This window comes from Ovis canadensis, chromosome 3, assembly GCF_042477335.2.
Source record: "Ovis canadensis isolate MfBH-ARS-UI-01 breed Bighorn chromosome 3, ARS-UI_OviCan_v2, whole genome shotgun sequence".
NCBI classification, from domain to species: Eukaryota; Metazoa; Chordata; class Mammalia; order Artiodactyla; family Bovidae; genus Ovis; species Ovis canadensis.
Window position 1 is genome coordinate 146,144,696 of NC_091247.1, and position 122,805 is coordinate 146,267,500.

Here is a 122,805-nt window from a genome sequence, read left to right on the forward strand (position 1 = left end):
ACACCCAGAGCCTATTCTCTGCAACAAGAAAAGCCACCACAACGAGAAGACCACACACAAGAGTGATCACACCATTGTGATTATCTGGGTCGTGAAGCTCTTTTTTGTACAGTTCTCCTGTGTATTCTTGCCACCTCTTCTTAATATCTTCTGCTTCTGTTAGGTCTATACCATTTCTGTCCTTTATCAAGCCCATCTTTGCATGAAGACCCAGGCAGCCAAAAATAAATAAAATTATATATCTATATAGGTAAAAGCAAGACATCCAATTTAAAAATGAGCAGCAGGTCTGAATTAATATTTTTCTAAAAATGACACAGAGATGGCTAACAGGCACATAAAAAGATGTTCAATATCACTAATTATCAGGGAAATGCATATTAAAACCACAATAAGATAATCACCTCACACATGTCAGAATGACGATTATCCAAAAGACAACAAATACTAAGTGTTGAGAAGATATGGAGAGAATGGGACCCTCATGCACTGTTGGTGGGAGTATATTATAAATTGGTGCAGCCTAATGGAAAACAGTACGGGGATTCCTCAAAAAATGAAAAATAGAACTATCATATGATCTAACAATTTCACACCAATTGCCAGATTTGGGAGAAGGGGAATCAGATAAGGGATTCAGATATACACCTACTAGAATTGCCAAAGTCCAGAACAGTAACAATACCAAATGCTGCCTAGGATGTAGAGTAACAGGAATTCTCGTTATTGCTGTTGAAATGCAAAATAGAATAGTGATTTTTAAAAACTAAACATATACTTACCATATAATTCAGCAACCACCTCTTTGTTATTTACCCAAAGGAGTTATAAATTTATGTCCACACAAAAACTACATATGGATGCATACAGTCAAAAGTTATTGTAGTTATAAGGTACAAACTTGCAGTTATAAGATAAATAAATACTATATGTACAGCATAAGTATAATTAACATTGCTCTGGTTATATATGAGAGTTGCTAAGAGACTAAATCATAAGATTTCTCATCACACACAAAAAACAACTTTTATTTCTTTAATGTTGTATCTATATGGGGTAATGGATGTTCACTAAACTTACTGTGATAATTGTTTCAGGATGTATGCAAGTCACATCATTAGGCTGTACACCTTAAATTTATACAGTACTGTATGTAAATTGTATATCAATAAAATTGGAAGGGAAAAAAAGACAAGCCATAGACTGAAGGAAAATATCTTCAAAAGACACATCTGATGAAGTACTGTTATAAAAAAAAAAATAGAAAGCTCTTAAAAGTCAACAGTAAGAAAACAAACAAACCAAATTAAAAAATAGGCAAAAGATCTTAACAGATACTTCAACAAAGAAGATATGCAAATGGCAAAGAAGTCTATGCATATTATGTCTAATGACATCATATGTCATTAGAGAAATGTTAAACTGTATGAGTCCAACTATAAGACATTGTGGGAAAGACACAACTAGGCACATGGATTTGTGGGGAAAGGAAGGATGACTAGCCAGAACACAGAGGACTTCTGGTGCAATTAAACTATTCTGTATGACTCTATACTGGTAGATATAAGTCATTTTATATTTGTCAAAACCCATAGAATGAATAACATCAAAAATGAACCTTAGACTATAGACTTTAAGCGAAAATGATGTGTCATTATAGATACATTAACTGTAACATATATACAAATCTACCAAGGGATGTTGATAATAGAGGAGGCTATGCATATGAAGTTTTCCAGTAGCCATGTGGCGACCCACTCCAGCACTCTTGCCTGGAAAATCCCATGGGTGGAGGAGCCTGATAGGCTGCAGTCCATGGGGTCGCTAAGAGTCGGACACGACTGAGCGACTTCACTTTTACTCTTCACTTTCACCCATTGGAGAAGGACATGGCAACCCACTCCAGTGTTCTTGCCTGGAGAATCCCAGGGATGGAGGGGCCTGGTGGACTGCCGTCTATGGGGTCGCACAGAGTCGGACACGACTGAAGCGACTTAGCAGCGGCAGCAGCATGTATGGATGTGAGAATTGGACCGTAAAGAAAGCTGAGAACCAAAGAGTTGATGCTTTTGAACTGTGGTGCTGGAGAAGACTCTTGAGAGTCCCTTGGACTGCAAGGAGATCCAACCAGTCCATCCTAAAGGAGATCAGTCCTGGGTGTTCATTGGAAGGACTGATGTTGAAGCTGAAACTCCAATACTTTGGCCACTTGATGCGAAGAGCTGACTCATTTGAAAAGACCCCGATGCTGGGAAAGATTGAGGGCAAGAGGAGAAGGGGGTGACAGAGGATGAGATGTTTTGATGGCATCATTGACTCAATGGACATGAATTTGGGTAAACTCCGGAAGTTGGTGATGGACAGGGAAGTCTGGCATGTTGCAGTCCATGAGGTTGCAAAGAGTCGGACACAACTGAGCAACCGACCTGAACTGATGCATAGGAGGGGTTGGGGTGAGGAGGTCACAAAGAGGCTTAGAGAGGAGCTGGGTGGAGAGAGTGGAGAGAGGTCCTAGATCATGAATTAATGTCATCATGTGTGGAGTGGATCCTTCCCTGACAAGGAAGAAAGGCCACAGACATGGGAAGATGCAATTCATGCCCAAGCACCTGCTAGGAGAAAGATATATCTTCCTATCATGAATCTGTGGAGATCAGAAATCACGGATGAAATACCCTTTTGTCTACCATGCCTTGGCTCCTAAGTTCTCCCAGAATTCAGATAATCTCCCTAGAAGAGGAAAGTATAAACGGAATTATCCAGGTTTAAATTAAATTCAAACAAGAAATGGCAGCAAAGCACTACTTTGACTGAGTCGATCTGGAAGTGACCAGATTAAGTTTTTGAGTTAGTTATAAAGGGGCCTTGAGACAGAAAGCATATTCAATTATTTAAAAATAAAGTTATATTTTGTGGTCTAAGTTTCTCATTACAGATATTCATACCCACTTTTTGGATGCCTCGGCTCTGTAATCACATCTCACTGATGCAAAGGACACCTTACCTACTGTTGGAGCCCACTCTCAGCTACAGTGAGTGTGGGAAGGAGGCTTCTTTGCACAAGAATGCCTCTTTGTGCATAATATTTTGTAGCCAGAATGCATTTTGGGAGAAGAAGCACTAACTCCCCAGCTTGAGTCAACTCAAGCCAGCACCTGTCTTGTTTTGCTTCCTTTCTGTGACATTTAACTCATATAAAACTAAAGCATTTAAGCCTCCTATGTACTGGAAAATATTTCTTTTTCATAAAAAGAGTGTATCTCAACACTTTCACAACAAACCATCTCTAGCAAACACATCTACAGCGGAGTAGTAATAAGCACTCATCACAACCCCCTTGGCTGTGCCTAGTTGACCTGCAGTGGCTGGGAAACCAAAAATTCATTTCCTGATGTCCCTTACACGTTGGGCTCCAGAAGTGGCCTGGGTCCTTCTAGGCAGACAGGGCTGTACAAGACTTAACCGAAAGAAGTGAGCAACGTGAGATAAGATACACATGAGGAAACTGATTCTTCTTGCAAACATCATGGCAAAGTTGCTGGGTTTTCTGGAGAAGTTCTGAGGAAGTGCTAGGTCTGTTGCCAGTACAATAGGGGACAATCAATGTGAGGCAGTGGCAGTATTTTGCTAGGACAGTCCTGTGGTGGCTGTGGAGCTACCCACATCTACTTTTCTGGCCCTCTCAGAATTTTTATAAACTACCTGTTAACATCTAATAAATCCCTCTTGCTTAATCTTGCTAGAATAGATTCTGATATCTGTAATCAAAACTCTTGATCCTTTACATTAGCCCATACCAGAGTATGGGGCTTCTCAAGTGGCTAGGTGATGAAGAATCCATCTGCCTTTGCAGGGGATGTGGATTCGATCCCTGGGTCAGGAAGATCCTCTGGAGGAGGAAATGGCACCCTGCTCTAGTACTCTTAACCTGGGAAATCCCATGGACAGAGAAGTCTGGTGGACTATGGTCCATGGAGTTGCAAAGAGTTGGACATGACTGAGCACATACCAGAATATAAAGCGATCTTGATGAAACACTACTAAACTTTAAATTATATTAACATCACAGTAAATTCAGTCAATTCTATCAAAATGTCACTCAATCTGGATATCTCTGTAGCTATACATACATAATGAATGTTCTGGTATTGTGTTTAAACAGCCTGACAGAGATCTCTCATGCAAAAGTTTTATATCTCTGGGAAAAAGTTAAAGTTTTATATGATGGCAAAGGAAAAAGATAGATTAGTTATAAAGATCTCAACTGATGTTAGATTTAAGAAAATTTATCCTTCCAGCTGTTCATGTGACATGATTAAATAGGCAACAGATAAGATAAACTTTTAATTTCCAGCTAAATAGTCCATAAATGGTTATAAAATCATCAGCATTTAAAAAAAATCCAGTTCTGTTATTCTGTTCCTATTTTATCATGGAACTGCTCCCAGTTGACTCTAATGAGCCACCATACAAGGAAAAGAAATTAGTTACACAAAGCTTTAGAGTGCTGTCATAAAAAATGCTTCATCAGTTGGTTTAATAATAGAAAATTCTCTTCTGTGTTCTCTGATTATTTACAATGCTCTTAGGAAACTTGTCTTTGTACTAGGAAGACACTAAACAGTTTCCAGTGGTAGTGGCTTTAAACTTCTGCAGGAAAAGATTCTAGTATTCTTTTAATCTCGAAGGATCCTGAATCTAGTACTGATGCTGCCGTTTCTTTTTCTTCACTAATCCAGACTAGGGCTGGGGTCTGAGGTGGCAAGAACTGACAGGAAATGTCACTCCTATCTTCAAGACATTACTTTCATATTCTGTAGAGCTAGTGAAAAATGTAGACTTGTGGGACTTCCCTGGTGAGCCAGTAGTTAAGACACCAGGATTCAACTGCAAGAGGTACAGATTCGATATCTGGTAGAGGAGCTAAGATCCCACATGCTGTGTGGCACACACAAAAAATCCAGACTTGCAAAATTACTAAAAATTTGTCACCTGTGCCTATGTTAACCTAGAAATTTTTTCAAGACACATTCAAAGAAGAAAGAAAGCTACATAGCAATGGGTATTGTTGTTGCTTTAGTCACTAATTCATGTCCGACTCTTTGCAACCCCATGGACTGTAGCATGCCAGGCTCCTCTGTCCATTGGATTTCCCAGCAAGAATACTGGAGTGGGTTGCCATTTCCTTTTCCAGGAGACCTTCCAGACCCAGGAAGAACCTGTATCCTGCATTGACAGGCAGATTCCTTGCCACTGAGACACCTGGGAAGCCCAGGAAAGGGTATAGCTTAATTCTGGTTTTTTTTAAAAGAAAAATCTTTTTTTATTTTAACATAGTGTGTGAATCTGGCCATCTGGTGAGGAGGGAGATAGACTTCATTGTTAATAACAAGTTGATTGTTTTCTTTGACTATGTTCATGTTATTTTGCAGTTTACAGAGGGCACTTGTGAGATCCTTTTAATTTTAATTTTTTATTTATTCATTTTTGGCTGAACTGCAAGGCAAGTGGGATCTTAGTTCCCCAACCAGCGATTGAACCCATGGCCCCTGTATGGGAAACATGGGAGTCTTAACCTTCTCCAGGGGACCACCAGGAAAGTCTCAAGAATTTCTAAAACAGCTTTACAAAAGAAAATATTTGAATAGGAAATTATTTAGATGATTGTGTGCTGTGCTATGTGTGCTATGTTGCTCAGTTATGTCTGACTCTTTGTGATCCCATGGACTGTAGCCCACCAGACTCCTCTGTGGGATTCTCCAGGCAAGAATACTGGAGTGGGTTGCCATGCCCTCCTCCAGGGGATCTTTCCAGCCCAGGGATCAAACCCAGGTTTCCTGCATTGCAGGAAAATCTTTTACCATCTGAGCCACCAGGGAAGCCCAAGAATACTGAAGTGAATCCTGAAGCCTATCCCTTCTCCATGGGATCTTCCCAACCCAGGAATCGAACCAGGGTCTTCTGCATTGTAGATGGCTTCTTTACCATCTGAGCTACCAAGGAAGTCCATGAGCCAAGCTACTTGGATTGAAATCCTGGCTGTACTCTTCACTAGTGTTGTAACCTTAACCTCTCTCTCTCTTTCCTAATCTGTAAAATGGGATAATAATAGTACATGCTGCATAGTCTTGCTGAAAGGATTAAATTAGTTATCTTGATAAAATGCCCAGAACAGTTTTCCAGCATATGGAAAATGTTAAATTGTCATTGTGTTGTCGTTGTTTAGTCACTAAGTTGTGTCTGGCTGCTTTGCGACCACATGGACTGTAGCCCATCAGGTTCCTCTGTCTCTGGGATTTCCCAGGCAATAATACTACAGTGGGTGCCATTTCCTTCTTCAGGGGATCTTCCCGACCCAGGGATTGAACCCACATCTCCTGCATTGACAGGTGGATTCTTTACTGTCTGAGCCACCAGGGAAGCTGATGATGACTGAATTAGTTCCTAAAACACTAATCTGTCTACAGATAACAAGTATCAACTTTGGACAAAATAACAATTACTTGAAGAATCTGGAGAGCAAGTAAAAAATAACACTCAGGTTTTGGAGGAAAAATGAAAAATTGAGAGAGAGGGTAGCACATGACATTTCACATTTAAAAATTTTTTTGTTTATTTATTTATTTTAATTGGAGGCTAATTACTTTACAATATTGTAGTGGTTTTTGCCATATATTGACATGAATCAGCCATGGGTGTATATGTGTTCCCCATCCTGAAACCCCTCCACCCCCCAACCTCCCTCCCCATCCCATCCCTCAGGGTCATCCCAGTGCACCAGCCCTGAGCACCCTGTCTCATGCATCGAATCTGGACTGGTGATCTATTTCACATATGATAATATACATATTTCAATGCTATTCACTCAAATCATCCCACCCTCGCTTTCTCCCACAGAGTCCAAAAGTCTGTTCTTTACATCTGTGTCTCTTTTGCTATCTCGCATATAAGATCATCGTTACCATCTTTCTAAATTCCATATATATGTATTAATATACTGTATTGATGTTTTTCTTTCTGACTTACTTCACTCTGTATAATAGGCTCCAGTTTCATCCACCTCATTAGAACTGACTCAAATGCATTCTTTTAATAGCTGAGTAATATTCCATTGTGTATATGTACCACAGCTTTCTTATCCATTTGCCTGCCAATGGACATCTGGTTTGCTTCCATGCCCTGGCTATTGTAAACACTGTTGTGATGAACATTGAGGTACATGTCTCTTTCTATTCTGGTTTCCTTGGTGTGTATGCCCAGCAGTGGGATTCCTGGGTCGTATGGCAGTTCTATTTCCAGTTTTTTAAGGAATCTCCACACTGTTCTCCATAGTGGCTGTTCTAGTTTGCATTCCCACCAACAGGGTAAGAAGATTCCCTTTTCTTCACACCCTCTCCAGCATTTATTGTTTGTAGACTTTTTAATAGCAGCCATTCTGACCAGCATGAGATGGTACCTCATGTTGGTTTTGATTTACATTTCTCTGATAATGAGTGATGTTGAGCATCTTTTCATGTGTTTGTTAGCCATCTGTATGTCTTCTTTGGAGAAATGTCTGTTTAGTTCTTTGGTCCATTTTTGATTGGGTCATTTATTTTTCTGGAATTGAGCTGCTTGTATATTTTTTAGATTAATTCTTTGTCAGTTGCTTTGCTTGCTATTATTTTCTCCCATTCTGAAGGCTGTCTTTTCACCTTGCTTATAGTTTCCTTTGTTGTGCAAAAGCTTTTAAGTTTAATTAGGTTCCATTTGTTTATTTTTGCTTTTATTTCCATTACGCTGGGAGGTGGGTCATAGAGGATCCTGCTGTGTTTTATGTCAGAGAGTGTTTTGCCTATGTTTTCCTCTAGGAGTTTTATAGTTTCTTGTCTTACATTTAGGTCCTTAATCCATTTTGAGTTTATTTTTGTGTATGGTGTTAGAAAGTGTTTGTATCATTCTTTTACAAGTGGTTGACCAGTTTTCTCAACACCTCTTGTTAAAGAGATTGTCTTTTCTCCACTGCATATTCTTGCCTTCTTTGTCAAAGATAAGGTGTCCATAGGTGCATGGATTTATCTCTGGGCATTCTATTTTGTTCCATTTATCTATTTTTCTGTCTTTGTGCCAGTACCATACTGTCTTGATGACTGTAGCTTTGTAGTATAGTCTGAAGTTAGGCAGGTTGATTCCTCCAGTTCCATTCTTCTTTCTCAAGATTGCTTTGGCTATTTGAGGTTTTTTTTTGTATTTCCATACAAATTGTGAAATTATTTGCTCTAGTTCTCTGAAAAATACCGTTGGTAGCTTCATAGGCATTGCACTGAATCTATAGATTGCTTTGGGCAGTATACTCATTTTCACTATATTGATTCTTCTGATCCATGAACATGGTATATTTCTCCATCTATTTGTGTCATCTTTGATTTCTTTCATCAATGTTTTATAGTTTTCTATATACAGGTCTTTTGTTTCTTTAGGGAGATTTATTCCTAGGGTAAAAGACAGTTTAGCCTGAGGTCAGGACACAGTTGTGACAATGTCCAGGACTCAATCTATAGTCTATCTAGCCTACAGAATGAAAATACAGAGTTCAGGATAACCATTGTCCCTAGAAGGTGTGAGTGGAATTCCAGAAAAAATTCCAAAGAAGGATGCCTAAATTCTGTATTTAAAATATAAACAAATTTCTAGCTAACCCCTGAACTATGAGCACACTGAAAATAGCTTAGGTGTAAAAGAACTAAACTGAGATGTGACCCATCACTAAAAGAGTTTGCTCTTTAATAACTGATTTAACTGCATGCTCATCCAATGAGATCAGCAGTCTTTGTAACATAATCCAAAATCTTCACAACATAAAATTCACAATATTCAAGATACAATCCAAAGTTATATGGTACATGAAGAATCATGAAAATGTGATTTCTTATCCAAAGAAAAGACAATGAATGGAGGCCAATCTAAAGAGGACTCAGACATTAATATTAGCAGACTTAAGTCAGCAGACATGAACTTAATCTAACTATTCATCCATAGTTAGTGAAGTAGAGAAAAATGTACTGTAATGAATTGAAAAGAGACTCATAAGAGAAAAATTATGAAAAAGGATCAAATGGAAACACTGGAACTGAAAAACACAATATCTGAAACACAGATTCACTAATTTTAACAGCAGAATAGTGATAACAAAGAAAAGAATCAGTAAACTTGAAAATAAATCAACAGGAATTATCCAGTCTGAAGAACAGAGAAAGAATGATTAAAAGAAAATGAACAGATATTAACAGACCTGTGTGATAATACCAAAGTCCCAGGATATATGAAATTGAAATGATAGAAGGAAAATAATAAGGAAATGAGGCAGAAAATTTTTTTGAAAAAATAATAGTTGAATATGTACTCAATTTTCAAAGACAATGAACAAAAGAAAGAAAATGTCAGGTTCATGTGGATTCAGTAGTGAATTCTGCAAAATATTTAAGGAAGAAGTACTGCTAATGTTACACAAACCTTTTAGAAATTAGCAAATATGGAAACACTTCTGAACTCATTTTAAGAGACTAGCATTCCCAAACACAAAATCTGACAGACAATATTAAGTAGAATAGGTGAAACTTTTGTTTTAAAGGAGTGGAAGTAAATATTTCTGTAAGCAAATACTTTTCCCTGTCCCCCTCCCTCCAATGTGTGTAAAGTCACATCTATATACCTGCAGGCTCACACTTTTCAACCTAGGTTGTCTTATTACAGCTATATGAAGAAATACTGTGGAAAGTTAGAGCTATTTAGGGCTTCCCAGGTTGCTTTAGTGGTAAAGAACCAGATTGCTAATGTAAGAGATGTAAGAGACAAGGGTTTGATCCCTGGGTTGGGAAGATGCCCTGGAGAAGGGCATGACAACCCACTCCAGTATTCTTGCCTGGAAAATCCCATGGACAGAGGAGCCTGGCAGGCTACAGTCCATAGGGTCACAAAGAGTTGTACACAACTGAAGCAACTTAGCATGTGGAGATATCTAGTTATTTAATGCTGTTTCTTGTCATTGCTCTTCAGTCTCTAGGTCATGTCAGACTCTTTCTGACCCCATAGACTGCAGCATGCCAGGCTTCCCTGCCCTTCACTATCTCCTGGAGTTTGCACAAACTCATGTTAATACTGTTCCTTAGCTTCTTCATTTATTAAACTCTTTACAAAGCTTTATTTCTAGTTCAATTTTTGTTTTTATACAGCCTTAAATCCTTTTTCAAGTATGTGAAATATAAACAACAAAGACATAACTAAAACATTCTAGTACTTGGAAAGAAAAACAATAATTAATTAAACTCTAAAACAATCTTATAGAAATATTATAGTAACTCAATTCATTTCAATCAAATGACAATAGCAAAGGTTTTATGACAGAAAATAATAATGGAAAAATACAAGAAAATAAATAATAACAGAAAAATAAAAACATAAAATAACTTGAATTATAACTATGTGCTCTGTGTACTGTATGAAGAAATATTGAAAGAAAAAGCACGCATAAATGAAAAAAATTATTGTATGAGTGGGATGATGATTGCTAATTTTTCCTGTTCTATATTTTAAAGTTGCTTGACTGTTATAAAATGTTCATCATAATTATTGGAACAGAAAAATTAAGAACAAATTCACATATTTATTGTAAACAGCAGGTATAAACAGGTGGGTTCTGAGGATATTTCCTAGATGTTGGAACTTAATCAAAGTAATGTGTGTGTGTGTGTGTGTGTGTGTGTGTGTGTGTGTGTAGTTGCTCAGTTGTGTCTGACTCTTTGCAACCCTATAGACTATAGCCTGCCATGCTTCTCTGTCCATAGGATTCTCCAGGCATGAATACTGAAATGGGTAGCCTTTCCCTTCTCCAGGAATCGAACCCACATTTCCTTTGTCTTCTGTATTGTAAGCAGGCTCTTTACCCACTGAGCCACTGGGGAAGCCTAATCAAAGTAAAGACTGTACTTAAAAGTCTTTTGTTGTTATATAAAGCATCAAGACTAAATTAGTTTAAAACTAAATTCACCTAAGAAAAGAGTCAATTTGGAAAATAATCAATTATTGCTTGTCTGTATACTAAAATAGATCTTTCTGAGAATAATTTCATCTCACAGACATATGTTCTTTTATTTAAAAATTAACCTATAATAGAAAGCAGAAATTAGTGAAAGTAATTTGTGAATTCAGAAGAAATGAATATATATACAGTGAATGTTAATCTTCTGCTTGTTTGAGAGGTGTGCAAGTACACTTGTTAAAAATAATAAGATATAAGAATTTCTTTCATATTCTGATAGTTGAAAATTAATAATAATTTATGTAGCTGGCAAAGTGTGCTCTTAGCTGAATATGAGTGTATAAATTTTTAAGTGCCAAATGTCATTTCAAAAAAGAATATGGTAGTGAATACTCTGTCTTCTGTATGCTCTATTATAGGGTAGCTCTTGAGTAATGGGACTTACACGACTAGTTTATTAAACTGATGCAAAATTTCACATGTATTTTAATAAAGGAATTCTCAAGGGTGAGTATATATTTGTCTAATAAATCCCATTGTGTCCTTTGGATTGTGTTTTGAGAAAGTATTTTCTTCCTATTTCCTAGGAGGGCAACTAGAAAATAACCCGAATTTTTAAAGGATAAAAAAATCTCACTTAATATTAAATAAAATTTTTAAGTTAAACAAAGTATCACTATTTATAATTGCTATGAATAGGACTGCCATCTCGTCCATGGTCTATTTCTACCTTTAATTATTGTATAAACATGGAAAGTCATTTTTATCAGTCTGGATATCAGTTTATTAAATTTTAATGAATTATAGATGGAGAAGAATAAAAGACAGGTAAACATTTATATGACCTTGGGGCCATAGTCAGTGGGAGAAGCTTTCCTAAGCATGGCACAAATCTGGACGTTATAAAGGAAAGTTTGAAAGGTTTTATTTTTTAAAGACTGAAACCAAAATTTCTGCTTGGTAAAACAAAACAAACAAAATTTCATTATAAACAATGCCAAGTGGGGAATTCTCTGGTGGTGTTAGAGAAGACTCTTGAGAGCCCCTTGGACTGCAAGAAGATCCAACCAGTCCATCCCAAAGGAAATCAGTCCTAAATATTCATTGGAAGGACTGATATTGAAGCTGAAACTCCAATACTTTGGCCACCTGATATGAAGAGCTGACTCATTTGAAAAGACCCTGATGCTGGGAAAGATTGAGGGTGGGAGGAGCAGGGGGTGACAGAGGATGCAATGGTTGGATGGCATCACCGACTCTATGGACATGGGTTTGGGTAGACTTCAGGAGTTGGTGATGGACAGGGAGGACTGGTGTGCTGCAGTTCATGGTGTCACAAAGAGTCAGACAGAACTGAGCAACTGAATTGAACTGAACTGAATTGGTGGTCCAACGGTTAGGACTCTGAGCTTCCACTGCATGGGGAATGGGTTAGATCCCTGGTTATGGAACTAAGATTTCACATGCAGTGTTCAGTTCAGTTCAGTCACTCAGTCATGTCCGACTCTTTGCGACCCCATGAATCGCAGCACGCCAGGCCTCCCTGTCCATCACCAACTCCTGGAGTTCACTCAGATTCACATCCATCGAGTCAGTGATGCCATCCAACCATCTCATCCTCTGTCGTCCCCTTCTCCTCCTGCCCCCAATCCCTCCCAGCATCAGAGTCTTTTCCAATGAGTCAACTCTTCACAGGAGGTGGCCAAAGTACTGGAGTTTCAGCCTTAGCATCATTCCTTCCAAAGAAATCCCAGGGCTGATCTCCTTCAGAATCCAATCCCAGGGTTGGATCTCCTTGCAGTCCAAGGGATTCTCAAGAGTCTTCTCCAACATCACAGTTCAAAAGCATCAATTCTTTGGCGCTCTGCCTTCTTCACAGTCCAACTGTCACATCCATACATGACTACTGGAAAAACCATAGCCTTGACTAGACGGACCTTAGTCGGCAAAGTAATGACTCTGCTTTTGAATATGCCATCTAGATTGCTCATAACTTTTCTTCCAAGGAGTAAGCGTCTTTTAATTTCATGGCTGCAGTCACCATCTGCACTGATTTTGGAGCCCCCCCAAAATAAAGTCTGACACTGTTTTCAATGTTTCCCCATCTATTTCCCATGGAGTGATGGGACCGGATGCCATGATCTTCATTTTCTGAATGTTGAGCTTTAAGCCAACTTTTTCACTCTTCTCTTTCACTTTCATCAAGAGGCTTTTTAGTTCCTTTTCACTTTCTGCCAAAAGGGTGGTGTCGTCTGCATATCTGAGGTTATTGATATTTCTCCCAGCAGTCTTCATTCCAGCTTGTGTTTCTTCCAGTCCAGCGTTTCTCATGATGTACTCTGCATATAAGTTAAATAAGCAGGGTGACAGTATACAGCCTTGACGTACTCCTTTTCCTATTTGGAACCAGTCTGTTGTTCCATGTAGAATGCTAACTGTTGCTTCCTGACCTGCATACAGATTTCTCAAGAGGCAGGTCAGGTGGTCTGGTATTGTCATCTCTCTCAGAATTTTCCACAGTTTTTATGGCATAGTCAATAAAGCAGAAATAGATGTTTTTCTGGAACTCTCTTGCTTTTTCCATGATCCAGCGGATGTTGGCAATTTGATCTCTGGTTCCTCTGCCTTTTCTAAAACCAGCTTGAACATCAGGGAGTTTGCGGTTCACATATTGCTGAAGCCTGGCTTGGAGAATTTTGAGCATTACTTTACTAGCATGTGAGATGAGTGCAATTGTGCGATAGTTTGAGCATTCTTTGGCATTGCCTTCCTTTGGGATTGGAATGAAAACTGACCTTTTCCAGTCCTGTGGCCACTGCTGAGTGTAGCCACAGAAAAAAAAGAAACCATACAAATGGTAGACAACCACTTGGGGAAACTATTTTCAATATATATGATCATATACTAATATTCCCTACACATAAAGAACTTGAAAGAATTTATAAAATAACAAGAGGAAAAAAAAAAAAAACCTGTGAGCAAAATCACAGATAATTGCCTAAAGGAAGAAATGTTAGTCTTCAATTAAAAAAGAAATGAAGAGACTCAACAAATGTAAACTTTTATAAGTGTGATATCCTTGTTTCTTGTCAGTTGGTTATCACAAAGCAACATGGAATATCTAGTATGGTGAAATTTTTAAAATATTTGACTAGTTTGCTTTAGGGAAAGAGCTGCCTTATTTGTGAAAAGATCTTGGTAACTTATTCAGGATTGGCAAAGGAGAGAGAATTAGGCATGTCATTCTACTTAAGTAATGAACAGGGATTTGGGATCGGGTAGAGATAAGAAAAAATAGAGAATGGGGTAAAGCTCCTTTCAGAAGACTGAAGCTTGTGTGGGGAGAAATGGCCAAAGTTCTTTTCTTAAAGTGAAAGTGTTAATCACTCAGTTATGTCCAACTCTTTGTGACCCCATGGACTGTAGCCCACCAAGCTCCACTGTCCATGAAATTTTCCAGGCAAGAATACTGGAGTGGGTTGCCATTCCTTTCTCCAGGGGAGCTTCCCGACCCAGGGATTGAACCCAGGTCTCCTACACTACAGGCAGGTTCTTTACCCTTTGAACCACCAGGGAAGTTAAATATTCAATTTTAAATTATTTGCTGTATGGTTATTTGATGAATCTCTGACATCATTTCCTGAATTAGCAGCTTAAGTTGAGTAACATTAATGTCTTGCTTTTATCTGACAAAGCTGCTAGTTGCCATTAACAAAAGCGGACTCTGATTGAGTTAAGCAAAAAGGGATTTACTAAAAGGATAGTAGGCAGCTCAAGGGAGCACTAGGAGAGCTAGAGATTTAGACTTGGAAAAAATACTGAAATGATGCCTCAAACCTGGTTCTGATAGGGAAACACAACTATGGAGAGAGACTGAGTCTTACCTTATTTTTAATGGTGCTAGATCCCAAATTATGTACAAACTACTGTGTGTCCGATTGATTGTACACCCTGCCTGAGAATCAAGGTAAGTTACAGAAGTGAACTGCTTTAATTCTTACAGTAAGAAATGGATTTTTCTCCTTATCAAGACTCACAAGAAGTTCAGATTTCAAGTAACAGGTAAATGAGAAAAGATCACCACAGGGTGTTTGGAGGAAAATCAAGGAGAAGTAGCCCTGCTCCATTTGGGCTAACAGCTGGACGTTGGTGAAGAATCAATTGCAAAAGATAGAAGTGAGCTAACAAATCGAATGCAGCTACTCATGAAAAGGATTGCAGAGCATATATATATACATATATATGTGCTCTTGTATATAAAAAATCCTAAGGAATCCACCAAAAAACCATGAGCACTAATAAATGTGTTAAGTAAGATTGCAAGATATAAGATCAATACACAAAATTCAATTGTATTTATAAACACTTGCAGTGAACAAATTGGAACAAAAGTAAGAAAACAATTCTACTTGCAATAGCATCAAAAAGAATAAAATAAAAATAAATTTAACCCAAACCTCATACAACTATACACTGGAAACTACAAAATATTATTTTAAAAAAATGAAAGAAGACTTGAATAAACAGAAAGGCATCCCAGGTGTCAGACTGGAAGACTTAATATTGTTAGGATGGCAATACTCCCTAAATTGATCTACAGATTCAACCTGATCTCTATCAAGATTCTGGCTGCCTTTTTTCTTTTTTTTGCAGGAATTGATAAGCTAATCCCAAAATTCATAAGAAAATTCAAGAGACTCAGATTAGCTGAAACAATCTTGAAAAAAAAACACAAAGTTGAAGAACCCATGCTTCCCAATTTCAAAACTTACTATCATAATCAAGACATAAGATCAACTGACATAAGAGTAGACATATAGGTCAATGGAATAGAATTGAGAGTCTAAAAATAAACCTTCACATTTATGTCCCATGCTGTAATTAGCTGTGTCCTACTCTTTGCGACATCATGCTAGGCTCCTCTGTCTATGGGATTCTCCAGGCAAGAACACTGGAGTGGGTTGCCATTTTCTTCTCCAGGGGATCTTTCCTACCCAGGGAACAAACCTGTGTCTCCTGCATTGGCAGGTGGATTCTTTACCTACTGAGCCACCTGGGAAGCCTCACATTTATAGCCAATTGATTTTTGACAAAGCTGCATGATGATTTCATGGGGGACAGAAGTCTTTTCACTAAATGATGTTAGAACAACCGGATAGCCACATGCAAAAGCACAAAATTTGTGCATATAGACATACAAAAATTAATGGCTTAAAGACCTAAATGTATGAGCTAAAGTTATTAAACTCTTGGAAGAAAACATACGCATAAATCTTTGTGATCTTCTATTAAGTAATGGTTTCTCAGATATGACATCAAAGCACAAATGACAAAAGAAAAAATAGCATTTTAATTGGAGGCTAATTACAATATTGTGGTGGTTTTTGCCATAAATTGACATGAATCAGCCATGGGTGTACATGTGTCCCCCTGTCCCAAACCCCACTCCTACCTCCCTCCCCATCCCATCCCTCTGGGTTGTCCCAGTGCACCAGCTTTGTGTGCCCTGCTGCATGCATCGAACTTGGACTGGTCATTCATTTCACATACGGTAATATACGTTTCAATGCTATTCTCTCAAATCATCCCACCCTTGCCCTCTCCCACAGAGTCCAAAAGTCTGTTCTTTACATCTGTGTCCCTTTTGCTGTCTTGTATATAGGGTCATCATTACCATCTGTCTAAATTCCATATATATGTGTTAATATACCATATTGGTATTTGACTTGACATTTTCACTTGGTTAAATCCCTGGTGGAGGAACCAAGATCTCACAAGCCTTGTGGAGCAGCCAAAAAAAAAAAAAAAAAGAGAGAGAGAGAGAGAGATAGAAACAGATAAATTTAGATACCATCAAAATTAAACACATTTGTTTCAAAGGATACCATCAAGAAAATGAAGATAATTCATAGAATGGGAGAATATATTTGCAAAGTATGTATGGACTTGTATCTAGAATATATAAAGAATTATTACAACTCAATAATTAAAAGACAAATGGCCCAATTAAAAATGGGTAAATGATCTGAGCAGACACTTCACCAAAGTAAATACATAGATGATCAATAAACATATGAAAAGATGTTCAACATCATTAGCTATCATGGAAAGGCAAATAAAATCACAATGAGATACAAATTCACAATAGAATGGCTCTAATTAAAAACACAGAAAGTCTGTTCTCTACGTCTGTTTCTCTATTGCTGCCCTGAAAATAAATTAATCAGCACCACCTTCCTAGATTCCATACATATGCGTTAGTATACTATACTTATGTTTCTCTTTCTGACTTACTTCACTCTGTATAATAGGCCCTAGGTCCCTCCACCTCTTTAGAACTGACTCAAATGCATTCCTTTTTATGGCTGAGTAATATTCTATTGCATATATGTACCACAGCTTCTTTATCCATTCATCTGTTGATAGACATCTAGGTTGCTTCCATGTTCTAGATATTGTAAATAGTGCTGCAATGAACACTGGGGTACATGTGTCTTTTTCAATTTTGATTTCCTCAGGATACATGCCTAGTAGTAGGATTGCTGAGTAGAGAACAGACTTAAGGACCCTGGGGAAAGGAGGAGGGAGAGGGTGAGATGTATGGAGAGAGTAACATGGAAACTTACAATACCATATGTAAAATAGACAGCCAATGGGAATTTGCTGTATGACTCTGGGAACTCAAACAGGGGCTCTGTAACAATCTTCTAGATTGATGGGGAGGGAGATAGGAAAAAGGTTCAGAAAAGAGGGGACATGGGTGTACTTATGGCTGATTCTTGTTGATGTTTGACGGAAAACAACAAGATTCTGTAAAGCAGTTACCCTTCAACTAAAAAATAAATTTTAAAAATCCACAACCCCCCCCCCCCAAAAAAACCCCTCAGATCCCCTTCAGCCCTACTAAATCCAATGTATGTTATTTCCAAATATGGATTTAAACTTTGCCTCACATTTATATCTCTAAACTGTACAAATAAAAATGAAATAAGGAGTTTTTTCCTTTAAAAAACAAAACCAAAAAATTACAAGTGTTGTTGAGTGTGCAGAAGTTGGAACCCTTGTACACCAATGAGAATACATTTTTGGAACTTTCAGAATATGGAGCGGGGTGGGGAGACCTCTAGATTTACCCCAGGACATGAAACACAAGTTTTAAGACAATTTTATCTACCTCTGAAGAGCTCCTTCCAAGCATTAAGATTACACTGCTGTTGGTGAGTATGTGAGGGAACTGGCACTCCCATGTCTTGTTGATATGTGAGTAAATTGGTGCAGTGTGTGAAGATTTTTAAATGCATACCCTTTAACACAGCGAACTCACTCCAAAAAGATGATTGCATAAAGATGTTCATCAGCACTTTCATAATATTGAAAATTGGAAATACTCTATGTCCATCTATAAGCAATGCTTTTCAACCCCAGCCAACTCAGTCCCCTTCTTATAATAAATATTTTTTAACACTCCCTTTATAGTCCTGAAATGAAAGTCATAGATGCCTACAACAAAATATACCTAATATAAAAGAGAAAGAAGAGAAAGTAATTTACAATAAAATACTATGTATTTCAATGTGTAAATATTCAAGATACAAAACGTACTCTAGAGGGCAGTACCACCCAGTCAACACTACAGCAAACTGGTTAAATAATTTATGTAGATCAGATTCATTGACAAATTGTTGACTCAAAAAGCAGATTGTAAAATTACTTAGGTCATTTTATTTATGTGAATACATATAAGGTCTAAAAAGAGGCTCACTGGGATGTTAATGATTTGACAGGAATTGTTCCCTAATAACGAGATTTGTAAGGCTTTTTCCCTCATGAATTTGTATATTTGGAACTTCTTGTCTGTGCAAAAATTTAAGTTTATGGTAAGCCCCAATGGGAGATAACAACACAGTTACCGAGGGTTCTGGAATCAGAGCATATTATTTGCAGGAGAGCTTATATACCTTTTGTATTTAGAATAGTTTCTTGACTTTTCCCAGAGAGCTGCCAAAGAAGTCGAGGGGCAGGTCCTGGAACTTGAATAGCTGAGGCAACCTTCTGGTCTCCAGGCAATCATCGTGGTTAACTAGTTACATCCAGGCAGGAAGGTGGTGTGGTCTTGTGCTGTGAGGACATCCACATTCCTGGTAATTTCTATAGACGTGAGTCGCATTATCTGTTCTTCTTCCATAAATGTATGAACACCAACTTGTCCTGAAGTCCCTACCACGTCTGGGCCCCTACCACTTCCAGGCTTCTCTTTGCTTCTGTTGGTAGAACCATGCAAAGCACTTTGCTACTTAAGATCAAGTGAGGCCCAGACTTGGACTACTTAAAGGTATTTGATGGGATACAGCCCTAGCTCCCGCTAACTCATGAGATGACAAACCATATAAGGCAGAAAGATGGGGAGAGGGGAAATAAAGAGGTCTGGAAAAAGAGACATTTCATACTCATGAAAGCAGTATGAAATATGGAGCTCTTTGTTTCACATTTCTGCCCAGTGGAGAGCATCTATCACAGAACAGGCACTGGACAACCACAGGAAACAATGACTTGTCCAGATGACATTGGCTAGCCTCTGCCACTGGCTACACTACTGCTTGTCCAACAGAAACAGGCATGTTTTGTGGTAAGAATGTGGGCAGGAATGGAGATTATACATGGACCCAGTGGCAAGGGCTCCCACTTACCAAGACTTATCTGTTTATGGCCACTGTCAAATGCCCAATTTGTCAGTAACAGAGACCAAATGCTTGGCTTTCAATATGGTACCATCCCTGTAGGAAACCTACCAGATACTTGGTGGCATGTTGGACCCATCCCCTACATTGGACCTATTCCCTCCTGGAAGTAGTATCAATCTATCTTGACTGGAATTTAGACATATTCCAACTTAGACCTCCTGCTTGAAGGGAATTATCCAGTATCACTGAGATCACTGAGGGTTTAAAGTGTGTGGTCTGCTGACCAGGGTGTTGGTGTAGCCGTGGGCACATGATCATGGACTCCACTGATTTTTTCAGCTACTACACCACCTAGACAAACTGCCTGACAGAGCATTGGAGGGACCTGTTAAAGATTCAGCTGAGGTGCTAGCTTGCAAAGAATACCCTGTAAGGAGGGAACCCACTCTCCAGGACTCAAGGTCCACTCTAAATCGATGTTCATTATGTGGCACAGGATCTCCAATAGGAAGAATTTTGCTAGGTAAAGGTTGAAAGTGGGAGTACCCCTGTATACTGGTTCCCAGTGATCCATCTGGGGAATTTTTAACCTTCTTTCCCTAGAGGTTAGAGGCTTTGGCCTCCAGAGGGGAAATGCTTCCAGGAAGAGTCCTACTAAACCCTAACTGCTGTCTGGTCACTTCAGGCTCCTCATTCCAAGAAACCAGCAGGCAAGGAAATTGACCTTGATTTTCATTAGATAGCTGTTAGGCAACAGGGATAAGAAAGAAAATGTTTGATATTTAAGTAATCCATCTGTGTCTTGGTTTTCACTTGCTGAATTCAGATGGTACATGACAGGTGCAGCATACAACTAGAAATGGACCTAGTGATGAAGGTGTCAGGCCCCTTAGTGAAAGTGAACAGGGTCTGGATCACTGCATTAAGTAAGCTACCTAGGCCAACAGAGTGAGGGCCATCTACGAAGAGTAGAAATGGATGATCTGCCTCAATTACGGCCCCAAGAGCAGCCTCCAGGGCTGTAGCTAATCCTACCAATTATTTTCTAGTAAGCTTCTCCCTGAGTACAGCTACCCAACAGAATTTTTGAAGAGCTATTCCTAGAACTTATTACATATAAATGGGTGGTCAGTTGTGAACATCCTGGTGCGGAGATCTCCCCATTCAGGATTGAAGCAGCCATTCCACCAGCTGCGGGAACTGTTGGAGGCTGATAGTTTTCAACTGAATCCTTCTCCAGAACTTGCCCTTGACTCAAGAAAGTCACCTTACTTTTCTGGTTTTAGTTAATATGATCGGTCATTCAGTTCAGTTTAGTTCAGTTCAGTCGCTCAGTCGTGTCCAACTCTGTGATCCCATGAATCGCAGCATGCCAGGCCTCCCCGTCCATCACCAACTCCTGGAGTTCACTCAGACTCACGTCCATCGAGTCAGTGATGCCATCCAGCCATCTCATCCTCTGTCATCCCCTTCTCCTTCTGCCCCCAATCCCTCCCAGCATCAGAGTCTTTTCCAATGAGTCAACTCTTCACACGAGGTGGCCAAAGTACTAGAGTTTCAGCTTTAGCATCATTCCTTCCAAAGAAATCCCAGGGCTGATCTTTTTCAGAATGGACTGAAGTCCTAGCAGTCCAAGAGACTCTGAAGAGTCTTCTCTAACACCACAGTTCAAAAGCATCAATTCTTTGGCGCTCAGCTTTCCTCACAGTCCAACTCTCACATCCATACATGACCAATGGAAAAACCATAGCCTTGACTAGATGGACCTTTGTTGGCAAAGTAATGTCTCTGCTTTTCAATATGCTATCTAGGTTGGTCATAACTTTCCTTCCGAGGAGTAAGCGTCTTTTAATTTCATGGCTGCAGTCACCATCTGCAGTGATTTTGGAGCCCAAAAACATAAAGTCTGACACTAGGTGGCATAAAGTCTTCAGATCTCCATGTAGGAATGGCTGAGGCCTTTGTTAGACTATCTGTGTGTGTCTGAGTGCATGCAGGCTCAGTCGTGTCTGACTGTTTGTGCCCCCATGGAATGTAGCCCACCAGGCTCCTCTGTCCATGGGATTCTCCAGTCAAGAATACTGGAGTGGGTTGCCATGGCCTCCTTCAGGGGATCTTCCTAACTCAGGGGTCGAACCAGCATCTCTTGCATCTCCTGCATTGGCAGGCAGATTCTTTACCACTGTGCCATCTCAGTTCAACTTCTTCTTCTGCCCAAACCTGCTTCCTTCACTTTTACCACAGATGTAACCCCCAAAACACCTCCTAATGAAATTTCTGCACCCCAATCTCCCATGTCAAAGTGTAGTTCCTCGGGAATTCAATCTATGGTTTGTTCCTTTCCCTGTGAATCCTATAACTGTTAGGATCTTTTGAACTGTAAGTTTTAAAATCAAAATTGCTTAAATAACAAAGGGGATTTACTGGCTCACATAACTGGGTAGGTATCAGGATTAATTTGACTTGGTGGCTAAATGATGTCAAGGATCCAGTCTTCCTCCATTTCGTTGCTCTGCCTTCCAAAGAAGCAGCATGATTCTAAAGCTAGCTTTGCTCATGAGAACAGTAGATGCAGTAATCCCAGGGTTTACGGTCTCAGCTCTCTCCATCCAAATGGAAAGAGAGCAGGCTTTTACTAGCTTTCTTTGAAGAACAAGGAAAAAATTTTCTGGGAGTCACCAGCTCTTCAAGTTTCACTGACACAAATTGGCCAAAGTCTGGGTTTTGTAAACTACTTACTGTACAGGATTGCCTTGAATGGCTTAAATAACCAGAGTTCATTGCTGGAATGAATTTAATCCTTGCTTCCACAACCACATGGATGGTACACAAGGGAGAGTGATGGAAGAGATGTTATGGAGACAAACTATTGGTTTGCTAGGGCTGCCATAACAAAGTACTACAGACTGAATGGAACAAGTTTTCTTAAACAAGAGGAACCTCTTGCTATTTTCTCACAGTTCTGAAGACTAGGAGCCTGCGATGAAAGTGTTGGCAGGATGCTTGTTCTGGGGCCTCCCTCCTTGGCTTGCAGATGGTTACCTTCTGCCTTCACATGTTCTTCCCTCTGGGTGCACATATCTTGTTATACAGACACCAGTCACACTGGATTAGGGCCTACCCTAAAGATGTTACTTGAATGCAATCATCTCTTTACAGACTTTACCTCCAAACACTACATTCTAAGGTACTAGGGGTTAGGACTTAAACACAAGAGTTTTTTTTGTGGGGGGAGGGGGGCACAATTCAGTCCATAACACATACTCAACATCTAGCATCAATTACATATTGATATTATGTTCATCTGCTTGACTGTTGCACTAAATTGTAAGTTCTTTAAGGACAAGGACAATATCTTATTTTTATATCAATAGCACAGTTAATATATGATAATAACTGTTTGTTGAGCTTTGTAAAGAGTTCATTGTGTTTGACATTTATGAGGTCACTGGTGACTTTTTCCAGGAGCAGTTTCAATGGAGTTGTGGTGGCATGAACTTAACTGCAACGGATTTAAGAGTGAAAGGTCAAATTTGACAACATAAAAATTAAAACTTATGATAAAGCCATTGTGAGCAAAGGCAAAAGATTATTATGAAAAAAAAAAAAGTAGCACATACCTATATGGAATACCAAGAGTTAAAAGACCTAACATAAAAGAGACCTTATAAAAAGATCAGAAAAAGATGAAGGCAATATAAAAACATGCAAAGTCTACGAACACCCCAAAATATACAAAAGAGAGTCCAACCCCACTGGTAGTTAGGGAAACACTAATTAAAGTAACAGTGAGATAGTATTTAATATATATTACAGCGACAAAAACTTAAGATTCATGCTTTAGTCTTGGCAAGAGATGGAGAAAGAGAAATTCTACCATTGAGTAGAGTGGGAAGTGCCATAATTCTAGAGGTAACCTGACAGTGTGTCACTCAAAACATCTTTGGTTGTAAGTAACAAAAAACCCAGGTCAAATCTGAAAGCTATTTATAGTCACGTACCTTAAAATCTAGTCACAACTGAATCAAATCTACTTAAGTATTATCATTAGAATCTACTTTCTTTCTTCCTTCCTCTGAGTGGAAGTCATTTTCAGTAAAGGGCTCTCTTCAAAAAGAAAGCTTATATTCCTACAACAAATCCAGCAGAGAAGAAATATCCTCGATCTAATTCTTATTGACCTGAATTGAGTCATGTGCCCATCTCTGAACGATAGAACAGTTACAACTAGTGAGATATTATATCATCAAATACAGAAGCCAGTCAAGTCAATACCATTTGTAACCCCAAAGATTAAGAGAGAAGGGGAACTCATTTGATACCAGAAAAAGAGGAAGTGGACGCTGGGTGACAAAAACAAAATGGCACATTCTCTCTACCAGTATTTTCTATTAAAATAAGAAATGCATATGTCTTTTGTCTCAATAATCTCACTTAAAGGACTCAATTCTACAGAAAAGCTGCATAATTTAAAAGGATACATGCAAAGGATACTTATTTTAGCATTGTTCATAATGACACAAAACTGGACAAATCTACATAATCTATCAATAAAAGAATGGCTTCAAAAACAGTACCTTAATACTATATAATATTGTTCAGTTCAGTTCAGTCCGACTCTTTGTGACCCCATGGACTGCAGCACGCCAGGCCTCCCTGTCTATCACCAACTCCCGGAGTTCGCTCAAACTCATGTCCTTTGAGTTGGTAATGCCATCCAGCCATCTCATCCCCTGTCGTCCCCTTCTCCTCCTGCCCCCAAATCCCTCCCAGCATCAGAGGCTTTTCAAATGAGTCAGCTCTTCGCCTGAGGTGGCCAAAGTATTGGAGTTTCAGCTTCGGCATCAGTCCTTCTAATGAACACCCAGGACTGATCTTTAGGATGGACCAGTTGGATCTCCTTGCAGTCCAAGGGACTCTCAAGAGTCTTCTCCGACACCACAGGTCAAAAGCATCAATTCTTTGCCATTCAGCTTTCTTTATCGTCCCAACTCTCACATCCACACATGCCTACTGGAAAAGCCATAGCCTTGACTAAACGGAACTTAGTCAGCAAAGTAATGTCTCTGCTTTTGAATATGCTGTCTAGGTTGGTCATAACTTTCCTTCCGAGGAGTCAGTGTCTTTTTATTTCATGGCGGCAGTCACCATCTGCAGTAATACAATATTGTGCAGCTACCTAAAAATATGAGCTAGATAATAGTATCCATTGTAAACTGGAAGTTGCTGAAAAATATATATGGTTGTGATTATAAAAATAAAAATCAAGACCTCTGTACATATGTGTTTCCATAACCATTGGAAAAAGTATGGAGGGAAACATCAACCTTTTTAACACTGGTTTTATCTAAGACTGGGATGGGATAACTATCTTTTTCTTTTTCTATTTCTGAATGTCTTTATATACTTCTGTATTGTTGGAATTGTTAAAAAGTACATTAGGCTGTATATTTTCACCCTGCCTATTTAACTTATATGCAGAGTACATCATGAGAAACGCTGGACTAGAAGAAGTACAAGCTGGAATCAAGATTGCTGGGAGAAATATCAATAACCTCAGATATGCAGATGACACCACCCTTATGGCAGAAAGTGAAGAGGAACTAAAAAGCCTCTTGATGTAAGTGAAGGAGTAGAGTGAAAAAGTTGGCTTAAAGCTCAACTTTCAGAAAACGAAGATCATGGCCTCTGGTCCCATCACTTTATGGGAAATAAATGGGAAAACAGTGGAAACAGTGTCAGACTTTATTTTGGGGGCTCCAAAAGCACTGCAGATGGTGACTGCAGCCATGAAATTAAAAGATGCTTACTCCGTGGAAGGAAAGTTATGACCAACCTAGATAGCATATTGAAAAGCAGAGACATTACTTTGCCAACAAAGGTCCGTTTAGTCAAGGCTATGGTTTTTCCAGTAGTCATGTATGGATGTGAGAGTTAGACTGTAAAGAAAGCTGAGTGCCCAAGGATTGATGCTTTTGAACTGTGATGTTGGAGAAGACTCTTGAGAGTCCCTTGGACTGCAAGGAGATCCCACCAGTCCATTCTGAAGGAGATCAGCCCTGGGATTTCTTTGGAAGGAATGATGCTAAAGCTGAAACTCCAATACTTTGGCCACCTCATGTGAAGAGTTGACTCATTGGAAAAGACTCTGATGCTGGGAGGGATTGGGGGCAGGAGGAGAAGGGGACGACAGGGGATGAGATGGCTGGATGGCATCATTGACTTGATGGACGTGAGTCTGAGTGAACTCCGGGAGTTGGTGATGGACAGGGAGGCCTGGCGTGCTGCAATTCATGGGGTCGCAAAGAGTTGGACACGACTGAGTGACTGAACTGAACTGAGCTGAACCTTTAAAAAAGTGAATAGAAAGTGAAATGAGGAAGTGTCTTAAAAGGGAAACTATTTTTAGATTTCAAGAGAAGGCATAAATTAATCTACAGTAAAGAAGAGGTTGAAAATGCTGAAGCCAGAGTAAGCCATGGAGCAGGCCCTGAGGGGATCTGTAACAGTGCAGAGTCCCAGATGTACCAAGGCTGGTAGCTTCACTGTTCCACAAGGAAACGCAAAAGCAAAACAAAACAAAAAACCACAAAAAAACTGAACAGAGTAGTTCATAAAAATTTAGTTTTTTGGTGGTGCAAATACATTTATTTTAGGAAATTGTGGTGGTAAGAGATGGGAGGGCTTTAAAAATGTATACTGTGACTTGTCAGGATTAAAAAAAAAAAAAAAGCTATGTCAGTTCCCAAGCTGTTAGAAATGGTAATGGTCTATAAATTCCAAAGTCTGGAAAAAATGATCTACAGCACCAGTAGAAACCTGAGCCCTAACTGAAAGAAGAGATGATTCTTTGTGACGGAGGAAACATGTGTATGTGGTGGATACTGACAGTTATAGATTGACTTTGCAGGTATAGGGAAAGAGGTTGAGGAAGTTATTTACTATAAAGACTGTGATAAGGTCTGCTGGGTTCAGGATTGAGGGGCTCAGCAGGAGTGATTGTAGGGTGAGACATGAAGCGAGTGGTAAAAATGTAGAGGAGGTAACAAAGTGGGAATGGGAGACTAACCTAAGAGGAACTAGAGTCTCAAATTTGGAATTACATCTGACTGCATTATGTTCAGATTCCTCTTTCATGAAATTGTCCTTGGTCCTTGTTGCATTCTCTTCCTTATTTGACAACCCCTGCTCCCACCCAGCACTTTGTTTTTATTCCCTTTATTTTTGCTTAGTTTTTATATTGATCTGTACCCACCAAACTGTCTCTGGCACACTGTTCATTTATCTATAACCACCTCACAGCACCTTCCAGATAATAGAGACCCAAATGATTGTTGCTGAAATAAATTTAGTTCCACACAGAAGACAACTGGACAATAATCAGTATCATCTTCATTAAAATTCTTCAGTTGTGAAAACAAGAATAAACCACCAGCCTAAAAAAATTTCTGTAAACTAACATGCATTTTTTCATTTCTTATAAAGACAATTGTGTGTTTTGCCTATAAGAGTCTTAAACTGTACATCTTTTGAATTCATACGCTTCTGCTATAAAAATGCCAGAGATCATTAAACTAAAAACTTCCACTGTAGTATCAACAGATATGGAAACTGAGGACCAGAAAAATTACACCAACTGTTCAAAACTGCAAAAGTCTTAAGTGACAGAGTCTATTTTAGAACCATGTTTCCCATGTAAACAAGTGTCTTTATGCCATGCTTAACCCTCTTGATTTGATTTTTATTTTGTACTCAGTTCAGAAGAATTAAACTGATAACAGCAGTTTTCTCTGATAAAGTTCTGTCAAAATCAATACACTGATTATCTTTCATTTCTAAAGATGCTAATATAGGTTTCTGTTGCTGTATGACAGATTTGACATGTTAAGTACTGGTCTAAGTGCAACACACCAATTGGATTTTCAGTTGAAGATTGTTTTGCCATGCACATCATTTGTGCTTTTTTATGGCTATAATAAAACCTAAAATTCTGACAGTGATGATTGGTATATCAATCTTTACTCCTACATCTTATTGTTCATCTTTTATTTATTTAAAATCCAGTATCTCTTTATCATAAATAAAAAATACTGAAAAATAGAGAAAATAATAAATCATCATGCAAACATTATTAGAATAGTGCATGCACAGAAATACACTTGTCCTTTTCCCAAGGGAGACAGCCTGTTACAAACCACCATCCTCTTTTCTACTTGCACATGAAAGTAAAAACCACTAGCACATTAGCGCTGTGTTTTTCTCTTAAACATGGTCCTATGATACCTAGGAGGCCAACTGTAAAAAAGTGACAATTTTATTATTTGCTAGTAAATAAATGCATCAAAAGATCTGTGTTTAGTTTTGCTGAACTGATATACTGTTATTCTTAATTTAAAAATTATAGCTTTTTCTTTGGAGAATGTTATTTTAGCTTTGACTAATTTTTATGAAAGAACATTTTTCACAGAACAAATATGTAAAGAGATTTTTACATAAATTTTTATATAAGAATGTTGTACTAGGAGTCTCTATCTGGAGCTACAGATAACTGGATGAGGTCGTGTGTATGCGTGTATATGTGTGTGTGTATGCACACAACAAAATTATACTCTCAGTCGGATGGCTCATAACAGTGCTTGTTGATCTGGTTGCATCACATTCTTTAAACAAAGTTTTCAGTGTTTGTCTTAGTCATCCTTTATCACATTCTTTATAATGTATTGTTATAAACTCCTCTATATCATTGTTCCTTCAAATATCCCAAACACGGGAGAGCCCATCTGAATTCCCAAAGTTCATATCCAAAACTATACATTGTAAGACTCAAAGACAAGGCTGACAGTCATACATTCCTCCCGCAACTATTTACCAAGTCCTTACTGAGCACAGGCACTGTGCCAGGAGCTGTTGTTAGGAAAGTGTTAAGACACTGTCCCAGTGCTCGCTGCGTGAGACGGACAAACACATTGAGCTGACCAAACACATTGCACAAGAATGGGGTGCAGAGAAGTGAGGAGGAGGGGGTGCCGGCAACAGCCTAGTCTGGCAAGTGCAGCAGAAGGGTACCCAATGAGGGAGGGGTCTGGAAAAGCTGGAAGGAAAGTCATCCCAGGCATGGCTTTGCAAGGCTGCTATCCAGGAGTGCAGGCGTCAGACTCTTCAGGACCCCTTGGACTATAGTTCACCAGGCTTCTCTGTCCATGGGATTGTCCAGGCAAGAATACCGGAGTGGTTGCTATACCCTCCTCCGGGGGATCTTCCCCACTCAGAGATCCAACCAGTTGTCGTTCCTTGGTCTCCCGCATTGGCAGGTGGATTCTTTACCACTGCGCCACTTGGGAAGCCACCTGGGAAGCCCTCAGCGTGACCAGGGGAGTGCAAAGCCCATAGAAAGTAAGGAAGGAGGCAGACGACCCCAAAACGTGTGACAGCTAAGACGGGATGTGATTGAGACCTGAGTGAGCCAAGTTAGAGGCCCAGGGACAGAGCTTTGCGGGGGTGCGGGGGGGGGGGGGGGGTGTGTGTGTGCAAAGACCTTCGGATAGAAGAGAGGGGAAGGACACCCAGAGCAGGAAGAGTAGTCAGAAGTGTGAAGATTTATCCTGAAGATAAACTATGTGGTTAAACGGTCGGTGACCTTAAAAAGCAGTGTGAAAGGTATATCCGAGATAAAATAAGAGATTTGATGACCCTACGGAGAAAGAATCAATGAAGTGAAGTCGCTCAGTCATGTCCGATTCTGGGACCCCATGGACTGTAGTCTACCAGGCTCCTCCGTCCATGGGATTATCCAGGTAAGAGTACTGGAGTCTCCCGCATTGTAGGCAGACGCTTTACCGTCTGAGCCAGCAGGGAAGACCAAAAAAATCGATAATGGTACACAAGTTCCATATAGCAGTCTCCGACGTATTCTTGAATGAATCATCACCTGTCTCTATCTAACCACCACCAAATTACCTTGGTGGTTAGGAGAGACATTACTTGCGGACAAAGGTCTGGCTAGTCAAAGCTATGGTTTTTCCGGTAGTCACGTATGGATGTGAGAGTTCGGCTATAAAGAAAGCTGAGCTCCAAAGAATTGATGTTTTTGAACTGCGGTGTTGGAGAAGACTCTTGAGAGTCCCATGGACTGCAAGGAGATCCAACCAGTCCATCCTAAAAGAAATCAGTCCCAAATATTCATTGGAAGGACTGATGCTGAAGCTGAAACTCCAATACTTTGGCAACCTGATGCGAAGAACTGACTCACTGGAAAAGACCCTCATGCTGGGAAAGACTGAAGGCAGGAAAAGAAGGGGAAGACAGAGGATGAGATGGTTGGATGGCATCACCAACAGGATGGACGTGAATTTGAACAAGCTCCGGGAGCTGTGATGGACAGGGAAGCCTGGTATGCTGCAGTCTATGGGGTCACAAAGAGTCGGACAAATCTAAGCTACTGAACTGAACCACCAAGTGGATCAGGATCACATTTAATTTTTTGTTGTGGGAATTTAGATACGGGGACATGCCTAGGCTTGATGAGTCATGTAGGATACCTCTTCAAAGCGTTTTAAAAATGCCCACTGGGCAGGAAGAAAGAGGTGAGCATATAAGTTGGGGCCACTTTAGCCTCCCTGCAGGATGTAGTTCAGGCGGGTAACGCTGCAGGAAGAAAACTTAATCCACCGCCAAACAACAAAACACTGTTTTCAATAGCAGATAGGATAGTAAAGGCCGCACAAAGCCCCTCATGTCCTGTTCCCCGAGAGCCTTCTTAACTGTCTTCTGCAGCTTGGGGTGTACAGCCGGCAACGCAAGGCTGACTCCAGCGCGCCGCGCAGGCGCAGAACCCGCGGCGTGGGAGGAGAGCCGGGCGTTAAGGACGTTTCCCAGAAGCCCGCGCCACGAGCTGGGGCCCTCCCTCCTGCTCGCAGGCCGCGTGACTTGACTCCGCCCGTCACGTTCTTCCGTCGCAAACGGTGGATTGCCAGCGCCCCCCTGAGGTCTGGTTGAGCGCTGCAGTCGTGCACGCAGGGCCAGTGCGAGCGGGTAGGGAAACAGCGAAGGGTCCGCCGCCGCCGCCGCCGCCGCCGGCGTCACCGTAGCGCGCCGACCTGTGGCGGCGCGGCTTAGCCGAGGGGAGAAGAGGGGGAGGGGGAAGGGGACGCGCGGAGCGGAGCGGGAGGAGGCCAGACGGGGCGGGGGGAGGGGGAGCAGCGGTGGCGCAAGCCGCGCGGAGCAGCGCAGCCCGGGTCCGCTCCCTGCTCCACCGCCGCCACCTCCCGCGCCAGCCAGCAGAGCCGGCCTCAGCGGCCCCCGGAATACCTCAAAGCGGACGGAGTCCATGTTGGGGAACTTGGCGGCGGCGTGACGGGAACCTGGGGACCTGCAGTGGGGCTGCCGCCGCCGCCGGAGCCTGCGCCTCGACCTCGGCCTGAGGTAAACACGGGCCGACCCCGGGGGTGGACGGGCGCAGACAGCTGTCGCTGCGGGGTGGGGTGGACGGGCCGGCGGAGTGGGGGAGAGGGGGCCCGGGGCGATGGGAGGGCGGACAAAGTTTCGGAATCCCGCGCGGCCCAGGCGGCGTTCTGCGCTCGGAGGAAAGTTGGAGCCGCCTCTCGAGGCGGGGGAGGCTGAGGCGGGGAGGCCCCGCGTTCCTCTCGCCACCCCCGCGAGGGCGGCCCCGTGTCGGCCGCCGCCGCCTCGCTGTCGGTACCCCGTCCCATTTCCTCCTTGTGGCCTACCCGCCGCCTCCGCCGGCGGCTCCCGTCCCCGCCCGGGGTCCTGGGGGAGTGGGTTGAGCCTAGGGTTCTCGGCGGCAGGGTCGCCACACGTCCAACCCCGTCCCTGCGGGGCACTGTGTCCTGCTGGGCTTCCGGGAGCTCCCCGACTCCGGCTCTCTCTCGACTTGGGAGACTTTGCTTTTGTCAATAGCGTCCAAGCCCGTTTGTGAAACCAAACTTTACTGCGCGGTGACCTCTCGGAGTGCGCGACTAGGGAAGAGCCGGCGTTTCAGAGCATCCGCGTTACCCCATGCTCTGAATTCCAAACTCTTCTCCCACCTTCGATTTTTAAACCAGTTTCCCCGTCTGATGAGAGGGCCGGGAGGTCTCAACTTGGCTCCATCAGTCGCTCCTCCTTAGCTACTAGGAATTTTGAACCATTAAAAACATTTTTTAGAGAGGTCTGGCCGTCTTGCTCTGTCCCCCCATTTTGAAAAATTGTTCTGAAAGTAAGCGCCTGATTTAAGAGTAGTTGAATAAAACATTCAGATACGAATATGGAATTTAAAAATATTCTCAAAGTATTTCTGTACCCTGTTATATACACAGTGTCTACGAGTTGAGCGTTTTTCAGTCATTTTGGTTTACATTTTAATGTTTTTGTCACTGCTAGTGAACTAAGATATTCAGGCAGAACTGACCAAAAAGTTTTTAATATAGTGCTTTGGCTAGTAGATGCCGTTCTTCAGTTTTCCCAATTTGGGAAATTCACTGAATATTGGAAAAAGCATGTTTAGTAGATGCGTTTTTTCATTATAAAACAGAAGTTGATTCGTGCATATGACTACTTACCTCAGCAGGATGTTGAAGTACATTCTTAAATGTGGGTTTTGTGTTTTATTGGTATTAAAATTTTGATATGTAATCAAGTCTTTTTCCACGTTATTGCTTTCTCTTCCCTGTTTCTTTGGCAGTTGGCCTAATCATTTGACTTTTTTGCTGTTTGCTAAGAGCTGCAATAAAGTTTGTGGGACTTTTGTTTTTGTTGTTTTAACGAACTGGCAGAAGAAATGAAATTGTCTTTTTTATTTCTTTTGTTTTACTATTATGAAAGGTAATCTGAGTTTACTTTGTATTTTGTTTATGCAATATGAAGAATTTTTTAAAGATTAGCAATTCTTATTGTAACTGCATTTTTTTTCCGCTATAGTTTTTTCTTGTTCGGTGCTTGCAAGTATTTTAATAATCAGTACATTTTTCGTTGAGCTGGTGACCTTTATGCTTGAGAATTTGAGTACCTCTTAAGATTTTGGCAGGGTAGGATTTGGATCTCTGCTTACTCAAGTGTACTTATGCTATAAAGACATTTTCACTATGTTGAGGGGGAAGAAAACTGGAAGAAAATGGAAAATTGTTCCTAAATATGTTACTTGAAACTTAAGTCATGGAAAGTTTTTAAGGGGTGTATTTTTGTATGCTTTTAGGTGGTAGTAACGGGTTTCATTGCTTATATAGTTCTATTTGCTAACTAAACAAATGTTTGAAATTCCCTCTGTTTCAGGCTTTTTTATACTTAAGCTCTTTTTTGTTTTTGAGAGCTCTGTCTCCTATTTGGTCATCCTTCAACACCGAAAGGGCTTCCCTCATAGCTCCGTTGGTAAATCATCTGCCTGCAGTGCAGGAGACCTGGGTTCGATTCCTGGGTCAGGAAGATTCCCTGGAGAAGGAAATGGCAACCCACTCCAGTATTCTTGCCTGGAGAATCCCATGGACAGAGGAGCCTGACAGGCTACAGTCCATGGGATCGCAAGAGTCGGGCACGACTTGGCAACTAAACCAACCACAGCGGGTTTCATGGGTTAACATCGAAACTGTTCAGGGGTCATTCAGCTTCCCTACAATCCTTTGGGCCCTAACCAGTACTTCAGGCAATTTTCTTGAAAGGTTATGCTGTTAATCAGAGATAGGATGAATCAGTGCTGTTACCAGTAGCATCTTTTAGTAATTAGAAAGTGTAGAATTATATTACTCATCTACCTAATACTTTTTTTTTTTAAGTTTCATCAGTGAGACATAGCTGTAAAACCTAACTAAGGAGAATGGCAGGTACAAAAATAATGAAGAGTCAGCCCTAGAATAATTTTCATTGTAAGTTCCTTTTAGTAAGCTCTGCCATCATTTACCATTGTCTTTTAGTGATGTGAATTGAATCTTGACTTACCTTCCCCAGTGAAATAATCTTAATTATATCCCCTGTCTCAAAGAATAAGTTAATAGCTTTACATTGAATCTTGCATCTGATGGTGATAAACTTTTAGTAGCACTGAGTAGAGCCTGGAGTTAAAATATCCTGTATCATTTTATTGCTGTTCCCAATGCTTGTCTTTTCATTGTTATGGTCCTCACTTTCCTTTTTATTTTTAAGTTGTGGCTTTGTAATTCCTAGTGCACATAAAAGTTCAATATAAAATGTAAAAACAACACTGTCATCTCTCACAGAATAACATTCTGAGATGTTTCACTATGACCTTTGTTCCCTAGAGTCTTTAACACTCAGCAGCCAGAGTGATCCTGATAAAATACATCAGATCCTGTCACTTCTCTTCTCAAATGGCTTCCCTTCTCAGTCATAGTTAAATACATAGCTCTTACTGTGGTCTGCCAGGATCTGAGACTTTTTGAGTGTCTTCCTCTCTGACTTCAGTTTCTCTAGCTACACTTCTCTACTCTACTACTGAGATTTTCTTTGACTACTCTTAAAGCGTCAGGCCATCCTCCTACATTTCTTAGCCCTTTTTAAGCCAGGTTTTTCTCCATAGCACTTAACATTTTCCAAGATGCTGTATAATTTACTAACTTAAGTTTATTGTTTTTTTCTCTTTAAAGCAAGTTCTATAAGAATGAGATTTGTCAGTTTGGGTCACTGTTTTGTCCCTGAACACTGAACAGTGTCTGATGTATAGTAGGTACTTAACAAATATTAACATGGTTTCTTGCCTGGAGAATCCCAGGAACATGGGAGCCTGGTGGGCTGCCGTCTGTGGGGTCGCACAGAGTCGGACACGACTGAAGCGACTTAGCAGCAGCAGCAGCTAAACACATGAAAACATTAAAAATAATAATTGTGGTTTGAAATTTGAGGCTATGCAAGTTTCATTTTTTTGTATAAACTGCTAGGTTACTTATATCTATGCATTAAGATCTATTCAGTTTAAAGGACAGTATGACAGAACGTGATCTTGAAGGTAGTTTGTCAGAATATAGAGAAAACTAAGAATGCTTGGCTAAGAGTGGAGTGGTATAACCTTCTTATTCTTTGAAATGTTGTCATTTAGAAGTCAGGTTAGTCTTGTTTTTTGGGAGTCCCAGAAGGCAGAACTAGGATTGTGGTGATGTGTATTGAAAGAAAGGGGAGACGGCAAGAATGGATATGGAGACATCAGTAAAGACTTTTGCAGTAGCAGTCCAGAGTAGATGAGGATAGCTTGAATTAGGATGAGAAATGTGGAGGTGGACAAACGTGTGATCATCAGGCCATGCTCACTGGATTGAAGGTGAAGGAGAGAGAAATTTGAAAGATGACTCTTGAGTTAAATGGATGAGTTGATGGTGGTACCAAAAAAAAAGACCAGGGTTCTTCTGATTCTGACTAGTGACTTTGAGCTTTGGAGCTTTCACAGGGATATTTCTGTAGGCAATTAGATACTTGATTCTAAAGTTCCAAGGAGAGGTATGGGCTGGTGGGCTGCCGTTTATGGGGTTGCGCAGAGTCGGACACGACTGATGCGACTTAGCAGCAGCAGCATATAGGTAGTTGAAACTATAGATGAAATTGTTTAGGGAAAGGTCTATAACTTGGAAAAAAGAGCTGCTAAAATGGAATCACAGTAGCCTCTAACGTTTAAAAAAAAAAGTTGTTACAGGAATGTGAGCTCCCAAAGAATCTGTGAAGGACAGAGAAATAGGAGTTGAGGGTATTACAGAAACCAAAGGAAGAGAGTATTTGAAGGGGAGAGTAGTCAGTAGGGTTAAGTGATGATCAGAGTTGAGTAAAGTGAGAACTAACAGACTTTTCTTTGGGAAATTCTTTGGCAGTCCAGTGGTTAGGACTCCTGACTGTCACTGCCCAGGGCCCAGGTTCAATCCCTGATTAGGAGACTAAAATCCCACAAGCTGCATGGCAAGGCCAAAAAAAAGAGAAAAAAGATTTTTCTTTGCATTTAACAACATGGAGCTCATTAGCCTTTTGAACAAGCAGGATAGTAAGCTTATTTTCCAACTGATGCTCCTGAAATTGCTTAACTAGATCTAGAAATACTGAGATCAAAGATTAAGAAATCATCCAGTCACATTATAGAAGAGACTTCTGTTCAGTTGCTCAGTTGAGTCTGATTCTGTGATCCCATGGACTGCAGCATGCCAGGCTTCCCTGTCCATCACCAACTCCCGGAGCTTGCTCAAACTCATGTCCGCTGAGTCGGTGATGCCATCCAACCATCTCATCCTCTGCTATCCCCTTCTCTTACCTTCAGTCTTTCCCAGCATCAGGGTATTTTCAGATGAGTCAGCTCTTCACATCAGGTGGCCAAAGTATTTGAGTTTCAGCTTCAACATCAGTCCTTCCAATGAACACCCAGGACTGATCTCCTTTAGGATGGACTGGTTGGATCTTCTTGCAGTCTAAGGGACTCTTAAGAGTTTTCTCCAACACCACCAGTTCTTTGGTACTCAGCTTTCTTTATGGTCTCACATCCATACATGACTTCTGGAAAAACCATAGCTTTGACTAGACTGACCTTTGTTGACAAAGTAACGTTTCTGTTTTTTCATATATTGTCTAGGTTGGTGATAACTTTTCTTCCGAGGAGCAAGCGTCTTTTAATTTCATGGCTGCAGTCCCCATTTGCAGTGATTTTGGAGCACCCCCCAATATACAGTCTGTCACTTTTCCATTGTTTCCCCATCTGTTTGCCATGAAGTTATGGGACCAGATGCCATGATCTTAGTTTTCTGAATGTTGAGCTTTAAGCCAACTTTTTCGCTCTTCTCTTTCACTTTCATCAAGAGGCTATCTAGTTCTTTTTCACTTTGTGCCATAAGGGTGGTGTCACCTGCATATCTGAGGTTATTGATATTTCTCCCTGCAATCCTGATTCCAGCCTGTGCTTCATCCAGCCCAGCATTTCTCATGATGTACTCTGCATAGAAGTTAAATAAGCAGGGTGACAGTATACAGCCTAGATGTACTCCTTTCCCGATTTGGAACCAGTCTGTTGTTCTATGTCCAGTTCTAACTGTTGCTTCCTGACCTGCATACAGATTTCTCAGGAGGCAGGTCAGGTGGTCTGGTATTCCCATCTCTTCAAGAATTTTCCGCAGTTTGTTGCGATCCATACAGTCAAAGGCTTTGGCATAGTCAGTAAAGCAGAAGAGATGTTTTTCTGGAACTCTCTTGCTTTTTTGATGATCCATCAGATGTTGGCAATTTGATCTCTGGTTCCTCTGCCTTTTCTAAATACAACTTGAACATCTGGAAGTTCACGGGTTCATGTACTGTTGAAGCCTGGCTTGGAGAATTTTGAGCATTACCTTGCTAGAGTGTGAGATGAGTGAAATTGTGCGGTAGTTTGAGCATTCTTTGGCATTGCCTTTCTTTGGGATTGGAGTGAAAACTGTCCTTTTTCAGTCCTGTGGCCACTGCTGAGTTTTCCAAATCTGCTGGCATATTGAGTGCAGCACTTTCACCACATCATCTTTTAGGATTTGAAATAGCTCAACTGAAATTCCATCGCCTCCACTAGCTTTGTTCCTAGGCTCACTTGACTTTGCACTCCAGGATGTCTGGTTCTAGGTGAGTGATCACACCATTGTGGTTATCTGGGTCATGAAGATCTTTTTTGTATAGTTCTGTGTATTCTTGCCACCTCTTCTAATATCTTCTGGTTCTGTTAGCTCCATATCATTTCTGTCCTCCATTGTGCCCATCTTTGCATGAAATATTCCCTTGGTATCTCTAATTTTCTTGAAGAGATCTCTAGTCATTCCCATTGGATTGTTTTCCTCTCTTTCTTTGCATTGATCACTGAGGAAGGCTTTCTTATCTCTCCTTGCTATTCTTTGAACTCTGCATTCAAATAGGTATATGTTTTCTTTTCTCCTTTGCCTTTAGCTTCTGTTCTTTTCACAGCTATTCGTAAGGCTTCCTCAGACAACCATTTTGCCTTTTTGCGTTTTTCTTGTTGGGATAGTCTTGGTCACTGCTTCCTGTACAATGTCATGAACCTCCACCCGTCATAGTTCTTCTGTTTATCAGATCTAATCCCTTGAATCTATTTGTCACTTCCTTTGTATACTTGTAATGGAATTGATTTAGGTCATACCTGAATGGTCTAGCGGTTTTCCCTACTTTCTTCAATATAAGTCTGAATTTTTTTTTTTAAGTCTCAAACTTTAACAAAAGTTCCAAGTTAGTGCAAAAAACTGAGTAAGTTGTAGATTGCAGTCTCATTGCCCCAATCAAGGACAGGGACATTCTATTACAGGAACAATATTAAGCTTAGGAAATTAATATTGGTATATTACTACCATCTACTCAAACATCATCCAGGTTTTGCCAGTTTTCATAGTGATTTCCTCTGTAACAAAGTGATCCGGTTCAGAATTCTCTGTTGCATTTATTTAATTATAGTGTCTTTTTACATTGCTTCAGCCTGGAACAATTTCTCAGTCTTTCATTGATTTTCATGGCCCTGACACTTAAAAAGATTACAGGTTAGTTTTGTTGTAAAATGTCCAGTGATTTGGATTTGCCTGGTGTCTCCTTCAGATTGTGCATTTTTGATAGGAGTACCACAGTGATGATACTGTGTTCATGTTACATCCTGTCCAATGGCATAGTTATATTTGTCCCCTTACTGACGATGTGCATTTTGATCACTTAAGTAAGGTGAGTTAGCTCAGTCGTGTCCGACTCTTTGCGACCCCATGGACTGTAGCCTACCAAGCTTCTCCATCCATGCGATTTTCCAGGCAAGAATACTGGAGTGGGTTGCCATTTCCTTCTCCAGAAGATCTTCCCGACCCAGGGATTGAACCCAGGTCTCCCGCCTTGTAGACAGACGCTTAACCGTCTGAGCCACCAAGGAAGTCCTAAGTAAGGTGAAGTCTCCAAGCCTCTTTACTGAAGAGTTTCCCTCCCTTTTAGTAATTAATAAGTACTTTGTGGGAAAGTATTTTGAGACTATGTTAAGCTCTATCCTTATCAAACTTGCTGTTTGTTGATTCTCAAATTGCCCCAGGTTTGGCTAGTGATGAAAGCCACTTCAAGCTAGTTTCTGTGTTCTTCTGACTTGCTTTGAGCACTCCTTACTTTTTGAAAAGAAAATGTTCCAGGCTCAGCTTAAACTTTCCTTGCCACAGCCCTGGAATCAACCATTTCTCCAAGGTGTGGCTTCTTTTAGTGGAGAAAGGTATTCAGAAACCAAGATTTTGTTACTATATTTATATTTCCATCTCTATATTGAGTTGGTGCCAGTTTTTCCAATAAACAGTGGTTTTTTTTCCCCCAGTTTTCTCCTCTGAGTTTATAACTCCCTTTTCTTAAAAGGAATTACTTACCTCCCATCACCCTTAGTTATTTACTTATAGGATCAATCCCAGCTATGTAGCCAGTTTCCCGCTGCCATTGCTGCTCCCTTCCCTGTCTTGCATAACATTTTCACTCTGCTAGGGCTCTGACACCTTGTACCAGGATGCATTCCTCATTCCAGGCTTCTCTCATACCTCATGCAGAGCATCTTGCCATTCTGCTTGAGTTCTAATACCTCATTCTGGGCTATCTTACCATCGCTGGTATGGACACTTTGCCCACAGACTTAGCTTCTAACACATCCAGGTGAAATTGTAACATACCGACATGTACTTTTAAAGATTATACTTACTTGTTTCTACAAAAGATAATTGTACCAACAATTTTAGTGAAAATTAGAGAAATTTGTTCTCAAGTTTTAATATAAACCCTCTTGAGATTCTCACATCTCTTAGTGATAAGACTAATCTTTCTCCTTATTTCTTTCTGTACCCTAGAGTTCTCAGATGTATTTAAAAAAATGATTAATTTTTGGCTGTGCTGGGGCTTTGTTGCTGTGTAGGGGTTTTAGTTGCAGCGAGTTGGGGTTACTCTTTAGTTGCGTTGTGTGGGCTTTCCGTTGTGGTGGCTTCTCTTGTGGAGCACAGGCTCTAGGCGCTTAGGCTTGAGTACTTGAGGTTCATGGGCTTTGTAGTTGTAGTGCACAGGCTTATTTTCTCCGTGGCACCTGGAATCTTCCCAGATCAGCAATCCAACCTGTGTCTGCTGCATTGACAGATTCTTCTTTTTTTTTTTAAACCACTGAGCCACCAGGGAAACCTCTCAGATGTAGTTTTAAGGGAGTTTTTTTTTTTTTTTTAACTGTTATCTTAACAGTAAGGTTAAAAATCAGTTTTCTGTTTCTGTAGGTTTTAGAGTCAGTCATACCTGGCTCTGAATACCGATCGTCCCATATGCTGATTGTCACCTCTCGTAGGTGACTGTCAGTAGTGGCACTAGTTGTAAAGAATCTGCCTGCCAGCATAGGAGACACAAGAGACACCAGTTGGATCCCTGGGTCAGAAAGAGTCCCTGGAGTAGGAAATGGCACCGCACTCCAGTATCTTGCCTGGAAGATTCCATGGGCAGAGGAATCTGGCAGACTACAGTTCATGGGGCCACAGAGAGTTGGACACACACAGTGAGCACACACAGTGTCCTCACCTATTTTCGGTAATGTTTACCTGAGTCTGGTGGTAATAGCACCTAACTCCATCTCTGTCTTTCATAACTTTGTTAGCTCTGTTTAGTGAATGATTTTAAAGCCTTTTAAGCAGTGTGGTAATATTGAATCTTGGTGGTGTTTTAATTTTTTTAATGTACTGTGGCTTGGTGTTTAAATGTGCAGAAGTGTGCCAGAGTATTTAGTTCATTTCCTGATATAAAGTAATCATTCTCTCTACCTCTAATTCTGTGCTCCAGGTTTGTTGATATCTATGTGTCTGTTAGGTCTGGGGTGAAACATAGCCTTTGCTTTAAATAATTATATATTTTTTAAAGGACTTAAGAGGAGAAAAAATAATCTCATATATTCCTAAATATTTGCTATTTTCTTGTTGTTGTTCTTTCTTAATGAAATTTCAATTTTGTTTCTTGTGTCATATCTCTTCAGCCTGAAGCATTTCTTTTAAGTAGCCCTTTTGGTGATAAATTCTCTTTGTTTTGCTTAACTGAAATGTCTTTTCCATTTTTGCTTCTTTGATCTTTCTTTTGAGTTAATCCTATTTGATGCACCCTGAACTTTGTGAATTTTTAAATTTGCCTTTCACCAAGTTAGAGAGGTTTTTTGAGCATTATTTCTTCAAATATATTTTTCTATACCAATCTTTTTCCTTTTTCTGGGCATGAGTCGAACTTTGGATATTGTCCATAGGAGCCTGAGACTCTTCATTTTCTTTCAGTCTCTTACTTCTCTGATCTTCATATCAGATCATTTCTGTTACTGTATCTTCACATTTACTGACTCATTCCTTTACATTTCCATCCTGTTTTTAAGATCTTATTTCAGACATTGTGTTTTTCAGTTCTAGAATTTCCATTTGTTTCTTTCTTTGTTTAAAAAACATAGTTATTGTTTATCTGCTGAGAACCTCTGTCTTCCTATTCATTTCACCAGTGTTACTTTTTTCTCTGTGGAACATAACGTGTATGTATTTAATTTAAGATCATGCCTGACAAATGAGCTGACTAAATATTACCTAAGGATGTTTTTCAGTTCAGTTGCTCAGTCTTGTCCAACTCTTTGCGACCCCATGGACTGCAGCACGCCAGGTTTCCATGTCCATCACCAACTCCCTGAGTTGCTCAAACTCATGTCCAGTGAGCCAATGATACGGTCCAACCATCTCATCCTCTACTGTCCCCTTTTCCTCCTGCCTTCAATCTTTCCAAGGATCAGGGTATTTCCAGTGAGTTGGTTCTTTGCATCTGGTAGCCTAACTATTGGAGCGTTAGTTTCACCATTTGTCCTTCCAATTAATATTCAGGACTGATTTCCTTTAGGATTGGCTGGTTTGATCTCCTTGCAATCCAAGGGACTCTCAAGAGTCTTCTCCAACACCACAGTTCAAAAGCATCAGTTCTTCGGTGCTCAGCTTTCTTTATGGTCCAAATCTCACATCCATACATGACTACTGGAAAAATCATAGTTTGGACTAGACGGATCCTTGTCAGTAAAGTTAATGACTCTGCTTTTTAATACACTGTCTAGGTTGGTCATAGCTTTTCTTTGAAGGAGCAAGCGTCCTTTAATTCTATGGCTGCAGTCACCATCTGAAGTGATTTTGGAGCCAAAGAAAATAAAGTCTTTCACTGTTTCCATTGTTTCCCCATCTATTTACCGTGAAGTGATAGGACCTGATGTTGTGATCTTAGTCTTTTGAATATTGAGTTTTAAGTCAGCTTTTTCACTCTCCTCTTTCACTTTCATCAAGAGGCTCTTTAGTTCTCCATTTTCTGCCATAAGGGTGGTATTATCTGCATATCTGAGATTATTGATATTTCTCCCTGCAATCTTGATTCCAGCTTGTAATTAATCTCACCTGGCATTTCTCATGATGTACTCTGCATATAAGTTAAATAAGGTGACAAGATTCAGCCTTGACGTACTCCTTTTCTAATTTGGAACCAGTCTGTTGTTCCATATCTGGTTCTAACTGTTGCTTCTTGATCTGCATTGAGATTTCTCAGGAGTCAGGTAACATGTTCTGGTATTCCTGTCCTTTTCAGAATTTCCCACAGTTTATTGAGATCCGCAAAGTCAGTGGCTTTGGCATAGTCAATAAAGCAGAAGTACATGTTTTTCTGGAATTCTCTTTCTTTTTGTATGATCCAGTGGATGTTGGCAATTTGATCTCTGGTTCCTCTGCCTTTTCTAAAATCACCTTGAACATCTGGAAGTTCTTGGTTCATGTACTGTTGAAACCTAGCTTGAAGAATTTTGAGCATTACCTTGCTAGCATGTGAGTTGAGTGCAGTTGTGTAGTAGTTTGAGCATTCTTTGGCATTGCCTTTCTTAGGGATTGGAATGAAAACTGACCTTTCCAGTCCTGTGGACACTGCTGAATTTTCCAAATTTGTTGGCATATTGAATGTGGCACTTTCACAGCATCATCTGTCAGGATTTGAAATAGCTCAACTGGAATTCCATCACCTCCACTAGCTTTGTTTGTAGGGATGCTTCCTAAGGCCCACTTGTCTTCACATTCCAGGATGTCTGGCTCTAGGTGAGTGGTCACACCATCGTGGTTATCTGGGTCATGAAGATCTGTTTTGTGTAGTTCTTCTGTGTATTCTTGCCACCTCTTAATAGCTTATGCTTCTATTAGGTCCATACTATTTCTGTCCTTTATCGAGCCCATCTTTGCAGAAATGTTCCCTTGGTATCTCTGATTTTCTTGAAGAGTTCTCTAGTCTTTCCTATTCTGTTGCTTTCCTCAATTTCTTTGCATTGATCACTTAAGGCTTTCTTATCTCTTTTGGCTATTCTTTGGAATTCTGCATTCAGATGGGTATATCTTTCCTTTTCTCATTTGCCTTTCACTTCTCTTCTTTTCTCAGCTATTTTTAAGGCCTTAGACAACCATTTTGCCTTTTTGTGTTTCTTCTTGGGGATGGTTTTGATCACCACCTTCTGTACACTGTTATGAACCTCCATCCATAGTTCTTCAGGCACTCTTATCTATCAGATCTAATCCCTTGAATCTATGATTTAGGTCATACCTGAATGGTCTAGGGGTTTTCCCTACTTTCTTCAATTTAAGTCTGAATTTTGCAATAAGGAGTTCATGGTCTGAACCACTGTCAGCTCCTGGTCTTGTTTTTGCTGACTGTATTGAGCCTCTCCATCTTCAGCTACAAAGAATATAATCAGTTTAATTTCTGTATTAACCATCTGGTGTTGTCTATGTGTAGAGTCGTCTCTTGTGTTGTTGGAAGAGGCTGTTTGCTTTGACCAGTGCATTGTCTGGCAAAACTCTGTTAGCCTTTTCCCTGCTTCATTTTGTACTCCCAGGCCAAACTTGCCTATTACTCCAGGTATCTCTTGACTTCCTACTTTTGTATTCCAGTCCCCTATGATGAAAAGGACATCTTTTTTTGGCTGTTAGTTCTAGAAGGATTTAGGTCTTTATAGAACTGTTGAACTTCAGCTTTTTTGGCATTAGTGGTTGGGGTGTAGACTTGGATTACTGTGATATTGAATGATTTGTCTTGGAAACGAACAGAGATCATTCTGTCATTTTTGAGATTGTATCCAAGTACTGCATTTCGGACTCTTTTGTTGACCACGATGGCTACTCCATTCCTTCTAAAGGATTCCTGCCCACAGTAGTAGATATAATGGTCTTCTGAGTTAAATTCACCCATTGCAGTCCATTTTAGTTCCCTGATTCCTAGAATGTCGATATTCACTCTTGCCATCTCCTGTTTGACCACTTCCAATTTACTTTGATTCATGGACCTAACTTTCCAGGTTCCTATGCAATATTGCTCTTTACAGCATCAGACCTCGCTTCTATCACCAGTCCCATCAACAACTGGGTGGTGTTTTTGCTTTGGCTCCATCCCTTCATTCTTCCAGGAGTTATTCCTCCACTGATCTCCAGTAGCATATTGGGCACTTACTGTCCTGGGGAATTCCCCTTTCAATATCCTATCATTTTGCCTTTTCATACTGTTCATGGGGTTCTCAAGGCAAGAATACTGAAGTGGTTTGCCATTGCCTTCTCCAGTGGACCACATTCTGTCGAACAAAGCTAGTGGAGGTGATGGAATTCCAGTTGAGCTGTTTCAAATCCTGAAACATGATGCTGTGAAAGTGCTGCACTCAATATGCCAGCAAATTTGGAAAACTCAGCAGTTGCCACAGGATGGGAAAAGGTCTGTTTTCATTCCAATCCCAAAGAAAGGCAATGCCAAAGAATGCTCAAACTACCGCACAGTTGCACTCATCTCAACGTTAGTAAAGTAATGCTCAAAATTCTCCAAGCCAGGCTTCAGCAATACGTGAGCCATGAACTTCCAGATGTTCAAGCTGGTTTTAGAAAAGGCAGAGGAACCAGAGATCAAATTGCCAACATCCACTGGATCATCAAAAAAGCAAGAGAGTTCCAGAACAACATCTATTTCTGCTTTATTGACTATGCCAAAGCCTTTGACTGTGTGGATCACAATAAACTGTGAAAAATTCTGAGAGAGATGGGAATACCAGACTACCTGACCTGCCTCTTGAGAAACCTATATGCAGGTCAGGAGCAAGAGTTAGAACTGGACATGGAACAACAGACTGTTTCCAAATAGGAAAAGGAGTACGTCAAGGCTGTATATTGTCACCCTGCTTATTTAACTTATATGCAGAGTTTATCATGAGAAATGCTGGGCTGGAAGAAGTGCAAGCTGGAATCAAGATTGCTGGGAGAAATACCAGTCACCTCAGATATGCAGATGACACCACCCTTAAGGCAGAAAGTGAGGAGGAACTGAAAAGCCTTTTGATGAAAGTGAAAGAGGAGAGTGAAAAAGTTGCCTTAAAGCTCAACATTCAGAAAATGAAGATCATGGCATCTGGTCCCATCACTTCATGGGAAATAGATGGGGAAACAGTGGAAACAGTGTCAGACTTTATTTTTTTGGGCTCCAAAATCACTGCAGATGTGACTGCAGCCATGAAATTCAAAGACGCTTACTCCTTGGAAGGAAAGTTATGACCAACCTAGGCAGCATGTTAAAAAGCAGAGACGTTACTTTGTCAACAAAGGTCCGTCTAGTCAAGGCTATGGTTTTTCCAGTAGTCATGTATGGATGTGAGAGTTGGACTGTGAAGAAAGCTGAGCGCCACAGAATTGGTGCTTTTAAACTGTGGTGCTGGAGAAGACTCTTGAGAGTCCCTTGGACTGCAAGGAGATCCAACCAGTCCATCCTAAAGGAGATCAGTCCTGCGTGTTCATTGGAAGGACTGATGCTGAAACTAAAACTCAAATACTTTGGCCACCTCATGCGAAGAGTTGACTCACTGGAAAAGACTCTGATGCTGGGAGGGATTGGGGGCAGGAGGAGAAGGGGACGACAGAGGATGAGATGGCTGGATGGCATCACCGACTCAATGGACATGGGTTTGGGTGAACTCCTGGAGTTGGTGATGGCAGGGAGTCCTGGTGTGCTGCGGTTCATGGGGTCTCAGAGTTGGACACAACTGAGTGGCTGAACTGAACTGAACTGGTCCATTTTAGCTCATTCCTAAAATGTCGATGTTCACTCCTGCCATCTCTTGTTTGACTACTTCCAGTTTACCTTGGTTCATGGACTTCACATGTCAGGTTCCTGTCCAGTATTGTTCTTTACAGCATCCGACTTTACTTCCATCAGCAGTCACATTCACAACGGTGCATTGTTTTCGCATGGCTCAGCCTCTTTGTTCTTCTGGAGCTATTTCTCCTCTCTTTTCCAGAGGCATACTGGGCAGCTACTGACTTGGGAGTTCATCTTTCAGTGTCCTATCTTTTTGCCTTTTCATACTGTTCATGGGGTTCTCAAAGCAAGGATACTAAAGTGATTTGCCATTCCCTTTTCCTGTGGACCACATTTTGTCAGAACTCTCCACCATGACCCGTCCGTCTTGGGTGACCCTACACACAGCATGGCTCATAGTTTCATCGAGTTAGACAGGGCTGTGATTTCACTGAGTTAGACAGGCTTGTTATACATATTTATAATTCATTCATTCAGAGGTGTTTATTGGGTACTTACTTTAAGGTGTGGTGCATGGTGCTGGATCCTGAGTATCTTGCAAATAACACAGATAACAGCTTAATAGTTTTGTAGTCATTTGAGTCATTAAATGTGTTACTCCTTCTCATTGCTTGAATGTTTTTAATGCCTAGTGACTTGGATTGATACTTGTTTTATTTTCTGGCAAAGGGCTAGTGAGTTCCAGTCCTCCTACTAAACCACTGGCTTTGTGACCTCGGACAAGTTACTTATTTTCCCCGTATGTAAAATGGAGATATCGTCTTCACAAACTACTGTAAGAGTTAAATAACTTATGACATATCAGAAAGTAATGGCTAGAAGCAGTGTGAAAAGCATAGTCAAGTTAAGTTCTTGGGGCATTTGAAGCATTTGTGGTAAGATTACATTGCAAAGAGAATCCCAGGATCTGCCATGCCCGATGCCAGCATGGAGGAGTGTGTGGTGTTTTTTTTTTTTTTAATAAGTTTTCATAGTATGTTGTAATGTATTTCTAAGTTAGAATAGTACTGTATTGTGAAATGCTGCTTTAAGTTATGTGTGAAAAATTGATCTGAGAACACATCGATCATACACTTAATGTAACAGAATAAAATTTTGTTTATCTCTGAGATAGCTACTTAGGTTGAATTTAAGAAAGTCAGACAATAGGCATACCTAGAATAGAGAGAGTGGATGTCCTCTGTACTACACAAAGCAGGCCCCCCCCACCCCTCCCATCCATATTAGTTTTACTGTAGCAACTTATACCAACTTGGAAGGGATTAGTACAAAGAAAGTGACATTACTTAAGGAACTAGTCAAGGAATGACATTTAGTATCTGTGCTTGAGACTAATTTATGGAGTTGAAATTCTGTAACGTAAGTTTTTAAAGTCTTGTTTAAACAGAAGTGAGCAGTATTTCAGAAGCAATGTTTTGAACTTTGTCCTCCTCTCTCCCCCACTGCTGTAGATGAAACCCATTTCCATTCCTCTCTAACAAGCATTTGTGTATGGTATTTTATTGTCAGTATTTCCTTTCCTTTAATTCTTGGGATTTGTTTGCAAATGTTTCCTGTGCTTTACATAATTTTCCCATCTTTTTTGAGAAATAGGTAGACTGGGGTTACCATTTTAATTCAGGAGTCTCTCTAAGGTAGATTAAAGATTAAATTAAAGAGATAGTTTAGTTTTCTTATTTGGGGTTAGAAGAAAAGTATAAAAAGATAGTAATTCTTTCTCTACTTCCATGCTCCCTCTCAGGATTTGCTTTCCTCTTGGTCATTCTGCTTACCAGATATAAGGGTACATTGCTACTGATCCCAAGAGCTCCTGTAGTCCTCCTGAGAGGTTTGTTGTGAGTTGTCTGTAAAACTGCATTATTCTTTTTGGGTTTTTTTTTCTCTCTAATAGTTCAGTTCAGCTCAGTTGTGTCTGACTCTTTGCGACCCCATGAACCGCAGCATGTCAGGACTCCCTATCCATCACCAACTCCCGGAGTTCACCCAAACCCATGTCCATTGCGTCGGTGATGCCATCCAGCCATCTCATCCTCTGTCGTCCCCTTCTCTTCCTGCCCTCAATCTTTCCCAACATCAGGGTCTTTTCCAGTAAGTCAGCTCTTAGCATCACGTGGCCAAACTATTGGGAGTTTCAGCTTCAACATTAGTCCTGCCAGTGAACACCCAGGACTGGTCTCCTTTAGGATGGACTGGTTGGATCTCCTTGCAGTCCAAGGGACTCTCAAGAGTCTTCTCCAACACCACAGTTCAAAAGCATCGATTCTTCGGTGCTCAGCTTTCTTTATAGTCCAACTCTCACATCCATACATGACTACTGGAAAAACCATAGCCTTGACTAGACGGACCTTTGTTGGCAAAGTAATGTCTCTGCTTTTTAATATGCTGTCTAGGTTGGTCATAACCTTTCTTCCAAAGAGCAAGCATCTTTTAATTTCATATCTGCAGTCACCATCTGCAGTGATTTTGGAGCCCGGAAAAATAGTCAGCCCCTGTTTCTACTGTTTCCCCATCTATTTCCCATGAAGTGATGGGACCAGATGCCATGATCTTAGTTTTCTGAATGTTGAGCTATAAGGCAACTTTTTCACTCTCCTCTTTCACTTTCATCAAGAGCCTCTTTAGTTCTTCTTCACTTTCTGCCATAAGGGTGGTGTCATCTGCATATCTGAGGTTATTGATATTTCTCCCAGCAATCTTGATTCCAGCTTGTACTTTTTCCAGCCCAGCGTTTCTCGTGATGTACTCTGCATATAAGTTAAATAAGCATGGTGACAGTATACAGCCTTGATGTACTTCTTTTCCTATTTGGAACTGGTCTGTTGTTCCATGTCCAGTTCTAACTGTTGCTTCATTACCTGCATACAGATTTCTCAGGTTTAGTCTTCTAAATGTAAACTCTACTTTTCCAGACTCATGCCTTCAGTGGACTGGTAATAAATGTTGAGGAATGGCTAATGGAAAGAAACAAAACATCTAAGAGCTTTTGGTTTGCGTTTATCATTTAAATTAGCGCTTTAATAAATAGATTTGAGAAAATAGAGGTGAGAATCTCAAGGACAAATGAAGATAACATAATTACTTCCTCCTTCTATTCCTTCCTTCATATCTTAGGCAAGGCTTGGATTTATTAGAGAAGAATTGCATAAGTATATATTGAAGTTATTGGAGGACATATAACATGCTACTATTCTAGAACTGAGATATAGTGGAAACCTGTCATACATTATAGTATCTTTCTCAAGCTCTTTGTGGTTAAACTATCCAGGTATGTAGAAGGCACTCATTATTTTTTTTTTAGATAAGATACTGCATTGTAGGAATATTCTTCTCATAGAGTGAACAACTATTACATTAGAGTAACCCAGCTAAGAGCCGGCAATGGCACCCCACTCCAGTACTCTTGCCTGGAAAATCCCATGGACGAAGGAGCCTGGTAGGCTGTAGTCCATGGGGTCACGATGAGTCAGACATGACTGAGAGACTGCACTTTCACTTTTCACTTTCATGCATTGGAGAAGGAAATGGCACCCACTCCAGTGTTCTTGCCTGGAGAATCCCAGGGACGGGGAGCCTGGTGGGCTGCCATCTATAGGGTCGCACAGAGTCGGATACGACTGAAGTGACTTAGCAGCAGCAGCAGCTAAGAGCCAGCTATAGTGCTTGTCTTCCTGCATACAATGAATAGTCTGCTCGCTCTATACAATCACTAAGGCCTTAGAACGAATATCTTCTTACAGTTCTGTCTTAGGATTTAGAGGGGTTGCAAAGTGGCGTCTGTTGCTTTTAATCTCTGTCTTCCAAAGCAATAGATACGTGCTGTCTGTGAGACCTTTCAGTGCTATAGAAATGCAGGAATCCTACCTCCTCTCAAGCCCAAATGTGGCTATGTAATTTGGGTGATCTCCGTGTTGGTGATAAAAAATGAGAGTATGAGTGAAATTTTCAGTGAAAACAGTACCTTTGTGGAAAAAAATTGAGTCATATTCTAGCCCATAATTGCTCTCTCATGTTAGTCTTTACCTTTGAAAACATTTTGACATTTATTAACATATAGTAAAGTGGACCTTTTTGTGGCATGTAGTTCTGTGAATTTTAATACATGTATATGTTTTTTATTACTGCCACCAGTCTCAGGATTCAGAATGGTTCCATCACCCCCAGAAAACTCCCTTGTGCTGTGTTTGTAGTTTAACCTTCTCCTAACCTAGGCAGCCATTGAAAACGGTTCTTCAGTACTACATTTTGCTGTTTTGATAATGTCATATAAATGCAATTATGTAGTATGTAACCTTTTGAGGCTGGCTTCTTTAACACAGTTTATTACCTTTAAGATTCTTCTGAGTTGAGTGAAACACCAGTTCATTAGTTTTTGTGGCTGAGTAGTATTCCACTGTGTAAATGTATATATTGTAGATTGTTTTGGTGGAATTCAGTATGTCAATTTGTTCTTTTCTTGTACTGTCTTTGTCTGATTTTTAATGCTGGACTTATGAAATGAATTGGGAAGTAGATTGTGTTGTTTCTTCAGTTGCATAGTAGAACTCACAAGGGAAATTGGCTGGGCCTGGAGGTTTCTTTTTCAGAAGACTTTTAGCTACAAATTCAGTTTCTTTAAATAGTAGCAGGTCCATTCAGCGCTCTTCTTCAAAATTAGTCTTCCCAGAGGTTTCAATTTTATTGACCATTTGAAAGAATGAGCTTTTGGTTTTATTGAATTTTTTTTTTTTTCTGGTTCTCTGTTTTCAATTTCATTGATTCCATATTTGTTCTCTAAGGGTAATTTCACAGTTGGAAGATTCTAGATTTTTAAAATTCTTTTCCATTTTAAACTAAGATTGTTTCACTTCTGGCGTATGTTGTTTCTGACAGAAATCAGTTACTCAAATTATTAACCTCCTTTCCCCTTATAAGTAATGCATTATTGTTTCAGTCAACTTGTAGAATTTTTCCTTTGTAGTTTTCAACAGTTTGACTGTGATTTGTCCAGTAATGAATTTCATTAGAATTATATTATGTGATGTTTGTGAGCTCCTTGAATACAGAGGTTTATGTCGTTCAACAAATTAGGGAGTTTCCAGCAATTATTTCTTTTTCTTATTCTCCTTTCCTTTCCTGTCTTTATCCCCTTGCCATCCCAAACTTATTTTCTTCACTTTCTTAAGTTCTCACTATGAATGTTGGGGTTTTGTACTGTTCCACAGATTCTGTTACCGAGTCCAAGCTCACTCTGCTCACTGGTTGACAAGCCAGTGAATCAGAGGGGCAAAGTGTTGAGGCAAAGAATACAACTTTACTTGGAAAGAGCTGGCTAACAGAGAATGTGACAGACTAATGCCTCAAAATAACCATCTTGTCGAGGTCTGGATGCCAGGTTCTTTTATGGGTCTGAGATGGGGGGAGGTGTGGGAACAAAGTAAAAAGACCATTTAATTCTTTTGAATATCTCCTAGAATGGCAAGCCTTACACAAGGGAATGTGTTAGTTTTTTATAGTTATTCACAGGTGGGCAAGGTCAGATTATTTCCCTGTGAGCTAAACAAAAGCATTTTAATCTAAGGGTCAGGAAGAAGGGGCAGAGTTTCCTGAGGCATGCCATTGAAAGTGAAAGTGGCTCGTCATGTCCGACTCTTTGTGAACCCATGGACTATACAGTCCATGGAATTCTTTGGGCCAGAATACTGGAGTGGGTAGCCTTTCCCAACATTTAACTTATATGTAGAGTACATCATGCGAAATGCTGGGCTGGATGAAACACAAGCTGGAATCAAGATTGCTGGGAGAAATATCAATAACCTCAGATATGCAGATGACACCACCCTTATGGCAGAAATTGAAGAAGAACTAAAGAGCCTCTTGATGAAAGTCAAAGAGGAGAATGAAAAATTTGGCATAAAACTCAACTTTCAGAAAGCTAAGATCATGGTGTTCGGTCCCATCACTTCATGGCAAATAGATGGGGAAACAGTGGGAGACTAGTTTTTTGGGCTCCAAAATCACTGCTGATGATAACTGCAGCCATGAAATTAAAAGATGCTTTCTCCTTTGAAGAAAAGCTGTGGCCAACCTGTACAGCATGTTAAAAAGCAGAGACATTACTTTGCCGACAAAGGTCTGTCTAGTCAAGGCTGTGGTTTTTCCAGTGGTCATGTATGGATGTGAGAGTTGGACCATAAAGAAAACTGAGCACCAAAGAATCGATGCTTTTGAACTGTGGTGTTGGAGAAGACTCTTGAGAGTCCCTTGGACTACAAGGAGATCAAACCAGTCAATCCTAAAGGAAATCAGTCCTGAGTATTCATTGGAAGAACTGATAATGAAGCTAAAGTTCCACTACTTTGGCCACCTGATGCGAAGAACTGACTCACTGGAAAAGACCCTGATGCTGGGAAAGATTGAAGGCAGGAGGAGAACGGAATGACAGAGAATGAGGTGGTTGGATGGCATCACCAACTGAATAGACATGAGTTTGAGCAAGCTCTGGGAGTTGTTGATGGACAGAAAAGCTTGGTGTGCTGCAGTCCATGGGGTCACAAAGAGTCAGGCATGACTGAGTGACTGAACTTAGCCTTTCCCTTCTTCTCTAGGGGATCATCCCATCCCAGGGATCGAACCAGGTCTTCTGCATTGCAGGCAGATTCTTTACCAGCTGAGCCACAAGGGAAGCCATGTGTGAGGCATGCCATTATGTGTGATTATAACCAAAAAAGCGACAAAAGATAGATCTAGCATGCAAGAGTCAAAATTGACTCTTGCTGGATACATTTCCCTGCTGTCAAAAGTCCATTCCACAATCTTGTGGGAAAAGGGACAATGACCCTTCTAATTGCTGTGTCAGAAGGATCTTTTTGGGAGTGTCTGCCATTAATGACAACTTTCCAGATGTTGAGATTTGTCTTCCTTTGTTCCTCTTGGATAAGTGTTAACTTTATACATGTAGACTTAGAAATATTGAGCTTCAAACCCAAGAGGCAACATCTCAAGAAATTTAGCACTCTTCTATCCATGGGAAGATGCAAGAGTCAGGGCTCATTAAAACACTTACATATATATATATATATATATATATATATATATTTATAATCAACTATCTGGGGCCTGTAATTCTGCATTCTCAGAGTTTCCTCATGGTTCACTATAGGGAGTGACTGCTCTCTGATTCCCCTTCCTTGAGCTCATTGGCTTACTTTAAAGGGCTTGTAGGAAATATTCCATTTCTCAGATCCTCCCCTCTTGGTCAGGAACTTGACCAATATTTGGGAGACATTTCATGATCAAATTCTGTCCTGTAGCCCTGTGAGGCTCATCCCAAATCAGGTGAAAATTTTTGCTGTGTCACTCTAGGTGTTAAATTTTGGACTAGGCCCCATCAATAATTAAAATTCTTTACTCTATTAATATTATCCAGGAAACATTTTCCCTTGTTGTTCTTCCAATACCTAGACTCACACAATTACATTTATTTCCCCAAAATATTTAGCCATAGATGTTTTGTTGGAGGCCTGATTTGTGCATTGGTTATTGCAAGAGATAAGTTTTATAAATTAGAATATAAGTAATGCAGCTAGTAACATTGACAGTGGCATAGTGCAGCAAGGAGACAAGCACATTTTGAAAAAAAGGAGCACATTTAAACAATGATTAGTGTAACTAGTTGTAATGCAGTTGCAATAATTGAGAGATCAAAGGAGCCATAACTGATTTAATGAGCTATTTGCAGTTTCACTGCACAATTCATGCGTACTTAGATATGGATGGCTTAATATGTGAGACAAGCATATGCTACTGGCAGGATCAACCAGGTAGAGACAAAAAAGATAAATATTTCAATTTTACTCACAAAAGTATGATTTACCAAGTTACTGTAAGTCATAATTAATTTAAGGAGAAAGTTTTCCTGACACTTGGAAAGAACAGATTTAAGCCAGTAATCTTTTTAGATAGAAACCATAAAAATTATAACCACATTAACTTGTTTACTCAGTCCTATGTAGCTAATCTTTTTTGTTAACAGCTTTATGAAGTCATTAGGTTTTGCATTAGAATTCTTCAGTTTCTTACTCAGTTCAGCTTTATGGTCTGAAAGTCAGCAACATGTATATATCCAAAGTCTTTTTTATAAATCTCGAAAAGGAGACATTTTTAATTGTAACTGTCTACAAAAGACTCAAAAAAGACCCAGTTTTCATCAGATTACAATCCCATTGACAAAGCAGCCTGCTTACTGTTATGACATATGACACTTTCAGGAAATAACTAGAAATATGATTAATAATATTCTACCAGGACATATCAGATTCTTAGAAACTCTGTAATCTCTAGAATATCTAGAGATTTATCATATAACTTAAAATTTATTATTTGATAACACCTTCCCTACATTTTAACATACCAAGTGAACCTAATTAGTTTAACATCTCTCCTTGTGCTTCAGGGACCTTTGAAGCACGCCTCAGCTAGCAAGAGGTAAAAGGAACTTTTTATAATTTGATTTAGGAAGTCCTGTCAAGGGAACACGCCACCCCAGGAATACATTTTAAAATACAATGGGACCATGGGTCATGGTGAAACTTAGCCAAAGGGCCAATAAAAGACTTCAAAGGCAAATATAGAAAGTACCTCAAGAATTTTTCTCAGTTTGTTGTGATCCACACAGTCAAAGGCTTCAGTGTAGTCAGTGAAACAGAAGTAGATGTTTTTCTGGAATCACAACAAACTGGAAAATTCTTAAAGAGATGAGAATACCTGCCTCTTAAGAAACCTGTATACAGAGCAAGAAGAAACAGTTAGAACCAGACATGGAACAACAGACTGGTTTCAGATTGGGAAAGGAGTGCATCAAGGCTGTATATATGTTGTCATCTTGCTTATTTATATGAAATGCTGGACTGAATGAAGCACAAACAGGAATCAAGACTACAGGGAGAAATATCAACAACCTCAGATATGCAGATGACACACCCTTATGGCAGAAAGTGAAGAAGAACTAAAAAGCCTCTTGATGAAAGTGAAAGAGGAGGGTGAAAAAGTGGATTTAAAACTCACTATTCAAAAAGCTAATCATGGCATCCGGTTCCATCACTTCATGGCAAATAGATGGGGAAACCATGGAAACAGTGAGAGACTATTTTCATGGACTCCAAAATCACTGCAGGTGGGGACTACAGCCATGAAATTAAAAGACTCTTGCTCCTTGTAAGAAAAGCTATGACAAACCTAGACAGTGTATTAAAAAGCAGAGACATTGCTTTACCAGTAGTCAAAGCTATGGTTTTTCTGGTAGTCACGTATGGATGTGAGTGTTGGACCATAAAGAAAGCTGAGTGCTGAAGAATTGATACTTTTGAACTGTGGTGTGGAGAAGATTGAGAGTCCCTTGGACTGCAAGGAGATCCAGCCAGTCAGTCCTAAAGGAAATCAGTCCTGAATGTTCATTGGAAGGACTGATGCTAAAGCTGAAGCTCCAGTACTTCGGCCTCCTAATGTGAAGACCTGGCTCATTGGAAAAGACCTGGATGCTGGGCAAGATTAAAGGCAGGAGGAGAAGGGGACAAAAGAGGAGGAGATGGTTGGATGGCATCACTGACTTGATGGACAGGAGTCTGAGCAAGCTCTGGGAGTTGGGGAAGTACAGGGAAGCCTGGCATGCTGCAGGCCATGAGGTTGCGAAGAGTCAGACACAACTGAGTGACTGAACTGAACTGAATAGATTATTTAAAATGTAAATAAACATAATCTGTTATTAAAGTCAGCTTAACATCTTCAGAAAATTTGACTGTTTTAGCAGAGAGAAAAGCCAAATTTAGTTTTGCACCAGCTTACTTTAAGGTTCATTTACTCAATTAAACTTGTTTTAAACTTAGTTAATCCTCACTGATCACATATAAAACCCTTTTGGGGGTCCATTTTCCATAAACCTTTCATCACTTATTTTAGCCCAGTTTTAGCTTTTAAGTTACAGAATTTCTGGAGAGATCCTGTAACATATATTTCTAAAAGTACACTTTGAACTCTTCTCATTTGCACTTAATTTCCTCAGAAGTTTCTTCACATTGAGTTATTTTCTTTGCTGACAGATTTGTAACAGATACAAGAAATCTTATTTAGCTTATATTAAACTCAGGGACAATGAAAGTATTGTACTTAATATTCCATTTAATGCTGTGACTCAGGACATGCCTGTTAGATCAGCCAAGTTTAACATTAATTCCAGGTACTAATTTAATAGTGAATATTTCTCAGTTCACATAAACCTGAAATTTATTTAGCTTAATTTCTCTTGTATTTAGAATTGCTTGGTTTGTAAGCACTAACTTTTGTTCAAGCCAATAAAATGGGGCTCTTTTACAGATCAATCATGACAATGTTTTCCAAAGACAATAGCACATACAAACACACAGGCATCAGTTCTTATTTTAAGATTTCAGACTGAGTCAGGTACAGCAGTGTAAAATGCATCAATTTACAAAAGAGGTTGGATTAAAAATAAGGTTTCTCACAGACACAATAAGTCACACTTGTTAATGGTCCCAGCAGCTGCTTAGGGCCTTGTCTCCATATTCCCTGATCTGGGCCTGATAGCCAGGAGCAGCAAGGCTCCTGGCTGGCTTGCCAAATTTGTTACCAAGTTTGTTCTGCTTGCTGCAGGAGAGGCCAGTGAATCTGAGGGACTAGATGTTGAGGCAAGAAACATGACTTTATTCAGCAAGCTAGCTGACAGAGAAGGTGACAGATTAATGTTTCAAAATAACCATCTTGTCTGGGGTCTGGATGCCAGGTTCTTTTATGGATCAGAGATGGGGGTGGGGAAGGAGGTGTGGAAAAAAAGTAGAAAGTCCTTTTCTTGTAAATACCTCCTACAATGGCAAGCCTCAGGCAGTTCAGTTCAGTTCAGTCCTCAGACATGTCCTACTCTTTGCTACCCCATGCACTGCAGCACGCCAAACCTCCCTGTCCATCACCAACTACCAGAGTTTACTTAAACCCATGTCCATTGAGTCGGTGATGCCATCCAGCCATCTCATCCTGTCGCCCCCTTCTCCTGCCTTCAATCTTGCCCAGCATTAGGGTCTTTTCAAATGAGTCAGCTCTTTGCATCAGGTGGCCAAACTATTGAAGTTTCAACTTCAACATCAGTCCTTCCAATGAACATTCAGAACTGATTTCCTTTAAGATGGACAGGTTGGATCTCCTTGCTGTCCAAGGGACTCTCAAGTGTCTTCTCCAACACCGCAGTTCAAAAGCATCAATTCTTTCAGTGCTCAGCTTTCTTTATAGTCCAACTGTCACATCCATACGTGACCACTGGAAAAACCATAGCCTTGACTAGACGGACCTTTGTTGGCAAAGTAATGTCTCTGCTTTTTAACATGCTGTCTAGGTTGGTTATAACTTTTTTTCCAAGGAGTAAGGGTCTTTTTATTTCTTGGCTGCGGTCACTATCTGCAGTGATTTTTGAGCCCCCCAAAATAAAGTCTGCCTCTTTTTCCACTGTTTCTTTGTCTATTTGCCATGAACTGATGGAGCCAGATGCCATGATCTTAGTTTTCTGAATGCTGAGCTTTAAGCCGACTTTTTCACTCTCCTCTTTCACTTTTATCAAGAGGCTCTTTAGTTCTTCACATTCTCCCATAAGGGTGGTGTCATCTGCATATCTGAGGTTATTGATATTTCTCCCAGCAATCTTGATTCCAGCTTGTGCTTCTTCCAGCCCAGTGTTTCTCATGATGTACTCTGCATAGAAGTTAAATAATCAGGGTGACAATATACAGCCTTACTGCTGCTGCTGCTAAGTCACTTCAGTCATGTCTGACTCTGTGCAACTCTATAGACGGCAGCCCACCAGGCTCCCCCGTGCCTGGGATTCTCCAGGCAAGAACACTGGAGTGGGTTGCCATTTCCTCCTCCATTGTGTGAAAGTGAAGTTGCTCAGTCGTATCTGACTTGTAGTGACCCCATGGATTGCAGCCCACCAGGCTCCTCCGTCCATGGGATTTTCCAGGCAAGAGTACCGGAGTGGGTTGCCATTGCCTTCTCCATATACAGCCTTGACATACTCCTTTTCCTATTTGGAACCAGTCTGTTGTTTTGTGTCCAGTTCTAAGTGTTGCTTCCTGATCTGCATACAAGTTTCTCAAGAGGCAGGTCAGGTGGTCTGGTATTCCCATCTCTTTCAGAATTTTCCACAGTTTATTGTGATCCTCACAGTCGAAGGCTTTGGCATAGTCAATGAAGCAGAAATAGATGTTTTTCTGGAACTCTCTTGCTCCTTTGATGATCCAATAGATGTTGGCAATTTGATCTCTGGTTCCTCTGCCTTTTCTAAACCAGCTTGAACATCTGGAAGTTCACAATTCATGTATTGTTGAAGCCTGGCTTGGAGAATTTTGAGCATTACTTTGCTAGAGTGTGAGATGAGTGCAATTGTGCGGTAGTTTGAGCATTCTTTGGCATTGCCTTTCTTAGGGATTGGAATGAAAATGGGACCTTTTCCAGTCCTGTGGCCACTGCTGAGTTTTCCAAATTTGTTGGCTTACTGAGTGCAGCACTTTCTCAGCATGATCTTTTAGGATTTAAAATAGCTCAACTGGAATTCCATCACCTCCACTTGCTTTGTTTGTAGTGATGCTTCTTAAGGCCCACTTGACTTCACATCCCAGGATGTCTGGCTCTAGGTGAGTGATTACACCATCCTGATTATCGTGAAGATCTTTTTTATACAGTTCTTCTGTGTATTCTTGCTACCTCTTCTTAATGTTTTATGCTTCTGTTAGGTCCGTACAATTTCTGTCCTTTATTGAGCCCATCTTTGCATGAAAGTGCTCCCTTGGTATCTCTAATTTTCTTGACGAGATCTCTAGTCTTTCCCATTCTGTTGTTTTCCTGTTTCTTTGCTCTGATCACTGAGGAAGGCTTTCTTATCTCTCCTTGTTATTCTTTGGAACTCTCCATTCAGATGCTTATATCTTTCCTTTTCTCCTTTGCTTTTTGCTTCTCTTGTCTTTTCACAGCTATTTGTAAGGCCTCCCTAGACAGCCATTTTGCTTTTTTGCATTTCTTTTTCTTGGTGATGGTCTTGCTCCCTGTCTCCTGTACAATGTCAGGAACCTCCATCCATAGTTCATCAGACACTCTGTGAGATCTAGTCTCTTCAATCTATTTCTCAGTTCTGCTGTATAATTGTAAGGGATTTGGTTTAGACTTCCCTGGTGGCTCAGAGGTTAAAGCGTCTGCCTCCAATGCGGGATACCTGGGTTCGATCCCTGGGTCGGGAAGATCCCCTGGAGAAGGAAATGGCAATCCACTCCATTATTCGTGTCTGGAGAATTCCATGGACGGAGGAGCCTGGTAGACTACAGTCCACGGGGTCACAAAGAGTCGGACATGACTGAGCGACTTCACCTTCATACCTGAATGGTCTAATGGTTTTCCCTACTTTCTTCAATTTAGGGCTGAATGTGGCAATAAGGAGTTCATGATCTAAGCCACAGTCAGCTCCTGGTCTTGTTTTTGCTGACTGTGTAGAGCTTCTCCATCTTTGCCTGCAGAGAATACAATCCATCTGATTTTGGTGCTGACCATTTGGTGATGTCCATTTGTAGAGTCTTCTCTACAGTGCCTCAGGCAGGGGAGTGTGCTGTTGTTTGGGGTCATTCCCAGTGGGCAGGGTTAGCTTATCTCCCTGTGAGCTAAACAAAGGCATTTTAGTTTAAGGGTCAGGCAGAGGGGGCAGGGCTCTCTGAGGCAGGCCATTATATGTGATTATAATAACAAAAGGGGCCAAAGGCATAGATCTAGCTTGCAAGAGTCAAAATTGACTCTTGGCTTTTATAGTTTCTGAGACACTAATGATATTTCCCCCCATATTTTTCTGCTCTTCAGATTGGGTAGTTTCTATTGCTCTTGTCTTTAAGTCCACTGACTTTCGTTCTGCTCTTTAAGTCTGTCCAGTGTTTTTTCTGTTTCACTTGCTGCATTTTTTAGTTCTAATGTTTCCATTTGGCGGTACTTTATATCTTGCGTTTTTTGGCTGTGATTTTCTAGCTTTCCATGTGTTTCAAGAGGATTTGCTTTTACTTGCTGGAACATTTTTATTGCCTGCTTTAAATCTTTGTCAGACAGTTCACCCAGTGTCTCTTGGCGTTGGATTCTGTGCGTTGTCTTTCCTCGTTGCTGTTGCTGTTCAGTCCCTCAGTCATCTGCAACTCTTTGCGACCGCACAGACTGCAGCACACTTGACAGGGAATCAATGGACATTGCTCAAATGTCCTTTGAGTCGGTGATGCTGTCCAACCATCTCATCCTCGGTCGTCCTCTTCTCCTCTTGCCTCTCTCTTTCCCAGCATCAGGATCTTTTCCAGTGAGTCTGGTCTTTGCATCAGGTGGCCAAAGTATTGCAGCTTCAGCATAAGTCTTTTCAATGCATATTCAGCATATTCCTTTAGGATTGACTAGTTTTATTTCCTTGCAGTCCAAGGGACTCTCAAGAGTCTTCTCTGTCACCACAGTTTGAAAGCATCAGTTCTGCGTTGCTCAGTCTTCTTTCTTGTCAAACTCTTACATCCATATGTGACTACTGGAAAAATCATAGCTTTGACTATACAGACCTTTGTCAGCAAAGTAATGTCTCTGCTTTTTAATACACTGTCTAGATTTGTCAGTTTTTCTTACAGAGAGCAAGCGTCTTTTAATTTCGTGGCTGCAGTCCCCATCTGCAGTGATTTTGGAGCCTCCCAAAATAAAGTCTGTCACTGTTTCCATTGTTTCCCCATCTATTTGCCATGAAGTGATGAGACCAGATGCCATGATCTTAGTTTTCTGAATGTTGAGTGTTAAGCCAACTTTTTCACTGTCCTCTTTTACCTTCTTCAAGAGGCTCTTTAGTTCCTCTTCACTTTCTGCCATAAGGGTGGTGTCATCTGCATATCTGAGGTTGCTGATATTTCTCCCCCGGCAGTCTTGACTCTAGCTTATGCTTCATCCAGCCCAGCATTTCACATGATGTACTCTGCATATAAGTTAAATAAGCAGGGTGATAATATGCAGCTGTGACTTACTCCTTTTGCAGTTTTGAACCAATCTGTTCCATGTCCAGTTCTAACTGTTGCTTCTTGACCTGCATACATGTTTTGCAGGAGGTAGGTCAGATGGTCTGGTAGTCCCACCTCTAAGAATTTTCCAGTTTGTTGTGATCCACACAAAGGCTTTAGCATAGTCAATGAAGCAGACATAGATGAGCATTTGAAATGTTTTGGTTCTCTTTATAAAGTTGTTCTGAAATTATTTTGGACTTTTTTTTTTTGGACATTTTGAACAGTTTACAGATTACTGTCTCAAGCTCTCTCTATTATTTCCTTGGTATTTTCTAGATCCCTGAGACTACCTCCTTCCCTCCCTACACACACACAGCTTTCTGTCCTCTGGCTAGAAAGCTAAGTCTTTGTTTGCACCAAGGTGTTGTGTATTTTCCACAATCACACCTGAAGCCAAAGGACCAGAAGGCAGGAGAGTAATCAACGAGATTAACCCAGAATTTCTGCAGTCATTGTGGATGGTGCCTTTCCCTAAGAGTTTTAGGCCTACGCTGACTCTGCTGCTGCTCTTGTAGCCACCACCACAGGATTGCTTGGGAACTGGCTCATGGGGAATGAAGAACAGAAAGGAAAAAACAAAGATTTCTCTCACTATTGAGTATTAGGAGACCCATTTCCTGCTGCTGAGGCAGAGCTGGAGGCTTTCTTAGAGCACATGTAAGTGCTTGCTTGTGCCAGGGTGCATATCTCTTTCCTTCTCTCTTCCCCTGTCTGTGTCTTTGTTTCTCTCTGTAACAGTGGTCACTTTATAGGTTTCAGGTTTCATAAAGCCTAACTTTGGGGCATTAATTCGGTGGGAAAGAATTATAAACACATTACCAGTTTGATAATATATCTGATTTGGGGCTCGTCCCCAAACTACCTGTTACTGTTTCGCTTTTAATTTTCAGTTAGCTTCTCCATTCATTCTGTCTAGAATTTATAGTTTGATTCAGTGAGGTTAACAAGATAGAATGTACTTAATGCATTTCACATAGAATGAAAACTTCCCTATTTCACTTATTATCTATTTTATAATGTTATGTCATCTTGCATCTTATTTTATAGTTGAAAGTGGCAATTATGTCTCATTTTTTCAACATATATATGATCCTGCCGTGTATAACAGTACAGGTTTCATCTAGGAGATTATGCTACATTAAGTGTAGAAGGAAATAGGAACATTAGTTTCTCTTTCAGAGTAACAGCAGTTTTCATGAACTCTGATTTTCCAAAATTATATTACATTTGAAAAACTTCTCCTGTTTCAGTGTAATCTATGTTTTAATCTATGCCTGAGGATTAAATAGCTTGCTTTTTTGAAAATGTTTTTATTTTTTATTCATTTTAACTTTTAAAAAATGTTTTGTTCTAATAATTAGGTTATTGGTTATCATAGCATAGTATGATGTGACATGATTCATATTAGTGGACCTTCTTGACATTTGCTTGCTGTTGGAGACACTGCAAGAATATTAGAGACATTTTGAAGACATACTTTTACTTCCTGGATTGAGTGGAACCTGTATATAAAACCTATAAATGTGGATGTCTTCAGCTTCTTTATTTTCATTTTACCTGATAAACAACAAGACATAGAGTTGTTTGTTCATCAGTAAACGGTGCTGAGAAAACAAAACTTTTTTGTATATAGGTGCAGGATGAAAGAATTGAATATGGAAAGATTCCTTGAAATTGCTCTTGTTGATCAACTACTGACAAGCAAGCAAATAACCCTGTTGAAAACTGAACTAGAAAGCTGTTCCAGGGACTAATGTGCATTAGTAACTGAAAGCAGAGCATGTGTTTTAGTGTGTTTGGGCTGCTGTAACAAAATACCAAAACTGGGTGGCTTGTAAAGAACAGATTTATTTCACACAGTTCCAGAGGCTAGAAGTTGGAAAATGGGGTACTTTCATGGTTGGATGAGGGCCCTCTTCCAGGTCTCAGATTTTCCCTGAGAAGGAAGGGCTTAGGGATCTTTTTAGAGCCTCTTTTCTAAAGCAGTGATCCCTTTCATGAGGAATTCACCCTCTTAAGCATGTCCCATACGCCCCACTTATTAACAGTACTGTCTACTCTTAGGGGTTAGGGCTTCAACATGAATTTTGAGGGGATATAAACATAAAGACCATAGCTGTGTGTAAATGAATCCAATAAAGCAAAAGTTGAAAAAAAATTGATTGTAAGTCTTCTGAGTTTCATATCTATTTCAGTTTTACTGTTGGTTGGTATTGTAACTAAATTTGATGCTGGAAAAATATGTAACTATTGTGATCATGAATAGAGAAAAATTAGTGTGTTATTTTTTTAATTTCATGATGTTCAGTTAGATATTAATATATTCAGATAAATTGTATGAAAATGTACTATGTTATAAAATTTCAAGAAAGAAAATAAATACTTCTTTCCACCTATATATGTCCAGACATTAGTCTGAAAAGCTTTTTGGGGGGATAAAATTTTATTGTGTGGAATTAGGTACAGTGTATCTTTCATGTTTGCCTAATTGTCACTTCCACAGAGGAAGTATAAAATAGTCAGAAAATCAATTTACCTATTTGTGTATATCATTCACTTATTATGAAATTTAAGATCCTCACTATCATGTTTACTTTGACAATTCAGATTTTGAGTCCTTAATTTAAAGATAGAATTGCTATAATGATACAGAATATTTGGTGGGGGGGAGGAGAGTTAGAAAAATACATTTTAAATCTTTATGGTTCTAGTTGAGAAGCCTTTTTTACAAAGGCATATGTTCCAAGGATATGGTGCTTATTGTGTGTTTTTGTAATATCCCCTGCTTACTGCCATTATAGCACCTGCTATGCTGTTACTTTTTTTTTTTTAATCAGGTGTGTCAGTGCTTAAGGCCTGGTGGTGCCTAGAAAATAGGGAGTGCTGACTAGATACTGGAGAAGGCAACGGCACCCCACTCCAGTGCTCTTGCCTGGAAAATCCCATGGACGGAGGAGCCTGGTGGGCCGCAGTCCATGGGGTCGCTAAGAGTCGGGCACGACTGAGCGACTTCACTTTCACTTTTCACTTTCATGCATTGGAGAAGGAAATGGCAACCCACTCCAGTGTTCTTGCCTGGAGAATCCCAGGGATGGGGGAGCCTGGTGGGCTGCCGTCTATGGGGTCACACAGAGTCGGACACGACTGAAGCGACTTAGCAGACTAGATACTAAGTGAATTATATAGGCAGACTAGAAATGTGGGGAGTTCTGTGGGGCTGGTTGAGAAAGAGGAATAAGCAAGATGTGATTACTGGCTAAGGATTCTTAAAATTTGGAGTTCAGGAAATAATTTAAATATTAATAGTTGTTGAATTTATGGGCTGGTTAAATATCTTTTGTGTATCTTTTTCTACATTGCTTTATTAGGTGATGAGACTAAGTCTGTTTGTTGGGATAGCTTTTTTTTTTTCCTCTAATTTTCTGTTACTTTGTTTTCTGTTGGTTTTCTCCTATATGCTGAAATGTGATTTCTTGTGCTTCTCTCTCCCTGAACAAAATAGTTTCATTATTGTTTGCCTCCAGGACCTGTGTGTGTCTTCATATTTACAGGCATATAGTCATTCTCTTAAAATGTTTTACATTCTGAATAAATTATACTCACAACTGGTGGCCCTCTGTAATAAGTAGTTCTTTGTACTTTCCTAGTCTCCTTTCTTTTGCGCCCAAGTTAAAAGTGAAGTGAAATAGGACTAATTTTCATAATTCCCTCTCCAGATAAGTTTGATGGAAAGCTGGTTACCTGACTGCTCGACCTGAAGAATCTTAAGGGTAAGAAACCTCATAAATAATGTATACTTATTAGAAAATAAATGAGAATCTTAGGAAATTGTGGTTGGAACTTTACTTGAACATGACCTTTTCTTTTTTCTTGGAGTAGCCATATGTTGTGGGCTTCCTAGGTGGTGCAGTGATAAAGAGTCTGTCTTCTAATTTGGGAGATGCAAGAGATGTGGGTTTGATCCCTGGGTTGAGAGGATCCCTTGGAGAAGAAAATGGCATCCCACTGCATTATTCTTGCATGGAAAATTCCCATGAACAGAGGAGCCTGGCAGGCTGTGAGGTCTGTGAGGTCGCAAAGAGTCAGACATGACTGAGCAATTGAGTATACAGACAGCTGTATGTTACAGCTTTTAGTGTTTCTTTTCCTATGTCTATATAAAGTAGAAAATAAGATACAAAAATCCTAGGGCTGTTTACTGTGTGAGTCCTAGATTTTGTGTCTTGCTTCAACATTTTTATTTTCAGATAAACCAGAATCTTAATAAATAATGTCCATGTAGAATAAGTAACTTACTTATCCTTGTGTAAGTTTTGTTTGAAGAACTATTTGATAGGTTAAGTTTTGTAAACTTTTTACTGATATCATTCTTTCCATATGTGGATATTCTTTGTAATACAGGAGTTTTACAGATTTGTTTGTAAAAATAATGAAAGTCTGTTCTTAATGAGAGTCATACAGATTTATCATCTTGAATCCTATGGTATACCTAAAATCTGCTTTGGGTGGGGAGTTACTCATGTGTTTGTGCACATGTGCTAGTTGTTAAGTACTTTTGTGCTGTCTGAAACTTCAGCCTCAGATATGCAGATACCACCACCTTTATGGCAGAAAGTGAGGAAGAACTAAAAGCCTCTTGATGAAAGTGAAAGAGGAGAGTGAAAACGTTGGCTTAAAGCTCAACATTCAGAAAGCTAAGATCATGGCATCCGGTCGCATCACTTCATGGCAAATAGATGGGGAAACAATGGAAACAGTGGCTGACTTTATTTTCCTGGCTCCAAAATCACTGCAGATGGTGATTGCAGCCATGAAATTAAAAGATGCTTACTCCTTGGAAGAAAAGTTATGACCAACCTAGACAGCATATTCAAAAGCAGAGACATTACTTTGTCAACAAAGGTCCATCTAGTCAGGGCTGTGGTTTTTCCAGTAGTCATGTATGTATGTAAGAGTTGGACTATAAAGAAAGCTGAGCGCAGAAGAATTGATGCTTTTGAACTGTGATGTTGGAGAAGACTCTTGAGAGTCCCTTGGACTGCAAGGAGATCTAAGCAGTCCATCCTAGAGGATATCAGTCCTGGGTGTTCATTGAAGGACTGTTGTTGAAGTTGAAACTCCAATGCTTTGGCCACCTGATGTGAAGAGCTGACTCATTTGAAAAGACCCTGATGCTGGGAAAGATTGAGGGCAGGAGCAGAAGGGGACGACAGAGGATGAGATGGTTGGATGGGATCACCTACTCAATGGACATAGGTTTGGGTGGACTCTGGGAGTTGGTGATGGACAGGTAGGCCTGGCGTGCTGCGGTTCATGGGCTCACAAAGAGTTGGACACGACTGAGCAACTGAACTGAACACTTAAAATGGATTACATGTTTATGTAATTTGATTTTCATAATGACTGAAATGAGTTACTACTTTATTTCCATTTTGTAAATGAGGAAACAGGCTTAAAGAAGTTGTCACACTACTAGTAAGTGTCAGACTAGTTAGTGTTTGAATGCAAACAGTTTTTTTTAAAACCTGTGGTAATAGGACATTCCTATCTGTGCTGAAGAGTGCTAGTATTACAGCTCCAGCACCAAACATACAAATAAAGAATATTTTAAACAAAGCTTGTCAAAATAGCCCACTTGAGGCAAACAAGTCTATTTATAAAGTCTAATAAGATTGCTTTATGGTGGAAATCAGGTAGGAAAAAAAATTAAGGGGAGCATTCTGCAAGAGATTTAAAAGTTAACAGTGACAGATCAGAAGCAGTTAAGTGGATTATGTAGCAAAGAAGCTGGAAAGGAAATAACCATTAAGCTGAAAGAGTTAATTGCCTCAACCTTACTCTAAAGCAGAGTTGAAAACAAGTTGACAACTCTAGAAGCCAGATTGATAAAATAAATGTACATAAACCAACAAAAGTACATGGCCTTCAGGCAGTTTTGAAAGAAACTCAAGGAACCATTGCAGGAGCATTGACTCTGATGTATAATAAGTAGCTGTTGTGCTGCGGTACCAGTTGAATACAAATGTAAATCAATGCCTATACTTAAGAAAGCTTGAGGGGCTTTGCAGTGACTGAGCCACATCTCCAAAGAGGCAGCCTTTTGTAGTCTTTAATAGGATTGGCAAACTTTTTCTGAAAAGGGCCGATCGTAATTTTTGTAGACTTTGCCACTGTCGACAAAAAAATAGGTCACAACCTGAAAGTAGAGTTATTTTATTTGGTGGGAATGTTTAGGACTCTGAGCCCGGGAGGTAGCATCTCAGTATTTCTGAGAAATCTGCTCCAAGGGGGCAGGAGGGGAAGCCAGGCTATATACAAGTTTGCAACAAAGGGAGCAGGTCAGTCTGAAGTCAAAGATCAGCTACCAGGTTAAGGCATTTAGCGTTCTGTGTCTGGGCAGACGCAGGCCTCTGGGCTCGCTGCCTTCACTCCTCTCACGTGCCCCTCAGCCGTCTGGGGCCAGCCCTGCTTCCTTGCTCACCTTGCTGCTTGCTTCCCCCAGCTCCTCAGCAGTCATCGCAAGGGGTGGCAGCATCCGCTGGATCTCAGTTGTGGGAGTCCTCATTCACATATAGAGGCCAGAAATTGCTGATGGCTGTGTCATTTCTTGTTGATTAATATGTCAGGAAATATTTTCATTTCACACCAAGTATGTGGTTTCTGTCGTAATTATTCAACTTTGCTATTGTAGTGCAAAAGCAGCCATAAGAAATTCAAAGAAATGAACATGACTGTTCTTCAACAAAACTTTATTTACAGAAAATACTTAGCCAGCTTTTGACTGCTGGCTTATAATAATAGATAGAATCCTCCTTAACACGTGCATCACTGAAAAATATCCTTTTTTATGATTTCTTCAAGGGAAAATAAAAATACTAATAATATCCTTAGAGGGAGTATCAAATTTTTGAGTAGTTAATTGGAGGTGCTTCCTGGTTTTGTTTAAGATGGATTTGGATGGAAGATCTGCATTAATAGTAATGGTTAGCATTTGATGCTTGTTTGCTTGTTATTGATTGCTAGGCAGTGTCATAAGCACGGATTTGCTTATGACAAAAGTTACAATTTTTTTTTGAATTCTCAGTCATAATGGGAGAGAATTCTAAAATCAGCTTGGTTTGGAAGTTGTTTGTAGTAGTGTTTCTCAGGCATTATTGTGTATATGAGTCTTAAACAAAACTTGATGAAACGCAGATTCTTCCTCGCTAGCTAGGGTGCTGCCTGAGGTATCTTGCATTTGTGGCAGGTCCTCAAGTAATACTGATCCTGTCCTTCTGAGTAAACATCAAGTGTGACAACAACCTATGACTATCAAGTGTTCTATCTCAGCAATTCTGTCGTTCTGGTTACTCAAGTCTGAATACCGTTAAGTTATCCTGGGATCTTCTCTAACACATATGCCATAGTCAGTCTATCCTGATGGCTGTATTTTGAAAACGGCTGTAATCTGAGCACTTTTTATCACCCTTGCTTCTCCTTTAGTGCAAACCATTGTAATCGCCCCCTCTAGATGAATGCAGTGGTCTTGGAGCTGGCCTCTGCTTAAAACCTCCTGGCGCGTCTCACTTGGAAACGTCAGTGTATTTACCTTGATAAGCTGTTACATGATACCTAAAGAATAGTACCAAAAGTATAACAAATGTTGTGCATGTAGGCTGAGTGAAAGGTTTTCCTTTTGTTCTTGACGTTCTATGTTTATTAAGGCAGACTATGATTGAAACCGAGTTGAAATTCTAATTTTTAACTTATTAAAACCTTTAAATTATTCTATATATGTTAGTTTCTGGTTGAGTTTTGAGTCAAAGTATGGGCCCTTGCATTTCTCCCTACTTAACCTAATAGAGACTTTTCCTAGGCAATACATAACCTTTAATGTAGAAATTCACAGGTTTACATTTAAAAATCTAATAGAAAAAATTACTTCATACACACATGGGTGACTCATAACTGATGAACTTAGTGGTTTCTTGTGCCTAGATACTCCAAAATGTATTTGAATAGTTCTTTGCAATTGCTTGTCTTGCAGTAATTCAAGAAAGAATTCTAAAGTGTGCACGTGTGCTCAGTTGTGTCCAGCTCTTTGTAACTCTGTGGACTGTAGCTTGCCATAGAATTTTCCAGGCAAGAGTACTCGTGGGTTTCCATTTTCTCCTCCAGGGATCTTCCCAACCCAGGGGTAAAACTGGAGTCTCCTGAGTCTCTTGCATTGCAGGCGGATTCTTTTACCACTGAGCTGCCTGGGAAGCCCTAGAATTCTAAGAGTTGGTTTAAAAAATAATTTTACCTCATAAGTTTGTTCCTCTTAGCTAACAAATTAATTTTCTTTACTGTTTCTCATTTTGTCTCTTGTAATCACCATTTACCTAGTCTTCTAGGCCAAAATAATCTTTACTCTTTCCCTGTATTTATGTAGTTACCAAATGTTGGAAATACTTCAGCTCTTTAATGTCTTGCTTCTCTATAAATTTCACAGCCAGTTACTCTAACTATGCAAACATCTTTCCTTCTAATCTCTCCCCACTATAATCCATTCTGTGTTTGGCAGATCATTCCGTTAAAAAGATTCGTGTATATTGTTTACATCGTGTCAATCTTCAGAGGAATCTATAAGATTGAATCTAAACCTCTCAGTCAATCACTAGAGATCCATCTATAATCTAGCTCAGCTTGATTTATGTTGCTCTTGTTACCTTCACTGTAATCTTTCAGATGAACTTCTTGCTTTACATGCCCATCCCTCCTCAATATATACACACAGTTGTACTTTTACCACTTACTCTTAGTTGTCAGATTGGCCTACCTATATGCCATTTTATTTGTTCATTCTGTGTTGCTGCTTAAATGTGTTTAAGCTTCTTAAAATACATAACCTATCAACTTCAATAAAAACTCCAGTCCAAACTGATCTCTTTTCTCTAAGCTCCAATTGTATTCATGTCTGTACCACAAAATTTATCATGAGTCTTTGTTATTTAATACCTGTATAAGGCTTCTCCTTTCAGAAAGACTGTGCTTGGTGGCAGGGAGTATAAAAGTATACTGGATTATCCAGAAAATTTACTGACTTGATTCATATTTTATTTTTTTATGTGTAAAATAATTTCTTAGAGTTTGGGATTTAAAAAAATTAATTATGTATATTATGTGTACAAGGCAAACATAAAAATTCTGTTGTCATTCATCCTGTAGGAAATCCTTTTTCAAGGAGAAATGAAGAAGAAAACTATATATACTCTAAATGTGAGTGATCAGGACTATGAAGATATGCAAGGTAACCTAACTTTTATAAAGCTTTTGTGTTGAAAGCAAAACTTAGTGTTTCCAAACTGTTAGCACATATTTTTTTGTTTACATATTTTCGTTGTTCTTAAACTCTGAAATAGCTGCCTAAATAGAAAGTGCACGCTTTTTTTTTTTTTTTTTTTTACTCTTCTCATGTCTTGTTGCAATCAGTCAGGGTTTTTAGTTCATTGAACTCTTTTTATTCTTAAATTTTTGCTCCCTGCTGATTTCAGAATGACATTTTTTTTGTTCAAATATTTTATCATTATTGTCTTCTTTTTGTTTGTTTTTTTCTATTCTCGTTTTTCTTTCTGAAAAAAGCAAAACAAAACGAAACAAAAAAAACTTTCCTTTAGTGAAAGTCTGGAGAAGGCAATGGCACCCCATTCCAGTACTCTTGCCTGGAAAATCCCAGGGACAGAGAAGCCTGGTGGGCTGCAGTACATGGGGTCGTGAAGAGTTGGACATGACTGAGCAACTTCACTTTCACTTTTCACTTTCATGCATTGGAGAAGAAAATGGCAACCCACTCCAGTATTCTTGCCTGGAGAATCCCAGGGACGGGGGAGCCTGTTGGGCTGCTGTCTGTGGGATCGCATAGAGTCGGACACGACTGAAATGACTTAGCAGCAGCACCAGTGAAAGTCTGTTGGTGGTAAATGCTTAAGTGTTTTTAAATTTTATCCTCTTCTAAGCTTTTCAAAGAATGATAATACAATTCTGGATTGATAGTTATTTTGTCTCTTAGCACTCTGAAGTTTTGTTTCTTTTCCCTGTTTGGGCTGTTTTCTAGTTTTCTTACTAGCTGTCAAGAAATGTCCTTTCAAGTTAATTGTCATTCCCTTGTAGATAATCTGTCTTTTTCCTCTTTTTGGTTTTAAGATGTTTTTTTCATCTTTGATGTTGTACAGTTTGGCAACATTGTTTCTAAATGTGAATTTTTTTTTTTCCTATTTAGTATACCTTGTGTGTCCTTTATCTGTTGGATTGTGTTTTTTATTTGTTTTATCATTTCTTAGCCATTACTACTTTAACTGTTGCCTGCCCTTTACTCTCCTCTTCTGAACCTCAGTTAATGTATTAGGCTTTGTTCTCATTTTCCAAACTCTCTTTCACAGATTACATCTCCTTTTCTGTTTCTTACAGTCTGGGTAGTTTCTTCAGTTTTTCATTTCTTCTAGTTCATAGATATTTTTTTCTTCTGGGTCTAATCTGCTGTTTAGCGAACTCTAGGAGATAGCAAGGACAGAGAAACCTGATGTGCTACAGTCCATGGGGTCGCAAAGAGGCAGACACAACTTAGCAGCTAAACAACAAAAATGTAGTATTTGAAAGTTCTAATGTTTGAAGCCAGTGGATATCTAAATAAATTTATGATGAATATAGTATGTAAAATATAAAAATAAATCTAAGCACATTCTTGTTTCTGCTGATTCTTACTTAAGTCAACTTATTTTCTTTGGCTTGGTGATGTTTAATTATGAGGTGTGGAATCATGAGAGCCTAAATTAGGGATGTTTTCATTCAGAGGATTTATATGTATTTGTTTTTTTTTCTGAACCCATGCTGGGACCACTTTAACCCCATGTGAGGGTCTTGGCTTAAAAGGGGAATCTCCTAGAGTCAGTTTCCCTACCTGGGTTGGTCCTAAAGGTTAGTCTCCAGATCTAAACACTAGTATGAACATGTGTTCTCAGGGTGATCTCAGCTTTTCCATTTGCTTGGCATATACTGGTCACATTTCAGCTGACTGTTTCTTCATTTTTGTTTTACTTTATGTCACATCTTGGAGTTTCTTTCACTTTTGAGCAAGCACTGCTTGCTGCTTGTGTGTTGGTTATATTGCTGGTTGGTGTTTAAATGAGTACAAACCCTAAGGGGTATAATTTTTGGCTGTGTATATTCAGATTACAGATGTACAGACACATTGGTCTATAAATCCATTTTTAAGAATTTATCCTACTGATATACTGTTAAAGGTGAGAAATAAGTTTTTCATTGTTTGCAGTAGCCAAAGGTTGAAAACAAGCGATTGTCCCATCTTTAGATTGAAACAACAACAAAAACTCAAACTGGTGTGTATGGTATTCTAGCATTTGTCTGAAGAAGGAGGTTTAAAAGAATATGTATTAGGATTTGCTTGTCTGTGCATTCCATTATGTCTTTGGAAGAACACAGAACAAGCTTAACAGTTGTTACTTGTTGTGTTGAGTGGAACTGAATACATAGAGATGGATTTGCTTGGGAGATTTGTTACTATAACCATTTTTAAATTTTTAAATATTTGAACTATATGATTATTGTTTTAAAATTAAATTCATGAAAAATTCTTTTCACTCCTCCTTAAATTTAAATTAGTAAACATTGGAGGTATTGTGCTCAAGAAGTTTGTTTCTTATACTGTATCTAATTGCTTTGTAGAAGGAGGGCCCTTTAGAGTATCGAGTCCATCATACTACCAGAAACATAAGTCATTTGATCTAGAGGAATTGAAAGCATATATGACTGACTGCTTTACTTTATAGGTGAAGAAAACAAAGATAATATTGCTACCACTGGTGTGTTGTACAGTGAAGCTGATAGATGTCCAATATGTCTCAGTTGCCTGTTAGAGAAGGAAATTGGTTTTCCAGAAAGCTGTAATCATGTCTTCTGCTTGACCTGTATTCTTAAATGGGCAGAGGTGAGTCTGAATATTAAATATTATTGTATTTTAATTCCCTAGCATGATTTCATTCTACCTACAGACTTGATACTGCCTTTCATAAATTATTTCACAGTAATGTGTTTTTTTCCACTTAGGACAAATGTCTCTGTATTGCTCCAATTTTGTTAAATGTTCTCTTCTAAACTTTATATATTCAGCTTTTTGTGCTTTTGTAATACAAAAATTATAAATGCATACCTTAAAATTATTGGAAAATAGGTATTTTTTTCCGGTAGAAACACAGTAATTCATCTTCAGTGTTCTTGACCCTCTTGTGATTATATCTGCTTACTACTAATAATGCTTTCTCTCTGCTTTGTGTTTTATATTTTTCAGAGAATTTTTATATAGATTATTAAATTACTTCCTTATATCCGCCTTGTGGGATAACCAGAACAGATGTAACAGTGTCTTTCCATTTTACAGATGAGGAAACTTGGATTCTGTGTTCTATAACTTGGCCAAGGTCTCATAGCTTAAGAGGCAGAAATAAATTTATAGCTGCATTTTCTAATTCCCGTATTATGAACTAATTTAAAAGTTAGAGATATTATTGAGGTTCTTCATAGATAGTAAATGATTGAGAAATAGAAAAATTTGGGACTTTTAATGTATTATGTTGATACAGTTTGTGCCAAGTAGATCATAATACTACTGTACAGTGAGTATTCATTATGAGCCCTATAGTTATGAATTGTGAAATGAAAACTTGTCACACAGATCATGCTATATTTTTTGAGTTAGTAATTTGTCAGTGTGTAAAAGTAAAGGACATAAAGCATAAAAATATTTTTAGTATTAGCTGCATTCAAATTGTTTGTTGTCCTTAAGCACATTAGAATTAATTGCCTTTTGCATAATTGGGGTTTCACAGTTCTGTGTCTTACCTATATTTCATTAATAGTGTGGAAAAGGTAACATAACTATACTGACTATGGCCAAGTTCTGGGGGGAGGAAAAACAAATTTGTTATACCCTTTGAATTCATAACAGTATACTTGAAACAGTTCTAATTAGATAAAAGTCTAAACTGGTTTTTGGCAAGAAAGGACTCAGAATAGGTGAAAATGTATTTTGGGAAAAAATCTTTTGAGTTTAATTATTTAGTATAATTCTGAACAGTCCTGTGTGTTTGCAGGAGTGTTTACGAATGAAATGAGAATGCATATTTTTCTCTGCCACCCAACTAATGATTTCATCTGTGTTAAATTTGTGCACCACGGTTTGCTCTGTGATTAGCTATCTTAAAAATAGAAGCATTTTTGCTTCCAGTAGAGAAACAGTTACTAGATGGGCAGAAGTCTTCAATTTGATGCTTTTCGTAAGATTATATGCAGTGACCACATTATAGGGAGGTTCAACAACCGTGATTTGAGTGTGTGTTTTTTCTCTGGAGATTAGAATATATAAAATAGACTTGATTCACCTCCTTCATTACACTACATGTATTTTTGAAACAACCATTAGCTTTATCATGATGTACAAGTTCAGGTTTCTCTAGAGTGTGAATCTTAAAGTGGCACTACTAGGTTGTAGACTATGTACATGTTCAGCTCTACTAAATAGTGCTAAACTTGTCTGTTTTTAAACTCTTGCTGAATATTTTTAGGTTGAAAATACTTGGTTACATACATAATGTTTTCTTTCTTGTTTTGTATTACTTCTTTGGATATAAACATTTTATTGGAGCAAATTGATTTAAAAAGAAAATACTTATCTGCTGTACTACCATTAATTGTGTTAGAGAGTATGGGAATTGCGATATTGTTTAAACAAAAGTAGTTAACTTTGAAAGTAGAGAATAAACAGAATATTTTGAATTATTTCACTGTCCATAATGGGAATAGCATACATCAATTAAATAAGCCATTTAAGTTGAGCAGTAACAAGAACACAGTCTTCTAATAAAATGTTCAGTGTAAACAATAAATGAATACTGGTTAACAAATCACTTAGGATTTGAACTAAATTTTCAGTTGGAATCTTTTATTGGTATGATAAAAAATTAGATATGTTGAGGTATATAAGCGCTTTGACAAATAGAAACAGATTTCATATTCACTAGTGTAGTTATTCATGACCATTAGTTATTAAGATATCTCTTCTCATTTTCCTCAGCCTCCTTCTATTCTTAAAAAGAGGCATGTAGTTTACTTTGGATTTTGGTTTTAGCAATGTGTCCATATTGAGTCTCTTAGTAACTGGCCAGGCTTGTGCTAATAAGGCTTTCATATATATTCTTTCATTTAAATTACTGTGTTAATGGTTATTTGTTATTCAGGGCAAGGATCCTGAACTCTTAATTTGTTTCTAAATACTTCAAGAGATAGCCTGAAATAAAAATACTTTTTAAAAATTGACCCATAGTTTTAAATTTTACTAATGTTCACTTCTAGTAGGAAGTTAGAAATCAAAAGTGAGATTTACAGTGATTGGAAATTACATGAGAAAAAAGTACAAAATGTATTCTGGGTCACCTTCCTAGTCTTCTCTGGCTTTCAGAAGTTCTGCTGAGCTATCTTAAGATTTGTACTCAAGATTCACTAAAGTATGATTAGGAACTGTTACCAAGAACCAAGAACTCATTTATTTACTGTCACCATAATATTTTAGGCATTGAAGAAATTCTCCATAAGAAACAAGGAAAATTAAAGCATATAATAGTCTAGTATATTTATTTTGGACACACTCCTGGAATTTCTTGTGTTCTTAAAATACCTACATCCAAAGTCACTATTAGTTTCAATTTCTTTAAGCTCTAAAATTTTGTTTCTGTGGTTATTTAAAACAAAAGCTAGATGAGGACTTTAAAGTGAGTAAGAAACTGAATTTAGTTGCTGGATATTTCATAGCATCTACTTTACCTAGGGCAGAAAGATTCAGAATAATGGAAATGATGATCTTCATGGCCCACAGCCTAATGGCTTCCCATTAGGGACACTAGAAGAAATTGAAATTAAACATGTCTACTCTACTCTATGTTTAATTTCAAGGATCTCAAGAGATGGTAAGCCTGTTGGTTTATAAAATAAAAATGATGATTTTGAAATAGAATATTAATCTAAACAAAGACATAGTAATTGGCACGTTAAGAAAGTTGAAATTCTTGCTATTTTAAAGCATCAGTATTAGAACTGAGAATCTGGAACTAAAGAATCAATACATTAAACTTTACCAGCTACTTAGAAAGTTAAGTATTTTTACTGTGAGCAAAAATGCAGTCTAAACATATTGAGGACATTTAGTTTACACCTAAGTTTAATATTGATTAGTTTGCACATTTTAAAGAAAGTAGATAACTAGAAAGGTGAAAGCTAGAGTAGTTTGACGCATGGCTATAGTATTCACAGCCAGTCATAATTATGATACTCAATAGACAATAGGGTAAGCTACAAACACACACACACACACACAGACACACAAACACACACACACACACACGTACGTTAAAATAAGATTTATGGTTTGACAGGTTGTCAAGAAGTGGTTAAAATTTTGACCCTTAAAAGGTTAAAGTTTGAGGACTTGGAAACATTTCATGTTTGAAGTGTTTAAGGTTTTTTTTGTTTTTTAAACTCTATCTAAAGGAATATGTGATATTATGATTAGGAGGTTCTTGATACCGTTGGGGTTCTTTTCACTTTAAAGTAATGTAAATATTCCCCTTATGTTTTAAGTAATTATTAAATGTGATTAACTTTCCTACTATAAACAAATTATCCTCCCTCAACTTGCTGACAGCTTCAGTTTGAGAAAATAAGGTTAATGAAATAAAAGTTTGACAATTGGCAAGGGTATGTTTTCTCTCATGAGACTAGAAATGAAGAGTCTTACTGTCTTGATATATGGTTCTTGAAGAAGTCAGACAACAGTGTTCAGTGCAGACAGGTGAGGAGTATATTTTTGAATTAATAATACAAAAAAAATCAAAATATGACTAGTTGACTGATAGGACTACAGATGTGTTTTATACAGATGTTCCCTTAAGCAGTGGGTAGAAAAATTAATATATCATTCTGATGATTAGATTATTATTTGGTAACATAATTCAGCAAAGTTTTATTACCTGGATTTTCCCAACAGTTTTTGCTAAAATTTAATCTTTCTTTATTCCTGAACTAAACCAAATCTTTAAATAGTTCTCAGTGAACAATAATTTAAACATATCTGAGGAGCACTACCATTAGTCCTTATCTTTATAAAGCATTGTTTAATACATTAATTCATTTAATTATTGCAACTTATACAGTAGGTGATTCAGGGCTGTCTGTCTTCATCCTTAAAGTAGATTATAGAGGTTGCTAGTTCTGACTTCTCCAGAACTTGAATTTGTGACTGATTATTCCAAATTCCCCGTTGTTTTCACTCTGTAGGTTAATTCTTTGGTATAACCTTTGGAAAAAAAAGAATATGTTTATATTGTGAATGCTCATATTCAAAGCATATATATAATAGATTTTCATTTGATATTCTATTTTTACCAGTTGGATGTATATTTGTGTATAGTCTAATTTTAAATGTCAGAATTTGTAAAATGATTTATATTGATAGTTTATGGGATTTCCTCTTTTTGTGCTAGAAAAAGAAAGTCCTATTAAATGTCAAAAGAGAAAAAGATTAAAAGTAATTCTATCCAACTGTTGTAATACATGTTTAAGAAAATGAAAGTTTCTTTTGAGTAGTTAGAGAAACTGTTTTCTTGCTGTTAATTTTATCACTGACAGTCATTTGTCTTGTGGGGATACATTCCTGAAAGTGGATTATAAAGAACCATAGTTTCATTAATATGCATTGACAAGGACTATCTTGAAAGAACTGGTTAAATGTGGTAGTGTATATGTAGGCTGACTACAGGTGAGCATTTTCATCAGGGGTTCAGACTGCGTATCTTGGGACCATCAAGGTGAAAGGATAGGTCCTGATGAATGGCTTTAAAATAAGCATCAACCTGTGATAGTGTAATTCCTAAATCACTTTTGTTGATTTTGAACTGGAGTTTTATATAATATGCTCTATTTAATAGTAAGAGAGATTGATGTTTTAGAGATTCCCATGGACAGACAAACCTACCTAAAGCATAGGTACTGAGATTTAGTCTTTAAGCATTTACCTTTAACACTTGCTTCTCTCTCTCTAGGAGGGGCTATCGGTAGGCAGCCTTTGTGATTGAGGATAGAGCAGCAGCAGGAAGCAAGAAATATTAGAAATCAAGAATCCTGAATTCCCAAATAAGGAAGGTTTCCTGTTCTTACATTTAAATATGGGTTTGTCTGAGCTGGGAATTTACAACGCTTCAGAATACTAGGGTATGTTTTACTGAAATCATTAGGAAGATTATTTTTTCTATTGAAATCGCCTCCTTAACTGCTATAACTTTACTAGAGAGCATTCACAGTAAAATGTATGCTCTGTTCTTATAATACACGTTACATTGTAAAGTAGTGATCAGATTCTGTTCATTTAGTAGCTGTATCACAAAGTTGAATGATATTCTATTACTTTGACTGTGAAACTAATTAAATTAGATACTTTAAAAATTGTTAAAATAGAAGTCATTGTCAGTTAAAATAGGTGAATAATTAAATAGTATGTATATATATATATAGACTCAAAATGGTGAATAACCAAAGTATTAATTTTTGTTGTAAAATTTGGGATGATTTTCTTCAGAACTAAAAATACATTAAAGCAGAATTAAGTGTATTTTTAAATTTCATTAGTTTTAAATGTGAATTTTTAAAACTACACAACTTAAACACTAAATTAGTTATTTTAGTGACACAAACTCAAGATTAGAATATCTGCTGGGTTATGAGGATGAAGAATACTCAGGAATGCTTTAAAGTTAGGCCAGTGCAAACCATTATTTAAAACCTTTTTTCCCTGTTAAAGCTATTTGATCATCATAGATATATATTTTGTGCTTTAGTGTCTATTAATGATGGTGGTTTCGAGCTTTAGCATATGCTAATATAAGGTACTCTTATAGTTTCCTTAGAGTATATATTAAGGAAAAATTAAAGATCCACTTAATTTTTAAAAATTGTTTCTTTTTTTTTTTTTTCGTTTAATTCTTCTTTAATCACTGTTTACTGAAGTATGCTGTGAAGACTTAGGATAACTGAATTTTCTGTGTCCCCTTTGAAATGCTTTGCTAAACTGCTTTAAGGTCAGAAATAGATATTACGATTTGTCAGTAGCCGTAGCAAAAGATATTTTGTCTATTTTAGATAGCTTATTTTCTCATATATGCTTTTTTAAAAAAAAATCTGGGGAGGATAACCTGTTTTTAAGAATTTTTTCTAATGGCTAAGCCTGAGCCAAAGAAAATCTATTATTTTCTAGTGTTAACTAGATTATCTTTAAGAAATATAAGTATATACAGATTATCTTAATATATAGCAGTAGTTTTCCAAACTACTACTTTTTATTGTTGTTTTTTTCTTTTTGTTTTTTAAATAGCAGTGAAACCCTTTCTTCACATGAAACCTTACACATATCCATGACAATTATGCTTACAGAAAAAAGAACAAAACCAAAATCTTACTTAAAACTCTTTATTATCTGTAAGAGATCAAAATGGAATGACTCAGGTTAGAACTCTGATACTCTGAACATGGTAAAGGAAAGAGTGCCATTTAGCTGATGTCAGCAGAGGAAATTTAATAATGAAGAAAATGAGATTGTGTAATTTCAGAGTTTTAGAAAGGTTTGGTCTATCTGACTTATATCTGATATTTAAATTCCTTTAACACAGTGACTCTTTGGATTGTAGTGTTAGAACTTGAAATATATAAAAATAGTTTAATGTCCATATATGTCATGAACTTTGAAAAGTCCAATTAAAACATCATTAACAATTCTTGTCTCTTGCATGTATATGTACATCATATTGTGAGTTTTCATTAGTGAACCAAGCTTTTTTATTATTAGTGCTATAAAGCCAGTTGACGTTTGGAAGACTTTACATAATGTTCAGTGTATGCCATTAATTCCTGCAGAAACCTCAGAGATTATTATTATCATCCCCATTTTCACAAAAGAGACATAGAAAGGCTATGTAATTTGCTTAACATTAAACATGAGGAAATGGCAGCCCACTCCAGTATTGCCTGGAAAAATCCTATGGACAGGAGTCTGGCGGGCTATATAGTCCATGGGGTCACAAAGAGTTGGATGTGACTGAGCATCTAAGCACACGCATGCATAGACAGGGCAGAATATGAAAATAGACAGTAAATCCAGAGCCCTTACACATCAAATAGATAATAGTTTTTTTTAAATGAAGGAAGCAAAATTTTATTATTATTTTATGTATTACTTAAATTTGCCTTTAAAATAGAAAATACATTTTGAAACTTCAGTAAAAGTAAGTACTTGAAGATTTCCACGATAGAGTATTCTTTTGAGTTATAAATGTGTTATTACAACTTCTAGGCTAAGACATTTTATGCAGTAAATGCTAATATAAAGAACAGTCACACAGTTATGATGCTGAGTTCTTTGAACTAGATTTGTTATTTGTAATGCATTATTTAAAAGGTATGGGCAGCTTTGTTGCTCCTTGTAGTGGTTTTTTAAGGTCAAATTTTTCTGAAGGGAAAGTAATAGCATCCTAAATCCATGGTACTTGGAAGTAAGCTGAGGTGGGTTCTACCAATCTAAACTGACTTAATATAGTAAGGAAGGTCACATTTCCTAATTCAGATATGGTGTAAAGCATTTGATTAAGGCCTCTCTACTTAGGAAAAGAAAAATCACTTTTTAGCAGGGTAGTAAAAAGTAATTCAGTTTATGTTTTGGCTGCTCCCAAAGTAACTCATAAGCTTTTGTGAAAATGTATTATATGATCAAGGGCCACACACATCCTGTTGTGCTTGCACTTGGTTTATCTTGGTTTGTGCCAAAGTCAAGAAAGGCAAAATCACATTTTTCCACTAGGGAGTATAGGATTATTTATCAAAACTTGATTACTGTCTTTTCTTTTAGACTATTACTATTAAGTTGTTAGAATCCTGATTTACTTTAATAACCGTAGGTATTAAAATATCACATTTTAGTATGGGCTTCATAGACTGCAGAAAGTTCCCTTTTACCCTAGTAGATGACATACTTTATCTTAAAATATTTAAATAATGTAAACCTTTCCCTATATAAACATTTAATAATACTACCAGAGAAACTGTTAATTAAGAGTTGATGCATATTAATTTTGAAAGTACAGGAAATAATACTTGTCAAAATAAAGATTTAGAATTACAGAGTGGGCAGAGGACAATTTTTCTTAATCTATAAAGAAAGCCTAATGCAGTTTGTAAAAGAACAGCAAGCTAATAAAGTTAGGCAAAAGGCATGAATAGATGGTTTAAAGAAAAGGATCGTTTAAGAGCCCTTAAATATGAAAATATTTTCAACTTATATAAAAGATATAAATCGAAACTGGTATGACGTACATATTAAGAATGGGGTAGCTGTGAAATAGTAATATGAGCCAGTTTAAGACTTACCAATCTAAGATAGGAAATTAAGAGAAATACAACATTCAGTTGAGCATCTGAATTTTATATTTAAAAGATACAACGTGTTATGTATAAACATTGATATCTCCAAAAAGATATGTAAGAAACTACTTCTGAAAAGGGTACCTATGTGACTGAGGGAGGAGTGGAGAAGTCTTTCCTTTTCTTCATATCTACTTTTTTTTTCCTTTTAAATTGCTGGTGCAGCTGCTTACTCAAGATTTCTTTGGGGGGAAATATTGGCTTAGAATATTAAAATCTGTGAGGGACCTGTCCAAGCCATTCCTTTTACAGCTTATTTAGGATTTCTCAAGTGCTTTGGATCACAGAACTAATGATTTCAGCCCAGCTTCCTTTCATTGTAGCTATAGTTCTCAACTGGGTAGCAGGTCTTAATAGGTATTATCTTGATAACAGCGATCTTCTTTTTCTTGTTCATTGTATTCCACTTATTTAGCATACAGTAGTTGCTCAGTAAATGTTTGAATGAATTTTTAAAAACTACAGTATTTATTTGTGACATGACACAGATAGAAAGTGTTTCATCTTTATCTTTGAAAGAAAAAAAAAATTGTTTTTCTGTTGTTTCCTATTCCAGTGAAAAACTTACCATAAATGTTATAGTTTAATTTAGACCTATTTTAAAGAGACATTTGTAAAGTTATAATTTGTTAATGATTTTTCAGACACTGCCTTCGTGTCCTATTGACCGGAAACCTTTTCAGGCGGTGTTTAAATTCAGTGTATCAGAAGGTTGTGTTAAGGTAAGGCTTAGAGTTTATTTTGCAGAATGAACTGTGTAAACTTAATTGAGATGATTTTGCTTTAATAGATACGTGAATGTATTTGTGAATTAACTAAATTTAACGTGTTTAGTTTCCATTAAAAAAATGAATGGGATATTAGATTCAGAGACAAACCCCCACAAAAAAGTCCAAAGTACCTGAAAATTATGTTTTCATGAAAAGCATATAATGTTGAGAAGATTAAACAAGTAAAATTAAATATAAAATGGTGTCTTTGTCCTTAAGTGCTGGTGGTACTTGAAGGAAACAGTTTAACTGGAGAAAAATGTGGGACTTTGTGAAAATCTTGAGAAGGACGAGGACTTCTCACAGTTTCACAGTTGTTATGGGCAGATAACTTCTCTTTTGTTAAGTACAATTTTATTGTAATGCTTAATCTTGATCACATTCTTGAGATGCACACATCACACTGATGTTATTTGATTATGAACCATGATTTATGATTTGTATTCACATTTATTTTTGGCTTACCAAAAAAAAGAAGAAAGAAATAGAAACAATTTTCCTAAATTGATGAACAAAAAATGAAAAGTGGAAAAGAGAGTAAGTAGCAAGTAAAGTGAAATGTGTGGTAAAGAGATTTCTTGATGTTACTGCTGATAAATCAGGAATGGTATTGTAAAAATGAAAGTTAAAAATGAAGATATACAATATATATAAATAATGCAATTAATGGGAAAGACAAACTTCCCAAGTAGCAGCAAGACTGGTTGCTATTTTTGTGAGTAGAAGTGGGTAGGTAAGCAATGTAAAACTTTTTAATCATTAAATATTCCTACTGTAGATGTTTATAATTTGTTTTAATTATTTTCTCCAGATAAGTCTTGATGACATAAGGTACAGATGAGACTACAGTTCAAATAAAATGACATATGTAGAAGATCCTGCGTGTTTAATTGTGTAACTCTGGACATTATGCAGATTAGTATATATCTTCAAGAAAAGATAAAACATTATATATATGTGTGTGATTATAATTAAAATTATAAAGCATAACTTCTCTGAAAGACGTGTTCTCTGTTTTTCTAGACTCTGTGTGTGTGTGTGTGTGTGTGTGTATGTATGTATGTATGTGTGTATATATATATATATGTATATATATATATAAAATGTTGTGTGAATTAGCCTCCAAAGATACTCTGTAAAATTTTGTTCTGTTGCTTGTAATAAAATGTATGTTTTATTTAATAGAATTTGAATGTTACTTAAAAGTTTGGGACAGTGCTAATCTAATTTTGTTAAACTTAAAATGTATTTTTTACCATATGTGATGTTATCTATATACTCTGAATATCTTTCTTTGCCCTTTTACTTCTTTTGAATCTTTATTATCCTTTTCCCTTTACAATTAAACTTGAATGAGACATGCACAGTTGCTTATATTTTCAGTCAATTGTTGGACATCTCTATCTAGAATACCAAAGGAGTCTAAACAGTGACAAACCCCAAACTCATCTCATTCCCAGCCCCTCTGCCAACCTCAGTTTATGGTATTGTAATCCCAGTCACCCAGATCAAAAGCCTCTGGAAGTTTCCCATTTTTCCTCTTTACATTATTTTTGCTTCCTCTTTCTGCACAGTGTCTTAAATTCATTCCATTTCATTACCTCTCTGTAGACCCTCAGGCTGTCTGTCATCTAGATCTGTTCTGCCAATAGAAATATACCATCAATACACACCACTCTATAAACATTTAGTGGCCACATTAAAAGAACAAAAAGAAACAGTTAAAATGAATTTTTATCTTTTGTTTAATCTAACATTTAATGTATTATTTCAACATGTAGTATCAGAATTGTTATTGAAGGATTTTATCTCCTATTGTTGTTTTCATTGAAATCTAGTATATATTTTACACTTACATCTCTTTTTAAACCAGCCACATTTTCACATGCTTAATAGTATATGGCTAGTAACTATTGTCTCATACAGTATAGTTCTACACTATTGCAAGAGCTTCCTTCCAGTTTCCTGGCTTTTATAGTTTCTCTTTAACTGGTTCATTCTCCATATCACTGTCACAAAAAGCAAATTTGATCATTTCATTCACTTACTTGTAAACCTTCATTTATTTTCTGATTTCTATAGAATTATTTTCTTTTTCAAGGCCTTTACCGTCTGGTTCTAATATATTACATCAGTTTCATATCCTGTCAACTTTTTCTTCCACATCCTCATTGACTTCTCTGTACTCTTTTTATAACTGGCCATTTAGAAAATCTTTTTTCTTTAGACAAATTCCTATTTATTCTTTAAGACCAACTCAGAAATTATCTACTCATAAAAAGTCTTCTCTGGTATCTTCAGATAAAGTCAGTTCTACATATGTAAGATCTGTGTGTATATTTCTGTTATTAGCACACTCATAACTCATTTGCATGCCTCTCTATGACTTTTTTGTTTCCCCAGAGCTTAGCACAAATACTCAGTTTATAGTTTAGCATACTTGAACTAATAAGCATATGTATTTGGGCTACACTTTCATTTAGATGCTATGCTGCTTTAATTTTTTGTTCTTTCAAGGGAAATATATAGGTGTGATCCCATATTATCACTCTAAATAGATGATTTTGCTTTTCTCACAGGTTCAAGTAAAAAGACAGTTGAGAGAAACAAATGACAAGAAAAATGAAAGCTCTTTTAAGAAACCGCTATCCTGTCAGGAAAATTCTAAAAGCTGTATAAGGTTAGTGATGAGTTTCAGTAATGGAATCCAACTGTGTAGAATCAGAAGTTAGCAAATAAGAAAAAAGAGAGTACTTAAAAAATGATGTGAAATTTCAATGTATATAATTCTTTTAAAGCATTCCCTTGATAATTTAAGGACAGACCAGATGAAATCTGAGAATATAATTTATTTGACCTTTGTCTTGGATGAATTACTTTTTTATTTTAGTTTTTCCCTAGTTTGTTATAGATTGATACTTTTAAAAGATAAAAGTTACAGCTATGTAAAAAAAAAAACAAAACACAAGCCATTTATGGATAAGCATTGGTGCACAGCCCACATTTTGAGTAATTGCTGTACTATTTATGGACAGAAAATAGAAAGTAACTAATGATAAAGTACAACATTCTTCATGAGACTGTTGTAATTGAAACTATTATTTTTCTCCTTTTGCTTCTTTGTGTTGTGGCAGACACTTGATAGTACTGTAACAGATGTTTATGTTTGAAAAAATTTTTAAATGTTTGGATTTCTTAGCTACTATGGTTAAAACATAATTGCCTAAAAATACTTAGAACTCAAGTTTAACAGGTGTTAAGGTAATTTTTAATTAAATTGAATTAATAGTGTACTGGAGATTTATTACTGAAAATAACTTGTTGTAGTACTTATAAAATTTAACCCCTTTTTGATCTGAACTACATTTAGAGCTGCCGTAAAGTTGTATTAAGTCAGTATATTGTCAAATTCATAGCTTAATCTATGGCTCATTAGTACGTTTCATCAGAATACTAACACCGTAAGAGAGTAAATGTATTACGAAAAACATTGACAATATTCCTTGAGATTCACTGAATTGTGCCACTTATGACTCTGTAGCTCTCTAGATCTCAACTTTTGGGAAGTTATAGACTTCTTTAGTAATCCGAAGAAAACTGTAGAGAACTTCTACCCAAAAAGATACATCATAAAATATACTTACAGACGAAGTTTGTAGACTTTAAGGGATTTGTGGAACACTCAGTTCAAGAGCCCACCCATAAACCCAAGTTAATAACTTCACTAGAGCAGATTTTATGTACAGTTTCTTTTAATTAATTTGAGTCAGCTTTGACTCTTCCATTTATGTTTGCTCAGTACACATTATCCCCAGGCATAATGAAGAAATACCTTTTGCTAGCTTTATTCTTCATTCATCTCCTATTCTTGGCTATGGCAATGTCATAAATAGGCTTTTTTTTTTTTCAGAATTACTTAGTCCTCTTGGCTCCTCCTGAGAGTGCAGTGCTCGTTATTATGTGACCTGTAACAGGGTCATACAGTGGGTCGGACACACCTGAGGTAGTCCACATGCTTAGCTGTTTTTTCTCAAGGACTTGTGGTTGAGGGATGGTAAAAGGAAGTAACAGATGCAAAATAATAATTTGCTTTTGCCCACCAAGTCAAACCATTAATGATTTCTCTCATGGTAAATCTGTCAGTTACTAGATTTTTACTGTACATTCTTTCTGGAGTCTTTTGGATGTTTTTTAGAATTCCTCTCATACAGGCTTATATTTATAAGATGTAGGGCTCATTTCCAGCACTTAGGAAATAACCCATTTGGTGTTGACTTTCCCTTCTAAAGATGTAAGACTCCTCTTTCTGATACTTTCCACTAGTTCCAGGGAAAGGGATTGCAGTAATGTTTTGTTTCATGTTTGTGAATCTCCTTTGTAGTCATTGGAGTGGAGAGTGGCAGCTAAGTGGGGAGTTCAACTCATCATACTTTCTTTGCTAAAATTTAAAACTTGGTGCATAATAGCTTTCATTGTTGTGGGCAGTGGATTGAAAATAAATGAGCAGAGTAACAGTTTTCTATTATTTCATCTCTTTATTGATCTTTACAGAAAAAAGATCATAGGAGAAGATCTATTAAGTGCAAAATTTTATGACCTGAAGATGATACACAGTAAGTGAGTTTTTCCTTGTATGTTCTACATTTTTTTCTTTCTTACTTTAATGCTTCTGCCAAAGTTCTTGTAAGTAATATTTTGGCTTGGAAAACAGTCATACACAACAGAACTCTGCTGAGCTCTCTGTACACTGTATTCAGTTCTACATAAACTACTTTCATGGAATCATTTATACTGTTTCCTGCCCTTCTTACTTTCCTGATCAACTTGGAGGAAGGGAAGGGGTCAGTGAATAAGAGAGAGAGAGAGAGAGACTGTGTGTGTGTGTGTGTGTGTGTGTGTGTGTGTGTGTTGGAAACGAAAGTGAGAAAAGGGTATTTTCCAATTACTCGATCAGCAGCCTACATTGTGGTCTTAACTCGACTCATTAGTGCCGAAGTCCTTAGGGGAAATGAGATAAAATACCTTGTGGGCCAATAACTGTAAGCAGTAATGAGGGAAGTCTAACAGTAAGAAGTTAATCCACAGTTCCCACAGGAAGTTGTGGTTTGGCTTCAAGCCACACTTAATTTGAAACTTTATTTAGGAATAAAACATTGCTTACCTATTTACCTATGTGCCATGTTCAGTTGCTCAATTGTGTTTGACTCTGACCCCATGTGCGGTAGCCCCCTTAGGCTCTTCTGTCCATGGGGTTTTTTAGTCAAGAGTACTGGAGTGGGTTGCCATTTCCTCCTTCAGAGGATCTTCCAGACCCAAGGATTGAACTTGTGTCTCCTGTGGTTCCCGCATTGGCAGGGTGGATTCTTTACCACAGAATCTCCTGGGAAGCCCACAGATTTATTTGAGAATATGCCTGTCTTTTGTTGTTATCTAGTGTTATGGTTCTCTAATACAAGAAAGCTTTGCAGCAGGACCTGAGAAAAATGTCACTTCAGTGCTTTGTGGCTCCTCTTTGAAACTTAAGCTGTTAATTTTTTTTCCAAAGAACACTTTACTGTGAGCTAATTGTAAGCAGGGAGAGGTGAGCATTTATTTTCCATGTTAGGTTACAGTTAATTTCTATTTATAGATAGAATTAATGAATTCATTGTTCAGAATTAATGAATTCATTGTTCTTAAAACTAAATGGTAATCAACTTCATTTTTTATACATTTGAATACCATATTTGGGTGGTGTTATTGTTTTTTTAATTTGAATTAACAGATAATCTCAGATTTACAGATTAATAAATATATGTCTTTAATAATTTACTCTTAAAGTGAAATTTCACTAAAAGAACTTTAATGGTTATATAAAAATTTTTCTTTAGTTAAAGAACTTTAGATATCAAAACTTCTTTGTTTTTCTGGGTAATTGTTATAGATTAGCATTGTTTTTTATTGAATAGCCTTTGTTTGGTAGCTCTAGAATCGAATATAAAATTTACTGCTGAGGAAGATTAAATGACATCACAGGTTTTCTCTAGGTAGTGTAGTGCACTCTTACTATGATAATCTTAGTTTTAAGACTGCAGTAATTTTCTTTAAGTGTGCATCTCCTGCCTGGGCTTATTTTTAGAGAGAGAAACATAGGCAAAGCTTAGACCTATAGTGCTTGAGTATAGTGAAGGCCATTTATAAGAATCTTTGATTCATTTAGATTTGAGTTTTGTTTTGCTATTCAGAATATGGAATACTAAACAAGTTTTTAGTGAACCTTCTAAACCAGTTCAATAGTTAACTTTTTCCTTCCTATTTATCAAGATATAATTGACATATATAACACCAGTTTAAAGTGGTCAGCATAATGATTTGAGTTACATACATGATGCATCATAAAATGATTGCTGCAGGAAGTTTAGTGAGCATTCATCATCTCATATAGATACAACATTAAAAAAACAGACAAAAATTTTTTCCCTTCTGATGAGAACTCTTAGGATTTAGATTGACTGTCTTAACAACTCATATGTATAATTAACAGCAATGTTAATTATATTAATTATGTTTACATTCTATCCCTCAGTCAGTTCAGTTGCACCATCGTGTCTGACTCTTGGTGACCCCACAGACTGCAGCACGCCAGGCTTTCCTGTCCGTCACCAACTCCTGGAGCTTGCTTAAACTCATGTCCATTGAGTTGGTGATGTCATCCAACCATCTCATCCTCTGTCATTCCCTTTTCCTCCTGCCTTCAGTCTTTCCCAGCATCAGGAGTTCTCAGCATCCAAGGAGTTGTTTGCATCAGGTGGCTGAAGTATTGGAGTTTCAGCTTCAGCAGTGATCCTTCCAATGAATATTCAGGACTAATTTCCTTTAGGATTGACTGGTTAGATCTCATTGCTGTCCAAGGAAATCTCAAGAGTTTTCTCCAACTCCACAGTTCAAAAGCACCAGTTTTTCAGCACTCAGCTTTCTTTATAGTCCAACTCTTACATCCATACATGACTACTGGAAAAATCATAGCTTTGACTAGACGGACCTTTGTCAGCAAAGTTATGTCTCTGATTTGTAATATGCTGTCTAGGTTGGTCATAGCTTTTCTTCCAAGTAACAAGTGTCTTTTAATTTCATGGCTGCAGTCACCATCTGCAGTGATTATGGACTCCCAAGAAAATAAAGTTTGTCACTGTTTCCATTGTTTCCCCATCTATTTTCCATGAAGTGATGGAACTGAATGCCATGATCTTCTTTTTTTGAATGGTGAATTTTAAGCCAACTTTTTCACTCTTCTCTTTCACTTTCATCAAGAGTCTCTTTAGTAGTTCTTCGCTTTCTTCCATAAGGGTGGTATCATCTGTGTATCTGAGGTTATTGATATTTCTCCTGGCAATCTTGATTCCAGCTTATGCTTCATCCAGCCTGGCATTTTGCATGATGTACTCTGCATTTAAGTAAAATAAGCAGGGTGACAATCTGTAGCCTTGATATACTGCTTTCCCAATTTGGAACCAGTCTGTTTTCCATGTCCCGTTCTAACTGTTGCTTCTTTACCGGCATACAGATGTCTCAGGAGGCAGGCAAAGTGGTCTGGTATTCCCATCTCTTGAAGAATTTTCCACAGTTTGTTGTGATCTACACAGTCAAAGGCTTTGGCGTAGTCAATAAAGCAGAAGTAGATGTTTTTCTGGAACTCTTGCTTTTTCAGTGATCCAGTGGATGTTGGCAGTTTGATCTCTGGTTCCTCTGCCTTTTCTAAATCTATCTTGAATATCTGGAAGTCCACAGTTCATATACTATTGAAGCCTGGCTTGGAGAATTTTGAGCATTACTTTGCTAGCCTGTGAGATGAGTGCAGTTGTGTGGTAGTTTGAGCATTCTTTGGCATTGCCTTTTCTTTGGGATTGGAATGAAGTCCTGTGGCCACTGCTGGCCAAGTTTTCCAAATTTGCTGGCTTATTGAGTGCAGAGCTTTCACAGCGTCATTTTTTAGGATTTCAAATAGCTCAACTGAATTCTATCACCTCCACTAGCTTTGTTCGTAGTGATGTTTCCTAAGGCCCACTTGACTTCACATTCTTTTGACTTCCTTTATCCAATTCTCCTTCCCTCACCGCTTGCCTCTGGTAACCACAAATCTTATCATTTTTTCTATGATTTTTGTTTGTTTTTGAAATATAATTGACCTACAATATTATATTAGTTCCTGTCACACAACTTCATGAATCAGTATTTTTGTACATAGTAATCACCATAATAAGTCGTTACCATCTGTTATTATATGAATGTATCACATAATTATTGACTATATTCCCCACACTGTATGTTTCATTGTACCTCTTAATTTCCCTCACTTGTATCTATCCTAGGACTCAATCACCTCCCCTCTTCCAACAGCTTTGTTCTCTGTATCTATGACTGTTTCTGTTTAGCTGTGGTTGTTTTGTTTTTTAGATTCTACATATAATTAAAATCATACAGTATGTGTCTTTCTCTGTCTTTACTTATTGCACATAGTATAATTCCCTGTAGGTCTGTGTGTGTTGTTGCAGATGGCAAAGTTTTATTCTTTTTAATGGCTGAGTAATATTGCATTGTGTGGAATATGTATGTGTATCTCACATCTTTTTTATTCATTCATCTGTTGCTTGGAACTTAGATTGCTTCCATATCTTTGTGATTATAAATAATGATACAGTGAAACATGGGAGTGCATATATCTTTTTGACTGAGTGTTTTATTTTCTTGGATAAATGTCTAAGAATGGAATTAGCAGATGATATGTTAGTTCTATTTTTAATTTTTTGAGGAATCTCCATAATTTTTATCATAGTATCTGCACCAAGTTACATTCCCATCAACAGTGCACTGGGGTTCTCCTCTCTATGTCCTCACTTATTATTTGTTATCATTTTTGATAATAGCCATTCTTAAAAGGTCTGAGGTGATATCTAATTGTTTTGACTTGCATTTCCCTGATACTTAGTGATGTTGAGCATCTTTTCATGTGCCTGTTGTCCATTTGTATGTTTTTTGAAAAATGTTGTTCAGATTTTCTGTTTATTTTAAAATCAGGTTCTTTGTTTTTTTTGATTTAAGTTTTTAATTCTTTATTGGATATATTGGTTTCAGGTAAGTATCTTCTCCCGTTTAGTTGGTGGCTTGTTCATTTTGTTGATGTTTCCTTCACTGTGCAAAAGCATTCAAGTCCCATTTGGTTGGTTTTGTTTCCCTTGTCTGAGGAAGCAAATCTGAGAAAATAAAAAAAAAAACTGGATGTCACAGAGCTATATTCTTCTAAGAATTTTTAATTTTCAGGTCTTACATTTAAGTCTTTAATCCATTTTGATTTTATTTTTGTTCATGGTGAGAGAAAGTTGTTAAGTTTGATTCTTTTGCCTCTAGTTGTTTAATTTTCCCATCAACCTTTATTGAAGACTGTCTTTTCCCTGTTGTATACTGCTCCCTTCTTTGTTATAAATTAATTAATTGCCCATAAGTGTGTATACATTTCTGGATTCTCTGTTCTGATCCGTAGGTCTGTCTGTTTTGTATCAATACTATACTGTTTGATGACTAGCTTTGTTCATAGCATAGTTTAAAATTAGGGAGTATGATGCCTCTGGCTTTGTTCTTCTTTCTGAAGATTGTTTTGGCTGTTCAGGGTCTTTTGTGCTGCCATATAAATTTTGGAATTGTTTGTTCTGGTTCTGTGAAAAATGCCATTGGTATTTTGTTAGAGATTGCATTGAATCTGTAGATTGCCTTGGGTGGTATGGTCATTTTAACAATACTAGTTCTTCTAATCCATGATCATGATATATCTTTACATCTGTTTGCATCGTCTTCAGTTTCTTTCATGAGTGTCTTAGAGTTTTCTAAGTAGAGATCTTTTACCTCCTTAGTTAGATTTATTCCTAGGTATTTATTCTTTTTGATGTGATTTTGAATGGGATTGTTTTCTTAATTTCTCTTTGTAATAGTTTGTTGTGAGGAGAAGTGCAACGGAGTTCTACATATTAAATTTTTATCCTGTAACTTTAACACTTTCATTGATGAGTTTTGGTACTTTTTAGTGGTGTCTTTAGGATTTTCTTTGTATAGTATATGTCATCTGTGAACAGTGACCGTTTTACTCCTTTCCAAAATGGATGCCTGTTATTTCTTTTTATTCTCTGGTTGCCATGGCTAGGACATCCTATACTGTGTTGAATGACAGTGGCGAGAGTGGGCATCTTTGTCTTCTTCCTAATCTTAGAGGAAATGCTTTCAGCTTTTCACCATTGAGTGTGATGTTAGCTGTGGGCTTGTCATTTATGGCTTTTATTATGTTGAGATATCTTCTGTCTATTCCCATTTTGTTGAGATTTTATCATAAAGGGATGTTGAATTTTGTTAAAAGCTTTTCTGTATCTATTGAGATTATTATATGGTTTTTTATTCTTTAGTGTGTTAATGAGTATCCCATTGATTGATTCGTGGATATTGAACCATTCTTTTATCCCTGAGATAAACCCCACTTGATTGTGGCATATGATCTTTTTAAAGTACTGCTGAGTTTGGTTAGTCACTTTTTTGTTGAGTATTGTTTTGGTGGATGTTCACCAGTGATATTGGGAGTAATTTTTTTTTGTGCTCTCTTTGTTGATAGCTCAGTTAGTAAAGAATCCACCTACAGTTCAGGAAACCCTGGTTTGATTCCTGGGTTGGGGAGATCTGGAGAAGGGATAGGCTACACACCCCAGTATTCTTGGGCTTCCCTCATAGCTCAACTGGTAAAGAATCCACCTGTAATGCAGGAGACCTGGGTTCAATCCCTGGGTTGGAGTGATCCCCCAGAGAAGGGAAAGGCTATCCACTCTAGTATTCTGGCCTGGAGAATTCCATGGACTGTATAGTCCATGAGATCACAAAGAGTTGGACATGACCGAGCAACTTTCATTTTCGCTTGTGTGTTTTGGTATGAAGGTTGCTGGCTGTGTAGTACTGGTTTGAAAGCGTTACTTCCTCTGCAGTTTTTCAGAATAGTTTGAGAAGGATAGATGTTAACTCTTTGTGCTGGTAGTCATCTGAGAAGGCTCTTTGTCCTAGACTTTTGTTTGTTGGGAGTTTTAAATTTTTGAATACATGCGTGCTAAGTTGCTTCAGTTGTCTCTCACTCTTTGCGACCCTATGGATTGTATCCCACCAGGCTTCTCTGTCCATGAGATTCTCCATACAAGAATATTGGAGTGGGTTGCCATGCCCTTCTCCAGGGGATCTTCCTGACCCAGGGTTCAAACCCACGTCCCTTAAAGACAGGTTCTTTATGACTGGCACCACCTGGGAAGCCCAAATATTGAATAGCTGATAAAAATTAATTTCTTGCCAAAAGATTAACATTTTCCAAGGCCTGTAACTTAATTCCATGTTTTCTTATGTTAGGATGCCTGAAGTAATTTATTTGGTTTAGCATGGGCAGAATATTCTAAATATCCAAGGCTTCCCTTGTGGCTCAGCTGGTAAAGAATCCACCTGCAATGCAGAAGACCTGGGTTCAATCCCTGGGTTGGGAAGGTCCCCTGGAGAAGGGAAAGGCTACCTGCTCCAGTATTCTGGCTTGGAGAATTCCATGAACTATATATATAGTCCATGGGGTCACAAAGAGTTGGACAGAACTGAGCGACTTTCACTAAATCTGAATCTAAAAGGTAGAATATTGCTTAATACTTTATGAGTGGGTAGAATAAGAGTACTAATACTTAAGTAATTATGAGTGAATGTCTTAACAACTCTGAATTGAGTTGAAGGATATTGGGTACTCGTTGATTACCCATTTAGATTTTTTTTTCTATAATGTTGCTTTTTTACTTGTGGAGTTTAGTAATTCTTAGCTAGTTTTTCTTCCTGCTTTGAGATAGACTATGCACCTGATGAAAAAGCTTAGATTTAATTATTAGGTTTAATGAAAATTATTCAGGTATAAATTCTAAATGCATGCATGCTCAGCACATACTCAGTATAAGATGTACATACTAGGGTAGCAAGGGGGAGCTGAGATGAACTCATTCATTCAACAAACTATGCGAAGCAGCCCTAGACTCTTAGAAATGTAGTACTACACAAAAGAGACAAAGCTAACAGAGTACCTTTTGTGGACAATAAAGAGATAAATGTGTATTATGACAGGTATTGTAAGTGCTTTAAAGAAGAGTAAAGTTAGGGTAGAGAGAGAAAGGTGATGGCTTCTGGAGGTGATTATGTAAGGCATTGGAGAAAGCCTCTTGGATTAGATTATATTTGAACAGAAATCTGGATGAAAGAGTCAAGCCATAAACAGATTTTAAGGGAGAGTATTCCAGGAGGGGGAATAGCAAGTGCAAAAGCCCTGAGATAGGAGCAGTCAAGCTATATTCAGAAAATAGCATGGAGGTCAGTATGACTAGAGCAGTTGAGTTAGGTAGACAGAGGAGGAGGAGTAAACCATTGTTCTGGTGTTCATTTATGGCTTATGTAAGATGGCAAACATTTTCAGGAATAGTATGGACTAACATTATTAAAGGATCACTGGCTAAGTGGAGGATAATTCATTGGCAGGAGAGATCTTCATTGGAGGATTGAGAGACTAGTTTAGTGGGTGTTTTCCAGAGACCACATATTATGGTGGCTTCGGCCAGGAAGATGTTAGTGGAAGTGGTGAGAAATGGCTCATTTCTGTAAATGTTGCATTTCAATGAAAGAAAGTGAAAGGGTTAGTCATTGAGTGGTGTCTGACTCTTTGCTACCCCATGGACTGTAGCCTGCCAGGCTCCTCTGTCCATGGACTTCTCCAGGCAAGAGTATTGACTGGATTGGGTTGCCATTCCCTTCTCCAGGGATCGAATCTGGATCTCCTGCATTGCAGGCATATTCTTTACCATCTGAGCCACCAGGGACGCTCCTTAAAAGGATTTTGTTATTGGATTGGATGTAAGGTAGAGAAAGGAGGAGGTCAAGGATGACACTAAAGTCCTGGACTGAGCAGCTATTAAAATGGCATTGCCAGTTACTGAGTTGGGGAAGGCTGATAGAGTGTTTGGGGTGATATAATAAAGAATTGTCTTTTGAACAAGTAGAGATGCTCTGAAAAAATATGGATGTTTGCATGCTGTGTGCAAACAAGACTTTTTCATCTTTAGATTGTTTTAGTGTAATTGGTTCATGTTCATATGTGAATTTGTTCTTGGCTTCTAAGTCTAATTGTGAGGCAAAAATGTTAAAGACTATGATCAGAAATAAGACTGGAGAGGAAGATTGAAGATGTCATAGGGAGTTGAGCAATAAAGCTGAAATTTCTGCATATTATCTTATACAGAGTAGTTTTTTAAAAAATAATTTTATTTATTTATTTTTGACTATCCTGGGTTTTCATTGCCATGCAGGCTTTTCTGTAGTTGCAGCAAGTGGGGACTACACTCTAGTTGCTGTTCATAGGCTTCTCGTTGCGATGGCTTCTCTTATTGCAGAACATGGGCTCTAGAGCGTGTGGGCTTCAGTTGTTGCAGTGCATGGGCTCAGTAGTTGCGGCTTCCGGGCAGTAGAGCACAGCTAGCCTGTGTGCCTCAGTAGTTGTGGTGCACAGGCTTAGTTGCTCCGTGGCACATGGAGTCCTCCTGGATCAGGGATGGAACTCGTGTCTCCTACATAGGTGGGTGCTTTACTACTGAGCCTCCAGGAAAGCCCGGTAAGGAATAATGCTCTGCAAGAAGATACCGTTAAAGATACCATTAAAAAGGTTTCTTTCTCACTGAATTACAATGTGGTGAAACCATTTTAGGAAGATAGCTTGGTAAAAGTTACTCTAAAAAGATAGTAAGGCAAGAACCTATTAGAAAAATTCTAGAGCTGTCTATCTTAGGTTATATTTCTTTTTGTCTTCTGACTCATTTAGCATATTTGATCAATTCTGAGAACCCAGTTTTTTTGTTTGTTTCAATTTCACATTCTGACATCGCTAAAATGAGATTCTAATTGTTTTTCGTGTATGATCACTGTTGACTGTGCATCTGGATAGTTGCCACTGCTTGTGACTATATGAACATACAAAGTTCTGTCCTTAAATCTGGAGAATAGATAGCAAAAACTTGGGAAAAGGATTCATAGATTATTCTGGAATTTTCTTAACCCCTAGGACCCCTAATTGAAAGTGAGAGAACTGGGGGAAATTCATCAGACACATGTGCCAACAATCCCAAGAAAGTCATAAGTTGGGTAATTCTACATCGTGAAAGTCACTCAGTCATGTCCAACCCTTTGCAACCCACAAACTTAATTGCAAAACCAGTATAAAAGGCCAGTACCAATAATGTAGTTCTTAATGGATTTCCTGAGGAATCACCACTGTTTTTCTTCTTCCAATTTTATTGAGATATAATTCCTATTTACAACACTGTGTAAGTTTAAGGTATACTATATAATGACATTATGAAAGTCAAATGGTGTGGACCTAACAGAAGATATAAGAAGAGGTGGCAAAAATACACAGAACTATACAAAAAAGATCTTCATGACCCAGATAATCACGATGGTGTGATCACTCACCTAGAGCCAGACATCCTAGATTGAGAAGTCAAGTGGGCCTTAGGAAGCATCACTACAAACAAAGCTAGTGGAGGTAATAGAACTCCAGCTGAGCTATTTCAGATCCTAAAAGATGATGCTGTGAAAGTGCTGCACTCAATATGCCAGCAAATTTGGAAAATTCAGCAGAGGCCACAGGGCTGGAAAAGGTCCATTTTCATTCCAGTCCCAAACAAAGGCAATGCCAAAGAATGCTCAAAATACTGCACAAATGAACTCATCTAAAACACTATCAAAGTAATGCTCAAAATTCTCCAAGCCAGGCTTCAACAGTACATGAACTGTGAACTTCCAGATGTTCAAGCTGGATTTAGAAAAGGCAGAGGAACCAGAGATCAAATTGCCAGCATCTGTTGTATCATCAAAAAAGCAAGAGAGTTCCAGAAAAACATCTACTTTATTGACTACGCCAAAGCCTTTGACTGTATGGATCACAACAAACTATGGAAAATTCTTCAAGAGATGGGAATACCAGACCACCTTGCCTGCCTCCTGAGACATCTGTATGCAGGTCAAGAAGCAACAGTTAGAACTGGACGTGGAACAAGACTGGTTCCAAATCGGAAAAGGAGTATGTCAAGGCTATATATTGTCACCCTGCTTATTTAATTTACGTGCAAAGTACATCATGTGAAATGCTGGGCTGGATGAAGCACAAGCTGGAATCAAGATTGCCAGGAGTAATATCAAATAACCTCAGATATGCAGATGACACCACCCCCATGGCAGAAAGCAGAACTAAAGAGCCTCTTGATGAAAGTGAAAGAGGGGAGTGAAAATGTTGGCTTAAAACTCAACATTCAGGAAACGAAGATCATGGCATCCCGTCCCATCACTTCACGGCAATTAGATTGGGAAACAATGGGAAAATTAACAGACAATTTTTTGGGGCTCCAAAATCACTGCAGATGGTGACTGCAGCTGTGAAATTAAAAGACACTTGCTCCTTGGAAGAAAAGTTACGATCAGCCTAGACAGCATATTAAAAAGCAGAGACATTACTTTGCCAACAAAGGTCTGTCTAGTCAGAGCTGTGGTTTCTCCAGTAGTCATGTATGGATGTGAGAGTTCTACTATAAAAAAAGCTGAGTGCTGAAAAATCTATGCTTTTGAACTGTGGTGTTGGAGAAAACTGTTGAGAGTCCTTTGGACAGCAAGGAGATCCAACCAGTCCATCCTAAAGGAAATCAGTCCTGACTATTCATTAGAAGGTCTGATGCTGAAGCTCCAATACTTTGGCCACTTGATGTGAAGAACTGACTTACTGAAAAAGATCCTGATGCTGGCATTGGTTGAAGGCAGGAGGAGAAGGGAACAACAGAGGATGAGATGGTTGATGGCATCACCAACTCAATGAGCATGAGTTTGAGTAAGCTCCAGGAGTTGGTGATAGACGAGGAAGCCTGGTGTACTGCAGTCTATGGGGTCGCAAAGAGTCGGATGCGACTGAACTGAACTGAAAATTATGAAATGATTATCACAGAAAGTTTGGTAAGCATCCATCATCTCATCTCATATAGTTACAACATTAAAGAAATAGAAAAAATTTTTTCCTTGTGATGAGAAGTTTTGGGATTTACTCTCTTAACACCTTTCAGGTATAACATACAGGAGTGTTAATTACATTTATCATGCTTGTGCATTTTATTACATTTATCATGCTTGTACATTACATCCTTAGTACTTAACTTAGAACTAGAAGTTTGTACCTTTTGACTGCCTTCATCAGTTCCTCCTCCTGTCACCACCTGTCACCGCCATCTCTCTGCTTTGAGTTTGATTGTTTCTTTTTGAAATACAGTTGACCTACCACACTATGTTAGTTCCTGGTACATAATGATTTGATATGTGTATACATTTTAAAATGATCACCATGATAGTCCATTTACCAACCATCACTATACAAAGATATTGCGTATTTATTGACTATATTTTCTGCAAATCACCACTGTTCTGGATAGCATAGAGGATGATACTGTTGGAGAAATGGTTATCAACAAACTTGGGATGAAAAGTAGTTAGAAAAAATTGGATTCTGCATTAATGAAGGTTTACGAAGTCTTAACCAATTTATTATACACCCATATATTCATTTTTATTAGTTAAAAAAAAACTTATGTCTATATTAGTTTGCTTGGGCTGCTACTGGAATTCATTACAAACTTGGTGAGTTAAGGCCACAGAAACTTACTTCTTCACTGTTCTGGAGGTTAGACGTCTGCCTTTCTGGGTGCCTGATGTCCTCTGCCAGCATTCAGAAGTTGTTTTGTGGAATTTGTTCAGTGTTCAAATGTTCTTTTGATGAATTTGTGGGGGAAAAAGTGGTCTCCCCATCCTATTCCTCTGCCATCTTAGGATTGCCCCTGGAGGTTAGAAGTCTGAAGTCATGGTGTTGCCAGATCCTTGCTGCCTCTGTGGGGTCTAGGGAAGATTCTTTCCTTGCCTCTTGCCGTAATTTCTGGTGGTTCCAGGCAGTCCTTCACATCCTTTGACTTGTAGCTGCATCTCTGGAATCTCTGCTTCTGTCTTCTTATGGTCTTCTGCTCTGTGTGTCTCTGTATCATTGTTTGTTTCTGATGAGGACATACTCATTGGTTTTAGTGCCCACTCTAATCCAGTATGATCTCATGTCAATCTTTAATTGTGTATGCCATGTCTATATTTCTAAGTGTCATATTCTGAGGTTCCAGGTGGACATGAATTTTTGGGGGGGTGGGTGACACTTTGAACCCACTACAAAGTCCAAAAGGGCTTTTTCAGTAATTCAGAAAAATTCTAAGTGGTAAGAAAACACTGTGACCCAGTTCTGATGCCCAGTTTGTGTTTTCCAAATAAAAGAACCAGGGTTCCTTGAAATAAATAAATGTTTCCAGGTTTGAGGTAGTAAATAAATAATATATGCCTAGAACGTTTTATAATAGAGCTCAAGGAAACTTTCAAAGCAGTGCTAGGATTATAACAAAAAGTCTCAAGCATCAACTATACATTGAACAAGAATCAGCTGTAGATTCAGTAAGAATCAACAATAGATTGGGTTCCCTCTAGCCAAAAATGGAATAATTTAAAGCATCAAAACAGGTGATAATATTCAGTAACTGTGAAAAGGGACAGTAATTGAAACCTGTCAGATTTGTCAAAGTTCATGAGTTCATCATGCTACCTTATCAGTAAATAAATAAGCAGACTAATTGGTCTGTTTTAGAGGATGCTAGGAAATTAACTCAACTTTTTATTTTTTAATTGGAAGATTATTGCTTTATAACATTGTGTTGGTTTAGACTCATTTTTAAAACCAGTATATGAAAGGAAAGATACAAACATCTACCTTGCCTTTTTTATATAAGCTATACATGAAGGTAATTGAAAATGTACATCAAAGTAAAGGAAAGTTCATTTCTTATAGAAATATTTCAGCAAATAATTGAAAATTATGGAATTTGGCCATCAGCATTTTGTAAATGAACATCACACCATTTAGGCAGTGATCAGTAAGTGAAAGTGAAAGTCATACAGTTGTGTCCAACTCTTTGTGACCCCATGGAGTATATAGTCCATGGAATTCTCCAGGCCAAAAGACTGGAGTAGGTAACCTTTCCCTTCTCCAGGGGATCTTTCCAACTAAGGGATCGAACACAGGTCTCCCACATTGCAGGTGGGTTCTTTACCAGCTGAACCACAAGGGAAGCCCAAGAATACTGGAGTGGATAGTCTGTCCCTTCTCCAGCAGATCTTCCTCACCCAGGAATCAAACCGGGATCTCCTGCATTGCAAGTGGATTCTTTACCAACTGAGCTATCAGACATACAGAGACTGAGATGCATGTTAAGTGACAACAAGGAGATAAGTCAGCAAAACATAGAGACCACAGACAAATGACCTGATTTCTTCTGTCAAAAAATTGGAGGGAGTTTAGAAGTGGGAGTGGGAACCTGTAGATTAAAAGAGATGACAGAAACATTGAACCAGTCACAGCTGGATTATTTAGATCCTTATTCTAATATGTTGTAAAAGGAAAGTAAAAGATAACTTTATGGACAGTTGGAGAAAATTGAACATTAGATATTTGGTAATAAGGAGTTATTGGATATATTTTGTTTATTGCTAACTTCCCCAACAGAACACATCTTTTAAAGTTAGTTATCTACTGAAATAGTTATGCATGAATATGATAGGATGTTTATAGTTTCCTTCAAACTTACTTAAGATAGTAGTAATAAAATTAACAGTGGATGTGAATTAATAATTGTGGAAACTGGGATATGGGTATAATCGGATTTCATTATAATGTTCTATTTTGTGTTTGAAATTTTCTGTAATTAAAAAATAATGTACTTTGAGAGTTTAATTGGCCATTATCCTCTCATAGTGGTACATAAATAATTTCTTAAAATAAACTTCAATGACATATAGTATATTAGCTTTTTTTTTTTCTAGTAAGTTTTAAAGTTGTGAATAGTGATTCTGTTTCTATGTGGCATTTTCCAGACTATCAAGGTTGTAATGGTAGTTAAGTACTTAGTATTTGATTTTCTTTGGCTATAACTACCTGATAATAAAAAGGTAACTGATCTATGCCTGTAACAAACAGTGGAAACAAAGAGATGAGTATGAAAGTAAAATAACTAAAAGTTAACAGTTAAATCTGTTCTGTAGGTGTGATTTTTAATACTTTATGGAATGTTCAAAATCATTCATAATTATAAATTTTAAAGCAGTTTTAAGAGGTTAAATATCTTGACCAGATCACAGAGTTGGAGCAGGCAGAATTTGATCCAGTCTTCTACTCCATGTCTACTGCCTCTTCCCACTACAGAATAATGCTAAAGCATGATTTTGTTACTTACCTTAAGCCTCTCACTTTGAGGTTGTCTACAGCAAATTTGGAAAACTCAGCAGTGGCCACAGGATGGGAAGAGGTCCGTTTTCATTCCAATCCCAAAGAAAGGCAATGCCAAAGAATGCTCAAACTACCGCACAATTGCACTCATCTCACATGCTAGTAAAGTAATGCTCAAAATTCTCCAAGCCAGGCTGCAGCAATACATGAACCGTGAACTTCCTGATGTTCAAGCTGGGTTTAGAAAAGGCAGAGGAACCAGAGATCAAATTGCCAACATCCACTGGATGATGGAAAAAGCAAGAGAGTTCCAGAAAAACATCTATTTCTGCTTTATTGACTATGCCAAAGCCTTTGACTGTGTGGATCACAATAAACTGGAAAATTCTGAAAGAGATGGGAATACCAGACCACCTGACCTGCCTCTTGAGAAATCTGTATGCAGGTCAGGAAGCAAGAGTTAGAACTGGACATGGAACAACATAGTGGTTCCAGATAGGAAAAGGAGTACGTCAAGGCTGTATATTGTCACCCTGCTTATTTAACTTCTATGCAGGGTACATCATGAGAAATGCTGGGCTGGAAAACACACAAGCTGGAATGAAGATTGCCGGGAGAAATATCAATAACCTCAGATATGCAGATGACACCACCCTTATGGCAGAAAGTGCAGAAGAACTAAAAAGCCTCTTGATGAAAGTGAAAGAAGAGAGTGAAAAAGTTGGCTTAAAGCTCACCATTCAGAAAACAAAGATTATGGCATCCAGTCCCATCACTTCATGGGAAATAGATGGGGAAACAGTGGAAACAGTGTCAGTTTTTATTTTGGGGGGCTCCAAAATCACTGTAGATGGTGACTGCAGCCATGAAATTAAAAGATGCTTACTCTTTGGAAGAAAAGTTATGACCAACCTAGATAGCATATTCAAAAGCAGAGACATTACTTCGCCGACTAAGGTCCGTCTAGTCAAGGCTATGGTTTTCCTGTGGTCATGTATGGATGTGAGAGTTGGACTGTGAAGAAGGCTGAGTGCCGAAGAATTGATGCTTTTGAACTGTGATGTTGGAGAAGACTCTTGAGGGTCTCTTGGACTGCAAGGAGATCCAACCAGTCCATTGTGAAGGAGATCAGCCCTGGGTGTTCTTTGGAAGGAATGATGCTAAAGCTGAAACTCCAGTACGCTGGCCACCTCATGTGAAGAGTTGACTCATTGGATAAGACTCTGATGCTGGGAGGGATTGGGGGCAGGAGGAAAAGGAGATGACAGAGGATGAGATGGCTGGATGGCATCACTGACTCGATGGACATGAGTTTGAGTGAACTCTGGGAGTTGGTGATGGACAGGAAGGCCTGGCATGCTGCTATTCGTGGGATCACAGAGAGTCGGACACCACTGAGCGACCCAACTGACTGAATTAACAATCTTCATAACTTAAATTATTGTCTTTTTCTAGTGGCTTGGTATAAAGAGCCAAATGTCTGCTCCCTACTTAGCAGACCAGTTAACTTTGATTATTTTGTGTATCCTTTCAGAAATGTAATAGATAATAGGTTTTTATTTCTTAGACTAAAGTTTATAGCTTCAGGAATGGCTGTAGAGCTTGAGTTTTAACATTGAATTTCTGCATTAATTATGAAGTTTCTTAGATACTGTTTTATTAACAAAGTGCCTCATTAGAAAATTAAGAGAATCTGTAGCTGTTACTTGCAATTGTCTCAAAAGTTTAGGGGCACTAATGAACCTGTCATGCAAGAAGTAAGCAACCTTGGACTCTTAAATGTGGCCTTTGAACTGAGAAACGAATTAAGATGAAAGGTATGGTGAAGGTAGAATTAGTGGGAAGTTGTGCAAATTAAGTACATTTTAATGTATTTATCCAGTTAGACTGGGTAGAAACCATGGTTGCCCAAAGGATAATTTAAATTTATTTTTATGAAAGAACTTCATGAGGAAATATTGTCTTTTTATAGTAGCTTTCAGAAGCAGTAAGGTTTAGTTTCTAATTTTTCCAAGTTTTTCAAAGTGAGGAGGGGCTGTTCTTTGAACATTGATGTGTGACTTTCTCCTTTAGGTTATTATGTTTATATTATCTGTACTAAAACTAATGAATAGAGTGTATGAAATTGTTAAATTCTTTTATTTGGATTAGAAATTATAGTATTAGTTATTAGTATAACAGTTAAAACTCCAGCAGGCCTAATAGATAATTTTATTGGAAGTTGAGCCATTTGGATTTTGTGTTAGTTTTTCTGTTAAATTATCTGTGACTCTGATAAAATTGTATGAATTTTACTTTCTTCATTTAGTGAATATGGTGCTGTCTCACTGTAAGTTTTATAAAACGTTAGACAGCATACCTTTTGACAAATCTGATAAGAAAATGTCACTCTCATCCTTCAGTCATACTAGATAGATAACTGAGAGGTCCACACTTTTTTTTTTTATACCTCCTTTATATACTTTGTTCTTGGAATGAACATAATAGTCTTCGGTTTGGGCTAATTGTTTATAACTGATATAGTTTATAAAAAGTATCCCCTTTTAAGACATTTCTTAGTGGACTGCTTCCCTAAATACAGACTAAATCCATGTTATTAGGGCTCTGTTAATTTGGAATCAATTAATCAAATCTTAATTGGGTACCTGCCAAGTACTACTGGGCTGTAAGATCAGAGCCTTTTTTATACTGGTTTGTTTTGCAGAAAAAGATGTTGTCATTGAAACATCTTTTCAGATATACTAAATTAAAAAAAATAAGTTTCCAAGGAAGCGTAACACATTGAGCACTTGTTTAATTCTCTGATCCCTCTCAGAACCCTACAGAAAAGACCATAAAGGAATCAGAATAAAAATTTAAGCCACAAAACAGAAGGAAAAGACAGCTGATGACAAAGGTCCACAAAATAGAGGCTTGAAAATGGTTGTTTGAGGTGCATATTAATAGTAAACTGTCTTAGTAGAAAACTGAAACCCAGACGTCTCGTGGAGAGTGACATTGAGAATCAAATCAGTTCACACACTGTAGAACCTTAGTCTTTGGTCTGGGGACCTATGTTATGTCTGAAAGCAGGTGTATGGGGTGGTGCTGAAAACAAAATTGGTTAAAATTTTTAAAGGAGCAGTTTATCGTGTAGATTTTTGGCTGTATAGTGTAAGGGGAGTCTACCCAGGCAAACATGAGGCTTACTCTTTAAATGAGTAATTAAATCAGATTAAACTCCAGCACGAATGAGGGTAGAGGACACAACAGAGTAAAGAGAAGGAAATTGAAGCAAATGTTGAGGTCTTCACCTCCCTACCCATGATCATTTCCCAAAGCACTTGCAGTCTTGCTTGTTCCCAAAGTGGACGATAGAAGGTATTGATATCTTCGAGAATACTGTCCCTGCTTTAAAAGACTTGGAGATATTGCCATTTGGACATTTTTGAATGAAATAGCCAGGTCTCTCTGCTTTATCACCCTACAGTGAAACCCCCTGAAAAGCACTGACCACGTATCCACATTGTTCTCAGTCAGTATCTTAGTGCTCCACAAATAGTCAAGGACCACCAGAGGATAAGGGAGCCTGCAGGTAATAGAGATGGATGCATAGACAAAGAAAAGGAACCTGATGGAACAAACCCAATACTGGGAAACAGGGAGTTACTTGAAAATTAATATCGTCAGAGATAAGAGAAGGAATATTTCATTAATGAGGTAAGAAAATACTAAAAAAAGAAAAGTTTTGGAAATTAAGAATATTATGGCTGAAGTTTAAAAAGTTGAACGGAAGTGGAAGATGAGTTGTAAACAAGGAATGAACTACACTGATAGAATTCTAGACTCTGCATATATTTGAAGAGCTTCTAGAGAGGGAAAATAGACCATGTGTAAGAGAATGTTGCCAGTAACAGATGAAGCAGTGGAGCACTACCTTGAAAATTCTGGGGAAAATAATTATTATCCTAGAAATTTGATATACAACCAAACCATCAGTCAAGTGTTAGGGCAAAATAAATACGTTTTAAAATACATTAAGAGCTCAAAAATTCATTCTTAAACTTCCTTTCTCATTATAGTGGAGGATATGTCTGTGTCACTTAATGAGAAAGTAAACAAAGGAACAATGTGAGACTCAGAAAAATGAGTTCCTAAAAGAAACAGAAAAGGAGGGAAAAAACGATAAGAAAATGAGTTCTGTCCCAGGAAAAGGGGGAATTGTAAGAGAGGACAATCCCAGAATGACAGTTGAGCAGCAGCTTTTAGAGAGTTACCGGTTCACATTGGAGCAGGGCAGAGGAAAAGTGTTTCCAAGAGAATGAGGAGCAAACCTGATGGATGGATTGATGTGTTTGAATGTATTAAGAGACCTATACTTGTGTTGTAGAATTGGTTCAATTAATGACAGATAATACAACATAAAAACAAGATGACACCACCCTTATGGCAGAAAGTGAAGAACCAAAGAGCCTCTTGATGAAAGTGAAAGAGGAGAGAGAAAAAGTTGGCTTAAAGCTCAACATTCAGAAAACTAACATCATGGCATCTGGTCCCATCACTTCATGGCAAATAGATGTAGAAATAGTGGCTGACTGTATTTTTTGGGGCTCCAAAATCACTGCAGATGATGATTGCAGCCACGAAATTGAAAGATGCTTACTCCTTGGAAGGAAAGTTATGGCCAACCTAGACAGCATATTCAAAAGCAGAGACATTGCCAAGAAAGGTCCGTCTAGTCAAGGCTATGGTTTTTCCAGTAGTCATGTATGTATGTGAGAGTTGGGACTATGAAGAAAGCTGAATGGCAAAGAATTGATGCTTTTGAACTGTGATGTTGGAGAAAACTCTTGAGAGTCCCTTGGACTGCAAGGAGATCCAACCAGTCCATCCTAAAGGAGATCAGTCCTGGGTTTTCATTGGAAGGACTGATGGTGAAGCTGAAACTCCAATACTTTGGCCACCTCATGTGAAGATCTGACTCATTTGAAAAGACCCTGATGCTGGGAAAGATTGAGGGCAGGAGGAGAAGGGGACGACAGAGGATGAGATGGTTGGATGGCATCATTGACTCAATGGACATGAGTTTGGGTAAACTCTGGGAGTTGGTGATGGACAGGGAGGCCTGGCGTGTTGCAGTCCATGGGGTTGCAAAAGTCGGACACTACTGAGCAACTGAACTGAACTGAACTGAAAACAAGAAAAAGCCATCGTTAACCATAGGAAAAGGAAGTAGTTGTACAAAAAAAGTAATTGTAATTCAGTACATGGTCTTGCTGAGAATGTTTATATAGTTACGATAATGCAACATTGCTTGCATCAAATGTTGATATATCAAAAAGAATATTTGGAGAATATTTCCACTGTTTCTCCATCTATTTGCCATGAAGTGATGGGACTGGATGTCATGATCTTAGTTTTTTGAATGTTTAAGCTAACTTTTTAACTCTCCTCTTTCACTTTCATCAAGAGGCTAATCGTCTTTGCTTTCTGCCATAAGGGTGGTGTCATCTGCATATCTGAGGTTGTTGATATTTCTCCCAGCAATCTTGATTCCAGCTTGTGCTTCTTCCAGCCCAGCATTTCTCATGATACACTCTGCATATAAGTTAAATAAACAGTGACAATATACAGCCTTGACAAGTACTCCTTTTCCTATTTGGAACCAGTCTGTTGTTCCATGTCCAGTTCTAACTGTTGCTTCCTGACCTGCATATAGATTTCCCAAGAGGCAGGTCAGGTGGTCTGGTATTCCCATCTCTTTCAGAATTTTCCACAGTTTATTGTGATCCACACAGGCAAAGGCTTTGGCATAGTCAATAAAGCAGAAATAGATGTTTTTCTGGAACTCTCTTGCTTTTTTGATGATCCAGCGGATGTTGGCAATATGAAAATGTCTTCTCCCCAGTATGAAATGTAATTTGTTACAGCTGTTCTGGGTGGGACATGTGTGATAGATGAGTAATAGCATGAAAGCAAACAACTGTTGTATAATAACTTAAAATTTAGTATGCTATTAAGTAGAAAGTAGGCTATTACCAACTGGACTGACGAAAGAAACCGAAAATACTTACAATCTCGCAGTAGCAGGAACTTGGCCTCCCAGTTAGGCTGTTTTATTTTGAACAAAGTTAGATTGGCCTTTGTGAAACAAGCTTGGCTGGAGATTGAAAGACCAGTTGTCGTTTGTATTGTAGACTTTACCCAGAGTTCTGAGGAGAGAGCAATGGCAGTACCAGCAGCAGTTTATTGCAGACAAGTGTATTCATAGGTGGAGATGACTAATAAGACATGCTTTATGGTAAAGAAAAACCAAGAGCAGTAATCTTTAACAGTTTTTGTGGTTAGCAGGAGCTATTTTTCCTTTATCTTTCTTAACCTGGAAGAACGTATCCATAGAAATGGACATGTAAAACCAAAAAATAAGTCGTAAGCAATACAACCAAAAACGTTGCTATAGCAGAAAGCCGTTTTAATCAAGACTTCTGCTTTTCCTAATTCCATACAATTTGAGGAGGATGGTGAGGGTACTTACTGAAGTTGGTGATTAAATGGTACTTTACTGTTGACAAGGGCTGATGGTTTCAGTTCCCCTGGTCAGCTCCTGCTTGAGGTGAGTTAATAGTACCTGTTGTTTAGGTTGTAACTGGAAAGGACATATTAAGTGTATTATTGATATTAAATAATTTGATTTCTTTTATATGCTTAATATTACAAGACACTTCAAGTTTGCACATAGTGCCAGAACATATTGACTAAAGTTTCCGTACTTAATGCTCTAAGCATAGCAATTTTACATGCTTCACTAGTTTTCTGTATTGTGGCCTCTTATATTTTCCTTTTGTCTGTGGCTTACCAAGATAAAACTAGCATTTGGAAAAATTATATAAATGCAGGTACTATTATTTTAAATGCAATTTTTATACATATCTTAACCTTCTCTTGTCAATATGCCAGTATTAGTACTGGTTTAAAACCTTTTAAAATAAAAATTAAGGCAAGATCTTTTTGTGTCTTTGTACAGGAAACTCTAAATACAATGAAATGGGAGGAAAGGAAAATTCAATAATAAAGACAAACAAGGTTTGTTGAAATAAAGAAAAAAATATTTTTCTTAGATAATAACAACATATGGTTGTTCAGTACATAACTCTGGTGCCTCAGGTACATCAAAATATTTAAATGTAACTATGTCCTACCTATTATGGAAGGGTTTTTTGTTTGTTTGTTTGTTTGTTTTTGCTGTTTCACCAACCTCATTTTACTTTTCTAGCCTCGAAGATCAAATCCATATACAAATCAGTGCTTCAGAAAGTTTTTCTCCAATGTCTTGTCTTCTAGTAGTCACACTGGAGAATCTTCTTTTGCCTGTACAGCTTACTGGTTAGTATTTTTTACTTCTAATTGATGCTTTTTTTTATATTTGATGTTTTATTTATTGCAGTTAACTTCTGGTAGAAATTTAAACTTGGCCCAACAACGTTATGAAAGCCCATGTTGTTTTTTGTTATTGTTTCTTTTGGCAAATAAAGAGAACCTTATTTTGTGACCGTCTATTATTCAGTGACTGCTAGTGGACTTCCTTTTCCTTAATAATAAATTAAGTTGTACACAGATTTTTATATGATAGAGCCGTAGGCTAGTTGTTAAGCTGTTAAATTATGGGGTACCCTTTCAGAGTAGACCCAGTCATTTTTTAATCCATTGTGACTGTATGATAGATGCTGTGTAGATATTTGTGGAATTTGAAGATTAAGTTGAGGTTTAAAAATAATGGACCTGGTTGAATAAACAAGACAGATGAAGACTGTGATTTAACTTTAAAGATTGGCAAGGTACCAAAGAAAACAATTACATTTGAGTGCCTTTTAAAAAACTGAACTCTGCCTATTTTGGGTTATAAAAATAACCATGCCTCCTTTATTTTCTTCCTTTGTTTTATGCGTAGTTTCAGATGGCAAACTATTGCACTTAAAATTTTGGCTAAAAACTGCTCTTTGCAGCTTCGGTTCATGGGAAAGAAATAGTGTTACTTCTTTTTTTCAGTAGTAATAATATTAGTCTGAATTGACTTTTTAAAAGTGGCCACAAGTCAGATTAGTTCCATTTTTATTTGTAATATAAAAATTTAAGTTACTTTAGGAATGGGTCCATTTTGCAAAGTGTTTAGATAGAAAAAGTTTCTTTTTCTTTAATGTGACTTATAATGCTGGATATGAAATTTTCTGTTGTTTATGATATAACCCAATTGTTATTCTGGACTTAAAATTTTGGAATTCTGATGAGGATCTAAAATTTATCTTTTAGTACAGAATTTATAGAAGTCAATGAGATCAGTGCTTTGATTAGGCAGAAGAGACAGGAACTGGAATTATCATGGTTTCCTGATACATTACCTGGAATTGGAAGGTAAAAAAAATTGTTTACTAAAATGTTTAAATGCTAATGTGTGCATAAGATAATAATATCTTATATACAGAGATAGTCAGTAGTTATGTTTCCAAGAAAGTTTTGTTTAATTAAAGCTTGGTGTTTCCGATGCCTAATGAAAGGTCTCTATTTAAGGAACCCCTTGAAAAATAAAGAATATTGTATTTATTTGTTTAATAAATGTAAAAATTTGATTTCTTTAACGGGGAGAACACCTAAGTGGTAAGGTTCATTATTAGTAATAGCGTTCAGATCTTTCATCCTTCTGTTATCTTTTCCTCCATTCCAGTCTTCCCTATGTGCTGTTGGCTGAAGCATTGCTTTGTCACGACACTTCCATCTCCGAAATGTTATTCTAAACAACTGCTTGATCAAGTCCCTACTTTGCCCTGGCATTCATGCCTCTCTTTATAGCCTAGCCTTTTCTCTCTTAGTGTAAGCCCTGAAACTATTAGCACATTGCTAGCTAGGTACATGATATGTACTTAAATCAAGCTCCTGTGTAAAGATTAAGTTCCTTGCTAGAGTTTTATATTCATTCCTATAACTATAACTTTTATATGTCACTGTAATGGAATTCTGCATAAGGCCTTCATCCTCTGGGAGTAACAGTGGAATATAAATAAGTAAAATTAGACCAAGTCCAGATCTGTAAAATGTGAAATTTTCCCCTAGAGCTGTATATTTTTGTGTATGTGCAAGTTGCACATTGTTTTTCAAGCTTCTTTTGTCCTCCAGAATCTCACCTTAGACGGGATGAAATAGTCTTTTGTTAGGAGACCTGACTGAACAAATATGGGAAGAGTAGGAAGAAGCTGAGAGTGGATTTGGTGTGACTACAGTAACTGCGGTCTTAGCATGTCCATAGGGATCCTGGGAACTTTGAAGAGCCATCGTCCTCAGATTGAGGAATTTTAGCATATAACATAGCAATAGAAATCAGTTGCAGTTCTTTTTTCCTCCTTAAAAATGTATTTTGATATTTTTGGCCTTGATATATGCCATAAAAATATAAAGAAATCTCACAAAAAACTCAAAATTCAAGTGATAGCTTTCCTTTCAGTTTTTGTTACGTTTTTATTTGTTTATGGACTGATTCCCCTTTGACCTTACTAATTTCTTTAAAACTTGATCTGATTAACTCAACTAAATTATCTGTTTGGTTGCCTGGAAATAGGATGGGGAACAAGGGTCAGGAAGTGCTTTCTGGGATGGTGGAAGTGTTCTATTTCTTATTTGGGGTAGTGGTTATACAGGTATATGGATGCATTGGTCAGAAGTCATCACACTATGCACTTAAAATCTGTACATTTCATTTGTGTATTTTATTTATCTACATTTTATTATCCAAGTTGGTTATTTTTAAATTAGTGAAAAAAAGTTAAAATTCTTGACAAAATAATTGCATTAACTTATTTAAATGAGAGTCAGCTACTATATATTAAGTTGCCCTTGATAGTACTTTACTATTAATTTATTGAAAAAGCATGCTTTTAGAAGGTTTTATATATATATATATATATATATATATATATATATATATATATATAGTAGTCAGTTGGTAGCCATCTTGGTTACTATGAGTAACCTTAAATTTACATTTTTAGCTGTTTGGCAAAAAATAATTTTAGCACCTATATTTTAATATTGCTAGCTTATTTCAGAGAAGGAAATGGCAACCCACTCCAGTATTCTTGCCTGGAGAATCCCAGGGATGGGGGAGCCTGGCGGGCTGCCGTCTATGGGGTCACACAGTCGGACACCACTGAAGCAACTTAGCAGCAGCAGCAGCTTATTTGGAAAATTAATACTTTTAAATTGCTGGTTTTATTATTTAAACAAAAATGTCTATTTTGTTTTAAATTTTCAGAATTAGTTTTATACCCTGGAATATTGAAATAGAAGTCCTTCCTCTCATCTCTTCTGTGTTGCCAAGAACTATTCTTCCAACAAGTACCATATCTTTAGAAAATTTTGGTAAAGTTTTTGAATTTCTTTCTAGTTAAAAAAAATTACTAAGCCTCTTTCAATCTCGTGAAAAGTATAAGTGTTGATAACTTAGAAATGCTGTAAAACAAGGTATAGATAATGAGTCCTATATATTTCTATAAATATTTGTACAGTGACTTGACTTTAAAATTGTTGCAACTAGAAAATCCTTTTACTTTAAGAAATTACAACTTCATGTCTTTGAGGAACTAATTAGAAGTTTCCTTTCTGTTTAAGGGTTCAGTGTTCAAACCACTAATTTTTAGAAGTAATACTTCCTATGAATTGTGAACAAATAGTTCTAGTCTTTACTATTTGTGGATAGCTGTTGTGTCCTGCTTTTGCCTAGGTAATAGTGATTTATAGTGCAAATGGCAATTAACAGACCAAATATTTTCTTTTGTTTTTTTCACTAGAGAATTGCCCACATGGACTCAAATCTTGGGATAACTCATTTCAGTAGCTTTCAAAAATTGGTATTACTCAGGTGTTAATAGCTATGCATTTATTAATAATTTGATTCACAAGTATATTTTGTTTCACTCTGTTATAGATGTCTATTTTATGCTAAAATAAGCTGAAGCCAAATTCATATCACTTGATGAATCATATACTTATTTTTTCCTTTTTGTATACTGTTAGGTACTTCTTGCAAAGGCTATGCATTAGCACATACTCAAGAAGGGGAAGAGAAGAAGCAAACTTCTGGTACCTCAAACACCAGAGGATCAAGACGAAAACCTGCAGCTACAACTCCTACAAGAAGGTCTACACGTAACACAAGAGCTGAACCAGTCAGTCAGTCTCAGAGATCCCCAGTATCAAATATTTCTGGGTGTGATGCCCCAGATAACAATAATCCATCTGTAAGTGTTTCCTCTTCAGGTGAGTCAGAGAAGCAAACAAGGCAGGCCCCAAAACGGAAGTCTGTAAGAAGAGGAAGAAAACTACCTTTACTGAAAAAGAAACTTCGAAGCTCTGTGCCTCCCCCTGAAAAATCATCTTCCAGTGATTCAGTTGATGAAGAAGTAGCAGAATCTGACATACCACCTGAGTTAGAGAAAGAACACCAATCAGATGTAGAAAGTATTAACACTGTGCAGATAAATGTAGAGAGTGAGTCTGCTAATGGCTTAAGAAGTTGCAGTGAGCCATTAAAAGAGAGTGAAGAATGTGCTGAGACCCATGATACAGAGGAAGGAGTAGAAACTTTACATTCTGAGTCTGATACCCAAGATCCTCTTGTGTTATTTGGAGGGGAGGAGGAAGTTCAAAAAGTTGAGAATACTGGTATAGAACCTAATGTTTTATGTCTGGAAAGTGAGATTTCTGTAAGCACTTCCAAAAAAGGAAGTGATCCATTGGAAAATCAAGACCCAATAGCTGAACCTTCAGAATCAGAAATAAAAGCAGATATATGTATAGATCATGCTCCAAATGATTCTCTTACATGTTCAGGATCTGAAATTGAAGTATACCAACCTGCATCAAGCTTAGGTGAGTTACCTGAGAATGCAGAGTCGATAGTTAATGAAAAAAAAGTTATGGAGAGTCCTATAGTAAAAATTATTGATCATAGAGATTCTACAGTAAAAACAGAACAGCTTATTGACAGTCCCAAATTAGAATCTTCTGAAGGTGGAGTTATACAAGCAGTGGACAGAAAATCTATTGATAGTTCAGAGGGTCATTTGCTTGGGCATGTTGAAAATGAAGATGCAGAAATAATTGCAACATGTGATACTTCAGGGAATGAAACTCTCAATAGTATTCAAGACTCTGAAAATAGTTTATTAAAAAAAAGTCTTAACACCAAATTGGGCAAATCTTTAGAAGAAAAGACTGAATCTTTGGTTGAACATCCCACATCTACAGAATTGCCTAAAACTCATGTTGCACTGATTCAGAAGCATTTTAGTGAGGACAATAATGAAATGATACCTATGGAATGTGATTCATTTTGCAGTGACCGAAATGAATCTGAAATCAAACCATCTGTAAATGCTGATGCTAAACCATCTGTAAATGCTGATGAAAATTCTGTGGAGCACAGTTCCCAAAAGAATATGTCATCTTCTGATCCTGCAAATGAAAAGGTTGAAACTGTATCTCAACCATCTGAAAACCCAGTAGATGTGACAGATAAAGCCAAAAAGCCTCGTACACGAAGATCTAGATTTCACTCTCCATCTACAACTTGGTCTCCCAACAAAGACACTGCCCGAGAAAAGAAGCGGTCTCAGTCTCCATCTCCCAAAAGAGAAACTGGAAAAGACAGCAGGAAGTCTCGATCACCATCTCCTAAGAAAGAATCTGTTAGAGGACGGAGAAAATCTCGTTCTCAGTCCCCCAAAAAGGATAGTGCAAGAGAAAGGAGGAGATCTCAGTCTCGGTCTCCAAAAAGAGATAGTGCTAAGGAAGGCAAAAGATCTGAGTCACTCTCCCCAAAAAGAGAGAACAGAAGATCTCAGTCCAGAGTAAAAGATTCCTCCCCAAGAGAAAAATCCAGGTCCCGGAGCAGAGAAAGAGAGAGTGATAGAGATGGGTTGAGGAGAGACCGAGATAGAGAAAGGAGAATGAGAAGGTGGTCTCGATCCAGATCACGGTCAAGGTCACCATCAAGATCTAGAACAAAAAGTAAGGGTTCATCATTTGGTAGAAATGACAGGGACAGTTACTCTCCTCGATGGAAAGAGAGATGGGCAAACGATGGTTGGAGATGTCCACGAGGGAATGATCGATATAGAAAGAGTGACTCAGAGAAACAGAATGAAAATACAAGAAAAGAAAAAAATGACATCAGTCCAGATGCTGATGATTCAAATTCTGCTGACAAACATAGAAATGACTGTCCCACTTGGGTAACAGAAAAAATAAATTCTGGGCCTGATCCGAGGACCAGAAATCCAGAAAAGTTAAAAGATTCTCATTGGGAAGAAAATAGAAATGAGAATTCAGGGAATTCTTGGAATAAAAACTTTAGTTCGGCTTGGATGTCTAACCGTGGTAGAGGTAACCGTGGTAGAGGTAACCATAGAGGTGGTTTTGCCTATACAGATCAAAATGAAAACAGGTGGCAAAACCGAAAACCCCTCTCAGGGAATTCAAACAGTTCAGGGAATGAGACTTTCAAGTTTGTGGAGCAGCAGCCCTATAAACGAAAAAGTGAGCAAGAGTTCTCCTTTGATACACCAGCCGACAGGTCAGGGTGGACATCCGCATCGAGCTGGGCTGTGAGAAAGACCCTGCCAGCAGATGTACAGAACTACTACTCGAGACGAGGCAGGAGTTCTTCAGGCCCACAGTCTGGGTGGATGAGACAAGACGAGGAGGCGGCTGAACAGGGTAACATGCTTATTTACAAACACTTGTATTTGAAGAGAGAGATTATAAATTTAATACCTTATTTGTATGGATTGAAGTGATCTCTGTTTTTAGTTTTATGTTAAATTGAACCTCATTTTATGTAATAAACACTCAGTATATTTTTTTTCACCCCATGCCTGCCCCCAACCTTGCCAAAGACCTAAATGTTTTATGTATAATTTGCTACAGAGGGATTTGAAATAATTGTATGCAGGATTTAAATTCTATTTCATTTATATTGGATGTGTGCACTTGAATTTTTTTGATCGTTGTTTAATAAGTCACTCAGCTAAAAAAGATTTATTGTTCCTTGACTTTTCTTAAGAACATTGTCTTGACTTTTCGCAAGAAAAGAGCTGTTGAAGATTTTTAAAAGTGATTAACCTTCTAAGTTAGTAATTAAATTTTATGATTATTTTATTACTAAGCTTCTTGAGCTGCTGATTCTTTGCTAGTGTTGTCCAATGTTATTGTGTGAAGTTATTCTAATTTTGGTTGAATATTAATTTCAGTTAGAAAATCATCCTACATTATTTAGGAATGACAGGATTAAACTGAATAATTGGATAGGTTTAGGTTAATTGGTATTTAGTTTTACAGTAACCAGTGGCTCTTTGTTTCTCTAAGGAAATTTGTAACATGAATTTTTTCATAAGTCTTTTTTCTTTTGATAGAGTCTAATCTGAAAGACCAAGCAAACCAACAGGGTGATGGTTCTCAGCTGCCTGTAACTATGATGCAGCCACAAGTGAGTGCAGTGCAGCAGCACATGAGTGCGCACCAGCCTGTGAATATGTTTCCATATCCAGTGGGTGTTCCTGCTCCTTTGATGAACATCCAGCGCAGCCCGTTCAACATTCATCCTCAGCTGCCCTTGCATCTGCACACAGGAGTACCTCTCATGCAGGTGGCGGCTCCTAGCGGTGTATCTCAGGGACTCCCGCCACCACCGCCCCCTCCCCCACCATCCCAGCAAGTCAGCTACATTGCTTCACAGCCAGACGGAAAGCAGTTGCAGGTATGTTTCCAGCCACTCAAGTGTAGTCAACATTCGCCATGGTAAACATTTGGCTATTAGGGATCGGTGTTCAAGAAAGGGCTTCTTGCTGAATATCCATATACAGTGGCTTTTTTGATTAGACTTAGACATGGCAACTCACTCCAGTATTTTTGCCTGGAGAATCCCATGGACGGAGGAGCCTGGTGGGCTACAGTCCATGGGGTTGCAAAGAGTCGGACACGACTGAGTGACTTCACTTCACTTCACTTCATGGTAAATCTTTATAACCCCTCTTTCACTGTCCTTCCCCAAACCTCCCAGTCCCAAATAAGAAAATGAATATATGTTATCAAATCTAAGCTACATATATGCTGGTGCTGATATCCAAACAAGTTTTTTGGTAAGTTTAAGAAAACCAAATTATGAGGCAAACTAGAATCATGTGATGAATACTTGAAAAAATTTCTCTTTTTTTATTGGACTTTTAGGGGCTGGGAACTTGTTGTGATTGGATACTGTGATAAAGCTTGTACTGTCTTGTTCAGACTGACACCAGATAAAGTTGTTCATTGTGCATTACCGTATGTGTTTCATTTTCATGAATTATCATGCTAAAAAAGAAAGAAGTGCCTCTTGGGCATATAGTAAATTTGAATAACAAGTTGTAATGGTTGTGTTGCTTTATTATTCCATGTCTATATCTCAGAAATTCTAGATTCCTGGCAGCAGGATACAGTTGGAAGAGCCAGAAAGTGGGAATTTGGGATCTTATGTCTTTTTCTGCTGTCAACTCATGCAAGCCATTTGACTTCACTGTCTTATTTTCCTCTATCTTTAAAGTGGGGCACCTACCTTAAAGATACTTACAGGAAAGATATTGTCATTAATGCTGCTTTTCTCCTTCTTGTTGGTTTTAGTGTTACTGTCAGAACATTATAATACATATATTAAAAGTCATCATGACATTCTGTTTAAGAATGTCGCTCATTTTTCTTCATAGTCCTTTAGATAAAAATTACCTGAAATAGACATTTCTCCTAAGTACTTAAGTATTAAATTGCCTTGGTTTTTTTTCTTAATGTCTAATAAGTAACTAAACATCTTTTATTGAGTACAGATAATTCATTAACTGATGATACCTCTTTAAAACAGGGTATTCCTAGTGCTTCTCATGTAAGTAGTAACATGAGTACACCAGTCTTGCCTGCTCCGACAGCAGCCCCAGGAAATATGGGAACAGTTCAGGGACCAAGTTCTGGTAATACTGCATCATCAAGTCACAGCAAAGCTTCTAATGCTCCTGTAAAATTGGCAGAAAGCAAAGTAAGTGTTACAGTGGAAGCCAGCGCAGATAGCTCGAAGACAGACAAGGCAAGTTCAAAGTTGAGAGCAACCTACATAATTCTGCATATGATTATGATAAAAATAACAGTTTTCTGTTGTATAAGTGGTAAAGGGAATTTATTGTTGATAGTCTTAAATTCCGATTTAAAGAATTCTGTCTACGTGTGTTGGTGCCCATTGAATTACTGGTTGTATTTCTTGTTTATTTTTAGAAATTTTTGATTTGTGTTAGTAAATAAATATTTTATATCTATGATGCTAATATTGGAACAGTTCCTTATAGTGTAAATGGGCAATGTTTTCAATTTTATATTTTTAAATAATTTTTTTGAAAGTTTGAGATTGGGCAAGTAATAATTAAACATTTTCCTCTCATCAGAAACTGCAAATTCAAGAAAAAGCAGCACAGGAGGTAAAACTGGCCATTAAGCCATTTTATCAAAATAAAGACATCACCAAGGAGGAGTATAAAGAGATTGTGCGGAAAGCAGTAGATAAAGTAAGTTACAATTTTAGTGGAGTTATGTACATATTATTTTCAACATCCCTATTTTAATAAAGGAATGCTTAATTAAATCTAATTAAAATAGTAAGAGGTAGCTTCTGCTAATCAGCTTTTTTCTCTTTGGAGAAAATGAAACATATACCTTCGAGGCGATACAAAACACGTGAAAATGTCTGATTATGTCTCTGGGGTATTTGTTTTTCAAAGAACTTTCCGTTTAATCCCTTTAAATATGAAAAAAATTCCTTCTTTTTTACAGGTGTGTCATAGTAAGAGTGGAGAAGTAAATTCTACTAAAGTGGCAAATCTGGTTAAAGCCTATGTAGACAAATACAAATATTCACGGAAGGGAAGCCAAAAGAAAACTCTGGAAGAACCTATGTCTGCTGATAAAAACATGTGCTGAAGTGGGAGCGTTAGAAAGGACACTGACGAGATATCTGCAAAGTGCAATTTCAACATGTACCTTTAACTGAGAATCATACATAACTGTGATTGAAATTTGGTTTTGATAAAATTATCTTTTTTAATGTAGGATATAATGTTTTGTTCTAAATAAATATAGTTCTGCACCACAATATCTATATCTTTCCTCCATCCCTCCCCCAAATAAAATTCAAGGGAAAGTAAAGGGTTTAAAAGAATGTGCATTTTTACTAGGACTGTGTTATTACTGTGGATACTGGAAGATGTACAGGTTTTTGAACAACGGAGTGCATAAATTAGAAACTTCAGAGTGCGCTGGTTTTGGAAGAGATATGTATAATACATTTATTCTGTTGGGCTAAAAATAAAAAATGGTCTTATGATTTTTCTCTCTAATTATAGAAAGATAATGTATTACCATGAAGAATATTTCTAATAAGAGAACATACCAATTGCAGGGTTCTTAATATGTATTTTTAAAGCACACATCTGAATAAATTGCTTAGGTAGAAGATACTATCACAAGTAAAATTCAGTGTTCAAAACTTTAGAACACTGTTCACCTATTGTGTCACCAAATAAACGTTACGCTGCTTGTTTTTCTTTTGTGCCTTTTCCCCAGTTGAGATGAAGCAGTTTGATTTGCTAGATTTACAGCTTTGGCAGTCTCAGCTCTGTTGAATTTAGAAGACCTGTTTGGAAAAAGTATTGACTTTGTAAAAATTATGTTCTTCCATAATATCTTCTGCTCATCAGAAATGGTAAACTGTTTGTGCCAACTGGAGAATTGCTTTTAAGTCGTGACCCCCTTGCTTGGGTCTAAGGTAAAATCATGATACTCACTTCAGGGGCTTTCACATTGTTGCTCATCTGTTAGTCACTAATGAAATTCTTCTTACACTTGGGCAAATCTCCAAATGCTTTACAGTGAATAAAGTGTTAATTTGGTAACCATGTTATAAAATTCTAGACATTAAAACCTGTGTTTTGGAAAAAGGAGAGGAATTAAATAATGGAGTGTTGGTAAGGCTTTCAAGGGCTAGAGATTGAGGTGTTTTTTTTTAAGTACTATAATATGTTCATTTTTATTAAAAGTAAGTTTAAAATGTTCTAGCCTTATTATTTTATTTGGCATCTTGGAAGAAAAAGTGGATTAACTCCATGATAAACTGTTTCATTCCAGTAACAATTTTCAATAGATACCAAATAACTGGAAAGCACTTTGGATCAGATGTTAATGGCGTAAAATAGATATATGCCTCAGTGAGACAGGCTGACCCTTATGCTAGCTAAATAGCGAAAGCAATACTCTAGGACTGTGCTTTTCTGAAGTAAAGATCTTCTCTTTCTCAGTGTTATGTGTATAATACTTTCCAGGTGCTAGCTTTGATAGGCAAGTTTTGAAATGTTGGCCCCAGTACTGATTGTGCTACTTCATAATCTTTATTTGATTATGAGTATAATCCCCCAAAGTGTTAGAAATATTTCCAAGCAGTTTCCGATCTTTATTGTGCATTTCTGGGCGTTTGTAATATGGTATTCTACTGATTTATATATATTTTTAATTAAAGTTTATGTTAAGATTATGATGGGGCAAGAGTTTTGAAAGTATATTTCTTCTAATAAAATATTAAGACAGTGTTTCAATTATCAACACACACCTCCTCATTTGTTTTGGTTTTGGACTCTAAAGTTTTAGAACTTTATGTTTCTAAAAAACAGTTCTGTGAACTTTCGATTTTGGATTAAAGCTAGTTCACAATTAGAAAATTTCATAGTAAATTGCCTAAGTTGATTAATCACACATTTTTCCTATGTCTTTCAGTGACATTTGGGAGTTGGGTGACAAGTTTAAAATTTGCTTTATACCATTTAGCTTGTGCAAACGTGTTTCAAGTTTTGAAAAAAATAAATGATGTGGTCAAGAGTTAAAGTCTCCTATCTTTGGTAGCAGTACCATGAGTTAATTGAATTCTCAATACACATTTTTTGAATAACAGGTATATACTCTGGTTGGGGTACTGGTTAGAATGCACTTGAAATAAGAATATTATTGGACTAGAATCAACTCTGAAATATTTAAGAATGTATTAGAAAGTGCATGCTTTATGTTAAAAAGAATACATTGCTTTTTAACATTCCCCATTCTTTTATCAGCAATTTACATTAAGTTGCATGTGTAAAAACTTAAAAACATTTTGTGGGGTTGCAGATTCCTCGTTATATATGAAAATTCAGTATTAACTTGATCTTTGAAACCTTGGTCCCTCTAACTTACTAGTCACATTGACTGATGTTTTAGGCGATAGTGATGCCTAGAATTTTGAGACTAAAATTAGTTACTTGTTATTCTAACATTCCAAAAATTTGGATTGTTTTCCCTCTGATAATGACAGTTTTTCCATTATCTTCCTTTAAATGGCCACAGTATGTACTGCGTAAATGTTCCATCCAAGAGATGTGGCTTCAGAAGCACACTGGTTGCTCCATGGTCCGTGAGACATTGTAGTATGAGGATGGAGTGCTGTCTACTGAAACAATACTCTTTAAACAGATATGTAGTATGTAATATTTTCTAATAAATTCTTTTGATAAACACAGTAGTGTCTTTAATGTTTTATTAAGATTCCTGGGAATTGATGGCTTTCACCTCATTTTAACTTTTCAGACGGATTGCAGTATTTCTTGAATTTGTACCAAAGTAGCTGTACTAGCATCATAGTTACGTAAATGTCCAGGTTGTAAAGAAAGCTTGAGGTTAGCTATAAGCATGTATTACATAATCATTGTAGGAAATTAGAAATGCTTTTATTAAAAAACTATCTAAAGAGCGGAAAAGTAAGAAAAAGAAAAAGGTAACAACTATTAACACTGATCAAATAGCACATAACTAGGTTGTAACATCCTTTTCACTTGATGTATTGAGAATTTTCCATTTTAATAATTGTGCAGCATGGTTTTTAACAGCCATATAGTATCACTTACACAGATACACCGTTACTGGAACTAGTCCTCCAATATTGGGTGCTAAGCTGTTTTTACTAAATAATGAAATTAGTAAGATATAAGTTGTACTGATATAAATGATGTAAGCCTCCTTATACACAGATCATACCCATTTCAGATTATTTTCTGTGGATTGATTCCTAGAAGAGTTATTTCCCTGTAAAAAATTTTAAGATGTAATTATATACACAAAGTATAATTTCTTAAGTTACATTTAGTTTAAAATCCATTGTTTTCCTAAGTTGATTGTCCTCTGCAGAAAGAATCATCAGAAAGTTATTTTTCCCAAATTCTTCAAAACATTTATAAGAACACTTTTTAAGGCTCTAGGAAAATAGGTTTCACAAGTCTTTTCCCCTAGCACATGAATAATAGTCTGTAAACTGTTACGTATTTCTGTGCCCCTTAATAAATTGAAGATATATTCTGATGTCCATATTCTAGGGCTATGTTGTGTTCCACTGTTGGTGGACATCTTAAATTATGTTTTGAAGTTTTATTAAAAGTGTTTTAATGAACACTGGCTTATCTCTGAATCTGTGTTACAAGGTTGCATTGAATCTCAAGATACACATTTTTAATTTGGATATGTGATGCCACGTTGCTCTCTTGAGTGTACTAGGTCATAGTCCCTCCACTGTGAGCTTCTCGTTTACTTTTGGTTTCTACTTTGATACTGTGATAGCATGTAAGATTGCTCTTGTTTTTAGGGTCTTAACATTCATTAAACTGCACACCTACTAATTACTGGATCCTTCACATATTACCAGGTTTAATCATACCACAGTTTTCTAAAGGATTCGTACAATAATAGCATATTGAACGTGTGCTGTGACAGTCACCTTCTCAGACATTTGTGTTATTGAGTCTATAAAACTAATTCTAATAATTTTTTCTACTGATGAGAAAATTGAGATGCATAAAGAATTAACTGAGTCACTGAGTTATACAGATACTTAAGGGCCAGGTTCAGACCTAGAATTGATAGGCACCAAAGTCAGTGCTTGACCAAGTGTGGAACTCACAGATGTAAACCAACATCACACGTGGGAGTAATGCCTGAAATAAGTACAGCGGGAGCACAGACAGGACAGCTGATTTTAAGGGGAGGTGGTGTGAGCAAGTGTGGTTAAAAGAGTGATTGCCTTTAAAATCAGGAA

At 37.9% G+C, this 122,805-nt stretch overlaps 1 protein-coding gene across 5 annotated transcripts; it reads left to right on the forward strand.

The window, feature by feature from the left end:
• The first annotated feature begins 30,629 nt into the window (after positions 1 to 30,629).
• SCAF11 (SR-related CTD associated factor 11) lies at positions 30,630 to 121,239 on the forward strand. Of its 5 annotated transcripts, none has more exons than XM_069584505.1 (17): positions 30,675 to 31,119; positions 64,583 to 64,636; positions 70,056 to 70,137; positions 72,674 to 72,831; positions 77,993 to 78,161; positions 82,061 to 82,138; positions 84,766 to 84,866; positions 86,738 to 86,799; positions 108,604 to 108,662; positions 108,853 to 108,962; positions 109,887 to 109,988; positions 111,880 to 111,986; positions 112,641 to 115,343; positions 116,039 to 116,382; positions 117,517 to 117,735; positions 118,088 to 118,207; positions 118,473 to 121,239. In XM_069584505.1, the coding sequence occupies exons 8-17, from the start codon at positions 86,790 to 86,792 to the stop codon at positions 118,617 to 118,619; spliced, it is 3,921 nt and encodes a 1,306-aa protein (XP_069440606.1). In that variant the 5' UTR covers positions 30,675 to 31,119; positions 64,583 to 64,636; positions 70,056 to 70,137; positions 72,674 to 72,831; positions 77,993 to 78,161; positions 82,061 to 82,138; positions 84,766 to 84,866; positions 86,738 to 86,789; the 3' UTR covers positions 118,620 to 121,239. The 5 variants fall into 5 exon arrangements, with proteins under 5 accessions (XP_069440604.1, XP_069440605.1, XP_069440606.1 ...); XM_069584507.1 differs by having other exon boundaries at positions 109,892 to 109,988; XM_069584503.1 differs by lacking the exon at positions 77,993 to 78,161 and having other exon boundaries at positions 30,630 to 31,119.
• The last annotated feature ends 1,566 nt before the right edge of the window (positions 121,240 to 122,805 follow it).

Bases quoted from the DNA above. Each gene is read 5' to 3' on its own strand.
- SCAF11 (XM_069584503.1), top strand. From the start codon at position 70,077: ATGAAGAAGAAAACTATATATACTCTAAATGTGAGTGATCAGGACTAT. The intron at 115,344-116,038 runs GTAACATGCTTA...TTCTTTTGATAG, and splicing joins CGAGGAGGCGGCTGAACAGG to AGTCTAATCTGAAAGACCAA. The intron at 118,208-118,472 runs GTAAGTTACAAT...TCTTTTTTACAG, and splicing joins TGCGGAAAGCAGTAGATAAA to GTGTGTCATAGTAAGAGTGG.